Source organism: Patiria miniata, unplaced genomic scaffold, assembly GCF_015706575.1.
Source record: "Patiria miniata isolate m_02_andy unplaced genomic scaffold, ASM1570657v1 HiC_scaffold_3, whole genome shotgun sequence".
Taxonomy (NCBI): domain Eukaryota; kingdom Metazoa; phylum Echinodermata; class Asteroidea; order Valvatida; family Asterinidae; genus Patiria; species Patiria miniata.
The window spans coordinates 38604716-38718223 of NW_024037069.1; the positions used below are offsets into that span (position 1 = coordinate 38604716).

The 113508-nt window shown below is 41.4% G+C and overlaps 6 protein-coding genes across 12 annotated transcripts; 1 reads left to right on the plus strand and 5 right to left on the minus strand.

The window, feature by feature from the left end:
• The first annotated feature begins 6719 nt into the window (after positions 1–6719).
• On the plus strand, positions 6720–35307 carry LOC119738610 (serine/threonine-protein kinase/endoribonuclease IRE1-like). Its single transcript, XM_038213517.1, has 19 exons — positions 6720–6933; positions 11998–12127; positions 15483–15592; positions 16181–16253; positions 19056–19227; positions 20005–20063; positions 21449–21695; positions 22317–22398; positions 23612–23771; positions 24853–25130; positions 26184–26359; positions 27238–27367; positions 28425–28581; positions 29754–29947; positions 31316–31454; positions 31727–31854; positions 32258–32381; positions 33513–33580; positions 34495–35307. The coding sequence occupies exons 1-19, from the start codon at positions 6817–6819 to the stop codon at positions 34699–34701; spliced, it is 2751 nt and encodes a 916-aa protein (XP_038069445.1). The 5' UTR covers positions 6720–6816; the 3' UTR covers positions 34702–35307.
• A 3344-nt stretch (positions 35308–38651) lies between these two features.
• LOC119738611 (RNA-binding protein with serine-rich domain 1-like) lies at positions 38652–44347 on the minus strand. Of its 2 annotated transcripts, none has more exons than XM_038213518.1 (6): positions 44210–44347; positions 42937–43059; positions 42278–42487; positions 40987–41228; positions 39693–39831; positions 38652–38908 (listed from the first exon to the last, which is right to left on the minus strand). In XM_038213518.1, the coding sequence occupies exons 1-6, from the start codon at positions 44290–44292 to the stop codon at positions 38794–38796; spliced, it is 912 nt and encodes a 303-aa protein (XP_038069446.1). In that variant the 5' UTR covers positions 44293–44347; the 3' UTR covers positions 38652–38793. The 2 variants fall into 2 exon arrangements, with proteins under 2 accessions (XP_038069446.1, XP_038069447.1); XM_038213519.1 differs by lacking the exon at positions 44210–44347 and adding an exon at positions 44003–44024.
• Positions 44348–45682: 1335 nt separating this feature from the next.
• LOC119738612 lies at positions 45683–54519 on the minus strand. Its single transcript, XM_038213520.1, has 4 exons — positions 54363–54519; positions 51152–51467; positions 50048–50198; positions 45683–48461 (listed from the first exon to the last, which is right to left on the minus strand). Exons 2-4 carry the CDS (start codon positions 51460–51462, stop codon positions 46887–46889), a joined length of 2037 nt encoding a protein of 678 aa, XP_038069448.1. The 5' UTR covers positions 51463–51467; positions 54363–54519; the 3' UTR covers positions 45683–46886.
• A 2695-nt stretch (positions 54520–57214) lies between these two features.
• Positions 57215–65349, minus strand: LOC119737288. 5 transcript variants are annotated; one of them, XM_038211504.1, is made up of 7 exons: positions 65269–65339; positions 65130–65230; positions 62127–62483; positions 61777–61927; positions 61058–61410; positions 60449–60599; positions 57215–59125 (listed from the first exon to the last, which is right to left on the minus strand). In XM_038211504.1, exons 2-7 carry the CDS (start codon positions 65168–65170, stop codon positions 57515–57517), a joined length of 2664 nt encoding a protein of 887 aa, XP_038067432.1. In that variant the 5' UTR covers positions 65171–65230; positions 65269–65339; the 3' UTR covers positions 57215–57514. The 5 variants fall into 5 exon arrangements, with proteins under 5 accessions (XP_038067432.1, XP_038067431.1, XP_038067433.1 ...); XM_038211503.1 differs by lacking the exon at positions 65130–65230 and having other exon boundaries at positions 62127–62478; positions 65270–65342; XM_038211505.1 differs by lacking the exon at positions 65269–65339 and having other exon boundaries at positions 62127–62478; positions 65124–65258.
• A 3698-nt stretch (positions 65350–69047) lies between these two features.
• On the minus strand, positions 69048–75842 carry LOC119737289. Of its 2 annotated transcripts, none has more exons than XM_038211510.1 (4): positions 75613–75842; positions 72745–73096; positions 72172–72322; positions 69048–70991 (listed from the first exon to the last, which is right to left on the minus strand). In XM_038211510.1, the coding sequence occupies exons 2-4, from the start codon at positions 73089–73091 to the stop codon at positions 69375–69377; spliced, it is 2115 nt and encodes a 704-aa protein (XP_038067438.1). In that variant the 5' UTR covers positions 73092–73096; positions 75613–75842; the 3' UTR covers positions 69048–69374. The 2 variants fall into 2 exon arrangements, with proteins under 2 accessions (XP_038067438.1, XP_038067437.1); XM_038211509.1 differs by having other exon boundaries at positions 75624–75841.
• Positions 75843–77258: 1416 nt separating this feature from the next.
• Positions 77259–78231, minus strand: LOC119736800 (CD209 antigen-like protein A). Its single transcript, XM_038210808.1, has one exon. It carries the CDS (start codon positions 78229–78231, stop codon positions 77491–77493), a length of 741 nt encoding a protein of 246 aa, XP_038066736.1. The 3' UTR covers positions 77259–77490.
• Between the last annotated feature and the right edge of the window lie 35277 nt (positions 78232–113508).

Here is a 113508-nt window from a genome sequence, read left to right on the forward strand (position 1 = left end):
AAGGCCTGGCTAAGGCTGAAATTAATGCCACTTTATTTTGGTTTAGTGTCAATAACATTACGTATACTATAGAAGTTCGATGAACCATATTTGCCTGATCTATCTTCTGTTAATCTGCCCGCAATCATCATCGCCATCAGCCTATTTCAGAATATGGCCGACACAATAGAAGGTCCCTGTCACAAACTGAATGTGGTGGGTGAGATGTACTTTTAGGATTCATGACTCAGTGCCCACGCCTCTATGTGTTTTGTACCGTGCCATCGTATCGCCCGCATCGACTACTTTGCTGGGCAATTTACTTGAATATTTTAGTGGATTAACAAGTACGACATTATTGCCAATATATTAATAATTTATTGTGATGGCCGTAAACAACATATAGCGATTAATGGAACACAATTCTTCTCGACTCATGCAAATGCAATTGACATTGAGGAAGGAAACGAGGCAGGCAATTAGACTCTATTTTTGTGTGACCATGGCAGTAGCTCAATTTGTGTTTATCACAGATGAAAAGATGAATACATGGCGAGTCAAAAAGAAAGTGACCGTATGATAAAAACAAATTGCACGCTCCATTTTGTAAAAATATAATTGGGATAAAGAACATGTTATTGAGTAGTAACTGTGAACATTTCACGTAATTCGCATACTCTATTCCCAAGTCGTGTCTATTTTAATAAAGAGATCACAAAATTCAGCTGTCCACCACTAATACCAATTTAACGGTCTACGAATTGATGAATATCCATTAATAAATATAATAAAAAAAAACGTTTTCCCGCCTCCACGAATAAAGGAAAAATTGAAATGGAAAATAGAAAAAAATTACCAATATTTCTAGGGAAAAAGAGTTGAATTGTTCCCCATATTCAAAATATAAAATCTGACGGTAAAAATAATGTTTCAGTCTTCATTCATAAGATTTAAATCTCAGTTGTATTTGGAATCAATGAGGATGGCTATAAAGTGCTTGTTTCAACAGATCATCCCACAACAAAAACGAGAAATAAGAAGAAGAGCAATGGCTATTGGACTATGCCTCACTCACTAGAAAGTGAAGAGAGACATGTCCATTAGCATCACACTGCAGTCACATTTGCCCTAAACTGATTCTTTACTTAACCCTAAAAGGGCCGGGGCGGAATCCCCTCACTTTTTGGCTGGTCTCGACTCGAGACCAGCCAAAATATCGAGACCAAAGGGGACCGAGACCGAGACCAAGACCGAGACCACAGTTCCCGAGACCGAGACCGAGACTGAGACCGGCAAAAAGTGGTCTCGAGACCGAGACCGAGACCGGTCACGAGACCTAAAACACTGATGGACCATTCACCCTGGTTTAGAAATAGCTGTTACACAGTATAATTATGTTCTGTAAGTTTTCGCACAGTGCAACTTTTTCACTTTTTTCCAGAATGATATATAACATCATTTCTTTATAAAGTTTTGATCACATTATTTCAATCACGCAATGTTTCACGCATGTGTTTTATACAGGTAACTAAACTTGGTTTAATTGCAAGTCGCACGAATTGCAAGAAAAAACCTCCACGACAATTAACACAGTTTATGTCGCCTTAGAATATTAAGTAATTTTAACTCATCTCCTGCAACTGCATGACTGTTGTAATGCATTTATGTTATTATTTTTGTCAAGGCATTTTATTTATGTTATCATGTATTTAATTGTATTGTTTATGCTTGTTCAATATTATATTAGAAAAGTGGCTAAACTGAATATAGAAACAAGTTGTTTAAAGATGTTCTGTCCGTGGTCTTCTACAAATCAGATTTTTTTTCTCCAAACACATTTTCAACTTGAAATTTTCAACTTGCATGGACAGTAAATCTTTAAATTATACAGGGCCGGTGAGTCTAAAACAAAGTGACCTGGATTGACGATCTTTTTTCCTTAGAAGCAGTCACATCTGACGCACGAATGAAGTATTTCTTGAAAGAGCATATTTTTTCACTCATGTGCAAAAAAGAATTACTGAAATTGACCTAAACTGATCAAAAGTTATGCATGTTTCACTAAAAGAACCTATTTATATAGCTATCCACGGAATGCCATTGGAAGCTATTGAGCTGACCGAGAATTACAGATTACACACAGGCATTCAAAACAATTTTTCGTTCATTCAACGAGGTGGGAAAACGTTTGTATTTCATCATTTAATGGGTATTCATCAGTTCATAGAATCGTAAATGATCAGTGGTGGACAGCTGAATTCTGTGATCTGAACTTGGGAATAGAGTATGCAAATTACGTGAAATTTATGAAATTGAGCGAGCCACAATTTAAAAAAAACCCTGCTTTTTCTAATAAATTCGGTCACATTCTTTTTGACTCACCCTGTAGTACTGCAGGAATCAAGTTCTAAAATTGAAAAGTAAGTTGCAAAAAAAACCAAGAAAATATTAGCATAATTATACTAGAAAAAACATTAACAAACTCAGAAACTTATAGTTATAGCATTAATGTTAATTGACTTATTGTAAAAGTAAGTAAGTAATTTTCAGAAAATAATAGTAAAAGCATTAGTGTAAATTGACTCATTATAATGCAGGGCTCATTGAGACGCTTGGTGGCAGCAAACATGACAGTCCTTTTTAATTGTTTACGTCATGAAAATGTGCGCATTATTAAAAATGACGCAAACAATATAGGATTCCACAACACTAATTACGTGCCCATAGGAAACAACCAAACAACGCAAAATCGGACACAGCGCCGCCTTGTGGCGCTCGGGGGCAAAGTGGCAATATTTAATTTTTCACTGGAAATTGAAGATTACGACCTCTAGGACAAATTTCTGTGCAATTTTACCAGAGGTACCCATGCCAATTTTTTTTTATATTTCCCTCCCCCAAACCCACCCCTAACTGTTTGCCAATCCCTGTGCCCTAAATGTAGCCCCCTGCCTCTATGCAAAATAGATCCACAATTTTTTTTCCGAACAAAATCACTTTAATTTCCATAAAATATTTCTACAATCAGTCCCAACTATAGGCAGCTCACCATAGACATAAAGAACTGGTGTGCGCACATGAGGACCATTATGTTTGCTGCCACCATGCGTCCAAAAAGCCTGCCATTTGCACGTGCATGCTGGCCTTCGCTCGTCCTCTGCCCTGCAAACAGGGCGCTGGGAAGGCCAAAGGGCTGATGCCGCTTCACAGAATCTTGTCAAGGAAATAGGAATGGCATTATGGGTAACGTATCATGACCTTCGCATGCAGCTAGCACGCGCTACAGCTGTACCGGTTTGTGTGCCGCATGCGACGTCACAGGTCACGCAATATATAATTATGGGAGCTCAAAAAGATCGGCCTTTCCCAGCGTCCTGTTTGCAAGGCGGGGGTACGAGCGAAGTGCGCATGGTGACATTATTAGGCCAAACAAAATTGTGTTGCCCTCACTTGAAAATACGGTCAGGAGGGTGGAGCGGTCGCGTAATTTTTATTCCAAGGAGGGTTAGGGGCAATGTCATGAATAATTCAGTAGTTTTTATGGGAAAATTATGTTTATCCATGAGAACGGACAATGACATCAACAGCATTGTTGTTAGTTACTCAACTAGTTACAATACATTAAAGCATTTTAAAGAACGGTTGTCGTCGAGCTGCCACACAGTAGCCTAGTGGATAGCGAGATGAGCTTATGGATACAAAGATCCCTGGTTCGAGTCCACGTCGTCGCTGCTCATTTTCATCAGCTATTTTTCTTCTCCAAATTTATCACCGAGATAATTTTAAATTGAAAGGAAAATAGAACGAGAACCTAAGTCTTGCAATGATTCAAAGGAAAAACTGAATTATTCATGACATTGCCCCTAACCCTTCTAAGAAAAAGAAATTACGCGGAGCGGTCGGGGAATTTGTTTTGTAACGAAATGCAAACTCATGGCATATAACAAAGAAACATTAACGGTATTGGTTACAGTTTATGTGATTTTTTTTCAGGTGTAAAAAAAAACGACCGGAGATTTCCATTTTGGTCGGTCGAATGAGGGCAACACAACATTTTGTTTTGCCTTATGTTGTGATTTAGAAGAAGAAGGGAATAAACATAACATTGTCTTGATATCTTATTTGTCAATTAGCGGTATTTGTAATTGTTGGTTAATAAAGGAGGAGACTTGGAACATTGAGCATGTTAGTTTTTCAAATGAAAGCGAAAAAAACCCGATTTTATCGGTTGACCTAGATTTTATTAACTGATTTCATTTGAAGTCAGAATATCATTTAAATATTTGGGTTTGCCCTACACCAACGTATAGCGCTCGGCCTAGGAGACAATAAAAACAATAAAAGAGTAAAAGAGATTTAACAAAAAATATTACACATCCCTCGCAAATATTATTTGTTTGAGGATGTATCCCCATTTTTTTTTTACCGGGTTGGGCCATTGGATCGGTTATAGCTGCAGACCGGTTTAACGTGGTACGCCACCTGTTGGCAGCTGCCCTATACTGCCGCTACTACCGCTACGCCACTACTGCTGCTACTGCACAGAGGCTACTATATAATGATGCGTATAATCCCGGCGGCAAGGGGTTTTATTATGCACCGTTTTGATGAAAGGTTAAGGGACGTAGGGAAACCAAAATTAGGCCTTGTCCTATTTCTTATGATGTTGAAGCGCACAGGTAGGCTTCAGCTGTACCAACGTATGAGACCAACTGAACTCCGTCTTTCGTCTGCCCCTAGCCCTCACTCGCGGCTAGCTGTATGAGACAACAGCTTGTATACAATGTATAACATTATTTTACTCGCCAAATCCTGGCACTGGTGTTTGGCCATCCCCTCAGGCACGTTAAGACTGAACTAAGAAAACCTCTTAAGAAAATATATTTATACAGCTCAGGCTATCATGATAGCCTATTCCCGAGGCGCAAGTTTCCGAACCTGCAAGGCTGCGAATTTCCGCTGCAACAATAATAATATAGGGTTAATACAGAGTTCACAGTCAACAAGGAAGCTAACTCTGGCGCAACCTCGTCCCCAGGGTGTCGAGCAGCACGCGCCCACCACTATCTGCTATCTCACCCTGGTATTGGATCATTTGTATGTGCTAATTTTTGCACACGTATACAAATGAGGAATAGTCTGGTACCTGACTGTACATTACATTAGTGTTTGTTTTTGTTACGAAAACACGATTGTTTTCAAGTTAAAATGTTACAATCTTATCCCGCCAGTATTCAATATCACATTTCATATGAGCAGATTGGAAAGGAAAAGAGTATTTTGAGAAGGCGGGGACGTTACAACTTGATAGTGAAAACACGTAATGCACGTTGGAAATAACAACACCAACTACACGATATAAATCCAATACTATAGCTAACCAATTGCGGTATCGAATCAGGATACAGGAAGAAAGTGTCCTATCAGCTAGGGCTTACTATTGGAAACGAGGTTGGAAATAGTAGGCACTGGGGACGATCGAGGTTGGCTCTGGTACTCGATCGAGCGCCTTTGATCACATTCAAATCAAAATCACTGACTCTGAGACTGCATGGCCCGATGTTTCGTGTTCAAAAACTGTCTCAAAGGCAAAAACAGAACGATTCGACTGTCGGAACGCGAGACCCTCTAGATTTTGTTAAAACCATGTTTAATAAATAAGTACGATAGTATTTCCTGAGCCCAGTATAAAATAATGTCTCATCAAAAAGTATGATGGCATTTCAAGAGCCCCGTACATAATACTTTGAGCGCGGCCCAAAAGAATCGATTTTATTATTATTCGACTTTTTACGATTGTCGAAATCGGATGCTTCTTGCATCATTGTCACGCCCCAACTATCGCATCGGTCCCAACTATAGTTGGGCCTGTCCCAACTATAGTTGGGCCTGTCCCAACTGTAGTTCAACAGTTGGGCTGGCCCAACTATAGTTGGGCCTGTCCCAACTATAGTTGGGACGGTCCCAACTGTAAGTTCCATTGTTGGGCTGGCCCATCTATAGTATAGTTGGGCCACTCCGATCTTTTTATTTTGCGGTGTCCCAACTATAGTTTACATTGATGTACAACCATAAAACGTTCCCTACAGCTCTGATACACGTCTGACTTTACTGGGGACCACTGAAATTAGCTATTGATGGGGTCAATCTATAGTTGGGCCACCCAATCTTTTTATTTTGCGGTCCCAACTATAGTGTACATTGTTATGTTGTACGATTATAAAACATTCCCTACAACTCTAATACACATCTGACTTTACTTGGGACCAATGAAATGATATATATAGGTGTGGACCATCTGTAGTTGGGCCGCGCCACCGCAATATTTTTATTTGGCAGTCCCAACTATAGTTGTACGACTATAAAACATTCTCTACAGCTCTGCTTACATGTCCGACTTGGGACCTTTGACATTAGCTATGGGTGGGGCCCATCTATAGTTGGCCGGCCATGGCAATCTTTGAATTTTGCAAAATGTTGCTGGATAATAAAACCAAGCAGCTGGACAACTCATCCAACTAGGCAGTACCACGTGACCGGCCAGCCTTGCGGCATGCATGCACGACGAATACACGGTGCCAGCGCCGCGGAACATTTTAATCCAACAAGATCTATCAAGCATGAAGCATCCGGCGCAACTCCAGTCCTAACTATAGTTGGGCCGACCCAACTGCCGCACTATAGTTGGGACAGTCCCAACTATAGTTGGGACCGATGCGATAGTTGGGGCGTGACATCATCATATCAAAACAATGAGTTAAAATGGCTGACAACATGGAAGGAAAAGTGAATCTAAATAAGTTTAAGTGAGAGTTGTACAGAAATTCGACAGGAAAGATGTGGTTGACGATGGGGAAAATCATCAGAAGGGTTTGGGTTTGGCTTCTTGTGGTCCTGCCGTTTGTGAATGTAGCGGACTTTGTCAAACACGGCGTCAAAAGTGAATCGCGTAAGGTACGATTGTAAACAACGATCATGGAAATTGCACTGCATCTATTTCGTAATTTATACTACTTGACAATTGAAGGAATATTGACGAAAAACGAACCGTCACTCGAAAAGTGCTGCGCACATTTTTTTTTTTTTTTAAATACTTAGCCTACTTTTATGTTTTTATGAAATTAATTCTAGTTTTATTTAAGATAGTGGATATTTTGCCGGAGGTAATGACGGCAAACTAACGTTAAAAAATAAAGGTTTGCCGGCGGCAATCCATATCAACAGAGGGCGCTGTACTCTTTAAGATAGGGCTGAATTATAAGAAGTATTAAATTCCCACCAAAAGTTGTGTAGCACGTTTGGTGTAGTGGTTAAGCAATAGTCCGAGTAACTTGGACCCAACTTATCGCCTTTTTTAACATTTGGACATGGTCTGGCGATACTATCGCCAGACCATGTCCAAATGTTAAACGCAGTGGCTATTGTTACGGCAGCCGTAATGCATTTCCCATTTTCTATCGTTACGGTAGACTGCAACCTGCCAATTTTTATAAAAAAACAGGACAAGAAAATATAAAATTAGAAGGAAAAAAGTGAATTTGAACTTTATGAAATTCGGACTTTATTTCCCTTTTAAAAAAAATCCTCCAAAGCCTCAGGTTAGAAAAGGAAAAAAATGCGAGTGCAAAACTGAGATCCGAACCCGCAACCTCGCGGTGCAAAATCCTACCCTCTATCGGCTGAGCTGGCGCACTGCTCGATAAAACGTGTGGAAACAAATAATTATATACCTGCGTGCGTACCAAAAAAATATCGTAGAGGGCGCTAAACAACGAGTGCCGTAACGATAGCCACTTCGAATGTTAAAAAAGGCGATAAGTTGGGTCCAAGTTACTCGGACTAGTGCAGAACCAAGTTGAAGCAGCCAGTCAAAACTGATTGAAGTGTCTGGAACAGCAGTACATGTATGTCATACGCTAGCCCCACTAGTGTGGCCGTCGGTATGCTGCGCTGAACCTCTGGCCACACACCGTGGTACCGCGCACTACTGAGGACGAAGTTTTCATAAAATTCAGGGCAATTTCTTACATTTTCAGTTTCTTACTTTCTTATGGTTGTATTCTATGATGTCTCACCTATCACTTCTGGGATGCTTAGGTCTAATGATGTTCCATTTTCCGAGATAGTCTTCAATCTTTCTGGAGTCCATATGCACTCGTGAAACGTCTGGTGATGGCAGCCATTTTGAATGGGACAAGAGATGACCTCAAGCTGTGACGTCGCGTGTATGCAAATTGCTTGTCGAGCACGCGAGGGCGCGAGTTGCAAATGCGACGGCTGTTTCCTGTACCATGCATTTATCGTCAGGGGGCCACGTGCACCGATCTCTATTCAGGATCTACGGCACAGGAAACAGCCGTCGCATTTGCAACTCGCGCCCTCGCGCGCTCGACAAGCAATTTGCATAAACGCGACGTCACAGCTTGAGGTCATCTCTTGTCACATTCAAAATGGCTGCCACCACAAGACGTTTCACGAGTGCATGTGGGCTCCAGAAAGATTGAAGAATATCTCGGAAAATGGAACATCATTAGACCTAAGCATCCCAGAAGTGACAGGTGAGACATCATAGAATACAACCATAAGAAAGTAAGAAACTGAAAATGTAAGAAACTGCCCTGAATTTTATGAAAACTTCGTCCTCAGTAGCGCACGGTACCACGGTGTGTGGCCAGAGGTTCAGTGCAGCATACCGACGGCCACACTAGTGGGGCTAGTTATACGCATGACATCAATAACCATGACGTCGCAAGAGCCGGCCAATGAATATTTATTTTCTCATGAATATTTAGTTTATTTCAATGGATACTTCAAATACATCCAAAGATTGATCATTGCAACAGCGATTGTGCGCGGCCTAGCGGTTAAGAGTCTCGTGTATCAAGCAAGCGTCCGAGGTTCGAATCTCGATGAAGTAAGTGACCAGGTGACTGATTGATAAATAGAAATTAAGCAAAGGAGAGGGTGAGAGTAGAGGAGGGAAAGTGGAGGGAATAACCATAAAAGATGTAACTTTTGGCGCTAGAAAATTAATTGAAAAAAGTGGTGATCGGGTATGGATTTTTTTCCCAATATTTTTTTTAAAAAGAGAAAACTGCTTGCCCTATGAAGCTAGGAGACCACTTGCTTAATTGCATTTTGAAAGCTCTTTTAGGTTTAATAAGTAAATTCTACAGCTATCAAATCAACTTTGATGATTCTGCGTACCATAAACATGGCATTGATAACAACGCCATGTTTACAGGATTAGCCTGATCAGTGCTTTACATTTGTCTAAATTACATGTAATAATGATAATAATGTTGTGCCCATTCTTGAAAATCACGCATTCTCGAGAATGGGCATGCACATTCTCGAGAATGGGCGCGCATTCTTAAGAATGAGCGCCCATTCTTAAGAACGAGCACGCGTTCTTAAGAATGGGCGCTCATTCTTAAGATTGGGTGGGAATATCACGTGCACAATTTATGAATTTTGCCCAATCTTAACAAACATTGCACGACATAATTATGTTAAATGAATTGTATAGCGGTTAAAAGGGAAACAATTCATATAAAGAGGAAAGAAAATGTGCTATGCTTCTGTACTCGTATAACTACGATAATTTGAATCAAATTAAACCTGTTATTATTGCTTTTTTTCTGCCCACTATGGGAAGTTTTGTAATAACGGAGGACTGGGAACTAGTCTGGGAAGTGCTTTGTTTAGGCTAGACAAGTTACAAGTCCCTGCATGTATCATATGCGTGCCACGAAAAAAAAACGATGTCCAGAAGCTGCCAAAATTGCTCTTTTGACTAGATAGAATCCAGCTCTGCGACGTTATGGTGGGATGTGAACAATAAATTGGTGGCAATTTAAATGGGAAATAGCATTAGCACTATGGGATGTCGCAGTATTCATTCTCTTTTCATTCCCCCCCCCCCCCCCCCCCCTTTTATTATCCCAAAAATCAGAATTCTTTGCACTAGTATTATTATGTCTCTTATATTTTCCCGGTCCCCCCCCCCCCCCCATATCAATACGCCTTTACTTATCATATCCACTCTACTTTTCAGCGCCTTGCGTTGCAACAGTATAATTATTGAGAATCAGTGAACGAGGATGCAGCTAGACTTGCCAAGCGCAGCCGGTGCTCGGCATCGACAAGACCGTTATCTTGTCGCGCATTCTCAAGAATGTGCGCTCAATCTGGAAGAGTTATTTTTTGCCAAGATTGAGCAAGGATCCAGTTGCACATTCTCAAGAATGTGCATGCCCATTCTCGAGAATGCGTGATTTTCAAGAATGGGCACAACAATAATAATAATAATATATTAAGTCTTTTAAAGGGAATATACAACATTTGCAAACATCGAAAAACAAAACTACCAAGTTTTTGCGAAATACCTTAATAGGATGTTGGTAAATGACAGTCTAAAGCATCCTGTAAAATTATGGCACCTGGTATACAATGTACTGTCATTTTCAAGAAAAGTGGTATTTTTGTGGCCGATCAGCGTTGGAAACAACTGGCTTTTTTTCAAATACCGGCCCCAATTGACCATTGCACTTGTTTGCAATCGATTACAAACCTATGAACGGGTACGAGCCAGCTAGACTGGTTCCCTGACCTTACAATTCCCCAATGTATGTAAACTGCTCTGTTTCTTCTTATATGGAGTCAGGGAACCAAACTACAGGAAAATGATCGTTTTTCTTGGTTTTTATAGCATTTTCAAACCCAAAACCTTCAAAAAGTCAGTGCATCTATATTTGCTTTATATTTCCAACCCCCCAATTCCATCCATTTCTGAAAATTACAGCAAAAGCAAATGATGTATATTCCCTTTAAAAAGGCTTTCCATGTCACAAAGACATCACAAAGCACTGTACAATTAAAAATCCACAATAAAAACAGTCATAAAACCAAAACAAGTAATTAAAAATTAACAATTAAGTGATTCAAAGTAATGCTTAAAAAGATGGGTTTTTCAAGTAAGTGTTAAACATTTCAAAGATAGGAGCAGATCGGATTACTGTCGGTAGCCTATTCCAGTACGGGGAGAACTACATGGAGAATTGGACATTGGGATATTTTTAACAATAGGCAGTGATAGGACATTAGCAGTTGATATGTGGGTCAAAGCTAAGCTTCAAACTTTTTTTCCAACTACGTGTATTGAGTTTGTGCCGGAGGAAAACTGTGTAAAAACATAAAAGGCAGATACTGTACCAGCGTTGGAATGAAATAAACCCTAAGTCAAGCTTCTGTATGTACCTGTAGAATTCAGGTGAACGGATAACTCTATTTGTTCATTACAGTAACTGTAAACTACAACCATTATTGTTCTTCCATTGTTGTGGAGATGCCTTATGTAATTTAAGTAGAAAATATTGCAAAGTGAGTTGTGGCAAAGCCATAGAGCTATATTAAAGTACTAGAGCGCTAACTCTTCATTCTTGCGCGCGAAGACGCTTTGATGCTGTCTTGGAGCAGACATTTTAAATTCATGCGTGTATTTGTAAAACAAATTGAAATTAGATGGATTGAATTTTGAAAGTGTAATCTAAGTGCAAAGCACAAGTAGAACATACGCAAAAAACCTGCGTCACGACGGCTTAAACAAAAAGTCACGGTAATCATCTGCAGCGGAGACCAAACGCATTGTGATGTTTGCGTAGAGCAACATAAAGTGCTCATTTGATGATCCTGCGTTTCGGTTTTGGGCGTATCAGCTTTGATAACGCACCTGTATAGAATACAAATGCAGATATGCAAATAGCCGTACAAAAAACGTATGTAACAATTTTGAGTTTTCCAAAGTTTGCGCACAAACATGGATGCGCGCAGCAGGCATCACTTTGTACATGAGTCAGCACTCTAGTAATTTAATATAGCTCTATGAGCAAAGCAGAAAGTCTGGGGAGAACCAGACACACGTGGTACACATCTAAATATGTCATCTGGCTGGTAACCCTTTTTTTTTAACCAAGCTTTTCTTCAATGCTCACTGTCGTTTCTCCCCACTCTCCACAGCCTGCTAATCCCGGACGCCTCAGCATTCCATATGAAAGCATGGAGGGCCTCCTTCTGGTTTCAACGCTGGATGGCAGCATACATGCCGTGGGACAGAAATCTGGGGATAGCAAGTGGACATTCAAAGAAGGTGCGTTTCTATCTTGGGGCTAATTTTTTTTTCTGATGTTTTGGGAAATTAGGGCTTAGTTAATGACTTCTCGCATCTGGAGACAGGTTACAGGTATTTTGTTACTGAACGAAAATATAGACCGCCATCTTACTTGAAGTTTTAAACTGATTCTTGAGAAAATTATATTTATAATGTAGCCTAAAGTTATAAAAGTGCTTTATAAGTAGCATTCCACTAAATGTGCCATCAGAGACATGTTATCGTAGTTTCTTCGGTGGGAGACATCGGTCATAAGGGAGACATTTTCATGTCTCCCTAATGTCACAGCCCCCTTTTAGAGGCAAAATTTTGCTGTCACAATTAGGTTATATTTGTTGGTCGTGGTCTAATTAGTAAACATACCGGAATTCGTGGAAAAAGGACAAGGGAATATTGGGTTAGGGCACATTTAAGTTTGAAATATTTGGGCACAAGTCTATGGGGATGTCTCCCAAATATCCAATCTAGGGTAATTATTATTAAATATTCTGCAGTAGTGTTACATTGAATGAACAGTCAACTAATAAATTAAAACATAAATGTGTTTTAAAGATGTTTGACAGAACAAGAGAATTGGAGAAAGGTAAAAGAGGGCATAATCAATGTTCATAACCCCCCCCCCCCCAAAAGGACCACCCCCTCAAATTTTGGCTTTGCCCGCCTCTACTGAAAAATGGCAATTTACGACTTTATGCTCATTTTGCGGTGACGGGATACATACATATGGTACATCATTTGCATTCACTGTTTTGAAAAAGAAATTAAAGGCAGCTCATATTTGCTCTAAATTATTTGTACATATGAACTCCAAAAGTTCTGATCCATTGAAGACTAGAATTTTGCAAAATGAAATTCTAAAAAAAAAGTAGGTTTACACTTTACAGTTAACATCAGCATATTAAAATTTGGAAAAATCAACAATCACTAGGATTTTAAAAATATTAAGGCAAAAATAAAAAGACAACAAGAACCCAAATGATTTCCACATTGAATTCACCCCAATCAGCCTGGGACTAAATGTGACCTGTTCTGTCAAAAGCAGACACTTCTGGGCAGAGGCTGAAATTGAGATAGGGCCAAAAAAAGCTGTGAGAGTAATATTTTTTTATTTTCAAATTTTTACATACATGTATTTGTAATCCTGAACATGTCTAGAATATAATATAAAAGTTTGAAACCGTAATTTGAACTCTTAATATAGTATTTTTGATGATTTGTTAAGGTATTTATCAGTTAAAGAAATTACTGTTTTTGTGACGTTCATGGCCATTTTCTCCGTTTTCTACTTTTCGACACAGTGACCTTCAAAATAGCATAACTCTGCCCAGGAATGACCGGTTTCAAAAATTAAACCACATGTTAAAAGGAAAAAGAACATATTTTAACAATTTGCAAAAATCTCATTTTTGACCTGATGCCCAGAAAAGTCTGATGTTGACAGAACAGGTTACAAATTTGCTTTTGTACTGGAAATTGTACGAGTTCAGCTATTTCAGACGGGTTTCCCGGAGTACATCATAAATGGGAAAAGTATATTAGATTAAAAGTATGCTGAAAAGAAATTATCAATGCGAGCATTTTTAAATTAATTTGTTGTTTTTTAATTCCAAGCACCACATGTACATGTATGCAATAAGTTCCACTATTTTAACACGCCATTATTTTTTGCCATTATAGCTTGTTGTGTGAAACTTGTATTACCAAATCAGAAATTATTATTATTTTTTTTTTTTAACTGAAATGGACTTTGAACAAACTCACAATGAAGCATTTCTAATGAGCCTCTGTCATTTGTATTTCAATTGACAGATTGTTATTTCTGTAAATGCAGACATGTTTAAATAATTGAATAAAAAGTGCAAGTGGCTTTCAGTTGATGTTCAAACAGTGTTACAGAATTATGTAGTTTAATATTTAACTCACTATGGGTTTTTACACAATGGTAATAACCACACAAGCTGACACAGTTTCAGTAATTGTAAACAAAGACACGTATGAATTTGCATCCCTATGGGCCTCTTAACAATCACAAATAAATGGACGATTACCGAAACAGATGTTCGCGTTCTTCTACATACATATGGTTTTAGTCTTTGTAACACATACAAATGGAAAAAAGGGCACATATGAAAATGGTGAATTCACGAATAAAATTCATACAAATACAAAAAACTAAAACATGCCATCCCTTCATGCACCATCAATATCACTAAATTTCCTAACCTACATGCCACCTACATGTACATCATAAAACTACCCAAGTTGCACATCTACATGTATAAAGCATATGGAATTCATATACATGTTTATAAACATGTACTTAATTGCCAGGCCTGAGGGCAGCTTTTGTTTGGCGTTGAATGTACATTTTGAACAATTCAAGAGTGTGCATAGCAAAGGTTATAATAATAATAAAGCGGGTTTCAATTATAATAAAATGTGTCAGTTAAGTACTACATGTACATGTACCATGATTTCAAAAAGAAATTATTCGTCCATTTTTTTTTTTTTACTGCATTCGAAATCTGCTCAAAACATCATGATGTTGGACGTACTCAGACATATTGATTATTTTCTATAATTTTTCAGTTACAAGCAACAGCTTAACTGCTAGATATAGTTTAAAACAAACTACAGTATATTTCAATGAAATACAGATAATAAGCTGTATGTTTCGTGTGTGGCATTTGTATTTTTAAAAATTCATTTCATTGAGGTTTATAATTCCATGGAAATTGCCCATGATTGGTCTCCACCATGTCTGGTAATGCCTACACAAAGAGTTTGTTGTACAAACAAATGTACATATTGCATATCTATTGAAATAAATCAGTATAGCAAATAGCAGACTGGTTTGCTTTCACTTTCAGTTTCATTTCTCTTCCTTTTGGTTTTGGCCAAAAACCAGCGCTTTAATAGAAATTGTACATTGGCATACATGTACTTGACTCTTTTTGTTTAAACATGAAGGCAAGCCCTGGAAGCGTATGTAACTTTACAGCGCTTACAGATAAATTGGCCAAGAAATAGCCCAAACAGAAAAGAAATAGGAACCGATATGATCTTGCACTTCATGTTTTAAAAACTATAACATGCATACATTAAGTACAATTGTACATTAAATGTTTGCATGCATGGTTTGCTTGAACAAGTAATGACAAAGATATGACATTATCATCAAAATGTAAAACTGTTAAAATGGCCTGATCATGTTGGAATGAATATCCAAGGATGAGGGAAAAAAATATATGAAGTAAGTTTCCCTAGAAACAAAATTCTAATTTATTTGTTTATTTTTCGTAATTTTTTGTTTGTTTATTTCTTTATGTTGTAGAACCGATCATCAAGGTTCCAGCTGAGATAGCGGACAAGGGGCTGATGTTCCTACCAGATCCCAAGGATGGCTCCCTCTATGCCATCAGCAGCAACAGTGATGGCCTGAAGGTAAGACCATTTGCCCCACACCTTGACTTTGGCCTGAAACCTCGCTTGTGCCAATCTGAGTATCACTGGTTGTCAAATGAAACCCTCTCCAGCTCCGTATCCAGCGTCTGATATATCCTAGCGTGCATATTTTATGCGACCGCACACGACTTCACAATGTGTGACGTCATTTCGATCAGAAATGTGGACTAAGCTGTGTATTGGTCAATTTTGATGCCATATTTTTGTCAGACAACAAGGGGTTACTAGCTGAAGACCAGATATAAAAGGCGCCTGCTGAATGGTCATAATCTCGAGGTCAAGATGCAGACTAGTTTTGCATAAATAATTGCTGAATCTACTCGCACGTGATAGACGCTTGCTGTGCAAGGGGATAATCCATAGACTAGCTTTTGCCTTGGACTTGGGAGATTCCAGCTCAGATTTTTTTTTTACTACAGCAAAATTCAGATCCTATAAAATAAAGTTTGGTCAAAATTATTTCATTGAGACACAGGAATATATATCCAGTGCCGACTTACTGTCGATTTGAAAATTGAAACAAGACACTAAGAATTCACCAGTTCTCTATTTTCTCCTGTTTTCCAGAAACTTCCATTCACAATCCCAGACCTGGTTACTGCCTCGCCGTGTAGGAGCAGTGATGGAATACTCTACACAGGTAAATCAGATATGTACATGTAATGACAAATGTGACCTGTTCTGTCAAAAGCAGACGCTTCTGGGCAGAGGTTGAAATTGAGATAGGGCCAAAAAATGCTGTGGGGGTGATTTTTTTCGATATTCTAATTTTTGCATATTTGTAATCCTGAACATGTCTAAAATATACTATAAAAGTTTGAAACCATAATTTGAACTCTAAATATAGTATTTTTGATGATTTGATAAGGTATATCAGTCAAAGAAATATCTGTTTAGTGACATTTGTGGCCATTTTCTACGTTTTGTACTTTTCGACACGATGAACTTCAAATAGCATAACTTTGCCCAGGAATAACCGGTTTCAAAAATTCAACCACCTTTTAAAAGGAAAATGTACATATTTTAACAATATGCAAAAATCAAATTTTTGACCTTATGCCCAGAAAAGTCTGATTTTGACAGAACAGGTCACAAATGTTTATTTGCCCATTATGCAAAGTGGAGTGAAGCACACATTACTGGATGTGAGTCTCATGGCAACACATGTAGTATAGTATTAAAGGGAAGATACAACATTTGCAAAAATCAGAAAACGAAATAATCAAATTATAACGAAATATCTGGATGGACTGATAGCGAATGACAATCTAAAGCATCCTGTATAATCGTGGCTTCTGGTGTGCTGATATTTCCAAGAAAACTTGTATTTTTCCAACGCTTGTCGGCCGACCATCGTTGGAGAAAACTGTGGGTTTTTTTTAAAAAGTGCTCAAAATTTTTCATATTTAGTTATTCCGCATTTATTTGCAATTTATTACACACCTGTGAAGGGGTACAACAGTCCTTCATTTTTAAGGAGCGCGATCGCGCAGGCGCTCCTACTGCGCTCCTCGACTGTCTCGAAGGAGCGCTAAAAATAGCGCTCCTCAGAAATCCAAAAGAGGGCTCGTCAAACACGGGAAGTTTAAAAATAAGAAGTGATAAAAACGCAAAGGATTTTAAGTCTTAAGCTACACGTATTTTTCGTTGGTATAATGCCCAAACTCACGTTAATATGCCGCTGGACATCGCTAAAAATGAACGAACACCGAGCTCGTATGTACTGTATAAGATCGTGTGTGTACAGCGGTTGTATACTGTGCGTGCACAATCTGCATATCGCGTAGAGCTGCATGAAAACACGTGGGCCCGTACGTGCAAGTGCAGCAATGACTGGTTCCCGCTGCGCCGCGCACTAAGTCCCAATGAAGGCATGATGAAAATGCGGTAACCAGTCAATGTAATAGTCCTGCGCGGTGCAATGCACTGCCTGCCGTACAGTGTTTTGCGTGCAGGCTGGACGGAATAGACGTCGTAAAAATGCCAAGAAAACAACGATTGAGAAGGACGATCTTTGCAAGCTTATTCACAAAACTTGATCTCTCTTGTCTGTGTATGTATTTCCCGTGTTCATGAATTTATTTTGAGGAAGTTTTACTGGTATGTGAAGTGAAACGATGCAGCGTGTTTCACCGAAATCCTATACCGTGAAACGAGTCTCATTGCCGGCCCACCACACACAGTGCATCACAAACGCTTGTACTAGTGCGAAGTTCAGATGTTGTTAGCCAGTTTCTCGTCGTGACTAGCATTGTGTATATGGCATACTTGACCTGCATTTTCCGTTATTTTTAAGATTATCGACGGCAGATATTTTCGATAAAACTTAAGGCAAGTTTGTGTCATTTTGAGGCCCTTTTTGTGAAGCTTTCGTAGAGCAATTGAAATAGTTCAGGCTGAAAATTTCATATAATTTTAACGAATCTGAAAGCAATTTTTCAGTTGCTTTATGTGCCGTTTATTAACTCTCCATTTTCCAAGTATAATCAAGTGATGAACCAACTGACACCTGTATTAAAAAATGAAAGCCTGAGCAGTAGTCAAACCTTTTATTAATCTCCATTTAGTTAGTTTTTTAAAATAAATTTTACCTTGTCTTACAGTTACAAAACGAAAAAAGTAACGCAACTTGAGCATATGTTATTATGCAAAAACTAATAATAATGCAGCCCCTTGAATAAATCCTTATATTCAAAATAAAACAAAAACAATGGTAACCCGTCGTTTTACCGCTGTTTATCCGTAGATTTTAAGGAGAGCGATTTGCTCTCCTCGAATATTTGAGGAGAGCGATTTATAGCTCTCCTGGATTTTCTTTAAATGAAGGACTGGGTACAAGCCATGTAGACTGATTCTCTGACCTTATAATTCCCCAACGTCTATAAATTGCTTTGTTTCATCTTAAGTGGGGTCAGGGAACCAGACTACAAGAACATGATTGGTTTTCTTGGTTTGCAAGCATCTATGAACCCAAAACGTGAAACAAGTCAGTCATTTGTCAGTGGAACAATATTTGCTTTAACATACTATTCCTCCAAATCCATTTATTTCTGAAAATTACAGCAAAAGCAAATGTTGTACATTCCCTTTAAAAAATACCTAAATTGTACTTGTAATAGATTTGTCCCATAATTTTAGTTTTAGTTGATTTGGATCAATATTCTGGGTATCGTTTGTACACATACAGTTTCCTTGATGGATGCTCTCTGTAAATTAAAACAGGAAAAAGCTGGCATGCACCCCTTTCCAACCTTGATTTCCCACAAACTAAACAGTACAGGCATTGAAGCATCCCAGTAATAGCTACCAAAACCGTCATTACAAAATCGGATTGGTGTACTGTGTTTGCCATGTGAACCTACTTATCTCAGTTGACCATAATTCCCATATTGTGGCCAAACAATGATAAAATCATTACCATCTCTCTTTGTTGCTCTGCCAGGGCGTAAGCTGGACAGCTGGCTGGTGATTGACTCGTCCACCGGGGAGATGCAGCAGACGATGACCACAGAGACCACCCAGAATGCTTGCCCCATGTCGGACGGCAGCACCTTGTTCCTGGGACGCACCGAGTTCACCCTCACCATGTTTGATTCCAACTCCAGAGAGAGAGTGTGAGTACCAAGTGGAGTGAAGCACACATTACTGGATGTGAGTGCTGTGGTCCAATGGTTACGGCGTTCGACTCGTGTGCCGTGGTACCTGGGTTCGAATCGTGACCGTGGGAACATGGTGCTTGTGCTCTTGAGCAAGACACTTAACCATTATTGGTTCGTCCTTAGGATGGGACGCAAAGCCGTAGGTCCCGTGTGTTGTGTAATGCACGTTAAAGAACCCAGTAGCACTTATTGCTAAGAGAAGGGGTTTGCCCTGGTGTTTCTGGCAGTGGCTGCAATATGCGCCACAGCACCTTGTAAACCCCTATAAGGTGCTACATAATGGGTCTCATATTTCTCATAAACTTCATTTACCTGTCGTTAATAATAGACATAATTTCCAGCGCCTTGAGTACCTAATTGTTGGTAGATACGTGTGCTATATAAGACTCCGGTATTTTTTACAAAGAGTCCTAGCGATCCATGGATTTTTGGAGGATTTAGAAAGAAGGAAAAATGCTTATAAAAATCAGGTTTCTGTGAGGAACATTCCTGAATCCTCCAAAATCCGTCACTACAGGAAACCAATTATACACAATTTGTACCTCAACTTGTAATGGGCATCAAGCCACATTGATGCCTTCATCAATCCTGTAAAATCTTTCAAAACCTCCAGGAGGATTTTGAAGAAGCATGGTGTGTAAGGCTTGGGTAGGTGCCAGGATCAATAAAAGGAGTATTATACAATAACAAAATGTATAAAAAGCTTATTTTTTTGTCTGATTTCTCTTTCAGGTGGAATGTGACATATATTGATTATGGTAATCATGTCGCAATGGATGACTCCGATTACGGTAAGTCCGTTCATATTGCTGCTTTCCTGTTGCCTTTTGCGCAGTAGCAGTGCAGTCACAGTGTGGACCATGAACAAAAGATGTCCACACAATGCAGGAGCTTACGATGTTCTGTGGACATGCATGGGACCACATATTACTTTTCTGAGAAACGGTCTTAGAGGCATTTGTGTGTGGTGGGTGTACGTTGCAAAGTGAACTAGAACAGTGAAGGAAATCAAGGTCAAAAATATAATTTCAAAAAGTGTTTACAGTTGAAGTGGCAATTTCATATTGTTGTAAACAAGAACAAAGGGATTTCCACACAAGTTATGAATTACAAGTACAGGCGTTTGTTTATGGTGTAAATCGAGGACACCACGTGCAACATCATCGATGAATCGAGGACAGGAACCAAATCGAGGACAACCTCGATTAGAAAACGTGTACAAAAACAATGAGAGCTGTTGCAAAAAAGTTTGAGTACAAACAAAGGAAAAGGAAAGAGGAACAATAGAAAATCCTCCATTTACACCATCAACAAACGTGGGTGTACATGTTCATCTATTCAAACAGTGGACGAAAAATACCAGAGAATAAAAGAGAACAATATCGTCCACGATTCCCAGCATACGTCCGCGATTGGGGTCGTGAGCAAAACTTATGGGAGTCTTCCTAAAAAGTTAGAGTACAAACAAAAGAGGGACAATAGGACGTCCACGATCGTCGGTGAACACACGTTTGTGCGTGTTTGTGTGTGTTCACCATGTAGCTCATTCAAAAGAGGCCACTGTGGCTGTGTGAGTGTGTCTCTTCAACTTTTCCTTATTTCAGGATTAATAATTGGGCATTTATATGGAACAAAATAAATGGGCATTGATAGGGATGCCTTTAGGCCAATGCAAACACATACAGTAGACCCTCCATTGCCCTGTGGCCCTCAGAAACCCTCAAACCCTCTGCCGATGACCTCGTGGACTTTTTCATTGCGCCCAATCTCACCCCTGAGAATGGTTGTATCAAACTTTCCACTACGTGTGGACACGTGTGGTCGGTCTAGCGGTAGAGCACAGGCCTCGTGATCGTGAGATTGTGGGTTCAGGCTCAACCGTGGCCATGCGTGTTGTGCCCTTGAGTAAGGCGCTTTACCTCAATTAATCCTCTCAACCCAAGTGTTAAATAGGTACCGGCATTATTCAGTGCTGGGAAGGTAACAGACTCGGAGGTGTGGCGTTCCCCCACAGCAGCATTTCATGAACTCGAGTCTGGACCAATCGTTTCAAAAGAGAGATGGGCACTCCGTTCCTGTGAACACACAGGTTCGTCCCCTTTACCTTTACCTTCACTACAATATTCACTCTTTAGACTTACATGTTTGACACAGCGAAAAACAATTTCTCCTGCAGGCCTGAGGCACTTTTCTTCCATCACGGATGGCTCGGTGGTCACTCTGGACAGCCGGACCGGGGAGATGCTGTGGGACGGTAGCTACAGCTCACCAGTGGTGGCCATGTACACCGTCCACCCAGAAGGGATTCGCAAGGTGGCGGTCACCAGCATCTCACCGCATACTATGGGTCACCTGCTGGACGGCAGGGACTTCCCTGAGTTGAGGAACAGGTTGCTGGGGTATGAGAAGAAGACTGCGCTAATGTGAGTTGGACAGTAAAACACTTGACACCACATGCAAAACACCAGCCTTTCCATTATAAACCCTCATAAATAATACCAGAATGGGAGACTATGAAATTTTCGTAAATTAACTCACTGAAATTGTCATTTTATCATTTTACATCCACATGTTTATTGTAATTTTTACATTTTGGCAAAAAATGAATTCATTACCATTGTTGATCCGGTGTTGTAGACTGGTTCCTATCTTATTATCTTTCATACATGTACTATTGTCTTAATTCAAGCATGCAACTTTTCCTCGGATCAGCTGATTTCCTTGTTTTTCACTTCACACCCGTGCCATTCAAAACTGAAAAACACTGTACAAAGTCTTGTAAAGATTGGAGTTTCCTCGTTTTTAGTTTCTTCCAAGTTGCATGCCTATTAATTGCGGCACAGTGGCAACCAGTTTACCAGACCTGCGGACAAAATGTTTATTTTTTTGACATTGGAATACAGTTGAGAAGCATTCTTGTTGCGACAAATTGACAACATGAATGCATTTTCCAAAGAATTGAGAAATGTTCCGTATATTTTTACATACAATTTGGGAGCCAAAGGGCCATGTTCTACTGTATTTTACTTTCATTTCTCCTGCAGACCCACATTGTATGTTAGTGAATATGACAATGGAATGTTTGCAATGCATGCGGTAGTGGAGGACGGATCCGTTCCAATCGTGGTGAGAAAATTTTGCCAAATCATCCTCATTATTATTTTTTGTAGGCCTATGGAGCATATAGTAATTCTGCAAGTGGGGCACAGATAACTGCAATAAGAATGTGTTTTGTGCTTATATAGCGCTTTCCATCGTATCATCATAGAGCAAGGACCCAAGGAGTTCGTACTCCAAGACTTCAAAAGTAAAATGATGGTCGCCGCGCTCGAAAGCTACAATAGAAAGCACCTGGCGCCAGCTTGCTCAGTTGCTCACTACGCTAATCTCGACACAATAGAGATCCGCGCTCACTAATGCCAAAAAAAGGAGTTTGCATGGCTTCGTAGACAGTACCATGGTAAATACGCATGCGCAGTTGTCATACATCGCTAAAAATGAATGATTTTGAAGTGTTTGTTCGGAGTTGGCTAATACTGGCTAACAATGTGGTCAACATCACTGAAACAATCATTTCATGAAAAACCAAAATGCTCTGTACCTTTAGTGTGAAAACTTGTGAAATTTTCCAAAAAAACACATTTCATTAATGATATATTGCCAATTAAAATGTCTGAAAATACATGAAAACTTATCTGAAAGAAATCCAATTTATCTCCAAATTGGCACATTGGTAACTTGAGTTCATAACTCACATCTAACAACTGCGCAGTTGTAAAAACCTATCTTGTCGTGAAATATATTTTTCAAAAAAGAGCAGTGACGTGACATGACTTATTATGCAGCATATAGGGAGGTTGGGTTACCAACTAAAAAGGGGCGACGATCATCGTGTTCAAAGGCCGCTGGCATTCATGCTTTGAATGATCGAGGCTTGCGGTCACAGTGCTGTAGCTATAGACATTCCCGAGAGATTGGTATGTTAATGGTCAAAATGTAAATCGCCCAAGAGTTCTGACTCCTTGGGTCCTTGCTCTATGGTATCATCGATCTCAAAGCACTTTACAATTAATACCCCGTTTATCAGGCCATGGGACCAAACAGAAGCCGATATCAGCGCTCAATCGGTCCTCGATCCTCACTGGTACCCATTTATACTCCTGGGTGGAGAGAAGCAATTGTAGTTAAGTGTCTTGCCCAAGGGCACAAACACCAAGTTCCTGGCAGGGTTCGAACCCACGCACCTTCATACATGAGTCAAACACCATAACCACTGGACCATGGCGTTCTACATGTTTTGGTGTGTGTCATTCATTTCATGGCCTGTTTATCTTCACAGCCTCGTGGTTGGAGTCCGCCACTGTTGGAAGGGCCGGTGTCGGCCGACCCAGACCCCACGCCTACCTTTGATTCAGGTAACTTGGCTAGCCGTGTTGTAGCTATCATGCCAGGGCCAGTGAAGCCAACGCCTTCTACAGTCAAGCCAGTTCTGCTCATGGGTGAGTCCGTCATGGGTTGAACCTTGCAGTAACTCTGGTTTCTCAGCCCCCTCCGTACTTCTTTATTTGTCCTGCACTTTTTAACCCTGACTCCCTAGGCATTTTTGCCAGGATGCAACCTCAATCCTGCAAAATCCTCCAACTGTCTCCATGTAAAATTGCTTACAGCCTCAATCCTGCAAAATGCTCCAACTGTCTCCATGTAAAATTGCTTACAGCCTCAATCCTGCAAAATGCTCCAACTGCCTCCATGTAAAAATAGCATACGGCCTCAATCCTGCAAAATCCTCCGTTATTTCTTGAGTGCGGTCCGTGGAGGGCTGACCACTGCCTCAATCCTGCAAAAGCCTCTAGCAATCACTGTCAATATGTTGAGGCAGAGCCAGTGACATCCTGGAGCAGTACGGAGGATTTCAAGTATAATCTAGGCCTAGATTAATGCATGGCTGAGCATAAACAACACAAGGTCCGGCCCAAGACCTTGACAGTAGAATGCCGCTCACATCCCTTTGGCTCCCAAAACTTCACATATTTTTTATATCAACTATTGGCGGTTGCAAATCACAATCAACAACCCCATACCAGCTTATCTCTTGAAGATCTCATTTAGTTTGTTGTAGCTTGAAAACGATCACTTTGAGAAAAGACTTTAAAGTCTCATTGTATGACATATTTTGCGGTTATTCATGTTTTGTTGTTTTTCATGTCAAGTGCTAATTTGAAAAGGAAACATTATATGCTATTGAAAATTGAATAGCATGTCGTCCAATTTTCTAGAAACAATCTTAAAACTAATTCACTTGTAACTGCTAGTCAGCTTGCCGATCTACATGTAGGAATAGATCAGCTAGTAATGAAGAGGTCTGGTTATCTGTACTTGTAAGCAGGAGGTTCGGGTTCAAGTCCCTCCCGTTTAAGATTGTTTCGATTTTTTTACCGAGCTTGTGACATCAGGTGCTCATGCTTTCTGTGCCAGTAAGCCAGTAATCCTGGGTAAGATTATCCAGTTGTACTCACATCTACCATCAGTCAGCATTAATGCAGAGAAAACCTTTGTATGAAATCTCTGTCTTCTCTCCAGGACATCACGAGATCCCCGAGGATTCACACGCCGCTCTGATCCCCACCAACCCCTACCCCAACAAGGCCATCGTGACCAGCACCACAGATAGGGTCATACTCCCCATCAAGCGTCCCGAGTTGACCCCAGCCCCACCCCAGGGGGAGCACAACGACACGGCCGTGGTAGGGCAAGGCGGCGAGGTCTGGTTCCGCATCGTGCTGAGCGACAAGGTGTTCGTTGGAGGAGTGGTCACCCTGCTGCTGGGGTTCCTGGCTCTGTTTTATCTGATTCCAAAGGTGCGTGGATAAATAGCACATAGCTTGCCCACCCCTGCAGACACGAACACATGAAAAAGGGTGCTTTTTTGTGGGCACTGGTCAGGGCACAAGGAAAGAATTGTTCTGTCTCAAGCTTCAATTAATTACTGAAACACCACAATACCACAAAAAGCTTTATTTTTCATGTATTCTACATTGTTTAATAACTTCCAAAAAACTGATTGATTTGTTGTGTTCTGGTCTAGAGCATGGTAAACACTAGTCTGAGTATCACCCGTTTTCCACGGAGCCCAGACTCCTGTCTAACGTCTGATATATCAAAGCATGCAGATTTATGCGATCTCGCGCCTCAGCCAATCGGAGTCGACTTTACTAAATCGTGACGTCATTTCATTCCCAAATCAGGACTAAAACTGTGATTGGTCAAATCGAATGCAGTGTTTTGTAATACATCAACAGCCGGGCGCGTGCCGCATAACATAATACAGAGCGCATGACCACAGCCTTTGTTGCTGGTCTAGGTTTTTTTTATCCATGTCTATGACGCGACAACGGTGAATGACTGTAGACCCGATATAGAAAGCGCCCGCTGATTGGTCAGAATCTAGAGGTCAAGATGCGGTTGTCTTTTATAATTAATCAGCGAATCTGCTCAAATGTTATAGACCATGGCTTTCGCCACTGTCTATTACATAGACTAGGTAAACACATAAATTACAAAAATATGGGATTGTTTTTTAATTTCTTTTAAATAATTTTCAAAGTTGAACCAAGAAATTGAGTGGAGCGACCGGAGGTCGCAGGTTCATGCCCCGCTCCAGTCAATTTCTTGGTTCAACTTTGAAAATTATAGTAACGAACCTAGTCAGTTTCTCTTTGTGGTTTATTTGAAGATAATTATCGCCAAAAAGAAAGAAATAAAAGATGTAAAACGGTAAATCACTGAAGTCCTCATATTTACAGCACAATTCTTTATTTTTGCCAACAATTTTGTGTGGCAACAGGAAATGACATTATTCTCTACATAAAACAATACTAAAAATATAAATATTTCTGCCATTTTTCCCCCAGCCCATAGTGATTGTCTCCAACCAGCCACGCTCGGCGCAAACGTCCAATCAGAGCCAATCTAGCTACGGGGACAGCGCGGCCGATGACGTTCCAGAGGGGTACACCAAAGTCGGCAAGATCATGTTCAATCCCAAAGAGATCCTGGGCCAGGGATGCGAGGGAACATTCGTTTACAAGTGAGTTGTCTATTTCTTTCCCAAATTTTTTTTTTTTTTGGAGTCATGTTGGCACATGTTGACTCATGTGACTGACTCGATTACAAATCTGGGTTGGGAAAAAAGGAAATCCTAATAAGCCATTTGCGAGTGACATATGCCCTTTCGGATTTAAATTTGAAAAACGTCTGGTACACTGACTTGCTCAGAATGCTTGGCACATTTTAATCTTGAATTCTCCAGACCAAAGACACTGTTGCTAATCACATGATTCAGGGCAAGCTCTTGCATTGTTACATAAGAGACGCTCAGTACCAATACATTGCATGTTCACAATGGGTGAGAATGGCACAAAGACACCAGACCATGCCAGAGCTGGGGGTTGCTAGCATAAGGCTTGCCCAGAATCACGTGATATAGTAGCATTCTCTTTGGTCGGGAGAATGCAAAGTTAAAATGTGCAAGGCGTTGGATTAAATCAGCTTTGCAGGTTTTAGTCAAATTTAACTTGCAAATGGCATACTGATATAAGTGTGTGCACTCTTATATAAATATTTAAAATATCTTGACCAAAATGCCAGAGTTCATCAGGAAAATATCGGCCACTCCCTGACACACTGTCTGAGCAAGTGCAGTAGTTAGTATAAATACTGTCTGTTTTTTCCGTGCAGGTACTATGGTACCACTTGCAGCCTGATAAGCAAAAATTTCAGCTTACACATGATCTTGAATTGACAAAGTCAAAATTCAATATGTTTGTGAATGTGTCTGAGATATCTTAATAGTGAATATTAAACCTGGCAGACAACCAGTAAGGATTAAGCCCCCCCCCCCAATAAAGAAAGAAATCAACAGTTTGTCACCTGTTAACACCTGTTGTGTTTTGATGTAACCCTCAGGGGAAGGTTTGATAACCGAGACGTAGCCGTCAAGAGGATCCTACCGGATTGCTTCTGTTTTGCTGATCGGGAGGTAGACCTACTCAGGGAATCAGATGAACACCCTAATGTCATCCGCTACTTCTGCATGGTAAGATCCTCACCTTCCTCCCCCAATCCCCTACTGCTTACAGCTGTCTGGAAAAGGAACATGAACCCTTACTCGCTACTGTCTTTGACTAAGTACTGCACCAAGTCCACCAAAATCCATCAATCATGCTGCTTCCAATGCATGCTTTGCTTTAGGCCTTCAGGCCCAAGTCCATCATACTCCATCAATATTTAGTCAAACCAGCCCTGCAGGACCAAGTCCCCCAAATTCCACCAAAAAAGGGGGATGGATTTTGATGGAGTTTGGGAGGTTAGGGTTAAGGATAGGATAGTTACGTCTAATACCTACAGGCTATGTAGCTACTTCTCTGAAACATCATGTTAAAACAAAAATCACGAACTCTTGCAAAAGCAGCCAGAATCTGTCCAGTTTTGAGTAGCCTGTCAAAAGTAGCTATTTATTATTATTATTCAACATCTCATGGAGACATTCTTTGTTTTTGCAATTTAAAGGAACCAGTTTAAAAAAAAATTTGTTTAATGGTTGCATCAGATTTCGTGTCATAACTCATATTTTTTTAAAAGCTCCCACTTAATAATTGAAATATTTTTATACACACACATCTGTGTAAACACCGTACATCGTGGACCCCCTATTGTTCCTCTTTTGTTCATACATTGTACTTTTAACTTTTTTAGGAAGACCTCCCATTATATTTTGTGCACGATCACACATCGTGGACCTGTGGTCAGTCGTGGACCCAATTGTTCAACGTCCACAATTTTAATATGTGTACACGTACTTGATTTTATGTCCGATTCTGTTGGAAAAATATTCTCTCTGCAAACTTTTTATCTCACATTACATTATGGAGCAAAACTGTGGTGGTACATACATATAGTGGGCCCTTGATCAGACAGCAGTGCGCTGTTGGAATATGGGTATTTGCCTTATTGCCTGTCAACATGGTCAAAACGAAACTGGGTGGTTGATAGCACACTTCTACTACATGGCATTTAGCTTGAACAGTTTTTAGACATATTTGGTACAAGTGTCCACTGTAGTCAAATTCTGTCCGTTTGTTTTAAATTACCAGGAGGAAGATGCACAGTTCAGATACATAGCCTTGGAGTTGTGCACAGCCACGTTGCAGGAGTTTGTTGCGAATCGAAGCCAGTTTGCCAATCTGGAGACCACGGATGTCCTCTACCAGGCATCCTCAGGCCTGGCACATCTACACTCATTAAATATAGGTCAGTGGTAAACTTGACACCTTCCGGGTATATCTGGATTCAATTACCTTGAGATTCTAAGCTGAAATTGTTGCTCGGCATGTAGACTCATTTTGCAACCTTCATTAGAACTCATAACTGATGTGAAACCACATTTGGACTTGGGCAGTACGCATGCACACAAGTGTGTATTTACCTGCAATCGGGACCCCTATTGTCCCTCTTTTGTTTGTATTTAAACTTTTTAGGAAGACCTCCCATATGTTCGGTACACGATCGCCAGATTGGGGACCTTCGGGAATTGGGGACCCTATTGCCGTATATTATTCAACGTCCTCTATTGAATGCAGAAACAAACTTCATCAATGGTTCTCCAATAGGCTTGTCAAATGTGCATGCGCCTCGACTTTAAGAATGCATGTGCGTGCCGCATTGTTCTGCCTCTGTAATGGCTTCTTATTTTGTTGGCCTGTTCCCAGGTTACTCCCCAGCTAATACCAGAACCTATTTTTACTCCCGACTTGGAGAGAGGTGGAGGGGGAGGGGGTGAAGTGGTTGACCCCAAGGTTGACACCAAGGGCAGCAGCTGGATGTGACCCCTAGACCGTTGGGTCATGCATCACAAACCCTAAGCACAATGAGTCACACTCCCTGCTTCAAAAGTCTGTTGGGCTATGTCCAAATTAGTGGCTACTGCTTGCAATTACATGCACCTATGTCCAAATTAGTGGCTACGGCTTGCAATTACATGCACCTATGTCCAAATTAGTGGCTACGGCTTGCAATTACATGCACCTATGTCCAAATTAGTGGCTACGGCTTGCAATTACATGCACCTATGTCCAAATTAGTGGCTACGGCTTGCAATTACATGCACCTATGTCCAAATTAGTGGCTACGTCTTGCAATTACATGCACCTATGTCCAAATTAGTGGCTACGGCTTGCTATTACATGCACCTATGTCCAAATTAGTGGCTACGGCTTGCAATTACATGCACCTATGTCCAAATTAGTGGCTGCGGCTTGCAATTACATGCACCTATGTCCAAATTAGTGGCTGCGGCTTGCAATTACATGCACCCATGGAAGTGGCTACAGCCTCTTCCCATAGACACATGTGTTACTCTAGCCATAGCCAAGCAATTCAAACGCAGCCTCCATTGACACGTCTGCTATTCTTTCATCACACAGTTCACAGGGACATCAAGCCCCACAACGTGCTGATCTCCCAGCCGAACCAACACGGCCAGGTCAAGGCTATGATCTCGGACTTTGGCCTGTGCAAGAAGCTATCGGCAGGTCGGAGGTCATTCTCCAGGAGGTCAGGGGCCGCCGGCACGGAGGGCTGGATTGCACCCGAGATGCTGACTGGCGAAGAGAGAACGGTAAAGAGAATTATTTGTTAAAAGTATTTACTTTGTGCGCGGCATAATTTGGGGATATATGCCTTATCTTTGCTAAATGTATGTGCTGTCTGATCTCTAAACTTTAAACTCTATAGTGTACTCAGCAGTCACTTTGTACAAAACTTTGAGGTCAGCAGGAGTCTTTTTTTGGCACCCCCAATATGGCCTCTCTATGTTCAGCTCATGCAGCACAGCACACAATTTCCCATTGAGCAATGGTTACAAGAATTATGGGCTTAAAGAGGTTGTGGAATGCTCGAAGACATTTTCGTCTTTTTTTGGGTATATGTAGCCTAAGGTGTGATAAAATAAAAACGACTATTGTTTCTGTCATGAAAGAGTACAAAAAGTACTTTTGAGAGCTGTTTTTCAAGTCCTGTCATGCCTGTTTCGACCCGAACGTGCAATTTGTGTAAAAGTCGTCGTTGCGGGCAGCAAACAAAACACAGTAAATCGTGACGTAATAAACAGGACTCCCGATGCAGAGTAGCATAAACGAGTCCTGTTTATTACATCACAATTTACTGTGTTTTGTTTGCTGCCCGCAACGACGACTTTTACTCAAATTGCACGTTCGGGTCGAAACAGGACCTGAAAAACAGCTCTCAAAAGTACCTTTTGTACTCATTTCATGACAGACACAATAGTCGTTTTTATTTCATCACACCTTAGGCTACATATACCCAAAAAATGACGGAAATGTCTTCGAGCATTCCACAACCTCTTTAACACACACACAATTGAAATATTGTAATAGCATTGTTATCATATTTATTAATCTTGCACAAGTAGAAAAACACACTGCAAAGAAAGGTGCCCCATTTGAAGATGTTATCAGCTCTGAAACTGGAAAACATCCTATGTATACCACTTGTGTCCTTTAAAATTTATGAAAATGTACTGCAAGGGAGGGGTGAAAAATTGATATTATACTGAACATTATTATATTTTGTATATTTCAGAAAGCAGCAGACTCAGTATTAGGTCAAAAAAAAAAATAGTCGGTCTCTGGTCAGTCGATTTTAATCATGCGCGTCAACCTTTTTTTTTTTCAAATTGTCCACGGTAGCTACAACAGTGCCCTCTATTGCCGCACCTCCTCAAATTTTTGTACCAAGGAATGGGGAAATTGCACCAAAGCAAATGATGGAGGGCACAAAGGCAAATTATGGAGGACACCAATGTATATGAGAACACAAAAAAGCAAAAAATCCAAGCTTGAAAAAAAAAAACAAAAAAAAAAAACCCCGCGTCGCCGCATTAATTCCGGAACTTTGGTCTGACCAGAGACTGACTATTTTTTTTTTGGCCTTAGCTCATAATTTTGTATTTTATTGTTTTTTTCAGACCACAGCAGTTGACGTGTTCTCTCTGGGCTGCGTCTTTTACTACCTACTCTCCAGTGGCAAGCATCCCTTTGGTGATTCACTGCACAGACAAGCCAATATCCTAACAGGGTGTTATTCACTGGATAAACTCTCTCCAGGTAAAAAAAACTCCTAAAACTCTTCAAGAAAATTAAATTTAAATTTAAGTATAATCTAGTCCGAAATTTATGCACGGCTGAGCACAAACAACACAAGGTCCGGCCCAAGACCTTGACACAGTGCATCCTCCAAAATCAGCCACACACTTTTGCCATATAGCCTCAATCCTGCAAAATCCTTCATTTTGCAAAGAAGATTTTGGAGGATTTTGGAAGGTTAGGGTTAATTGTTCATCTTGACACCTCTCTGCTTTTCCTCCTTTGTTCTTCAGATGATTTAATATCCAGGGAACTGATTTCTCAGATGATCGAGAGGTTGCCAGCCGACCGGCCCACGTCAAGGAGTATACTGAAACATCCGTTCTTCTGGAATCGAGAAAAGCAACTCATGTTCTTCCAGGTAATATATTATGAGCATTTTTTGTTGCTTTCAATTTTACCATTTTAACATTTTCACAACTTGGTTAGAATTTAAAGTTATCACGGTTTACAGAAATGAGCTGTACGAAGGGCTGGTTGAAAAAGCAGTTTTTCATTCGCAAACGTTTGGCTCAGCAACATCCTTTTGCCTCTCCATAATGATATTTTACCACCAAAGTCAAAAACCAAAACAGTGAAAAAGCGAGAACACTTCTGGCTATTAAAAAAAATGCCAGGAACATGCATGGAAAGTTGAGAATTGTTTTCACATTTGCGGGGAACCAGACGTGTGACTTTCTAGTATTCAGAATTTTTTTTTTTTTTATATTTTCTTGTGGTTTCAAATTTCTTGACAAATGAATTTGTGATTTGTTTGGTTGCAGGACGTCAGTGACAGAATAGAGAAGGAAGCTTTAGACTGTGAACTCCTGGTTACCATGGAAACCAATGCCTCTGAAGTTGTGAAAAACGATTGGAGGAAAAATATTACAGAAGAACTACAGACAGGTAAACGCTTTGAAAGAAAAAAATAATTAAGACGCCTCGATTTTCTGAAATCATCACACCAAGGCCAAGTTCGGGCAAGGACCATTAGTCGACTAGTGGTTGATTTGTGACGTACCTTACGCCTGCGCACTGGTAGCAACGTGCGAACGTCTCTAGTCAAACGCTGGTCAAAATGTCATCGCAAAACTTCTGGATCCTGGCTCTCTGCTAGCGTTATGAATGCGCGCAGCTATTGGTTACCAGCGAAGCAACCAACCCCAGTAGGTTGGTTCCAAATAGTCGACTAGCGTAGTCAACCATCGTCGACTAGACAGAGTTCGGGCAAACATTAGTTAACCATTGGTCAACTATAGTCCTTGCGCGAACTTGGCCCATAGTGTAGCACTAAAAGTCATTTATGATGTTGTTTTGCATTTCTGGTTTAGAACACTATGAACTGTAAGATGTTTAAATTTGTTTCTTTGGGACTACATGTAGTCTGAAATTCACTAAAGTAATTTGTGTAATTCAGCCAAGCTATTGAGTTTGGCAATAATATGCAGATTTTACACATTTTGCCCCCAATTTGTCCCCAAAATTCTTCTTCTTTTTCTATTTATAGTGTAATTTAGTATTAGGTTTTGCCCATCACCAACATATAGACACTGTATTGAGTATACAGAAAACCTAAAACACGTAAAAAAAGATGCTACATATTTTATCAGCCCCGAAACAGGAACACATCCTATGTGTACAACTTGTGTCCTTAAAAATGTATGAAAATGTACTTTTAGAGAAGGATGAAAATGATATTATACTATTCATAAGATGGAATTTTGCGTCGGGGTGATGTAAATCAATAGTAGGTTTTGCCCTTCACCGACGTATAAACACTATATACTCAGTGTGTTACCTCCCGAGTGAAAGTTGGAAAAAATCAATCGGGTGTGACTCAAACCCATGACCTCCTGCTTTCTAGTGCAGATGTCTTACCACTCGACCACCGGGATCGGTTGGCTGGTTCAAATCTGATATAATGTACAGTTGACCAGGGTTGACTTTTTCGTATCTTGTTGGTGGATAATTGTCATTGTATGTCTTTCATTAAAAAGAATTGCACGTTATGAATGAACACTTGTTGATCCTTTGCAGATCTTCGCAAATTTCGAGCCTACAAAGGCAAGTCTGTCCGCGATCTGATACGGGCAATGAGGAATAAGGTATGTAGAATTTCTATGACTTATCATTTTTTTCAGTTATATTCCCTGTCTTATTTTGTTATTTTTCTGTCTTCACTGTTTGTAAACTATGATTAGCTGTCAGCACTTCAGTTTAGCACACTAGGCAGTAGTGTTGTAGTAGAGTCAATCACAAGTCATGCATTCCCAAGTCAAGTTACAAGCTAGTCAAATGAACTGTGGCAAAGTCATTCCTTTGTTATCATTCATCCCTGTCTTGTGATCGGACTTGAAGTGGTCTTGCGATAGTATGCAAATATTGACTGCTTCGAGTCTAATAAAACTGGCCTCCCTAGGTGATCCTTGAGGCATTCTTTTTTTCCCGAGGCAAAGCCGAGGGCAAATGGAATGCTCCATGGATCACCGAGGGAGGCTAGTTTTACTACACCACAAGATAAAGCAGTCAATATTTGTTTTATAACACCTCTCCTACAGATTCTGCTTGATTTTAAGCGATAACTGATTAAATTTAATCTGAATACAATTAAAATTTACTTCTATTTGAATATGAAATTAGTTGAAAAAATAACTTGCACTTTTCCAAACAACCCTTTCACGAAATGTTTTAACCCAGCTCTGTAGCGCTAGCACTTGGGAACAACACAGGCAAAGCGCAACGCACACACCCTATGCATTTTCACACAATGCGTTGAGTACTTTGGTTGCTACGGGTATAGTTCCTTGGTTGCTACGGATATAGCACTTTTGGCCATGCACAGCAAGATAGGAAAAATAGCGAATGCCATGTGACTCGCTCTCGGCCAATCAAGATACAGATTCTGTGGGTGAGGTGTTATAAACTCAAGTCGAACACTGTGCTAGACCGATATGATTGACTTCAGAAATCCCCCAACTGCAATGACTCATCCAACGTCCTACCACGTTTCCCCACACAGAAACACCACTACAGGGAGCTTCCAGATGAAGTCAAGGAGTCGCTGGGTCCGGTACCAGACGGTTTCGTCCATTACTTCACGTCGCGCTTCCCAAAGCTACTCCCTCACGTGTACCAGGCTGTGGGCCAGCACTGCAGGGAGGAGAGAGTGTTCCAGAAATACTACCCGCAACCTCAGGAGGTTGAAGTTTTGTCGTCGCAGAGGTGATCTGGACGATGGTACAGACTTCTAAATGCTCCGTGTTAGGGCCGTCCCGATTGTACGATTATTTGAATATTCCATCATCAAACGAATGTTCGAATAGCTTTTTGCTGGTTTGAATTTTTGGGGGAAAACAAAACTACGCACGTTCACACACGACTGGGATGATATTTTATCATTAAGTTGCAGCACTTATTGTCAGATGCCACTTTTGTTGACGTTAACTTTTTTGACAGTGGGGGTTCATTGTTTCCATAATTTTAGCAAATTTCAACTTGTGCGTTCTGCATGCAATTTTTACCGGCTAGGCACGGATTTGCTGCTGGGAGAATATATGGTCAAACAGGGTTCTGATTCTTCAAATACTAAATTAATCGAAAATGGACAGCCCTACTCCATGTGTGTGCCAATGTGTCGTCTTTCTGGTATCAGATGTGCTGAATTCGATGGAATTAAAATTTCAGTAAAATGTGCAGGGTGGAAGTTACGATGTACGTGAATAACATACACCCCGAGGACAGACAGACAGAGGGAGAACAACACGTTCTTTATTGTCCTCAAGATTTTTTGTTGAAAACAGTCCTCGATCGTGAGTTTGTGAGCTATTGGAGAGTGCAGGGGTGTGAGTGACCACTGATAAAAATAACTGAAAATAGCTGAAAACAGCTGAAAAAGGTGTAAAAAAGCTGAACTTGTGGAAATCTCCTATACTTTTGTACACAGCAAGTGAGGGAAAAAAAGCTGAAATCCAAAACAAAAAAAGCTGAAATCAGCTATAAAGCTGAGATTTCACACCCCTGAGAGTGCTATATTACAGGGTCAAAGGGAAAGACAATGCCTTGTCCTCAAGAGTTATGTGAAACACGACTGCGTGTGCTGCCCAGTGTGTCAACTCCAAGCTCCATGACTCTGGTGCTCACAGTTCAAGCTCTGTACTCTCAATAATGGCCAAAGCATGGCACTCATTGTATTATCTAAAGTATATGCATTGCACCAATTCCTATGTGAGAGTGTTGCATGTTATGTTCTATTGTGTTATTTATGAAATGGACGTGTTTCGTTTTTATTCTTATTGGTTTTTCATTTGTAATAAATGTTTGTCATTGTGATATTATTTTTATTTCTTTGTTCCAAACGGCATTTTTAATTAAATATTTAACTCACTTTAATTTTAATTTGTCGGGGGTTTCAGTATTTTTTTTGTAAAAAGCAAAGTGAATTGTACATGGTTAACTTGACAGGTAATTGCCTTTTTTTTCAACTCGTGGTAATTTGTATCACTGTTAAACAGTAATTAGTCAAAATTAAAAGAACAAATTGTAAAAAGCTACACACAGTGCAGAACATTGTACTCAGCGTAAAACCTTGCCTTTTTGTCACAGCGACTCGACTGAAAAGATTGTACATAATTTGTAGGATGTATATTTATTATTTCGCACTTCCAGGTCTATCCCATAAAAAAATTGCTTCATTTTTAATGATCTGTCTTCACCACTGGTGCTGGGATAAATGTTCTCACAGTACATCTGTGCATGGTTAAAAATGTAAATGTCTAAATTAAAAAGTTACATTCCAATATAAACTGATTTATAACTTACCAAATTCTATTTTACTGCAAAAGTTTTGTCTGTGAGAATAAGAAACAAGTACATTTTTTTTAATATCCAACAAGGATTGGATTTTTAAAATGTATTGCACAACCAGAGGTTTAAAAGAATCTCTCCAAAAACAATGTATGATATTTTTAAATGAATTGTCATCAAGAATTAAATCAATTTTCCTTAACTATGGATTTTGAGATATTTTTTAATGTTACAACCTACTTAATTGATAAATGTATTTGATTTTTTTCCCAAGATTTGTTAAGTACATCTTCCATCTCAAATCATGTCTTGAAATGGATGAAAAGGCCTTGAATAAATTTAAAAAAAGTACACAATTACAACCAGTACTGTTTTTTTTCTTCATTTTTTATTCATTTAATATGTCCATGTACGAGTTCTGTTTGTAAAAATTGATGACAAACGTTTACATCAGATGTCAGTGAGCCAATAGCTCTTGTATGCAATGACTAATACCTTTCCACATTCAAAAAAACTTTCTGCTTAAATCTACATTAAAATCAGTCACGTTGAACCAAAGTTGACAAAATATTTACAGTAACAATTACATAACAAAATTGCTCCCCCCCCCCCAAATAAAAACCAATAGGCCAGAGACCTGATGTCACGCTTTGTTTACATGTGCGCTTTACTATGTGGTAGATGGTCCCTACTTCGTCTGGCGTCCCGACTTCACTCCCATAGGAAAGCGCATATTTAAACAAAGCCATTAAGTCATTAGGTCTATTAACAACCACATTAAATTCACTCCTAAAAGTACAGTACATGTAGCTTAAAAACAGGTTCTACCTTTTTTTTAAGAAAAGGTTTTTAACGCATATAGGATCATTTACTCTTCATATGCACTGTGTTTTGGCTTCCAAGAAAAACTTAAAATCCAAAGAAGACTGTTAAAAACCTATAAACCTGTTGAACTTTCCCCTGTGGGGATTACACTTTTCGAGAAAAAAAAACTTGTCAAGTTTGATCACAAAACTCAATTTCGTCCATAGCACTCTGTATTTCAATTTGGAGTTTTGCCCTTCACTGACGTTTCTTAAATAAACCCAATATTGAATTTACATCACCACGATGCAAATTCCACCTTTTGAATAAATCTGTATTTCCTACATTTCTTGATTTCTTCTAAATGACGGCAGTCCAGACGGAATCATTTCACGAGGTGTTAAGCACCAGTATGATCTTTAATCCAAGTAAGCTATTTGATAATTTCAATACGCCTTTTAAAAAGCAGGATAGTAAAATGCAGTGTTGTATTCGAGTCCCTGCAAATCCATCACAAGTCTTTCAGTCTAAAGCCCGGTTCATACTCGGCGCGCAAGCGAAAGCGTGCGCAAATTTGTGACGTCGTGTCAAGTATTCGCGCTGCGAATTCGTAAAAGTTGAGCACATTTCAACTCGGGCGAATTTCGCAGCGAACGTTTCATGACGTCAAATTCGCTTTGCATGGAGTATGAACCGGGCTTCACGTCAAGTCACTAGCTATTCAAACGAACTGTTACAACAGCAGTCCTTTGTCATTGTTCATCCAGTTACTTGGGACTGGAATTATGAAAGGACTTGTGAAAGGACTTGTGATGGACTCAAATACAACACTGGTCAACCATGTACCTGTGGTTTGAACTGCTTATTTTAACCTTCACCCTACTATAAAATCAAAGGGATTTGCCTGTGCTGTTGGATTCTGCTGGATCAAGCAGGATCCAGTCTTACATTGGTCAGAATCTGCTTGATTCGGGAGGGAGCAGGGAACAAATGCAATCGGGGTGACTGCTAAAACTGCTAAGGAAAAAAAAAATTGCAGGAGTGATTTTTGTTATTTTAAACTTTATACATGTAATACGGATTAAAATGCTTCAAATGTTAACATGATTTGCACAAAATCTTTCTACTGAAGCCTTCTTATCCAACTAACCTAGGGGTGTGCAGTTACGGGTAGTAAAGGATTGGGTACCCGATTGAAGAAAAAAAACATGGGTACCTGTTAAAGAAACCAAACCCCAAAATTCAAATCTCAGAAATGGCTGTTGAGATTGTTCATAAAGGTCCGCACGATAATATTACCACATAGGTGAGTCAATACAGCAAGATACAAGTGTGTACAGCTTTACGGTGTAAACTGGAAATTCGCCACAAATGACATTCACAACCTTTCCTTTCCATTGCTGGAGAAGTTACTAAGTGATTTGTAAAGTTGGTTACGGGTACCCGATCCCATAATCTGGAACTGGTTCCTGACATCAGCGGTCGGGTACTCGGGTACCCGGTTCTGATGCGTACCCGGTTCTGATGCACAGCCCTAAACTAAACCTGATGCAATATACAAGGTTTTTTTTTAATACATCTATGCCAACATTTAAATTTCCTTAACAAATTCAAACAAAGGCAGAACAGCATGTTGGCATTCTGTCAGGAATAAGAGGGCTCCTGTAACCAGGAACAGCAGTTTGAAATCTTTGCGAGCAGAAAAGGAATCTCAGCGAGAGGAACTGGAGCTTGATCGGCTGCGACGGCGGCGGCGTATCGGCGAGCGGGAACGAGACCGTGATCTGGAACGGGGTCTTGGCGATCGCTTCCTTGGAGGTGGGGGTCTGAGTGAGAGGAAAAATAATTTTAAGATGAACAAAAGCAAGATGGGACCCTCTAACTTCATTCTCAAAATCTACCGTTTGTTTTACTAAGACAAAGGGTTTTACCTGTCCCATTTTGTAACGGCTATTAACCCTAACGATCCCCAACCAGCCATACTCCAACACCAGGGTTTGTTGGAATCTGCTACGATGAGTACTGCACTAGTAAACTGACTGTGCTATACGTGCAATTAGACATACCACAAATTAAGAGTCCAACAGTTTATGTGCACAGTTTGCCTCATTTACAAGGATGAGGAAGGTTCCTAGTATTAAAATCACCCTAGGGAGTTAGGGTTAGAGTACATATCAATTGTCTTAACTACCCTTCCCCTAAAACAAGGAGCTTGACTCCTTTTGGGGGTGCAATTTAACAACATGTGGGCACTGCGAAACACCCATGGATGGGGAACTGAAATATATGCAGCATGCAAAAGACAAGTGAATGATATCATGAATGACATTAGCAACATCAGTTTTTCACTGCGAGCCCTAACTCACGTGCCAAAAACTGGCCTCAAATGTTCTCAGTCCTTTATGTAGCCCGTATCACTGGCCCCTTGATTTCGAATTTGCAACTTTTTGTTCAAGTTGTGCCTTTTGCAGAACCTTTGTGGCATTTTTGCACAATAATGATCAATTAGCCAACTTTACATGTCTGACAGCTCTGCGGCAGTGCAATGTTTTGTATATCACAAAATCACCTTGGAAGATGTATCTGAGCCAAAAGAACAAAAACACACACCTTCTTCTTCTATCGTCTCTGAATCTTGGCGGGGACCTCCTCCATGGTGGCATACCCCGGTTTGGTGGTGAGCGTCTCATTGGGCGGGGCCTTGGAGCTAAGACGTAGGCGGCAGTGATCTCCTGCCCATCAATTTGACCTGGAAAAAGACAACGATCCAAATGAACAAGAGAGAAAAAAATACCACACAAGGTAAATTCTCAATTCTCTTAATCTGATAATTACTAACCCTAACCGAACTCAACCCATCAAAGCCTAACAGCAGGTTTTGTTGAAATCTGTTAGGATGGGTACAGTACCCCTACACTGGTCTTTTACATTGGGTTTGGCGTACCTCCAGAATCTAAGTTATGTGGGTGTTGGAATTTGACAGGATGGGTACGGTTCCTACTAAATCATACTAGGGAGTTAGGGTTAGTGTACAATGTAGAATTTTGCATTTCACCATTATACCGACCACCTTTGGGTTTTTGTACTTTTGCACAGTGCTTTTGACCAAGATTGACTGAGCAACCATGGTCGCCCGACAAAAAGCTGTGATCTAATTGGTCAATGTGCACCTGTTAAATTGACACGGCAGGAAGGATCCATTTGGGACATTTTGCAATTGTGATAAGCAATTGCTTTTTTTTGTTATTCTTTCTTATGCTTGAGATGATACCTTAATTTTATCTAAACTGTATCATATCTGGCATTGTTCATTTTGTTGCAAAGCCAACATGCTTAAGCTGAAATTTATCAAATTGGAAAATGCAATCACAAATCAAGCACATGTCAATCACAAGTCAATCACATGTCAATCACATGTCAATCACATGTCAATCACATGTCAATCACAAGTCAAGCACATGTCAATCACGAGTCAAGCACATGTCCATCACAAGTCAAGCACATGTCGATCACAAGTCGAGCACATGTCGATCACAAGTCGAGCGCATGTCAAACACAAGTCAATCATATGTCAATCACAAGTCAATCACATGTTGATCACAAGTCGAGCACATGTCAAACACAAGTCAATCATATGTCAATCACAAGTCAATCACATGCCAATCACAAGTTCAGCACATGTCCATCACATGTCAATCACAAGGCACATTGTAAAGTTAAGTCCAACTCAGATGACAAATTATCGAAATGCCCTGTGGCAATGGCATTGTTCATCCTATCTTTAATACTTGTGACCTGGCTTGCAATTTGACCTATGACTGACTTTGGATTGATCTATCCATAACTCTGCCACAGTTTGGAATAATTTTGTCAATGGGAAAAATATTTTTTAAATGATACGTACCTCCATCCATGTGCTTGAGAGCCTTTTCTGCATCGTCATGTTTCTCAAAGTCCACATAGGCAAAGCTGCGATTCAGGTGAGTGTGGGCGCGGTCACAGGGCAAGTCCACACTGCGGACCACCCCGTAGTTGGAGAAGATCTCCATCAGATGATCCTTGTTGACGTTACGGGTCAGCCGGCCGATGTGGAGCTTGCAGGGTTTGGGGGAAGGACTGCGCTTGCGACGCCGGGGGGACTTGGATCTGGTTGTAAATGGGGGGGAAAAAATATCAATTATAACTTTGTCAGATATTCAAAGGCCCAAATTTTTAATTGAGCTTGCAAGCCCTGTCATACAAGAGTAATGCGCCCATCGATTGTTTCCCCCACCACTTTGCTCCCCCCTCCCCCCTGCCCCCACCCAAGACGTGGGGAGTGTCACTTTTGAAGTGACAAAATACCCACCCCTCGGGCAAAATTGAAACGAAAATCTCTTACAACCAAAAACCAAAATCCCAACCCTGGGGAATGAAAAATTTGACAAAATCCCGACATCCCGACATTGTTGTGCCATGGGGTTTGATGCCCCTTGAAAGTATAAATACAAACAACATGATGTGTCATTAAGGATTTCTGAGGATTCAGGAAGATTTCTGGCAACAAAAGATAAGGAAATAGGATTAATTTCAAATCCTCCAGAATCCAACTATTAGTTTCATTTTTTTCCCCAAGGATTCTGGAATGTACACCCCAGGAACTTTAACTTAATATGAAACTTGATGTAAAATGAAGTAAAAACTGGAAGCTCCTAACGAAGATTTGTCTGGGAGTTAGGGTTCATAAATCAAGATACTGGGGCAAAAGCAATTATAAACTGTGAACCAACAGTACAAAATTCATGACAATCTATCCCTGTGATAAAGAACAAAATTACAGTCGAGTCTCGTTAGTACAAACTCTGTTAATACAAAATTCTGGTTATAACAAACATAAAGCCTTGGTCCCGACTGTGCATTTATGTGCACAATGAATGGGACTGATGTTCCTCTTCATACAAAATTCTGATATAACAAACAAGTTTGTCCGAATGAGTTTGTTATAACGAGACTCGACTGTTTATCCTTGCTTCTCCCCCTCAATAACATTGGCATCAATTTACAAATATAGGAGGCTATCTCTAACATGTACATCAGTGGATCCACAAAATAAATATCAGAGAAGTGGCTTTAGTTTATTTTACAAAGAATCAGCAGAAGTCAAGTGTTCAGTAATGGCTTCAATGTTCAACACGGCCAGGTTGGACCACACTCACTTTGTTCTGCTCTTTCTCTCTCTCCCCTTTCTGTCTTCCCGTCCTTTCCTGTCTGTGCTCCGTCGGGTGCCGCTGCGGCGGCTTCCTGAGCTGCTGCTGCTCCCGCTACTGCTGCTGCTGCTTGACCTGGAGGAACTGCTGCTGGAACGGGAACTGCCTGAACCGCTGGAGGATGACCCGCTGGAACTGGAACGGCTTCGAGAGCTGGAGCTTCAAAATAATTGGAACACGATTGCAACTCTGACTGATCAAAGAATCCTTCAAAACCACGTAGGAATAATAAATTTCACCCCTTCGAGTCATTTTTGCTGGGAACCCAGAAGGGAAGAATGTAGTGAGTTGGAAAATTTGTCTCGACCCTGAATATTTATTTGCAATGAGCAACTATCACTGAGGTTGTTTGTGACATATTCCATCAAACCCAGTTGTTTCTAGCAAGAGCTTGAAATGGAGATAATGGGGGAGGGGGAGGGAGAGGTAGGTTTGTTATATTTCCAGTCTTTTTCAACTTTGTGATGTCTAAAGTATGTCTAAAATGAAATATCTTGTTTTATAGTTTGTAGGGTGTATCAGGTAACAAAATGCATCTCTCTTACTTATCGATGAAAACTTGTTGGGGAATTAGGGTAAGGTATTAACCTTGACCACTAAATACAAACCTTCCAGAGCTGCTACCAGAGCTAGAAGAGACGGACCCCCCTCGGTTCTTCCTGCTCCGCCCCTTATCGCGTCGGTCGCTGCGACCTCGGCTGCGACTGCGGCTTTTTGTTTTACTACGTGGCCTGACCAAAACAAAATAATAAATCTCACTATGATTAAGAAGGACCAAGACCGGGGGCCTTCACTACGTGACTTGAACATTATACTTTTCTCTACTTCATATACATACACATAAAAAGTGGCATTGGCATTTTGGGAAAGAACGTTGCAACCTGACGTCACTTCAGCGGTTGTGTACAAAGTCTATGGTGTACAAAGTCTATGGTGTCTTCAATTTTCAATTTTCGTCTGGTGTGTTGTCTTGCTTTCCACGACTGCTTTTCACGACAACGCACCAGACGAAAATTGAACCTAGTAGCGGCGCTTGAAAGCGGTGTGGTACCCACATACATCACGCAATTTTTTTCTGATAATCATCACGTGATGCATTCATTTGCATAATTAAGTAAACAAGATGGACGACAGCCGTTGGTACTGGACAGTTTTTATGGACAAGCCACCGAAATCGTCAACGATTTTCACATTTTTTGGGGGGTTGTTTCAAGTCGATCATTAGCTTCGTGAATGACTGCTGAATGGTGTGAGGTATGTCCATGGAATCTGGGGTGGGATTAGGTGAAATTTGAAAATGGACCATTTTTGTAGACATGGATGGTAGAGGCCCTTTTTTTAGGGTCTCTACTCTAGTCTTGCTACCACACGCTAACGAATAGGTTATGTCTCCAGTGCTACTTGTGAATGAATATGAGCATGTCAGCTGGAGTTACTCAAGCTAGGCCTACCTATGTTTAGCTTTATAAAAAGTTTTTAAAATGTAGCACTCGGGCCAGGGAAAATATTGATGATAGGCTAGGCCTAATTGAAGTATTTACCATGTTTACTGAGAAACTATTAAACATTTTCAGATCAGTCTCATAGGGTTTGTGCACAGGTGACAAGTGATGGCCAGATATGGGAATCTTTCCGGTCATCCTATAACACACTGACAATAAAATCAAACTTTACATTTTTCACGCAATGGTTGCAACAGCTTTCAATAGCGACTCCATGCCTAAACACAGTTCTTTAACAAAGGTCATTTCAAATAATTGTGTATTATGGACGCAAATGGGAATCTTAGCTATTTTATATAAGATCATACTTTCACATTACAGGTTGTTTTCTTATTTTTTTCAAAAGGATGGTAAGGATTGCGATGGATTTTACACTTACATGACGATCAAGAGCCCGGGGAAAAGGACGCCGCCGCAACTACATGTGATAGCGCCACCAATAGTTTCATCGATCGACAACATAACAATTTCGCTCGTACCCGTACCGTACCCCCGCCCTGCAAACAGCAGCAGCAGGTTGCAGGGCGTGGAGGGGGCGGGGGGGGGGGGGGGGGGGTACGAGCGAACATAACAATAATCTTGGCGCACGTTGGGAAACCCCGGTTCGGTTGTCGATGCGGCTACATCCCTGACTGACTATTGGGGGGGGGGGGGGGATAGAAGTCTTTGTTCAAAATAATGAAATTAACCGTCATAATTATTACATTGAAAAACATGTTGACCAGAATTCCCAATGTGGGAGCCTTAAATCATGATTTTAATAAATTCCCAGACAAAATTAATGCAGGATTGTTGGTCCTCGCCGCTTTATAATTCCCAAAACATAAATCCCCACAAAACACAATGCAAATTTTCTTTATTTGTCTAATCTCTTTTGATTTTTTTTTATTAGAAGCTGCATAGGAAATTACCAGCAACATGTGCTTGGTTTAGGTCGTTGTCATCGATCAACATCCAATTACTTGCAAGCATTTTAAATACATGAAGGTTATACAATGGGCTGAGTTTTAAAATTTCATTTCTTTGGGGGATGGAAGTTGTGTGGTTTTTCCATTAATTTTAACTTTATCCTAAAAGAAAAAAGTCGTTTTAGAATCTGGATACTTTGGTCAGAATTTTCCATACAATCCCACTATTACACAGTCTAGCATGGCCACTCCTTGGGATTTATCCCAATATCTTGGGATTTTGGTGGTACTACAAATATCATAATTCTATATGATTTTAGGCTACAACGTGCTCCGGTACATGTACTTTGTACAGTGTTTTCCATTGCCATGGGAATTCTTGGGATTTTTACTGGATGAATCTTGGGAATTTCAATTTTGACGAGTGGCTGCACGCTGACACAGAGCAGTGAAAATCTTTAGCCCAAGGTATGTAAATTCACGAGAAAGGTTATTGCAATCATGGGCGTCGCGAGGGGGGGGGGGGGGGGGGGAGGGGGCACTTAAGGAGAAAGAAAAAGGAAAAAAAAAAAAAAGAGGCGCGAAATCATATTGTTGTTAATGGGTTGGGGAGGGGCAAATGTCCCTGCCCACACTCGAAAAAATAATCAATCGGAATAATGCTGGAAAATATAAGGATTTTTGGGGAAAATGTGCTTTGCTCCCCTCTAGAAAAAATCCTGGCGACGCCCATGATTGCAATAGAGCTTATTGGGTCACGAACATGCTTCTTGCAGTTTGAAATCACTCGTCAACAGAGGGTCGTCAATGATTGAATTTATCAAGATTAAGGAGAGCAGCAAAACAATGGCAAATTCTAGGTGTGCAGGGCAGATCCACATGTAGTCAATACTTACAACACCATAGAGTACAACTTCAAGAAACACTGATGTAACTACATTGTACAGTGTTTTTTTTTTCAACTGTAAATTTCAGCTTTATTATTTATTACATCCATACAATGTACTTCACAAATCCAGCTAGCTCAAGAACAACAGTACCAGTGAGGATGTTGTTGCGTGTACTTTGGAGCAACAATTTGGAAAGCGGGGATATTCTATGGCATCTGAAATGGTCCTCCTAAACACGAATTCCTCAATTTGACGGATAAAAAGTGTTCCTATCCTGTCTTTCATCACTGCATTTTTCCAAAGTTGAACAAGGAAATTGACTGGAGCGGGATGTGAACCTTTATTTTCCAGATTGCCGTTCTTGTGCTTTTACCAACTGAGCTATCCAGCCCTATGTTGGCGGTTCCCCATTTTGTCAATGTCTTTGTTCAAGGGTGCTAGTCAGAAGCCATAAACCATAATAATGCCATCACACCCATAATCACAATGCTTGCAACATTACCAATGCTGCAAACCAGTCAGACAGCGATTTTTCAGGAATGTTTTAGTTCCTAAAATAATATCCTGTTGAAGTGAAATGCAACTCCATGATCCGTAATTTTGATGCATTTTGCACCCCAAAGCTTGAATTGTGTGCTATTTTTTTAAAAAGAGCACAAAAGCGACTCAAAGGGGAATTAACTCCCTTCCCTTAAGTAGCGAAAGACAGTCTCCAAACGAATAATCGTCCAGTGACCATCTGGACTGATGCTTGTCTGGGTTTTTTTTAGACTGTCACAATCAGGAAGAATCAGAATTTCGCCACACTATCTTAGATAACAGAACAAGTAAATATGTTTCAAGTAATTCCCGGGAAAATCACAACCATAATCAAAAACTGCACAATGTCAAAACTGTGAGATTTTTTTTCCATTGATAGTAGGAAAAAACACTGCTGAAAATGTGCATGGACCTGAATTTCCACATTACATGTACATGTATTGTGGTGACAACTCTCAACCAATACTGCGTACTTTAATTGAAGCAGGTGCATGGAACAAACAAACAACGAGTGATTCTGCAACCCTTTCACACCCCAGAACCTGAGATTGCCTGACTCCTGGTAAAATAAATATTCAACCCATCTTGCATAGGTTTATGAAGCAGGTGTTGCTAACAAACGTTTCTACATATAGTAGATTCAACTGATTTGTCAACCTTCTCAAAAAGCTGTTGTCTGTGAGGTCACAGCAACTAGATCGCCTTTTCCATGTGTCTCTTACAAACTTTCGATCCTGTTATTCTCTTGAAAAGGGAAACTCTCAGTAATTACTTCAGTGGCTATTGTGTGCTGTCCAACCTCTTCTATGATGTTGACAGAAGAGCCGTTCTGAAAGCAAGTCAGCATTTTTTTTACGGCTTCCAGTTGGCTTGCAAATTGTTCTGCTGGAGCCTCCGACACAACAGTTGCCAACTGCTGGGTGATTTCAGAAACCTGGATGTATTTCTCGTGGCGGGACAGAAGACGGAGCCGTTGTCTCTGCAGGGCATCAATGCTTCGAGCAGTGTCAGTGTTCTGAGTTGAAAGCCGACTACACGACTTGTAGTACTCAAGAGACCATCTGGATCCAATGACTTCCTTGTCAAACAGGGGAAGGCCCTTGGTGCGACGGACAGCGAAGATATGACGGCAGGGTAGGCAGAGTGATTGCCATTGGTGACAGACGCAGCTGTCCACGGAGACTATCATCTTGTCTTTGCTGGACTTGATGACCATGGACTTGCTGTCAACATTGGCCTTGGCTATCACCTTCCAGCTGAGCTTCAGTTGTCGCAGGACATACTTCAGTGCGAAGGGGGTCAGGTACTGCTGAAACTTACTGACTGTGGTGTTGTCTGGATTGGTCTTAGGAGCATTCTCTGCTATTATAGCAGCCGCAGTTTTGTCTCGCTCCTCACGCAGACTCTCCACTTCCCTCTTCAAGTTAGTCATGACCTGTTTCGAGGTCGGCGAGTTCTTCAACACTGCCTTTAGCTTTTCACTGACTGCTGTAAGTTTGTCGGGATCCTCCTCCTTGAGGACCACACTTCTGGACTTGAGGCCCTCCACCCACTCTTGTCGGTTGTTGTGCCAGGTGGTGTTGTAGTACTTGATCATTGTCTGAAGTTCTGTGTTCAGGAGCTGCTTGTAGTTCTCCATGTACGCTGCTTCTGATTTGGAGGCTGCCAGCTTGCGCATTAGCTTTTCGCAGAATGCTTCCTCCTCCTTCTGCAGGCCAAGCTGCTTCTTAGATGTGTCCTGCTTGAACTTCCTCAGCACCTGGTACAGGCACATCTGCACAGAGGCACCAGGGAACTGCTCCACCAAGACCTTGGTAGAGGAGTCCTTGTCAGCCATGATGACCTGGAGGCAAGGCCAATTGGGGTTGTGCTCCTTAAATCTCATCATCATGGCTCGGATGCTTTCTGCATTGGATGCGATCACTGTGAAGTAAGCTACGATCTCGTACTCGCCGTTGCTGTCCTCAACCAGCATGATGTACAGCGGCATTCGTAAGCTGTTCTCCCTGCACGTAGCATCAACTACAAGGTAATGGGGAAAAGATGCATACACTCTCATCATTTCCCGGTCCTGGTAGTAGATTCCAACCACCCTTCCGTCCGTATTCGTCACTACTTCAATTACGCTGGTCTGTTCCTCAAGCTTTGACAAATAATCCAGGATATCCTTAATGTTGGTGTAGCAGAGCAAGTTTTGCCGAGATGAAGCGGCTAGGTTGTGTATGTCTTTCATAGTAAGTACTTTGCCAGTTGCCTCCTGTAGGTGTTTCTGGGCCGATCTCTTCCCTTTTTTCTGCAATGAAAAATAAGGAACCAGTGCAAAGTGATAAGTCTTCTACTTGCCTTTTAATGAAGTGTATTAATCCAATTTTTTTTTACAAAAAGATATCCACAGGCAGAATAAAAATCTAACCATCTCAAAAGTCAGGATCTAGCCAGTGCAAGTGTTTTTGATTTTGCTAGCTACCAATTATCTGTACCACAAGAATCTGATGTTTTCAGCATACTTGTATTTTTCTAATAATCTGAGCTTGAGTTTTACTGTCCAAGCTGAGTGCCTGATAATCACATGTAAGCAATATGCTGTCATGTTTTTGAATTTTCTTTGTTTTTAAGCTCTGGCAGGAGCTTCTACATGTACTTGTCGCTTGGTGGTCGGTCGGATGGTCTGTCTGTCTGTCTGTCTGCCCCCGAAAATTGACCAAAAGTATGGTGTTCTATATGTGCCTTCCACATCGCATTTCCCACGTCGCATTTTTAAGCTCTGGCAGGGAACATTTTGATCGATTTAATGAAGACTTTCAAGCAAGACTTCTTGCAACATGGTCAGAGCTTAGTGTGCACTCGCACTTGTTTCAATTTTTACCTATTCCCAAATAACAAGAGTCCACTTGTTTGCGTCATATTTTGTAAAACCAAAATGTTTTCCACTTTAATGGACTCCATGCACCAACACGAGATGGCGCTCTTTGGCAATATTCAGCACCTCCATTGTGAGGGGCACATCATGTGTGCATACTGGCTCACGTTTGTATGCCACAAAGTATATGCAGCTTATTTCTATTCTGAATGTGCACAACCCAGTAATGTCTTGAAATCTTTCTCCCCGACTTTCATTTTTTTAACCAGTTCACGCCGGGTTTATTTTCACTCGACCTCATGCCAGGGGCATTGAAGCCATCACCCTCGGGCAGCACACTCATATTTCCGGCCTCACTCACTTCGAGCCAGGTTGCTGACAGATATTTCCAACCTCACTCCCTGCGTGTTTATGTGTCATCCGTTGCAAATACCGCAAAACATTTGCGTGTATTCACGGCGAACTGATTAATCCCATAGGGGTTACTTGTGCATGGAGTCCATACCCTTGAAACCATTAAATAGTACCACGTAGAATATCAATCTTGGCTTCATGAGAAACGTACAACATAGTTTTGTTGGCCATTTAAGCTGGGCCTTTGTGGTTTTCCCAGAAACAATGCTTAATTTTTGGTTGGACTTAAGCCAAAAAAAAAAGTCTCCGGTTTCTGGTATGGAGCTTGCCCAAAAAGTGGTGCGGCGACGCGGCTTTTTTTTTTTTTTACCTGATCTTTTTGCTTCAAATGTCGGCTGATGACTGCAAATGGTGCCCGACTAAACTTAGTGCAAATATACTGGAGTCCAGAGAGGCCACATAAAGCTTATTCTCGACCATAACCCCATCTAAAAACACGTTAAAATTGTGCAGCAGCAGGATTCCAGTCAAACCAGTGAGTTTGGTGGTTTTGAGACATCATCTTTCATTGAAATTTTTTTTTTTTCATTTTGCCGACGTGCATGGCTACGGTGACGCGCGCGCATACCAGAAACCGGAGACTTTTTTTTGTTGGCCTTATCTACCTGGAGTATTTCACAGGCCTCCTCTCGCTCCTGGTCATTCAGTTTTCTCTTTTGGGGGAGGGACCTGAAGCTTGCCTCTTTGAGGGGGTGGTTGTGCTTTGTCACCGAAGCCCCCAGGAAGAGTTGCTTGCCGTCAGGGGTGGCTGAAAACCTGAAAATGGGAAGCAGAAGAGTCTCATGTCAAGTGGGATATAGTGAAATGTGGTTGCACTCCTGTCATCCTATTTTTTTTGGGGGGGGGGGGGGAAGGGAAGGGGGATAGAGGGGTGTTGCCGCCTGCCTGCGGTGTTTTTATCTGCAGCACACATCGTCAATGGATCATGATTATTCAGCTAGTTGGATGTTTATTCATAAGAAAAAAACAATGACGTCACACCATTGCTATCACTCAGTCATGCATGTACATTAAAGCATTTCAAAGAGCGGCTTTCGTCGAGCTGCCACAGTGGCCTAGTGGATAGTTGAATAACTTGAATTAAACATGGATTGCAAGATATGTGGTTCGAACCCATGTCCATTTTCATCAAATATTTTTGTTGGTTGGGATATGTTTAATTCAAGTGAAAACACTACGCGAACCTTAAAGTGTCTTCCATCAACACAGCGTGATAAATACTCATGTTACTTGTAAGGGTGCATGATGTGCAAAAAAAAAACCGCTTGCCGCCCCTCAGCTTTGTCTCCAACTTTGGCATTAGGCTCAAATTTCCTTATTTTAGGAACCTCAGGCTGGAGAATGGAGACACATGTTCACTATCCGCTCCACTTTTGGCTTCTGAACATAACCTCATAATAGAGCCAGCAACAATGCCCAACGTCTACATATCTTACTTGTGACGCACGCATTCTGGTGCAGTCGGCAGCTTGTGATGAGTACCAGCTGCACATTTAAGCATTTCATTAACCAAAGTTTCCATCATAAAAAGAGCAGAATTACTTTTTCAGACTGGAAGATTTTGCGCAAAGAGCGAGTGATTTATGCATCCTCAACCCTCCATTATCTGCGCAGGTAACGCTTGCATACGCACGCGCGTTGTCACACACAAATTTAAGGTAAATGCGTAGAAAAAGGACTGCGTAGCTTTAGGGGGTCTGACGATGTACCTGAACTTGGCTTGGCATCCCATCCGTTGGGTCTTCTGTCTTGGTCGCAGTCCCTTGGACTGACTCTTGTAATGACCCCGATGGATGCAGCCGAAGGTCACCGTGGCATATTTGAGCTCATCGCTCAGGTATCGCTTGGGCAGTCGCTTGCGTGATCCCTCCACCGTTCGGGAGTCCAGCTTGAGGAACTTGACAAAGTTGGCCTCCTCATGCATCCGGATGAATCGTTCCACCTCCTCGTAGGAGTTGAACTTGATCCCCAATTCAGGTGATGGGATGTGGACAACCTCTTCTTCTGAACCACTAGCCATTTCACCTGATTACCGTTAGAAAATATTATACTTTTGTTAGAAAATACTTTGAACATGGCGCACCCAACTTGTGCAAGTTTATTGTACTATTAAAGGGCCTACCACTATAGTCCCATAAATGTGACTGAAATACTGGACTACCTCCGTATATCAGTCACAGAGCCACGTACGGCCTGTGAGAGGAGCGTCCCATTGCCAGGGGAGCCGAAAATTAATTAAAGATCAAAATTATTTTGTCCGCAGAAAATCAACCCAGCTATAGTATGACTGCTAAGTAGCACAAAATCGTTAAATTCGGTACCTTCAGAGGTCTAGTTATCCAAAAAATCATGGTAATTCGTCAAAGAATGCAGACGGTTTTGAGCAAGCATGGCGTCGCTGATATGTCTCTTGATAGTATTAAGGTGGCCGGGAAACATATCAGCGACGTCATGTTTGCTCAAAACCGTCTGCATTCTTTGACGAATTACCATGATTTTTTGGATAACTAGACCTCTGCAGGTACCGAATTTAACGATTTTGTGCTATTTAGCAGTCATACTATAGCTGGGTTGATTTTCTGCTGACAAAATAATTTCGATCTTTTAATTAATTTTCGGCTCCCCTATTAATGGGACGCTCCGCTCACAGGCCGTACGTGGCTCTGTGACTGATATACGGAGGTAGTCCAGTATTTCAGTCACATTTATAGGACTACTAGGCCTACCGCTAGAACAATGGGGCTCTAGTCGACAAACCAATTTTAAGACCGGCCGCATGGTGGGAAATACATATCTGCGAGCGGCCAAATTGAACATGTTTTACGACATCTTTAAAATCATTTTTAATTTACTAACGGATAGAAAGAATGTGGCAACCTGACGCTGCTTATTTCTTCATTTACATTTAGATAGTGGATATTTTGCCGGAGGTAATGACGGCAAACTAACGTTTACTAAAGGTTTGCCGGCGGCAATCCATATCAACAGAGGGCGCTGTACTCTTTAAGATAGGGCTGAATTATAAGATGTATTAAATTCCCAACAAAAGTTGTGTAGCATGTTTGGTGTAGTGGTTAAGCAAAGGCTCTAGTAAGCGGGATGACCCGGGTTCGATTCCGACCGCAGCACATTTTTAAGGTTTTTTTTCTCATCCCCAAATAAATAAGAATATTCTTCTTTTATTATTTTAACATGTCTCAAACATTTTTTTGCAGAGTATTACATTTTCTTTTTCAGATTTGTGGCTCTGGAGGATTTTTTTTAAAAGGGAAATAAAGTCCGAAATTATAAAATGGTCTGAATCCCATCTTGTGAATACGAGGTTACAACAATAATTTTGGCATGAAGCCAGACTAAAATTTGTCACCGGAAAATGTTTAAGTACAAAAAACCAGTAACTGCGCTAGCTGGAGTTACCCAGCCCTGAGTTTTATCATTGGGTTGTCCTACATGTAGATGACAACCCAATGATAAAACTCAGGGCTGGGTAACTCCAGCTATAACTGCGCATGTTCAGTGCATATCCGGCAAACTAACGTTTACTAAAGGTTTGCCGTCTCCGGCAAAATATACACTGCCTTACATTTATCATCTCATAAGTCATATTCTCAATGAACAGGATAAATTGAAGGTCAGTCACTGCAAAAATGACGGTACATTAATCTACTCCTAGAACTATGATGAGGCTCGTGTATTCTTGGACCGAGAAACTTTTCCAATTTTGTTAGGAACTTTGTCTTGACTCTCCTTTGTCTTTGTATCCTCGAGTACTCGACCCTCCATTATCTGTGTCACGCCCCAACTATCGCATCGGTCCCAACTATAGTTGGGCCTGTCCCAACTATAGTTGGGCCTGTCCCAACTGTAGTTCCACAGTTGGGCTGGCCCAACTATAGTTGGGCCTGTCCCAACTATAGTTGGGACGGTCCCAACTGTAAGTTCCATTGTTGGGCTGGCCCATCTATAGTTGGGCCACTCCGATCTTTTTATTTTGCGGTGTCCCAACTATAGTTTACATTGATGTACAACTGTAAAACGTTCCCTTCAGCTCTGATACACGTCTGACTTTACTGGGGACCACTGAAATTAGTTATTGATGGGGCGAATCTATAGTTGGGCCACTCCAATCTTTTTATTTTGCGGTCCCAACTATAGTGTACATTGTTGTACGATTATAAAACATTCCCTACAACTCTAATACACATCTGACTTTACTTGGGACCAATGAAATTATCTATGGGTGGGGACCATCTGTAGTTGGGCCATCGCAATATTTTTATTTGGCGGTCCCAACTATAGTTTACATTGATGTACGACGACTATAAAACATTCCCTACAGCTCTGTTACATACTGTCCGACTTTACTTGGGACCTTTGACATTAGCTATGGGTGGGGCCCATCTATACTAGTTGGCCGGCCATGGCAATCTTTGAATTTTGCAAAATGTTGCTGGACAATCAACCCAGCAGCTGGACAACTCATCCAACTAGGCAGTACCACGTGACCGGCCAGCCTTGCGGCATGCATGCACGACGAATACACGGTACGGTGCCAGCGCCGCGGAACATTTAATCCAACAAGATCTATCAAGCATGAAGCATCCGGCACACTCCAGTCCTAACTATAGTTGGGCCGACCCAACTGCCGCACTATAGTTGGGACAGTCCCAACTATAGTTGGGACCGATGCGATAGTTGGGGCGTGACATCTGCACAGGTATTACACTTGCATACGCGCGCGCGTTGTCTCACACACAAATTGAATGTACAGTCTTACAGATGTACATTGTAAATGCGTAGAAAAAGGACCGCATAGCTTGACGACACAACCGCTTAACTTACAATTACATGACGTATGACTTAACTTAAGTAGCGTCAGATTGCAACATTCTTTCCAAATTGAATCTTCCGTGAACTTACACAAATTAACGACACGTTTTTCTGGAATCGAGCGTGAGTGAGAGCATCTTTGTCACTGTTTAGCAACAAAAATTGTAGCGAAAACTCTCCGGTGTTTCAAGCCTGGGCCGGGAGGAAGTTACCTTACCATACATATGCCATGACTCGAGTTGCACGGCGCCACCACGAGGCGGCGTTCACATTATTTTTTTTTGCATGGCACAGTACACGACGTACGTACGTACGTACATCGAGGACACACTCTCGTGCGTACATCATCAGTGAATCGAGGACAGGAACCAAATCGAGGACGACCTCGATAAGAAAACGTGTACAAAACCAATGAGAGCTGTTGCGAAAAAGTTACAGTACAAACAAAGCAAAAGGGAGGAGGAACAAAAGAAAATCCTCGATTTACACCATAAACAAACGTACACGTATACGTACATGTCGGTACGTGGGCCGGTGTGGAGAGGGCGCGTGTTCATTATAGTGGCATTCAATCAAAACTCGGTCGCGCATGTGCTCAAATAATTATGCAAAATAAATATTCAGATGTTTTCTTAACATTAATATAATATAAATATGCAAACATTCGATTGTGAGACACAGAGACTACAGAGTCGGCCCAACGGTCCCGTTCTGCAGAGAATGCTAGAATTGCTATGGGTGCTTTTTGGGTGTGGCACCTTGAAAATAGATTTTCAAATTGAATTGATAATTTGTTAGCATTACATTACTTTTGTGCTTTTTCAATGAGGCATGCACAAAAAATTTGGCCCATGACAAGTAATCAATTAATTAATGTTAACTTTCGAATTAAGAGCAACTCGGGCGCCTCCAGGAATTTTTACAGGGGATCGGGAGTACCGGGGGTCGTCCGTGCTGAAATGTAGACCACTGCTGCCACTGCCAGAAACACCGGGGCAAACCCTTTATACCTGTAGGCTCTTATTCAGCGATAAGGCCAAAAAAATAAGTCTCCGGTTTCTGGTATGGAGCTTGCCCAAAAAGTGGTGCGGCGACGCGGCTTTAATACAACGTGGCATAATAATTATTATGTGAATGACCAGGCCCTTTCTTACAAAATATCGCCATCCATCCCATACTAAACATTAATCTGGACGTATAATGTTGAAAGGTACTGTAATTAGTGGTCTCAGATATAAAGCACTGAACTAATCCAAAGTGTTGTCAAAAACTCGAAATATGGTAAATCGGGAATATGCTGGAAAAGTACTGGGATTTCGTGGGGAAATTTAGCTGTGCTTTGCCTCCCTCTACAAAAAAATCCGGCTTAATTGCGGTGCCGGTAGTTTCAGGGTGAGCGTACTTTAAAAAGTCTGGTAATGACACCAGCGTTTCCATACCACGACAGTAGAACCCTTTTGTAATTGTAGACAACAAAAAAGATCAGTTTCATCGAAAGGTCAATAGGCATTGAACACCAACGGTTAATTATGGCACTTTTCGTTCGGTTTTGACGAACAGGTACGACAACAAACGAGCGTTTCTCTCTACCTAACTACTCTGGGGAACGATTTTTGGACAATTTGTATTCTATTAGGTAATTTCCATTTTTGTTTTTATGGGTCCGCTGTGTTTAAGATATGCACCGCAGTTTGGTTTTTAAAAAAAAATGGTCACAGGCGCCAAATAGCCAGTGAGCTAAACACAAGCATGGCGTGGTAATTGCAGCAAGCTGTCTTTACCCTGGCTGGCTGAAAGTGAAATGGCAGCAACCTTGTTACAAGTAGCCTGGGGCCAGTGTCATGGGACTGCAAGACACAAAAATGTGCTTAGTATGAAAATTGTGCCTTGGCAAAAACAGGATTACCAACCAAATTGCCATGTGATGTATATTGCTTGTGATTGGGTAGTATCGAAAACAAAGACCCCTAAAAACAAAGACCGAAGACTGGAGACCCACTCGAAAACAAAGGGTCTTCGTTTTCGGGTGGGTCTTTGGTCTTTCTTTTAGGGGTCTTTGTTTTTGATATTACCCTTGTAATTGGTATTCAGCTGTTGTTTGTTTAGCATGAAAATAACATGGAGTTTTGGCTGGTAACCTGCTTTTATAAGCCAGACTTTTTTGTGCTATACAAATGTTTTTGCTTTAATAGAAGCTCAATAAAATTGGCTCCTGGTTGTGCCCAGTTCACGAGGAAAACCTTCATCCGCGGGGAGTCACGGTGAAAGAGGTTTATACTGTTCCATGGATTGGTTGCATGGATGCGGCTCAAGTGGGCGTCTGGATGTGCAGTCAACAACCTGCACAATTCGCCAACTGGAATGAGGGTTATCCAAGCACAACCAACTGACGTAAATGCGAATATCTCTCGACAAGGGATGGGGTTGGATCGATTACGTACGCCTCTATTATGATACCAACCTACATGTACTACACTTTCACCGGTCCCGGCGTGTCTGCCTGCGTCACAACATCAAGAATTAATCTAACGGTCGATGCCGTGCTTGCCTGCAACGTGCCGGGCCAAAATGTCAACTCAATGACGTCATTTGTCTTCAGGCTGATGGCACCGACTTTGAGGCAACCGAACACTGCTATTATTTTAATCGTAACAATAGATTTCAGCCGAAGACAGACTTGCCATCAATGCTCGGAGTATTATTATAAAACAGTGAAATCTCGATAAAGCCAAACCTCAACTTGGGAACAGGTTCAAAATTTGACTTAAACAGAGTTTTGAGTTTAGCAGGGTTGTACATCATTGTTATTCTACTGAGGGGAATGGATTCTTTGTTTGACTTAACAGTTGTTTTGAGGTATCAGAGTTTTAGTTATAGAGATTTTACTGTACTTTCTCAATTCGGCCTTCAATGAAAATGAACACGCATTTATAGCCATACTGTTCGACTTGGAAGAACTGCTGCAGAAGAACTTTGCTTTTTTATTTTAATCATGAATTACTTCCATCGATGTAGCTGTTCATTAAGCTGCAAGCACTATACAATCCGGACATCGGTAAAGTATTTCTCTAGGTTCTACAAGATATATACGAAAATGAACTGTTAGTGAACGAAAATAATAATTTTGGAACAGTCACCTAAAACAAGCAAAATATCTTCCTAGTGAAAACTCTCAACCCATATAATTGCATAGGTTACTTGTACCGTGTAATTAACAAACACTTGTAGGTTCAACTGGTTCTTCAAGCTGTTGTCTGTTCGTCTTGTGTATGTGTCTCTTGTAAGCTCTCCATCCTGACGTCCTCTTGATAAGGGAAACTCTCAGTAATTACTTCGGTGTCTATTGCGTGCTGTCCGACCTCTTCCATGATGTTGACAGAAGAGCCGTTCTGAAAGCAAGTCAGCACTTTTTGGACTGCTTCCAGTTGGCTTGCAAATTGTTCTGCTGGAGCCTCACTCATAACAGTTGCCAGCTGCTTGGTGATTTTAGACACCCGGATGTATTTCTCGTGGCGGGACAGAAGACGGAGCCGTTGTCTCTGCAGGGCATCAATACTTTGAGCAGTGTCTGTGTTCTGGGCTGAAAGCCGGCTACACGACCTGTAGTACTCAAGAGACCATCTGGATCCAATGACTGCTTTTGCAAAGAAAGGAAGCCCTTTGGTGCGACGGACAGCGAAGATATGAGAGCAGGGTAGGCACAGGGATTGCCAGAGACGGCACGGGCAGCTGTCCACACAAACTATCATGTTGTCTTTGCTGGATGTGATCGTCATGGACTTATTGTCAATATCAGCCTTGACTTTCACCTTCCAGCTGAGCTTCAGTTGTCGCAAAACATATTTCAGAGCACAGGGGGTCAGGTACTGCTGAAACTTACTGACCGTGGTGTTGTCTGGATTGGTTATAGGGGCATTCTCTGCTAGCAGAGCAGCCGCAGTTTTGTCTCGCTCCTCACGCAGACTCTCAACTTCCCTCTTCAAGTTAGTCATGACCTTTTTCGAGGTCGGGGAGTTCTTGAACACTGCCACCAGCTTTTCACTGACTGCTTTTAGTTTCTCAGGATCCTCCTTCTTGAGGGTCACACTTCTGGACTTGAGGCCCTCCACCCACTCTTGTCGGTTGTTGTGCCAGGTGGTGTTGTAGTACTTGATCACTGTCTGAAGTTCTGTGTTCAGGAGCTGCTTGTAGATCTCCATGTACACTGCTTCTGATTTGGAGGCTGCCAGCTTGCGCATTAGCTTTTCGCAGAATGCTTCCTCCTCCTTCTGCAGGCCAAGCTGCTTCTTAGATGTGTCCTGCTTGAACTTCCTCAGTACCTGGGACAGGCACATCTGTAGAGATGCACAAGGGAACTCATCCACCAAGATCTTGGTAGAGTTGTCCTTGTCAGCCATGATGACCTGGAGGCAAGGCCAAATGGGGTTGTTCTCCTTGAATCTCCTCATCATTGCTCGGAAGCTTTCCTCATTGGAGGCGATCAGAAAGAAGAGAGCTACAATCTCGTATTCGCAGTTGCTGTCCTCAACCAGTATGACATACAGCGGCATTTGTAAGCTATTGTTCTTACATGTGGCATCAACTACAAGGTAATGGGGAAAAGATGCGTACACTCTAATCATCTCCCGGTCCTGGTAGTAGATTCCAACAACCCTCTCGTCGGCATTTGTCACTACTTCAATTACGCTGGTCTGTTCCTCAACCTGTGACAGATAATCCAGGATAGCCTTAATGTTGGTGTAGCAGAGTGAGTTTTGCCGAGATGCAGCTGCCAGGTTGTGTACGTCTCTTGTAGTCACCGCCTTTCCGGTTGCCTCCTGTAAGTGTTTCAGGGTCGCTCTTCTCCCTTTTTTCTGCAATGACAAATGATACCAGTCTAAATGACAACGAAATCTTCTTTTCGCCTGATGATTGTTTTTAGCAACGTGTACTCTAACTTTTCTCCAAAAAAATATACAGGCAGAGTAAAAAATATATCCACATGACATGATACAGCCAGTTCAAGTGTTTTCGTTCACATTACCACCAAGTATTTGTCCGACAAGAATCAGATTTTTCAGCACATTTCTGTAATCTTGGTGCGTTCCTATTTTTAATATCCAACTTGAGGTAAAAAAAAGAAAAGTGTCCAAGTGCATAAGGCCAAAAAAAAAAATAAGTCGGTCTCTGGTCAGCGCGCGCGTCGATTTTAATCATGCGCGTCGATCTTTTTTTTTCAAAAATGTTCCGCGGTAGCTCCAACAGCGCCCTCTATTTTCGCACCTCCTCCGTTTTTTTTTTACCAAAGAGCACCAAGGAATGGGAAATTGCACCAAGGCAAATGATCGAAAGCACCAAGGCAAATTATGGAGGACACCAATGTACAAGAGGACACCAAAAAAGCAAAATAGTACCCACCTTGTCTGTACAATCCGAGCTTGAAGAAAAAAAAAAAAAGCAAAAAAAAAAAAAAAAAGCCGCGTGGCCGCGTCAATTCCGGAACTTTGGTCTGACCAGAGACCGATTTTTTTTTTTTTTGGCCTAATAGACCCTTAACAAGACATGAAAGAAATCTGTTGTTGGGGTCTTTTTTTCCAAAACAATATCTATAGACCTTATTCACGGGAAGCCATTTTCGATCGTATTGATTGTGTTCACTGAATCTATATTATAAATTGCAAACTATTGAATGGGATGGCGCCAGACTATTTTATTTTTGATCGTGTTGATTGTGTTCCCTAATCTACTTTATAAATTGCAAACTATTGAACACGATGGCGCCAGACTATTTTATTTTTGATCGTGTTGATTGTGTTCCCTAATCTACTTTATAAATTGTAAACTATTGAATGGGATAGCGCCAGACTATTTTATTTTTGATCGTGTTGATCGTGTTCCCTGAATCTACATAATAAATTGTAAACTATTGAACAGGATGGCGCCAGACTATTTTATTTTTGATCGTGTTGATTGTGTTCCCTGAATCTACTTTATAAATTGTAAACTATTGAATGGGATGGCGCCAGACTATTTTATGATTGGAGAGCATTCCAAGCCTCACTTTCGAATTTTTTCGACACCTCCAACATGCGAGGGACAAATGCATGTAGCAGGTGCAGACTGTTTCGTGCATGATAAAGACAGTACATTTGTTGGCAATTAAGCAGAGCCTGTGTGATTTTCCAAAACTAAGCTACCTGCAGTATTTTAAAGGCCTCCTCTCTTTCCTGATCGTTTAGTTTTCTCTTCTGGGGGAGAGACCGGAAGCTTGCCTCATCATGGGGGTGGTTGTGCTGTGTCACAAAATCTGCAAGGTACAGTTGCTTGCCGCTAGGGGTGGCTGCAAACCTGAAAATGGGAAGCCGAAGAGTCTCACGTCAAGTGAAATCTAGTGAAATGTGTTTGCACATTTGTCCACCTTAGTTAAAAGAGGGGGGGGGGAGTTTTTTTTTTTGGGGGGGGGGGGTTGGATGGGAGCTACGTTTCCACAGCTTAGACTCCAGTTTTGCCTCAGGTTCCAATTTCCAGAATTTAGAAACCTCAAGTTGGAGAATGGAGACACATGTTCACTACCAGGTCCTTTTTTTTGGTGTTACTTAACATCAACTCATAATATGGCAATCAACACCACTCATGTGTGCATACATTCTGGTTCAGGTTGCAGCTTCTGATGAGTACCGGCTAGATATTGTAGGTGTTTAAATTGGTTAATATTAACCAAATTGAGCGTGAATTCACATCTTAAAAGAGCGGAATTGCTGCTGTTCTGACCGGAAGATTTTGTGCAAAGAACAAGTGATTTATACCTGAACTTGGCTTGGCATCCGATCCGTCGGGACTTCTGTCTGTGTCGCACCCTGGACTGACTCGCGTACTGGCCGTGATGGATGCAGCTGAAGGTCACCGTGGCATATCGTAGCTCGTCGCTCAGGTATCGCTTAGGCATCCGCTTGCGGTTGGACTCCACCGTGCGGCAGTCCAGCTTTCTGAACTTGACATAGTTGGCCTCCTCGTGCTCTTGGATGAACCGTTCCACCTCATCGTACGAGCTGAACTTCATCCCCACTTGGGGTTTTGAGGAGTTTGGGATGTGGTCACTTAAAGTCTCTTCCATGGCGTGTAGATTTTCTTCTGTCTGGGCTGATCCTCTTTTTCTTTTCTGCAATGACAAATGAAACCAGTCTAGATACTCTTCTTTGAGAGCCTTTTAAGTAACTTACAATATGGTTTCCCACTTGCTGACACAGTTTTTCACATATTCATTGAACTCCGCAAGATCTCTTGCGCTGCATGGGCTTGTTAGCAGAGGGCAGATGAGAGCATGGTTCATGGTATACCTTTGCTCAATCGCATGCAGCTGAACCACTTTTGCAGCCCAATTTGATTATGGCGGTCTTTGATCAGCCAGTCTCAACGACAACAAAGAAAGTCTTCTAGTTGTCCGATAAGCATTTTGAGCAACGTGTATAATGAGCCTGTGTGATTTTCCAAAAATAAACATCCTCTGTTGGACCTATAGATCTACCTGAAGTAGTTTGAAGGACTCCTCGCGTTCCTGGTCATTGACTTTTCGCTTTTGGGGGAGACCCCTGTAGCTTGCCTCATCATGGGGGTGGTTGTGCTGTGTGATGAAGTCTGCAAGGTACAGTTGCATGCCACTAGGGGTGGCTGAAAACCTGAAAATGGGAAGCCAAAGAGTCTGAAGTTAAATGGAATCTACTCGGCGTACTGGCTACATATTGTTAAAAAATGTAGGCGTTTAATTTGATTATTGTTAACCAAATTGAGTGTGAATTCCCATCGTAAAAGAGCTGAATTGCTTTTGTTCCAACTGGAAAATTATGTGCAAAGTGCGAATGATTTATGATAACATACCTGAACTTGGCTTGGCAACCCATCCGTTGGGTCTCCAGTTTTGGCTGCAACTTCGTGGACTTACTCTTGAACTGACCCTGATGGATGCAGCTTAAAGTCACTGTGGCATATTGTAGCTTGTCGCTCAGATATCGCTTGGGCGCCCGCTTACGCGAGCACTCCACCGTTCGGCAGTCCAGCTTTTTGAACTTGACATAGTTGGCCTCCTCGTGTTCCCGGATGAACCGTTCCACCTCCAGGTATGAGTTGAATTTCATCCCCACTTGGGGTTTTGAGGAAGTTGGGATGCGGACATGCGAAGTCTCTTCCATGGGGCACGGATTTGCTGCTTTTGAACGGCTAGCCATTTCACCTGAATTGATCAGAAAAAAGGAACAATTTAATCCTTCATTTTGAACCCCAACCTTCAAGGATCCTTCAAACGCCAAAAGGATGGTTCAAGTTTTATTTTGCAGGATTGAGAAAGGTAGTGCCAAGACACTTTCACTTTTAGATGAATTTTCTTTGAAAAGTGAGTATTAACATTCCTCAGTTTTACTTTTAGGTGTGTACATTTATGGGTAGAACGAAGGTACTGGCTTGGAGAAAAAAAATGGGTACCCGGCCAGGACTGTTTGTCTATTTGATATTCCACACAGTGCATGTATCAAGCGTACTTTTGACCAAAGCTGAATGACAGGCAACAGCCGCACCAATGCACATTGTCAAAACTTGATGCAAGCTAGTGAAGGAGTGATTATCACAACCCATGACGTCATGCAGCACGACGCTTTCGTGAACAGTGGCAGCCGAAAGTCTTGAAACACTTGAAACGTGCACGCAGAATGATCGTTCAATGATTTTCGGTTCGCTCGGAGCGCGCCGCGTTGGGTACGGTAGGAGCAGAATGATAGTATGCGCATGCGTACAAGTGCAAGTACGTACCCCCCGCGGCGCGCTCCGAGCCAACCGAAAATCATCGATCGATCATTCTGCATGCACGTTTCAAGTGTCAGGTTGATTCAGTGCGGAAAGGACATATTTTTCATCATTTTGGCCTAAAAACCGACAGAATCCACCGATATTTGTTGGGTGCACATAACGTGAGTATGTCAAGAGTTATAGTACAGAGTTTAGGGGCAAACTATGCAGCGGTTCTGCGGGAAATGGCTTGATTGTGATGGACGTTTTTGTACTTAGTTGGTGTTTTGTAGAAGCAAACAATTAATAATTTTGTGGGGTAAGCTGTCTATGAGGCTCCGCTCTGCGGAGCATCATAGTTCTAGGAGTACTCAGATCATATGTGGGATGTGTGACCGTTAATACGGAGGTAGTCCAGTATTAGTCACATTTATGGGACTACATGTGCGCATGGTAATTGCTTTGTTTACACAAATTTTGTTTGTGCACAAACCAATTACCACTTGAAGTCTTGAGCCAGCGAACATTACATGTCATGATTAATAATACAAAGTGGCTATCTTTACGGCAGCCGTTGTTTAGCGCCCTCTACGATACTTTTTTGATACGCACGCAGGTATATAATTATTTGTTTCCCCACATTTTAGCGAGCAGTGCAACAACTCAGTCGATGGAGGGTAGGATTTTGCACCACGAGGTTGCAGGTTCGCATCTCAGTTTTGCACTCGAATTTTTTTCCTTTTCTAACCTGATTTTTTTTTAAAAGGGAAATAAAGTCCGAATTTCATAACGTTCAAATTCACTTTTTTCCTTCTAATTTTATATTTTCTCCTTATGTTTTTATAAAAGTTGCAGTCTACCGTAACGATAGAAAATCGGAAATGCGTTACGGCTGCCGTAACGATAGCCACTAATAATATCAAAATAATAAGTTGATCGGCTGTCACTGTCAGTCATTTCGGCACAATTGCAGAATACCCCGCCACTCGATCTATCCACCTCGTAGCCGGCTACGAGGTCACGGTTGGTTGACCTCAATAAACATTCTCAGCGCTATGTACTATGCGTCATGCTCCATTGCACTCCCACTTCGTGACAGCGTAGCCGCCAACAGCTTACACTTACAGGGTGGTTGGTTTGGACTTAGAATTTTTTTCAGCAACTCCCATTCCTTTTGTCATGTTTGTGTAGCTTCGTTCTCAAATAATGGACCCCCACTCAGTATCCGCGTAGCTGGCATGGACTAGACCCGTGAACGTGGCTATATACATAGCCACGCTTCAGTCTATAGTAAAAAGACTCTATTGCGATCCGCGGTTACAAAGATGGAGTGACCGTTCTAGCCGAATTTCGGCTACATTTGACAGAATATTTGCATACAAAAATGAGTTGTACAGAAAATCAGCAGAATTTTTTTTTCGGCAGAATTATGAAGATGAAGGAAAAATGAAAAAGATTAGAGAAATATGGCACATTTGGTTTGAAAAACCTTCATTTATTGAAAGATCCCTGAAACAAACCCTTGCACAATGGACCAGCAATTATACTGGGTAATTTGACAGACTTTCGAAGTGGATTTAGCAGAAATATATATGGTATTACGGTCAGCCTGCCATGTAAGACGGTTAGTCTGGTACCCACTCGTGATACTCCAACCGTTTTACGCATGCGGAACTCGGGGTACCAGAGTGTCATGCCTGTCTTAGATTTCTGATCATTTTGAAACATTCGTTGTGACAAAGTTGTGCCGTATTTTACATCAAATTTCTTGGCAATGACAGATCCAACACTCGCGTATATTCACAGGAAGCCCAACAAGTAAGTGATTCACCCATGGGCGAAATTATACATAGTCATATGTAGCGGATCAAAAGATAGAATGCTTTCGCTTGTATTTACCCGAGGGAAGCGCGTGGCGTTGTATACAACGCCACGTTCACGGGTCTAGCATGGACTTGAATTGTTTCTTTTCTAGTGATTCCAACCTCGTACTCGTAGCCAGAGAATTTAGGGGTGTATTTTAATTCCGAGTGAGTGGCGGGGTATTCTGCAATTACTCCGTAATTTCCAACATATCTTACAACATAGGCCTACCTTACTTACTAATCACACATTTGCCAGGAATCAAGCGTGAATGGAAGCATCTTTTTCAACACAATTATGAAAGAGGAACTTGACAAACAGACAGTTTTCACACTGTCCCAGAGCACAGAAAATGACGACCAGTGCCCCCCACTGGCCACCTTTGGGAACTTGCAGTTGCACAGCGCCACCACGAGGCGAGGCGGCTTTCACATGCATGGTGGGCGGGGCCAGCTAGCCGGGGACGTGCAGGAGGCTGAAAAAAATATTGAAAAGAGCGTCCGGACGGAGGGTGCGACAAACATGCCTCGTATGAAATGTTCCCCGCACCTGGATTAGGCAATTAACAAAAAGAGTCTTGGTAGTCCAATTCAACCGCCAAACTAGCTTGGGCCTAAAGCAAATAATAGTACAAGGTCTTTTGTAAAAATTGCAAAGAAGTCACGGTACACGTACGGCAACCAAGGTTTAATTTGGAAACCGGTGTGACCGAGGTCTAGTGTTTGTGTGTCTGACGACCGAGCGGACCGTGCCGGATCATTATTCTGCCCTGCCCCAGTCCCTCCCCATCTAGGAACCACCCCCCCCCCCCTCAGTTTACGCCAAAATGGGTCGCGAGATGAAGGGGGGGGGGGGGGGGGGCAAGGGAGGCACTCCCCACACCCCCCGGACAAGCCCCCCCCCCTTCTCCTCCCCCCCCCCCAAAAAAAATGTGAAAATGGGGAGAGAAAACAGGGGAGGAAAAGAAGAAAAAGAGGCTCGAAGTCAAATTGCTGTTAATTTAATGGGTAGCCGGGGAGGGGGGGGGGGAAATGTCCCTGCCCACCCTAAAAAACAAATGAAAAATCGAGAATATGGTGGGAAAAATGGATTTTTGGGGGGGGGGGGGGGGGGGGTGCTTTGCCCCCTCTGGAAAAAAATCCTGGCGACCCCCTGCATGTCAGACTGTTGTGCGAGATTTACAGATTGGGTTTTTCCTCTTCACAATCGTCCAACATAAAAAGGAGCATCAAAACCACAATCTTTCAACGCAAGTAATGTATTTTTAGTTTCTGTCAAACAATTAAACCGATTATTGTTCTATACTGACTTAAAGGGAGTTGTCTCAGTGGGTTAAACAAAATTAACAGTTGTTTCCCTGACCCCATTGTCTTTGGGACCCATATTTTTTTTTGGGGTGGGGGGGGGAGGGATTTACAAGGGCGGATCCAGCCCCCCCCCCCCCCCCCCAAAAAAAATGAACCCAATTTTTCGGGGCCCTTATAATGCGGACCCGAACCCCACGCCGTAATTTTTTGACCCACTTTTTTTTGGGGGGGGGGCAAGTTTTTTGGGGGGTCCCCAAAAAAATTGTGTTCTGGATCCGCCCTTGGTTATTACCGGTCCCGATGGGCGTGTCCCCCAGCAATGCCTCCTTCATCACGACATCAAGAATCTGACGGTAAATGGCGTGCTTGCCTGTGGCTGGGCGTGCCGGGCCGATCCCCGATGCCGCTCCTTCAATCTCTGGCAGAGCAGCAACAAAGAAAAGATATGTGTCAACTCAATGACGTCACTCGTCTTGTGGCTGATGGCACCGACTTCAAGGCATCCGATAACTGCTACTATTTCGACTTGTAATTAATGATGGAAACTTCCAGTTGTAAACTGCGAGTTGGAAAGAAGATAACAATAGCCGCCAATGCTAGTTTTCACACGTGCACGTCGTCACAATTTGTTTGTTAATATAAAGCCGTCAGTCTGTTCAGGCACTGCACAATTTGACGTTTTGTAAATAATGACTGCAAATAAAGTTCAATCATATAAGTTTAACATTGCACTTTCATACATGTATACCACACCGTCAGTGACTTCTCACGTGCTTCAATCTGGTTCTGGTTCTGGTTGTTACTGTGCAAACACCTCTTAAGTGGTTATCTCGCACAGGTCGGAGTGGTTGGCGCAGTGAACTAAATTTTAAAGTGGGCCTTATTAACTAAGCTGAGGAGATCTAGGTGCTCAATTCCCTCTTTGAAAGCTTTGACATTCACTGACATTGAACATCATAAGAACTGTTCTGCTTATCTCCGGGAGCTACCATGAACTGTACGTGACATTCAAGGATATTGTGGCATCACCGCAGCAGTAGATCTACCACTTGGCCTACTAAATAGAAACATTCTCATCTTCGAGCTTTGTTGTTACTTTTTTTTGTATGCTAAACTTCAGCTTATAGAGAAGAGTAATTAACTGCTCATTCCGTAGAATACACGTCAAGTACAATCATCAGCACATGAATGGTTACTACATTTTTGTGGCGTCAAAGTAGAAATCTTACCATTTGACGCGGGAACTCGTGTATTGAAATCATCAGAAGTTTCGATGCGTCATTAAAGAAATTAATTTTGTTCAAAAGGGCACTTGTGTGAAAAAAACACTCTCCACAAAATATTGGATGGGGGGGGGGGGGCGCTAATGAAAAAAAGCATTGTATGGAAAAGGGCAATCTTTACAAGAAAGTTAGTGTTCTTTCAGCAAAAACGAAAACAAATCACATAGGGATGTGCGTGAATTGTTTTCTTTTGCTGTAAGAACGCACACTTTTTTTTTGTGATCCGTGGACAGAACTTTAAAACGGTGGTTGTGTTTAAAATTTCGTAACTTGAAAAGTACATACGTGATTTGAATGATTCTTGTACTAAAAGAAAGCTTATGAATTGGACTTTTATATCCAAGATTTTGAAAGTGCTACATGCAGAACTTCACTGAAACAATAGTCCCGACATTTGGGTTTCGCTTTTTTTGACTCACCCTGTACAAAACTTATTCAAGACATTTTAAATGAGAAATCAAACAAAAAATTTGCCATTCAGATATAAAATAATTAAATTGGTTAGATGAAAGATATTAGATAAAATAATGTTGAACAGCATGCGTACAGCAACTTTAATATGCCAACACAGCTTTTGGGTTTCATTTTTAGTTATCCTGCAAGCGCATGTGGAACACGGAATATAGTGCGTCTGGGTCTTAAATATCATGAGGCCGAAGGCCGAGTGGTATGTGGGACACAGACGAACTACATTTCACAAGCGCAAGCATGATAACGAATTTATCTTCAAGCAAACTTGACACACTAAAACTTATGAAAAAAAGAATACAATGTATCCCATTTTTCCCAATACCAAACGTGCATTTTGTCCACTATCAAAAAGAACAATTCTAGACAAGAATCTGTATTTGCTTCGTTTTATCATGCAATAATGCACTTTACCATGTGCTTAAATACACTTACGGTGTAGTAGCACCTTCAATGACCCCCCCCCCCAATAATTCCCACACAAAAACCGATCTATTTTGTGAAAACGCTTTGTTTAACATTTCGTTTTTATTTCTTGAAAGGCTCATCTTTACTCTATAGTCGTTTAAAGGAAATTTGTCAGTACAACATGACAGCTTTTTGGCCAAATTTATGATCATGACTAAAGTGAAGATGGAATCTCTTACAGTATTTATATGTTTCTTCATAGTCGGGTGCCTGGCTCAACAAATGGGCCGTAATATTGTTTGAATAAACCAGGGACTCAACAGGGCTCATGCCAACGTGGTCACAGTGTGTGTGGTCGACAGTTGAGGATCACCACGTTGTGTGTGTATTAGGCCCAAAAAAAGTCTCCATTTTCTGGTATGCGCGCGCATCGCCGTAGCCATGCGCGTCGGCAAAATGAAAAAAAAGAGAAACATTTCAGTAAAAGATGATGTCTCAAAACCGCCAAACTCACTGGTTTGACTGGAATCCTGCTGCTGTACAATTTTAACATGTGTTTAGATGGGATTATGATCGAGAATAAGCTTTATGTGGCCTCTCTGGACTCCCATATATTTGCACTAAGTTTAGTCGGGCACCATTTACAGTCATCAGCCGACATTTAAAGCAAAAAAAAACAGGTAAAAAAAAAAAAGCCGCGTTGCCGCACCACTTTTTGGGCAAGCTCCATACCAGAAACCGGAGACTTTTTTTGGCCTTATATACATACATACGTGCATGTACATTGTGTACAATGGTGTGTATACACGGCAGTTTGTACAGAACATAATGGCCTTGCTCTCCCGCGATGTGTGCGCACATCTGTCTGTGAAGGGAATGAGATGTATGTCCCAACGTTGGTTGCATGTTTTTGCCCGCCCGGTTAATAAATTAAGTACAAGTACATGTAGGTGCAACCATGGTAAGAAACAGTTGTAGGTTCAACTGATTCTTCATCCTTCTCAAAAGCTGTTAGCTGTTCATGATGTCACAGGGACAAGATCGCCTTTTGCATGTGTCTCCTGCAAACTTTCCATCCTGTTGTCCTCTTTATAAGGGAAACTCTCAGTAATTACTTCGGTGGCTATTGTGTGCTGTCCAACCTCTTCCATGATGTTCACAGAAGAGCCGTTCTGAAAGCATGTCAGCAGTTTTTCGATGACTTCCAATTGGCTTGCAAATTGTTCCCCTGGAGCCTCCGACACAACAGTTGCCAACTGCTTGGTGATTTCAGATGCCTGGATGCATTTCTCGTGGTCAGACAGAAGACCAAGTGGTTTCTGAGGGTCATCGATGCTTTGAGCAGTGTCAGCATTCTGGGTTGGTGGCCGGCTACATGACCTGTAGTACTCAAGAGACCATCTGGATCCAATGACTTCCTTTGCAAAGAGGGGAAGGCCCTTGGTGCGACGCACAGCAAAGATGTGACAGCAGGGTAGGCAAAGAGAGTGCCAAAGGTGGCAGGGACAACTATCTGCACTGACTATCATCTTGTCTTTGCTGGACTTGACGATCATGGACTTGCTGTCCATGTTAGCCTGGGCTTCAACCTCCCAGCTGAGCTGCAATTGTTGCAAGACATACTTCAGTGCGCAGGGGGTCAGGTACTGCTGAAATTTACTGACTGTGGAGTCATCTGGATTGGTCTTAGGAGCATTCTCTGCTATTATAGCAGCCGCAGTTTTGTCTCGCTCATCACGCATACTCTTTACTACCTTCTTCAAGTTGGCCATGACCTGTTTCGAGGTCGGCGAGTTCTTCAACACTGCCTCCAGCTTTTTACTGACTGCTGTCAGTTTCTCAGGATCCTCCTCAATGAGGGCCCCCTTTCTGGACTTGAGGCCCTCCACCCACTCTTGTCGGTTGTTGTGCCAGGTGGTGTTGTAGTACTTGATCATTGTCTGAAGTTCTGTGTTCAGGAGCTGCTTGTAGTTCTCCATGTACGCAGCTTCTGATTTGGAGGCTGCCAGCTTATGCATAAGCTTTTCGCAGAATGCTTCCTCCTCCTTCTGCAGGCCAAGCGGCTTCTTAGATGTGTCCTGCTTGAACTTCTTCAGTACCTGGTACGCGCACATCTGCAGAGTTGCACTTGGGAACTGCTTCACCAAGACCTTGGCAGGGAAGCCCTCGTCAGCCATGATGACCTGAAGGTCAGGCCAATTGGGGTTGTTCTTTTTGAATCTCCTCATCATTGCTCGGAAGCTTTCCGCATTGGAGGCGATCAGAAAGAAGAAAGCTACGATCTCGTATTCGCAGTTGCTGTCCTCAACCAGCATGATGTACAGCGGCATTCCTACGCTGTTGTACTTACATGTGGCATCAACTACAAGGTAATGGGGAAAAGATGCGTACACTCTAATCATCTCCCGGTCCTGGTAGTAGATTCCGACAACCTTCCCATTGGCATTCGCCACTACTTCAGTGACACTGGTTTGGTCCTCAACTTGTGACAGATAATCCAGGATAGATTGAATGTTGGTAGAGTAGAGTGACCTTAGCCGAGGTGAAGCAGCTACAATGTGTATGTCTGTTGTAGTCGGTGCCTTTTCGGTTGCCTCCTGCATTGAGTGTTTCTGGGCTGATCTCTTCCTTTTTTTCTGCGGTGACAAATAATCCCAGTAAAATGATAACAAAGGAAGTCTTTTACTTGCCTGATGAGTGCCTTTAGCAATGTACATTCCAACTTTTTTCCCCTAAAAGATATCAACAGTAGGTCCACAGGCTGAATAAAAATATATCCACATAGCATGATCTGGCCAGTGCAAGTGTTTTTGTTTATGTTACTAACAATTATCTGTCCTACGAGAATCTGATTTGTTTTCAGCACATTTCTCTAATCTTGGTATATTCCTATTATTTATGTCACACTTTAGGGGAAAAACAGTGTCACACAGCATAACAGACCCCGATAAACACAGGTAAGACATTTGTTGTTTAATTTCCATTTGCTTGTCAAACTACATGTACATGTACATTGTACATGTATTCCCTACTCCCTAGCTAGCTTTTGTGATACATTTTGCAAAACTGAAATGTTTTCCAATATTGAGTCTATGCACAAACACCAGATTGTGTTTTTCCCCTCTTTTTTTACCACTTTCAATACCTCCATTGAGAGGGACACAGCGTGTACATACTGTATATATATAGAATGAACTACGCAGGCTAATCATAGGCGAAGCCGGGGGGGGGGGGGTATTTATCCCCCCAATATTTTGTAAAGACTGCCTTTTTCCATTCAAATGCCCTTTTTTCAACGGGCTTAACCCCCTCCCCCCCCCCCAATAATTTGTAAAGAGAGCTCTTTTTTTCTGAATAAGTGCCCTTTTCCAAAAGAAGTGGTGCCCTTTTTTGAGGCATCTGCCGTTTTGGGTGCCTTTTTCAGAATTTTGCACGTGTATCGCCTGAAAAGCACCATATATTGGCCCTTTGTGTGCATAATTGTCGGTTTTGAACAGCGCCCCCATCGACAGATGGTCCAAGCCCCCCCCCCCCCCCCCCCCCCCCCCCCGTCTACTTTTCACAACAGATGTGCAAGTGCCCTTTTCAAAAATGTTACCCCCCCAATAAAAATGACCGTGCTACGCCCCTGCTAATTCTATCTGGAATGTGCAAAACCCAGCTTTCCCTAGCTCTCTCCTTGTAACTGTTCATGGGTTACACTGATGTACTTGTGCACAGAATCCATAATCTCAAAATTGTTAATCTTGTTTGCATGACAAAGGTAGAACATGGTTTTGTTGGCAATTAAAGCGGAGCCTGTGTGATTTTATCTACCTGCTGTAGTTTGGAAGCCTCCTCTCTCTTCTGGTAATTTATTTTTCTCTTTTGGGGAAGAAACTGGGAGCTTGCCTCATCATGGGGGTGGTTGTGCTGTGTCACAAAATCTGCAAGGAACAGTTGCTTGCCGCTAGGGGTGGCTACAAACCTGAAAATGGGAAGCCAAAGAGTCTGAAGTTACATGTAAGTGTTTGCACCGTTGTCCACCTTTCAGTGTGGAAGGGGGCCATGGAGGGGGTATGGGGGGATCGGAGGGGACTTGCTGTGCCACAGCTTCGTCTCCAACTTTGCCTCAGGTTCCAATTTCCAGAGTTTTAGAATTCTAAAGTTGGACAATGGAGACACATGTTCACTTTCAGGTTTTTTTTTTTGCTTCTGAATATCAAATGATAATCTGCCAGTCAATAATGCTTATGTGTGTGGCAGCTTCTGATGAGTACTAATTACATATTTGAGGCAGTTTAGTATACTTTTTGTTAACCATACACAACGTGAATTCTCATCCTAAATTAGCAGAATTGCTGTCGTTCTGACTGGAAGATTTTGTGCCAGGAGCAAAGCGATTTATACCTGAACTTGGCCGGGCATCCAATCCGCTGGGTCTTCTGCCTTGGTCGCATCCCCTTGGACTTACTCTTGTACTGACCGTGATGGATGCAGGTGAAGGTCACCGTGGCATATTGTAGCTCATCGCTCAGGTATCGCTTGGGCATCCGCTTGCGCGAGCACTCTACCGTTCGGCAGTCCAGCTTTTTGAACTTGACATAGTTGGCCTCCGCATGCTCCCGGATGAATCCTTTCACCTCCTGATACGAGTTGAACTTCATCCCCACTTGCGGTTTTGAGAAAGCTGGGGTGTGGAAACCCAAAGTCTCTTCCACGGAGCAAGGGTTTGCCTCTTCTGAACCGCTAGCCATTTCACCTGAATTCGTTCGAAAAAAATGTAACAATTAAATCCTCCATTTTTACCCCAACTTTCCAAGATCTAGTCCAACGCAAGATTCTCCATGGGGATTCAGGTGTTAATGTTGCAGAACTGAGAAAGTTAGAGCCAAAGTGCTTTTACCTTTACATGGATTTCCCTGAAAAAGGTGCCTCTGTTTCTTTACACAGTTTTCAATTTGAAGGTTCCAAGAAGCTTTCTAGCAAAACATGCCCAGAATTTTTGTAAACACTTTTTGCAGGCTAGGCTTTTCCAGGACAGGGTCGAACAAAATCAATTCCGAAGTTGAAATCAGAATTGTGATTCCACTTTTTAGGTGTTGATTCTTGGTAATGACTTGATTGTCTTAAGAATAGATTCCAGAGAGTCAAGTGGCTTAAATACTGGACTGTCTTTGCATCGTGAGCCACAGGGCAGGGATACATGTAGCTGCGTGAGAGGAAAAGTTATTTTTAAAGTAATCAAAATCAGGACTGTTTTTTTTTTCACTTGATATTCACTATGGATTATACATACAAAGTTAATAACCAAGAAATTTTGTACAATTTGAGCGTTCATATATATGTATAGTTTGAAAGTTTGCCAAATGTCGTATTTTTTTCAAGATCGGGGGCCATCACCTTTATCCCGGATGCACTAATTTTCCCTGGTTATTAACCATGTAAACTCTTTGATAGCAAATATCAGTAAAAACAGTCCTAATTTGGACCTCCTTAAAAACAACTTTTCCTCACACGTTGCTATCACCACCTCGTGCCTCACAACATTGAGAAAGTCCAGTATTTGAGCCACATTTATGGGGCAAGCCACGTTTGGGAACACTTAACAGATTTTGTGTCTATTTCCGGTCACCACCATTTTGGATTAAATTTCTCAACAGTAGGCATATCATTGCCTATAGGCCTATTAAATTGATCACAAGCACTGAAGCAAGCTTGTTAACAAAGAAATTTGGTAACACTTAGGCCCAGTAACTGGTGCGCAAGCTGTAACTCTTTCTTCAAATTACCACGCACGCGCCAGACGCTTTTGTGAACAATGGCAGCCGAAAGTTTTCCGAATTCAACTCGAAATTTCAAGATAAACTAGACCTCTGAAAAGAATTTCATGTTTTGTTGCTATAGTATTAAGCAGTTAACTTGTAGACGGCGTTGTGTGAGTATAGAGTGACAAAATAATTGCGATTTCAAACTGATTTTCAACGGACTGTCCAAGCACAGACCACATGTGGGATGTGTGACGTCTATATGGAGGTAGTCCAGTATTTCCGGTCCTACTAAAACTGCGTCAACAAGTGTCAACAAGCGTCAACGGTCGTCAACATGCATCAACAAATTTTGTATAAGTTTTGGAACATCACAAGACGTTTTTTTATAGTAGAAATAGTGACAAAGGACACATTGATTCAGCATATAAAACAAAGTTAAAATTATTTTAAAAAAATCTTTTGAATGCGAAATGTACGACGAGTTTGTCGAGTTTGGGGTGGCCGCCATTTTGTTCATGTGAGCTAGCCGTACTATGCATGCGTGAAGTGTACAGAGCCATACTACGCATGCGCACAGTGTGCAGCGCCGTCCAAACAAGATGGTGGCCAACACTAATCGACAAACTCGTTGTACATTTCGCATTCATAAAACAAGTTTTAAAATAATTTTAAGTTTAATTGATATGCAGAAGATGTTCTTTATTGCTTTTTCTACATATATAGGCCGCGCCTGCCCTAAAGCTACTTTTAATGTTCAAAAGCATATACAAAATTTGTTGATGCTTGTTGACGACGGTTGACGCTTGCTGACGGTTGTTGACGCTTGTTGACGCAGTTTAGTCATAATGTTAGTAGGCCTACTACTAGTACTAGGACCCAGTATTACTTAGTCACATTATGGGACTGGTTTGTAAACAAAGCAAAGTACTAAGTGCTAAAGTAGAAGTGGCGTCTGGATATTACTTCTACATTCTTTCCTTTAGTCTTACCTAGCCCCATAAATGTGGCCAATTTACTGGACTACCTCCGTAAACATAGGCCACACATCCACATGTACAAAAACATGTTGAACATTGTCAAATTTTGACTTTCACATTTAGGCTTAGTTTGTAGGGTTTCTTTGCTTAAGAAGCATACTCACCCTCTTTATAGGCCAATCAGAAAGTGCTGCCTTTTTCAGATGTCTATATTTCGTGAAATTTCCAGATGCGTTTGCACACGTTTGCGTACCAAAATTTCAACATAAAATTTCATGAAAATTAGACATCCGGAAAAGGCAGCACTTTCTGATTAGCCTATATAAAGAGGGTGAGTAGGCCCCCTATGCTTCTCAGGCAAAAAAAACCCTACAAACTAAGCCTAAATGTGAAAATCAAAATTTGACAAAGTTCGACATGTTTTTGTACATGGCCGGGGTCATGATGATTGATGGTGCAAGTGTGGCCTATGTAGTATGTTTACGGAGGTAGTCCAGTAAATTGGCCACATTTATGGGGCTAAGTCTTACCATGTACTTACACACATTAAACACACCGTTGTCTTGAATCGAGCGTGAACATGGTGAATGAAACTGAAAGCATCTTCACCAACGGCAACATTTAGTGAGCAGGTGATGAAATTCATTCACAATCACAAACTTACTTCACTGACAGTGGGAACTTGCACAGCGCCACCACGCGGCGGCTTTCACGCGTCGCGCACTATATAAAGTCGGTTCGCTCAGCAGTACCCCTACCCCACCCTGCAACAACAGGAAGGGCGGGGGGGGGGGGGGGATACGAGCGTTTCTTCACAATCGAAAGACTTTTTCTAGGACTGGTGATACGTGTCAATGTTTAGTGACAAAATCCGTTACTCACAAACATTTTCCTGTCAAAGAAGTCAAGATTATGTGGACAGAGAACGTTTACCGATGTACAGGATAAGTCAAAAAGAAAGTGACTGGGATTAATAAACAAATGTCTCTGAAAAAGCAAAAACAAATAAAAGATACACCAATGAAGCATGTTCTTCCGATCATCTGGAAAAAAATGCTGAAATTGATCATCGCTATAAGAGGTTATGCAGGTTTTACTAAAAGAATCCATTTAACAGCTGTCCATGGAATGCTAAATGATTTGAAGATATTCAGTTGCTGAGTGGGACGGAACAATTAGATTACACACAGGCTACGTATTCGAATTCAAAAAATGGGATTTCTTCGAGTCCTAGACTGAAACATAATTTTTATTGTCAGATTCTGTTTCGTATGTGCATGGGCGTGGCCAGGATTGTTCTAGAGAGGGGCAAAGCAACCCCCCCCCCGAAATCCCTGTACTTGTCCAGCATATTCTCGATTTATCATTTTTCGAGGGACATTCCCCCCCCCCCCACCCCATTAAATTAACAGCAATATGACTTCGCGCCTCTTTTTCTTTCTTTTTTCCTTTTTTCCTCTTTTTTTTTTGGGGGGGGGGGGTGCCGCTTTCAGTTGGGGGGGGGGGGCAAGCGCCCCTTGCCACCCTCGCGACGGCCATGCGTACTTCGGAGGAATACAGTAATTTTTTCTCAATAAATGAGAATGGTGATTTTTTTGTGTTTTCTTTGCAAGCTAGTTCTTGTGCACTGTATTCAATTGATATTATCCATGCGTACCTGTATTAAACGAAGAGTGGTGGACAACTTAATTTTGTGGTATGTGTATTTCTATTAAAATAGAAGTAACTTGTGAATGTAGTACTCAAATTAAGTGACCTTTTTTTATAGAGAAATTAGAGTTACTTTAGTCAATAACATGTCTACTTTATTCTTATGATACTTTCATTAAATGGAGCAAGCCACATATTATGTTTATAGTGTTTTTTTGTTCTAAGTCGGTCACTAACTGACACCATGTACTGCACAACATGTAAACAATGATAAACGATAAACAGTGATTCACTATGATAACATTCTAACTTTTAACGCATTCCACAGTTTTACACCACAAAAAATACATCATTTTGTTATCCACGCTCACTATAATATTTTGTTTGTGCACTACAAAAGTTAGACCTAAATCGCGAAAAAAATATCATAGATTTAAACATTTTCCCTATTTTCCCCCTTAATTGTTTTGAAAAATACAGTTCATTGTTCGTATATCTAATGAAGAAGACAGAGAAATCTTTAACCGAGGTCCAGGTGAAGCACACGTACAGGTACATTGACGATCATAATCTGTGATTCTCAAATAATCCTTTGACGCGGTTAAACAATAATAGGCAGCAATGCTTCTGAGTCGAAAAGTATGTGTAATTGAGAGAGAATTCTGATATTTTTTTGTCCGAGCATAGACGACAATTGCAGACTGAGAATAATTATTGTCCGAGCATTGACAGCAGGTGATCTTTCGGTTGAAATCTTTTTACAGTTCAAAATAGTAACAGTTGTTGGTTGCCTTTATATAGTCGGTGATATCAGCCCCAAGACGAGTGGCTTCATTGAGTTGACACATCTTTTCTCTTTCAGTGTTGCTCTGCCAGAGATTGAAGGAGCGGCATCGGGGATCGGCCCGGCACGCCCAGCCACAGGCAAGCACGCCATTTACCATCAGATTCTTGATGTCGTGATGGAGGAGGCATCGCTGAGGGACACGCCCATCGGGACCGGTGAAGGTGTGGTAGGCTGGCATCGCAGAGACCGTCATCTCACACGCTGCAGGTTTGCGGTTGCTGCTACCGCAAGGAACATAGTCGGACCATAAGCCCCCACCACCGTAAGCAGTCATCCGGGCGCAGTTACGCTGGTTGTCGGTGCGCGGATTGCCAGGATACCAATTTCGGAAAGACAGAGGTTGACCCCCGCACAGCCAGATATCCTCTTGGGCCGCATCCGTGCAGCCGATCCACATACCGTCAGTCTGTGGCCCCACTGACTTCCAGATGAAGTCGTTTTCTTCCCGCGAGTTGGGCACAACCAGACCACTTCCCGGTCGGTTACAAGCCTCCGAGGCCTCAAACCAATTCATCTTGTCCGGCAGTAAGATGTAACAAGATTGCTGCCATCTCAGCCAGCCGGGCGGGCAGGAGGCGTAGGCCTGGCAGCTTGGTAAACTGATAAAGATCGAGACAAGTGTCAGAGGAAAGCTTGCTGTCCAACACGCCATATCGTACTGTTTTATTTTGTACATTGTAGGTATAGGCATATGCATGATGAATGATCTTTTCCTCATCGCAATTTGAAATAAATTGTCTACGTCTCAATTGCCTTTACCATCAATCCGTTGTAATAGCTTACAACCATGGCAACATCGTCGTTGTTGTGAGGTGATACCATTAGTTAATTGCAAAATTCCTCCGTGAGCCAAGCGTTCCAAACATAGTGCGTATACCTGCATGAGACAATGAACTATAGGCCTACAGTATATCTTGACCGTGACAAGCTCAAGTTCCACGAGTTCGACATGAAAGAGATATACGTCTTATTCTTACAGTCCTGTTTTTTTCATAGACAGCAGCAAAATCTTGGTTTCTGAATTTAAGAGCTAAAAATATCTAAGTTTATGAAGAAAAAAACATGTTCGTATACTTTGGTAGTTTGAACTGCATGAAACAGATCCAACTTGATCCTTGAAAATTGGAGTAAAGTTCAACAATAATTGTGAATCGTCCAACATAAAAGGGGTAGCAATTATTGAAAACCATTTTTTATCGTGCTTAATGAAGTATTCTTTGTTTCTGTCCAAGATGTAACACCAACTGATGATCGTTCCATACTGATTTAGAGGGCGGCCAGTGCGCATTGCAAGGTGGCACGAGCGTAGAGTGCGTACTAAATGTAAATTCTATTGACAAAAGCAGCGAGCTGCCAACAATTCTTTGCCACGACTGTTCCTCCCATAGAGCTTTATTAAATTTAATATAGCTCTGGTTCCTCCATACAAATTTGTGAAAGAGATTATCCCTTCCCATCGTCCTGTTTAGGGCGGTGGGTGACAGCGTAATGAAGGCGTATTATGCTATCACGTCGTTCATTCTCGACAGGAGGCCATATTATGTTCGAACTATCACGCTCAAACCTATAGCCATCTGCCACTTGTTACAGGTGTAAGATATTGACAATATTCAGAAAATCGCCGAAAGATTCCAAGGTTCTAATGACTATACAAACTTCAACTTCCTGGTATCTTATTGGTTAGTAATTCAGGGCACATCTTTTTCCTAAACTCGTGTACAACAAAGCAGTCTTCAATTTAGATAATTCTATCAAAGAGATACGCAAAGCTGTAAATGATATCAAAGCATCAGCTCAAGATCATTTTCCATTAGTTATATTAAGAAAAAGAACATGGTTTTTAAGTATGCAGTTTGAAACCACGAAGTTTACATATTCACATATTCACTAAGAAAGTGACCGGGACGGGGATCAAACAAAAACGATACACCAATGCAACACTTATTAAACCATTATGTTCTTCCACTCATTTGAAAAAAAGTGCGAAGACTAAGCTCTGGCGAAAAATGCGACACCGATGGCGCATAGGAAACACCATACTTTTCGTCAATTTGCATGTCCTCCTTCTGGATACCATCCAACCACTACAGAAAATACCACGTGACTATAGCAATACTGCACATACCTTACCTCTGTTTACAAAACTGTTATAAACAACTTTACGAATTGTTACGAACAATTTATAGACTGCATTTACGGACGACGGCACGGCATTTGCTCAATTTTTGTGATATTTTTTGGGTCAATGTTTCATTTTTCGGCGGAGGACCGACCGACCGATACCAAAGTGACTTCCAAAGCTCCTGCCAGAGCTTAATAAAGAAGAATATACTGCAATAATTGCTTAGGCAGGTTTTACTAAAATAAACCATTTAAAGCTGTCCATGGAATGCTAAATGCTATTAAAGATATTCAAGATATTGAAGATAAGGAACAAACTCTTTGACGGATAACCAGAGATACGTAGTTCACTAAACAATGAAACATTCTAACTTTTAACTCATTCCATAGTTTTACATACATTTTTTTGTGCACTTAAATTTAGATTAAATCGCCAAAAATAAAATTTCACATTTATTTATGCTATTATTTTTTATTGAACGGTAAATTTTGTTGGAGGTTTTGACAATAGTGTTTGGTTATAGCAATGTAAGATAACTTGTTACGATATGAACATTTTACTTACAAGAACGTAATTTTGGTGGCACATCACCAAACGTTTTGGTAACTGCAACAGAGTTGTACAATAATCGGTGTTCTGTTGGAAACTAGTGCATTCTAGTACATGGCTCGGCCCTCTGATCTCTATTATAGAAATCAGTGGCTCGGCCCCGTGCAAGTAGTATTGCGCTCTCTGTAGCGCTTCAGAGGAAATTTACTCAGCATGCAACCTTTAGAATACAATTAATGTTATTAGAGTGAGTACTTTAATAAAAACATATTTCGGGTAGAAGCTTGTGCGTGTAAAATAATTAATACTTCAATAATAAAATACTTTTATACAGATGAATAGCGCCAAATCCATTAATTTAAACGCTCTCATGCGCTTTAGATAAGAATAAGGTTTGAAAGATAAGAATCATAGCTAATACTAAATACGAATAGCGACATTTAAAATTAATTCTATTCAGCTAAAAATTAAATCCATACGGATCATGAGAGTCTAAAATGCAAAGATGCAATAACAATGCTAACGTTACATACAATTATGTGCAATATCACTTGAAATTACGTCGATCATTTTTACAACAAAACAACTATAATTATTGTCCCAAATCAGCCTTCTGAATTGCTTTATTTGTAAAGATTCTGATTGTTACAGATTTCACTTGAGTTTCGCAATTCTAGATAGAAATTTAGTAACATTTAGACAGTTCAAGTCGGTCTTTTTAATCACACACGTGTGGTTTTGGTACCACTTTCTTCATGGCTCTGGTCAGCCACTGACGCTTTGAGTGACGTCTGACCTCCACACGAGCCGGACGTGTCTGATTGGTCGGCAAGGTAGCGCACGCGCCGTGACTTGAGCCACGCCCTCCACATGGCCAGCACGCGCCGGTTGCAGACGAAGGCCAGGCAGACGAACGCCCCCTGGAGGGAGTTCAGGGCGATGTAGGGATACCAGAAAAACTCGACGCCTGAGAAGGAGGCTACGAAGCCGAAGACCCAGCTGAATCCCATGATGGCCGTTAACTGTACAAAGTGGATGAGAGGAAAAGAAAAGAAGGAATTCTTCGGGTTTTTTTTTGTTAAAGTAAAACTTAATGAAGTAAACCTCGTCGTTGTGGCTGCGATCCGCTACTGTGTGGCTTCCTTGGTTGAAAACGAGGTAGAAATGAAGTACATTTTGTGAACAACATTGGAAAATACCGAGAAACTGGCTTGATAGTCTTTCGCCAGCCGACTGTAGCCTATATACACTTTATTATGACACAAGTTTTTTTTTTAAATGAAGAAAGACCAAATTACATTTTTGTCTGCTTTGAGCAATTTTTATATTATTTTCGCAGTTTTTGGTACATCGTCTTTAGGCCAGCCCGTTTTAAAATGTTCAAGTGAAATAAAGATATTTTGTTCATTCCAAATCTCGAAAACTGATAGAAATCTAGCCTCGAAAAATAGCAAAACAGTGTTTATATTAATTAACAAGAACAGAGGGTGCTGTTGTTATAGTCGTTTTATTCGTAGCTGATGTGCACATTACGGAAACGGTGTGGTTGATGATATTGTGATAAAAATCAATTGTAACGCATTTCCTATGTTTCTTGCTTTACCTTCAGGCACAGTACGAGATCATTGGTGGGCCTGTTTGCCGCCGAACCGAGCTGCCCCTGGGTGATATTCATCCGCTTGGATGCCATTCGCGTTCTCTTGACCCCAGCCACGGTGAGAGAAAATAGGACCGCATTGGAGCAGAGAATCACAACAATCGGAACGCCAAAGGACAGCAGATTGGCTGTCCCGTTGCCGACCCAGCACGCATGCGCAGATCCGTAGTGCACGTCAGCCTCCACGCAGTCGCAGAAACTCAATATGGCGACGGTGGCGACGATGAGGGTTGGCGCGCCCCAGCCGTAGAGGGCGTAGCGAAGGAATGACCTTTCGTTGGGGTTACTTAGACTGGTACCGATGCCGAAAGTGCGGTAGATGTCCACGGCCAGGATGTTCATCCAGAAGAACGCTGCGAGCCAGAAGAAATGGGAACCGATCGCGAATGTGACGCAGAGAGTAGGGTCGTCAGTACGATCAAGACCTATAGAAAATGTCCAAACAGTTTAATTCACGATTTGTTAATTTTTCATTATTGATCTTTTTCAAGTTTTAAAGGGGCTGAATATATCCCTTTCCGAGCAGCGTGGCTGGTTTCCTGGACGGACAGGGAGAACATTTCTCCAAGGTATCGGACTCCCAAATATTACTTTTCAATGAGCATGAAAGTTTATTTTATGCATTTAAGATGGAATAACGCTATTGTACTCCAAAAGTGTTATCTGGCCCTCTTGTACCTAACTTAGACAAGTTAGACAAAAGGCTAAGCTTTTTCCTTCTTTGAAGAGATTTTGCGAAAAACTGCTGATATGATTATAAAATTCATGGTGACTTTATTTCTTCACAACTAAAAAAAATACTCTCGACTTGTGATGCATCTCCACTTGGTTTTTCAAAGCTCCAGGCTTACGTGTACATTCACTTACCTATAAGCATTGTTAACTGGGCAAGAAAGAGCGCCGCCACCAGACTCATGAGTGCCCGGCCGGCTGCATTGCGACGCAGAGACGGGAACACGACATACGTAGCAATTGTCACAACCAGACCAATCAGAGACAAGCTACTGCCGGTGACGGTGAGGATGAAGTGGGAGGGGCCCCAATTCATGAAGGTAGGGGTGATAGAGGGCACCCCCTGTTGAAGAAAGGTACACACCTCGACGTCCCGATTGGACTTTATCTCAAATTCGCCACTACGGAGTACGCGGTCGTGAGCCGTGAGTCTAATCGAGTCGTTGAGGGCGCCAGTGATTACGTAATCCTCTTTTGAAAATGTCAACAGAGGGCAGTCGACAAACGCTTCCGTGCAGGATTCATTCTGCGCGACCACAAAGTGTCCAGAGTCATTGTCCCGAACGTAAGCAACTTTCGAAGTAAAGACATGGTTAACATTGGACTCCTCCTCGGTATCATTTGACAGAGTTTCGCAAGGAGTTGAGACTGCCAGATAGTCTGGTCGAATTGTGTGGTTCCCAATTCGACTGGCAAAGCACTGACTGGAAAGCCTTTCGTTCTGGGCAATGAACTGGTCATCTGAGGGCGCCAGACTGTCGAACGACACGTTGACGTTGCACTTGAACACACTGCCTGACAGGCATACGGGTGTAGCATCCAAGGTGGCGACGCCCCTTTTGCATGACCATTGGACACTAAAGTCTTTACATAATTCATTTTCTCGGTCGACCTGAATGTTTTGTGTCATTTCATCTTTGAATTCGCAAATGGAGACAATTGATTGGTATTCTTTAGTAGCTTGGTGAGCAACTTCTCTCCAAATTTCATTCAGTCGATTGGTGCTTTGAGCGTCAGTATCGTTGTCCAAACTTACCGTGACGGTGAGGGCGACCTCGACGTCGAACTTCAGGCTAGTTGACACATTTTCAGTCTCACGAATTCTCGCACATCTCATGCCGCTGTCTACTAATGCGAAGCCGTCTGGGCAGCTCAGGTCTCGGCATGATGACGAGAAGGGATCGTAGATTTGACGGTGCGTGCAGGTAGCGGCGATGCTCACGGACCCACCTGGAGTCAGAATGCCACTGATATCAGTGTGGTCTGAGAAAACAAGCAGTGAAGCCATTGAGCCACCCCTTCCAACACCACTAAATAAATACGGCGGCTCGCACCATGTCCAGAGAATGTCGGAGGGAATAAAAGGTGTGTCATCGCAATGAACACATGCGAAGTTTCGGAAGGTCGTCCCGTTCCAAGTGATTGGCGCGTAGTGCCTGTGGCAGAGCTCTAGCGTGCGGGGATCGCTGATTGGACACGAAATCGCGTCCAAAATACTGCATGTTCGAAGTGACGAAGCAGCTAAATACTCTGTTTCGTCGTATTTGGGAGGTCTGAACAACTTCTTGTAGTAATCGCTTGGACCCCGACCCCTGGCAATCTGGAGGACCTGGCTGGCGGTGAGTTGTCTGAAATACTGTTGCTTGCCTTGAAAAGAGATGGTCCAGAAGGTGACATTTGTGTGTGGTAGACCGTGGCACATGGCGCAGTAGACGTTCCGGTAATGGCGTCCGTCGGATCCTTCCACCGGTACGGCAGCAAGTCCGTCCATCCCGACCGTTTCTTGGCACAGTTCGGTGACCGTGGCAGCTCCAGTCCAGTCCGGCGGACAGGCAGCCACAAGACGGTACCCATACCGGGGTGTAGATCCCTCAGGGTCAAACTCATCCGTCTGGATGCACCTCAGGTCCTTTTCTGTATTTTCGCTACCTGAACTTCTATCCCCGTAGGTAGCACCGTCTTCGACCGTTGTCACGCCGTCTTTGTTCGTACCCACCGCGCAGTACTCATCGACGTCCGGGCAACAATCGCCGTACGTTACACAGAGCGGATCGCAATGACAGTAGAACCGCTGCCAGGGCGGTTTCCTGCAACTTCTACTGCAGGAGTGCCACATGTTGCGCCGCGTCGGACAGGCGTACGGTATCTCCCTTCCGGCCGGTGTGGTCGGCCCATCGCTTGTGTTGGGCAGCGTATCAGCTTCGGGGTCGGCAGGAGACGGAATTCCTGAGTCAAAGATATCAGAATAGGACAAAAAACATGAATTGGCGCGTGGCACGGAATCGCATTTTGAACCAAAGCGAGGTTACACTTTGAAAGTGACAATCGTCATCATTCTGAAACAAAATGTTGACATTCATTACAGTACGTACTATCGTGTAGAAATCACAAAGAAATAAATTCATTATACTTGAAAGAAACTATGTACACGGCGATTTAAATAATAAAGAAGCAAATTAAATGACAACATTATTGAAGTTGAAGGAACCTTTTGTACTCTAACCTATGGACAGACAAGCATACCACCGGAATACCAGAAAAGCACATGACCGTTTTCGAAGGTACCATTTTTCAATTTTTTTTAGCCCCTCTGCCACACCAGTAAAACAAAACATCATTTTCCAGCCGTGTGGTTGCGAAGGCCTAAGCGTCGCCGTTGTTAAACAACGTAAATCCGATTACGTTGGACGCTTTATAACTGAGCAGTGAACGTTGTGTTTCTCAGAAAAGATTTTGGGATTTTGGGACGTTTAAGAACGATTTCATTCCGACTTTAAGGTCAGCTTTAGCTTGACCAGTAACCAGAATTGACGTTTTGGCATCGATGACAACGGTTTTTTTTGACTGACATGCTCAGTATGAGTGATGCTCAGTATGATTGAAATGTTTAATTTTAACGGAAGAAGACATTCTTGACTTCATATCAGTGAAAAAAAAACGCCGTCATCGATGCCGAAACGTCAATTCTGGTTACTGGTAAATAGTGACTTTAAAGTCGGGAAGAAATCGTTCGTAAACGTCCCAAAATCTATGTATTTATCTCAATATCTAGGAATATCCTCAAATTGTTATTTCAAGAGTAGTTGAACACTTTACATCATCTATAAGTATATTCCGAATTTCAGCTTAATAGTTTGTTGCAAACGCTTGTGTTACACCTTGAACTATCTCCAAGAAATTTCGAGGAGGATTTTTTGCCTACCAAATTAACTCACGTGCATGGTTTTCAGGCTGGCTGATTATTGTTGGGTAACAATGACGAAGCGCATATTATCATCATTAGCGTCATTCGGCGTTACTTCGCGTAGGTCTCAGTATCGACCAATTGAAGTCGGCAAAAGGGTGATATTTATTAATTAATAACTCGTGAAGGAGGCTATTCTGCAAAAGTGTACTGCACACCATAATGGATAGGAACCTTATTAATGTTCGTGAGGCTTGACAAGATTGACAGATATTGCAAACGCTAGTGTTACAACTTTTAAAAATGCACCTAGCCAGGCTTATTTTTCCAATTTCAACGAAAAGTACTAAACACATCAAACCGATTTTAGCATATAGTTGGATCATTACAGGGGAAAAAAACCGTGAAAGTTGCATGAAGATACGGTCTTCCAAATGGGAGAAATTACTTTTCAAAGATTTCGCCCTCCAACGTCTTTGCATGGTATTTCATTCAAAATAAAGTATTACGTAGCCTTTAAAAATCGGCCTTCGCAACCACACGGCTGTGTATGGTTGAAAATAAAACCAGAAGACTTGCGGCCGCGACTTGTTTATCTCGCGACCGCGAGTTACTGGTATCAAATCGCGGCCGCGAGCAACTATGTCGCGGCCGCAAGTTGATAACTCGGAAATAGATAAACATCCCCTTGAAAAATGAACTTGCCCCCTCGAAAGGGAGAGAGACAGAAAGAGGTACACTTGGCACTGTACTTCTGTATACTATACAACAATTAATTTGTACGAAAGCCCTGTCGTGCCATCAAGTATATATTTTGAAAAAAGTGAAGTATATTTTTTCCAAGTTCGTTTTTACGAGATATATTTTTTCCAAGTTCGTGTTTCTCGTAAAAACGAACTTTGGGAAAAATATATCTCGTAAAACGAACTTGGAATAAATATACTTCACTTTTTTCAAAATATATACTTGATGGCACTACAGGGCTTTCGTAAATTTGCACCAATATCGTGGATGTGTATTCTTACCTGCGGTACCTTGTGCGTCTGCGCAACAAAGACTCGCGACGAACAAAAGAAACAACTCCTGAAGACCAGCCGCCATTTCTTTGGAACCGTTTTTCACTCACTGGAATGCCACAACTTGAAAGAAACTCCGTCGGGTTTTTAAGTATATGCAACTTGGCACGCAGAGTTTCATCAAGGAATACTACTTGTATCTGTAATGGCTGTCGGTCGGTCTGGTGTGTTTTGCCCACGGAACACGACCGAAAAAGTATTTTTTTTTCAAGAAAGTTGCCTATATATATGCTTCCCCCTGCGGGTCTCCATAGTGTGGGCATGCAAGGCGGAACGTGATTGGTCGTAACTGACGATTTCCTTCTTTGAAGATACACGCGTGTCACTATAGCTCGCGCAAAACGGCCGATCGACCAATCAGAGGCTCCGCGTGAAAATAACCAGCCCTATCGTCTGCTCAATCACCACGAACTCCACGATCGGAAATCATTCCAAGTGCAACGAAGAGTGGCAATCAAATTGGCAATTTATCGTGCAGATTGTGATCAGATAGCTTTTTAAAAGCAGATTCCTGAGTTTCTCAAACCTCGGATTTGCTCCAGACATTTGAGTGACTCCATCTCTATATGGCCCGAGACCATGGCAAACGGACCTGCTATGGATTTAAAACGTCAATTTTGGTTGCTTCTTCGCCAAGTCTTTTCATCCCGCAAAGTATTTAAAAGACCGTCATTTTTTGGACACTTTAATAATAGGGAGTATAATACACGAAATTGACACTTAAGAGATTTTCTGCATAATGCGCAATCTTTTACCGCAAAGCGGAAATAGGAAATACCCAAGAGACATGGGTTTTGTAAGCAATCACGTCGGATAAAACGTTCTTCTCCATCAGAAGGGTGGGTGTCAATGTTCTTTTTTTTATCATGGACCGTGGCCGTACGCAGGATTTTGGGGAGGTGCATTTGCTCATGACAACGAACAATCAAACCAAAATCCAAAGTGAATCCATCTGACTTCAGGGGTTCAAACATGACATGTGTGCATGCATACAAGTACATATACACACCGCAGAGCGTTGAAGGTCGAATGAATACACTTTTTTTTCAATACCCAAATACATGTATAGGAACAAAATCCCCCCAATCCAAAAAATCACAAAATCAGAATAAAAATCGCCCAAAATTAAAAATACAATGCTCCAAAACGACCATGGTCCAAATGTGATCAGAAAATCCAATTTGATTCGCTGGGATACAGATTGGACACTATAACAATCGCTTCATGAAAGAAACTTTATGCCCATTATCTTTCGGGTTGATTAACCTCCGATCGACTGACACTCCGTTTAATTAGTAGTAGACGGAGGCAGAGGATCTGTATATGTCCAGAGCGTGTGTCCAAATGTAAACGTGTCAGCGCTGAGCCAACCGCGTCCCCAGGGTTTCGAGCAGTACGCGCCCACCACTAGCTGCTCTCTCACCCTAGTATTGGATCATTTGCATGTGCAAGATTTTTGAACACGTATGCAAATGAGGAATAGTCTGGTGCCTGCCTGTGCGTTACACTTGATTTACGTTTGTTTTTGTATGCGGTGTCTGGGGTAAAAACAGAATCAATTCGTCGCAGCGCGAGCATGGCGTGAGTTACGAAAACACGATTTTATTTTAATTAAACTGTTACGATCTTATCGAGACAACATGCATTATCACATTTCAAATTAATATGAACAAATTGGAAAGAAAATGAATATTTTCGAGAGAAGGCATGGACGATCGCGAAAACACGTACTGCACGTTGTGAATAACAACACCAAGTACACGATATAAATCCATTTCTGGCCAATTGCGGTATCGAATCAGGATACAGGAAGAAAGTTTCCTATCCAGGGGTTACTATTGGAAACGATGTTGGAAAGAAAGTGAGCCCCGGGGACGAGGTTGGCGCTTGAGCGCACCCGCACATGCTATTCCTTCATATTTACTGCGTTTCTTGTTGCGTAATCGTTTCGACTGTGTTAAGACACTGCTGCATTGTCAGGGCAAATTATACGCATGGGCCAATCCTCAAAAACGCATTCTCCATTTCTGCCATGCATTAAGCCAAAGCAGATGGAACTACCAATACTCCTATTCAGGCCATCAGTATGGAGCGTCAAAAGTGGACAACAGTATTTTCCCAATTTCTGCTATAGAGATTTTTAGTTGTCCACTTTTGAGGCGCTGAGATAGTCGTCAAAGTTCAATCCAAATTTCTGCCAGCAAAATTTTTTCTTGTTTTTAAAAACCGGTGCTGCAATTTCTAAATACCTAAAACTCTACTAGCAGGAAATGGGAAAATACGGTTGCCCACTTTTGACGCTCCATACATCGGTTTGTATGGAGAACCGTAAGAATCTACTAGGCTGAGTGGTTAGGTTCGCTGTCCACCGATCCCGGGGACCTGGATTCGAATCCCCGTGGTGTCATTAAGTTGTTTCCTCGTACGCAGTTTAGTCATCTATTTTAAGAGATTTATTTTACCGTCTCAAAAAAAAATCAACATGAACTTGTATCGCTTAGCTAATGAGGTATAGTTGAGACTGTCCGAGAAGTACAGGTTAGCATCTTCCTAAGGGTACTGGGCTCGTTTTGCTTGATCTGGGCAGCCAAGGCTTGGGTTGCCGTCTCGTTTCCTGCCTTACATGGTGCTTGGCCCTCGGGTCATTATGGATGGACAGGGAAGGAGGTGTCGTGGGCCGGGAAACCCGCGACTTCATAATGTTGTGATTATAGTTCCGACCAAATATACCTGGACACCGCAAAATAATGCCGTTTCCCTCATGTGTTTAAAATTGAAATGAAGTTATCAAAGCTCCCAAGTGTTTGCGCTGTTTGTGTCCACTTAGAATGATATAGGGTGAGTAAAAAAAAAAGCGGAACCCAAACCCCCAAAAATAAATATCATATGCAAAAAAAATATGTAGCACCAAAATTAATAATGAATGGAAAGCTAATTTCATAAACTAATTTTAGATGAAAACAATTACTGAAATTGCTCAATCCGTTCAAAGAATATTATCATTTAAACGCAATGACCCTTAAACCTGTTTCATCCGCACACAAAAAGCAATTTATTGTGTGTTCTGACTGTTTGAAACAACAAAGAAAATGACACAGAATACTTGTTTCAACAAGACTGTCATTAACAATCGTGCTTATGCAAACAATATGATATAAAATCTTTTTTTTTTTAAAGACGGCCTTCAAAAGGAATTTGTTTAATATTATAATTATTGTCAAACTGAGGTTTTATCGCTGGTGATGTTTGAAGACAATTGTGACGGCGATTCTTGAAATCGCATTTTTGGACAAAAGAGGTTTTAGGGTTATTGCGTTTAAATGGTAATATACTTCGAACGGACGGAACAATTTCAGTATTTTTTCATCTAAAAGTAGGTCATGAAATTGGCTTGCCAGTCATTATTATGTTTGGTGCTGCATATTGTTTTTAATATGAAATATATTTTTTGGGGGGGGGGGGGGGGGTGGGTTCCGCTTTTATTGGCTCACCTGTATAATTTGCCTAATATAGCTGAGAATTTGAAGCTAAAATAAATTTGACATATAAACCATCTATGAGATGCAGAAATGCAGCCTATGCATTGAAACACGTGCAGTATCACCGTTATGATAGTAAACGGTTAATAATCGCATTATTCAGTTCAAGCCAAGCCGTGCCTGGCCTGATGCATCAAAATGATAAAATTGGTGTACATAAAGATAATTAAATTGAAAAGTATTGATTGTTCAGCGTCACGCTTGCCACAGTGTTTGTTCGAACTTTAAAGGCTATTTTTCCTCTGACTGAAAACTTCACAATTTACAAGTCAAAATAGTAACAGTTATCGGTTGCTTTGAAGTCGATGCTATCAACCACAAGACGAGTGACGTCATTGAGTTGACACATGTTTTCCTTCTTGCTGCTCTGCCAGAGATGGAAGGAGCGGCATCGGGGATCAGCCCGGCACGCCCAGCCACAGGCAAGCAAGCCCTCTGCCGTCAGATTCTTGATGTCGTGGTGGAGGAGGCATAGCTGGGGGACACGCCCATCGGGACCGGTGAAGGTGGGCTGATACCGTAGAGGCTGACATCTCACAGGTAGCAAATCGCTGTCTATTGCAAAGTGTATTATCGACCCAATGCCATCCTTTGTAGACGGATATATGGGCGGTTCGTCGTGATAACGCCCTCTTGCGACGGCGAGTTATCGCGGCGGTGGTTTATCGCGCATTTTCTACAACATAGGCGTAGCCAGCGGGGGGGGGGGGGGGGGGGGGGGGGGTAAGGGGGTATTTTCCATTCAAATGCCCTTTTTCATCAGCGCTTGACCCCCCCCCCCCCCCCAAAAAAAAATCTTGCCCTTTTTGTGCCAGCGGCCGTTACTGGGGTGCTGTGGTCCAATGGTTACGGTGTTCGACTCGTGTGCCGTGATACATGGGTTCGAATCCTGACCGTGGGAACATGGTGCTCTTGAGCAAGGCACTTTACCATTATTGCTCCGTCCTTCGGATGGGACGTAAAGCCGTCGGTCCCGTGTGTTGGGTATTGCACGTTAAAGAACCCAGTAACACTTATCGCTAAGAGAAGGGGTTTGCCCCGGTGTTTCTGGCAGTGACTGCAATATGAACCTCAGCACCTTGTAAACCCTTATCAAGGTGCTACATAATGGGTCTCATATTCTCATAAACTGCATTTACCTGTCCTTAAAAATAGACATAATTACCAGCGCCTTGAGTACCTAATTGTTGGTAGATACGTGCGCTATATTTATAAGACTCCGGTATTATTATTAATTATTATTGTTACGAGTACGAGTGCCTTTTTGTTGAATTTCGCGCATGTACACCCTGAAAAGTGCCACATATTGTCCGTTAGTGTGCATAATCGTCGGTTTTGAACTGACGCCACCATCGACAGATGGTACCAGCCGATTGGCCAATGGTACCGTTCATTCAGAAGTTGTGCAACCAATCATAGACTTTTACTCACCTGCGTGGTGGATTCAACGAAGTAAACCTATAGCTTTGATGAAATCCATGCAGCGAATTGGATGATTATGCAATTGTTTTGGAGCAATCTTATCAGGGCAGATTGGAGACACTGGGTCTTATGTCCCTTTCGGACAGAAGAGCGTTTTTGAACATTAATCATGACATTGACAACCAATGTTGTACAACAGACCATATTATACAACACCTGAATAAATCCCCATCATGTGATTGGTGGATCGTTGATCACATGCCATTGAATTATTCGTACCAACGCACGGTGCGCGCGTGGCGCGCAGCGCACAGTGCAATGGAAGTTCTATTACACGGTGAATAGAACTTCCATTGCACGGTGTCGCTGCTGCTGATGCTGGTGCTGATGCTGGTGCTGCCGAGATAAATTGAATATGATTGTTCTCAACCTGTTGAACAGTTTGCATTAATAAAACATAATGAACTTGTCGAACTTTTGTAACAGTTTTTAACCTTAATAAGTTGGCTTTTAAAAGTCAACCAATCAGATGACAAGGATTTATTCAGGTGTTATATAAAACAAATAATAATTGTTTCACGTTCGTCGTTCGTGCAATGGAAAGAATAATTTCATTCGGTGACAGATGAAATATTCAATTTCACGAGGCGAACATTTCATCTGTCTCCTCATGAAATTATTCTTACCATTGCACTCACAAACATTCATTATTTGTATATTGTTGTGCGAATCGATCCCCGAAGTGCAGTGCTAATACGCTCCCTTCAAGGATGTTGAGAGCCAGGGCGGGGGCCGATTTTACGAAAGTCGTTTTATCTTGCAACTCTTTTAAGGACTTAAAGATATAGTCCATCATTTGTAATTTGTGCATTTTGTTCGTTTGAAGCAATAAAAGTGTTAAAAATCTAATGAAGGATGCTAAACAACTAACCCGATGAAGTTTCAGCTAACTTCAGCTGTATATTCCGAGAAAAACAGCATTCTAGGATCTCAATTTCAAATCAAAAGTCGCTGAAGTATGTTTTCAACAATAATCACGCCAGTTACACTTCGGATGGCTGCGAATGATGGACTCTGGCTTTAAGGCGAGTTAGTTATACCCTTCCTATTAAGCGAGTCTTAGCGTTTCGTAAAATCGGCCCCAGAAAAAAGTAATGCACTCACCAAGGGCGGATCTAGAATTGTTTTTTTGGGGGGGAGGGCAAAAAAATGTTGGTACCCCAAACAATTTCTGACCACTTTAACCAAATCCTTTTGAGGAAAAGATGGAGGTGTACGCAGTGCCTGCCTTTATTGCGACGTCACTTAAAAACCATGCAGGTACTTACTAGTTTTAATCGCGCGGTGCGGTTTCAATTTACCGTTGAACGCCCTGCTACTTTTAGCCCGGACCTGCAGTGCGGTTGCCCGGCGTTCTAGCCCCGTCACCATAGCGGGCCGGGCCGTTACCGCGACGGCCCGCCTGGATTTCGATCACTATTCCCCTGTATTGTTCAGCTAAGCTAGGAGTATAACCACGGTCCTGTCGTTTAAACATTTACTCAATGTTGCACTGTGCCCCGGTTGACCATGCACACCATGGCTCGAACTGTAGTGTGTTCCGGTACACTCGCTGGCTGTTGCTTCCCCGTCACTGTAGCGGTCCGCTCCCGCTTTAGTCCGGCCGCCTCTGCGAAGCGATAGCTCGTACTGTGCCCACTCGGTTCAGCTAGAATCTTTGGCTTACTTGGTTCCCCCAGTTAGTGTTGTGTGACTCCGACACCAGTGTTGAAACCAAGGAAAAGCCTGACGTTGGAGGAATCCCAACAAAGTTAAATAAACCAGCAAAGTCACTGTGTGAAAGCTCTGTTTCCCGCCAAATTCGTTATCATAGATAATAATGTTGATTCTAATATAAAGTTAATGAACTAATGGGGAATGCAACAATAATTTCAGGAATGAATTGCAGGGCAGCTCCGTCGCACAGCCTTTAACGTGTCACCACATGAAACTTAGAACTGATAGACACATGGATTACAAGATACGAGAACTGTTTGATTGCCTCATTGATGTTCTCCGAAGTCACCGTGTTAAAATTAGAAACAGTTTTAACTATGGAAGGTTGTGAATCTTTTCTTTCAAAACTGAGGGAGGAATTATTGCAGTCATATTTATTTTATCGTCAAGTAAAATTGTGTCTTATTTCATTTTGTTCCCGGGTATTTTCTTGTTGTTTGTTTAGTGTGTGTATTTAATGTGAGTGTAGACCTTATGTATGTCAACTAGGTTGTTTGTTTTTATGGTTTGCATTTTTCTCTCTGGGGAATGGGATTGCTTTTGTTTCTCGGTTTTGTTTTGTTTTGTTTGTAATAGTCTTTTTAGCCCGTTTGTCATTCATTCTCGTTATTGAATCTGGTTGTTTGTTTTGTTTGTTTGTTTGTTTGTTGGGTTGTAAGAGTATTTATTTATTAGTTCGTTTTTTATATTTTTGTATCTGTCTGGTTTGTCTAATGTTTCACTCTATGAATTTTTTGCTGAGTCTTGTCTCATCTCCCCGTCTTGTCTCGTCTCGTCATGTCTCGTCATGTCTCGTCTCGTGTGGTTTCGTATGATTTGTACAATTTACTTTTCAATAGTACTTTAATTTTTATGAATGGAATTTTAAATCTGTTTTATTGGCAGGGGTTGGGATAATCGTCTGATGATTATGTTTTTTTTTTACTTTTATATATCCGTGGCAGCCTGTCCAACTTTTAGCTTTTATTTTATGTTTTAAGATTTGAAATAAAATAATCAAGTCAAATAAATCAAATAAAGTTTCCTCAAGTCTTTTATTACGCTGGAGATTTCCCGATCGCAGTACAATTAATGACAGGCAGCCCAAATAGGCGCGACCCAAACCGGCCAAATTACGATTTGTATACTAGTTTATCTGTAATAATAAAGAATTTTGGCCCCTGCACTTGAGGGTCTGTATTTTGTAGAAGTGAAGGGTCCATGTCCCTGAACTTGGATTTTTGAACAAAACATTTGAATGGAATCTATAGAATCTGTTTGTTTGGGGTTTTTTTCAACATGGCGATGGGGTGATTATCGTTGGAGGGAGGGATAAATCACCCAGAAGGCATAGGTCAACCCCCCCCCCCCAAAAAAAAAAAAAGATTTCCAAAAAGGTAAAAAGGATTAATTAAGCTTTCATTTGATGTATGTTTTGATCACATGTGAGGGTTCAGAGTATGTTCCCCGATTTGTTTAAATTGGGGTATTTATCTTTGGTGCCCATGGGAACAAACGGAGTGTTGTAAATTCAGGGATCGCATCAACAATTGCTTTTGAATCATACAGTCATGTTTGTGTACCATACTTTCCCACACATAAACTTTTCATCTGGAAGGCTCATGTCACAGGAATGTCCCATTAAATTGTTTAGAAATTATGTTGAAAATAACATCTTCATGGATTCCCAGCACAACTCCTCACAATAAGCCCAGTGTTAACAATATTCCTCGTTGTGGGTCTGAAAATGAAAATTGTCGGTTTGTGTATATATGAATATGATCAAGTTAAATTATTTTATGCAGTATTTTGCCCATTTCCCCCAATATTGCATATTGTAATATTGTACATTTTTATCAATTTGCTAGAATATGTGATACCTCGACAACAAGTATCATTTAACGAAATTCAATCACAATCAAAATTATTTAAAAATTTAGTTGTTTTGTTACTTGTTGGTGTCCCTGCCACACTGTACGATGGTGTAGCCGTGCGTTATGCACGTGGATTGTTTACTTTCGTTTTGACGGAGACTTTACTGAATAGAGTCTAGTGACTGTACATAGAGATTTCTTTGAATAAAGGTCAGATTGTTCATTCATGTGCACTTGTTATGCAAAGCAGGGGCAGTGGTTCAAGGATATCTACATGTATGTCGACTTGCAGAAAGTGTGCAAGAACGCGACTTTAATGCTTTTATGTGTTCACAATACAACGACGCTGTTTAGTTATTTCACTGTGTTTACACAGTGAGAAATTTTGGAATCATAATGGCGTCAGCGATACTTGCTGGGGAGCTCTTGCGTACGACTTTGGTACTGTTGTCTCCAGGACAATTATGTGTACGGTAACCCGACGTACCCAGATTTTAAAGACGAAATTGCCGACCTCAAACTTGTTAGTGCCATATTTGGCAACTATACGTGCGTTATTAGTTTAATTAAACAAATAAACAGGTTAATTAAACAGTGTACATGAAAGTAAACATAGCAGCATAGAAGACCGACAGACGAACATAAAATGTTACAAAATAAACATATTTGTCTGGATAATTTTTTAGGGCGTTACCGGCAAGTTAACACAAACTTGGTGTCAAATAGATCATGGGAGTTACTTTTCTTTGACTTTTCATACAAGTTTACATAAACTTTAACTGTATGACCTGTATATATAAATTAATAAACGATGGGAATAGATTTCTTATCCCTCGAGAGAATGGATCTAACAAGGAGTACAGCAAGGCAAGTTTGTTTGAAATTAATCTCTTTTGTGAGTTTGGGATGATGGTTCTGAGAAGAGCCGGTTTGGACTCAACGTTTCGGACAGCTTACTGTGTCCATCGTCAGGAGACTGGTGGACTCCAACTGGAGGTGGATTATAGCCTTTGACAAAATTGTGGGTGCATAATTATTTGTTTGTTTCTTCCAAATGAGATAAAGTGTCGTTAAATTCCCTCTTTTTTTGCCTGCGTTATTTTAATGTTTTCTTACAACTACCTACATTGGGTCGCCGAAAATCAGCTTTTGCATAAAAAAAAGTAGAATTCTCGCTTCAGTTTGAAAATTTAAAGACATTTAGGTGAATCGGGAAATCACTGCTAAAGCAGTACAGAATGTTTTTAATTTTGACTTGAAAATGCGAAAATATAGCTCATCTCCCCCATTTTAGGGCCATTTTCGGTGGTTAAATACACTCCAAAAAATCATTAGTCAGATTTGACGAGAAACCATTTAATTTGACTAACTATTCAGGGTCAGCTGAGTGTAACTGAAAATCAGTCAATCTGACTAGATTTTTCCAGTCAGTATTTTTGACTTTGGGAAAAATAGTTATGCAAATAAATGAAATTGGATTCGAACCCAACAACTTTTTTCTAGTCATAGTATGAAACTTTGCGTGTTTAACTAAATTCCCTAGTCCAATTTTCAATAACAAGGAAAACCAGTCAATGTTTTGACTTAGTTGTTTTTAGAGTGTATGGACGTGTTCCTGTTATTTCCGCTTTAACACCGTCACATTTTGTCAGAAATCTTGTATTTTATACATACCGATTAGTCGAATGGTGTCTTGCAATGATGCTGAGAGATTGATTTTTAATGTGGTGTCTCGGGTACAAACTGAATCAATTCATCGTGACGTCTGATGGGGAATCAGATCGCCATAGATGTTTGATAATCTAATACCCGATTAACGTGCATGTATGTCAAGCAAAATGGAAAATGTTTCTGAGGATATGGCCCCTTTTTTGAACACACTTTTTTGGGACCAATTTTTTTTTTGGCCCCCCCCCCCCCCCAAAAAATTGTGTTCTGGATCCGCCCTTGGATATGGCATGCTCAAGGAACATGTGATACACATTGAAATTAAAGCCACCGAATGCTACGAATCCATTATTATTTCTGTTGATCGAACAGTGTACATTTGACTCTTTCAAGTCAAATTTGTTGTTGTTTTTTCCACTTTTGTTTCCCTTTTCAGAACAAATCTAGCAGACTCAAGCCCCAGCGTTATACGTTGCGCATATCCCGTCATGACACTAAAACGATAAGGAAATGCTTAATGCATCACTGAACGGGAAAACTTGCAGTTTCACTTCGTAATTCAATTGCCATTCAGTATGAATTGAATACTGGAAAACGCGTATTCAATTGACCTCGTTCAAAATGCAATTCTATTCAAGGTTTACATTGTATGCATGCATGTTAGACACCTTCAATCATTTTGCCACCCCCTGGTTTCAACTTTGTAAACTGAGTGTACTTGACATTTTATTGTAACTGCTTTTCAATATTTTCACAAGGGCTTAGTTTGGAAATCGTGTATTTGCCATTCAGTCTCAGCTCACCATACCGGTTTCTGGTATGGAGCTTGCCCAAAAAGTGGTGCGGCGACGCGGCTTTTTTTTTTTTTTTCCTGATTTTTTTGCTTCAAATGTCGGCTGATGACTGCAAATGGTGCCCGACTAAACTTAGTGCAAATATACGGGAGTCCAGAGAGGCCACATAAAGCTTATTCTCGACCATGACCCAATCTAAAAACACGTTAAAATAATTGTGCAGCAGCAGGATTCCAGTCAAACCAGTGAGTTTGGCGGTTTTGAGACATCATCTTTCATTGAAAAAAAAACTTTATCATTTTGCCGACGCGCATGGCTAATTTATATATTGTGTGGGTCAAAACTTCATATTTCCCTGGTCCCTAATTCAAAAAACAGCCAAATAGAGTGGTGAGAGCCCCTTTAACCAGAATTGAAGTATTAACAGCAAATGATGAAGTGAAGTTTTACGCGTATTTCATTTATATAATGCGCCTATCAATTGTTTCCCCCCCCCCCCCCCCCTCGGGCTGCCCCACCCAAGACGTGGGGATTGGCACTTTTGAAGTGAATAAATCCCCACCCTCAGGCAAAATTAAAGTGACAGTCCCCGACCATGCCCCGACATAAATACGTGGGGCGCACTAGTGGTTGCCTTTCCATGTAGTACGCCAATGTTAACAATGTAATTTGAGTGACCAAAATCCCCACCCAGGGGCATGAAAAACGTGACCAAATCCCGACATCGGACCTGGGGCAGCGCGGGGGGGGGGACATTTGATAGGCACATAACGTGCACTACGATACAATTTTTTTTGTTGGTACATGAAGTTGCTTGACCTTTACTTCCGGGTTTACCGGAAGTCAAAGTTTAATGAATTTAAAATACAGACAAAAGCTTCAAAATCAAAACGAGCCTATTTTCTTCCACACGATTCACGGAATGATGATAAAACCGGGTAGAACTTGAACCCTGGTCCAAACACCTTATTTGTATCTAAAGAGTCTAGAAACACATTTTGATATAATATTTTCAAAATTGTTCCATCATGTTAAATGTTTGAAGGATGTCTGACAAAATGCCCTTCCGAACATTTTCGTTTAATGCATGATGTGAATTATTTTTGCTTTATCGCGGATTGGGGTAGCAGCCGTTTTCCAGTCGTTTAAACCCTAATTGCATTTAGCACGCTTATGGTAAACCACTATTTGTACGTGTAGCCTATAGTCTCTGTGGAATGACCGCTCAATAACAACGGGTGGTACTGAGACTACGCACGGCACACTCTTCACCTCGCTTGCGCGAGGCAGGTCGAGTATGATACGTTGTCCATAACACACGCAAAGTGCTAGTCTGTGTGTACATGACGTGTGGCAGGCTCAGGATGCCCAGCTATCGCATGCTGGTTGCTAATTCGCTATGTATATTATCATTGTTTTCAACCGATTATGCTAGTGCGGACGAACGCCCAGAGGCTTGTGTTTTTGTAACTTTAAGAAAACGTGTTAATGTCAGAAAGTCTAATTTATTCGAGTCCAGTCGAGTCATAAACCCTTTTTTTTTTCAAGTCGAGTCAAGTTTCAAGTCATATTTCCCCAAGTCAAGTCATGTCGCAAGTCAAAAATATAGCGACTCGAGTCCGAGTCAGCGACTCGAGTCCGAGTCAGCGACTCGAGTCCGAGTCAGCGACTCGAGTCCGAGTCAGCGACTCGAGTCCGAGTCAGCGACTCGAGTCAACAACACTGTCAGTTAGACATTGCCTCAGGCAATGTTTTGCATTTGCGGGCACGAAGCCGTTTGACCTTTACTTCCGGGGTTGCCGGAAATGCAATGAAAATTGATTACAACATGAAAACGGGGAGCTTTTACTACAGATATCATAGGCGTAGCCAGGGGGGGGGGGAGGGGGGGGTTAAGGGGGTATTTACCCCCCAATATTTTGTAAAGACTGCCTTTTTTCATTCAAATGCCCTTTTTCAACGGGCTACCCCCCCCCCCCAATAATTTGTATAGAGTGCTTTTTTTTACGAAGTGCCCTTTTTTTCTGAACAAGTGCCCTTTTCCAAAAAGAAGTGGTGCCCTTTTTTGTGGCAGCTGCCGTTTTGGGTGACTTTTTCAGAATTGCGCACATGTACCGCCCTGTAAAGCACGATATATAAAACCTGTCTACATTTCACAACGGATGTGCAAGTGCCCTTTTCAAAAAAATCCCCCCCCCCCAATAAAAACTACCGTGCTACGCCCCTGGATATAATGACATATGGAAGTGTTCAGTGAGGAATGCCTTACACACAAATGGCATGATGACGTCATCACCCGAAAGGACGTCCTCTAGCGGCACATCAAATAAAATTGATCTTGCTTGAATCTAGAATTCACTTGTTAAACTATTTATTTTTTCAATTTGCTCCTACTTATTCTCTGGACAACCGCAAGTGATTTTGCAACGTTTCAGAATCATGACGTCATCATACCGGAAGCTACTGTAGGGAAAATTTGAAAAGGATCAGTTTTCTATTTGCTTTAAAATTTAAATCCGCCATTTGATCCGTGTCCAATGACTTTGTTCGTACCACAAAATAATGATAAAAATCAGTACAATGTTGACCTTGGGCCTCAAAATGTTCGCACATTTTAACTGCTGACGTCATCAAACTAGACAAAAATGTGGACAGTGTACGTAAAATGTACTGAAATTTATCGTACCCTAATAAAAGGATTTTTTTTTAATTTAATACGAATGGTTTTACGGGAAAGGTTAAATTTTATGATACTTTCTTCTGTTCCGACATAACAAAAACATTCACAACTAGGCAGTGTCCAATGAAATAGTTTTCGGCCCGATCACCCAGCGTTTGTAACTCAACAAAGGCTAATCTCCATTTAATTTTTATTTTATTTTTAATGGAAGTTTTTCTAAGAGAAAAATCTGATATTTAATATTTTAAGGACAGCTCCTTACTATCAGTGACATTTCAAACGACTCCCCCCTTTACAGTGTTGGGCTATTGTCAGTCAAGACAAAATCGACGGTGTCCAATAAAGAAGCAGGACATAACGCAGGTGAAGTATATAAGCCGAAGGTTTATAACAAGCCTATGCAAAGTCATGATTATTATACCCTAAACAAAACTTTACTTTGATAACATGGGCTAGAATACCAACGTTATATGCAACAATGTTCGAGGATGTCAAACCCACTGCGCAGCACGTCATCGTTATGACGTCACTTAGGTTTTCCAGGCTGCGATGCAGACATTCCAGACCGTTCTGCAACCTTTGCAACTGCTTCCGTAAGTCGCCGATATGTGCCACTGCTTACAATAAGCCAATTGAGTTTGTGCAAGGTTGTATTCGACCGATTGTCTGCGACTACCTTCCGACATGTCACGCCCGTTGTCTGTAATCATTTACGATCTATATACCAACGTTTTATGCAACGATATTCGAGGATGTCAAACCCACTGCGCAGCACGTCATCGTTATGACGTCACTTAAGTTTTCCAGGTTGCGATGCGGCTATTCAAGACTTCAGCATTCTTTGCTACTGCTTCCGTAAGTCGCCGACAATGCCACTGCTTACAATAAACCAATTGAGCTTGTTCAAGGTTTGACTCTACTGCTTGTCTGCGACTACATTCCGACATGTCACGCCCGTTGTCTGTAATCATTTACGATCTATCGTAACCGTGCACCAATCAAATACCGGCATCTGGCGGCACTGGGCGCGGCAGAGCACTCGCTTCATTTCCACCGACGCTGGCAGAGCGGAGAAGTGGTGCCTTGGATCTTGGACTGGTCAGAATACCGTAAAGGTGAGCTATCGTCCAGATTTATATCACTGATTTTAACAAGTTTGTCACACTGAAAAACGAAGGTGGAACCTGCGACTTACGGAATACAAATACCGTTCCGGTGCTCCACCAACTGAGCTATCTTTCTTTAGTGTCCAAGTTCAACGGCGCAAGTCTGAAGCCATACCCCACAAGCCATGTAGCCCTATAGTCACGATGCTGGAAACACTAGCAAACCTGCAAACCTGGGAAATGGCAGACAGTGATCACTAAAAGATGGGAAAGGCCTATGGCTTTTTGTTTCAACAAACAAATTCAAATCAGCATGGGCCACAGAGGGAAACTGATTAGGCACCTAACAAACTTGTTACGTTACCGAGATTGAAACGGTGTGTAACATACAATGGAAGGGGTTTGACTCGTCATCCCAACAGCATATTATCAGGATGACGATTTATTTGGTAAGGATGATGAGTTCAATCCTACCATTTCAAACACTCTACAACTTTATCAGCCTGCATGATAGCCCTACAAACAGGGTTGGTTCTCATTTATCGGTAGTATTACTGCCCCCATTTCAGCCCTGCTTCTATCACCACTGTTTACGATATTGGCCTATACTTAATGGTAAATTCGAAATGACGTTGTTTAAACGTCATTATTACATGTATAATTTTTTACTCTGTTATTCATCTAGGTCATCTGTTATTATTTAGGTCTTGTGCCCTACTCTCTAAATTCCAAAGAGTGAAATTAGGGACTAGACATTTTAGAGTGAAAATAACTCTCATTTTCGATTGGAATAGTCTGAAAAAGAACCACTTCAGTCGAAGCTCGAGCAGGCGCTGTTCTACGGGGGGGGGGGGGGCCTAGGGGGGCTTTAGCCCCCCAAAAATGTTGTCTAGCCCCCCCCCCCCCAAAAAAAATGCATTAGCAAAAAGAAGGATTGTGATGTACATGCGAACGGTCTCCCCCTAAAGAAGAAATAGCAGTGACAAGGGTGCATTAGTTAATATAGTGTGAATGATTTTAGGATTTTATTGGCGCTCCCCATTGAAAATTTGGCATGAGAGCCCTCCCCCCACCCCCACCCCCACCCCAACCCCACCCCCACCTATTGATTTTCGGAGGCCTAAGTGTCTGGAAAAAAATAACCGGTCTACATTTCAGCACGCCTCCCTGAAAATAATTCTGGATCCACCCTGCTAGCCCCCCCCCCAAAAAAAAATATTGGTTCTAGAACCGCGCCTGAACTCGAGTGGAAACTCAATCTTTACGATTGAAGAAATTTCACTCTAAAACGTCTAGTCCCTAGTTTCCGACTGTGAGAGTGTATCTTCACTCGAATGGAGTGAATTTTCACTCTTTGGAATTTAGAGAGTATAGAACAAAATGGCGGGTCCTGGGGCAGGGGAGGGGACCCGAGCCCCCAATCCCCCTGCTGGAGGGGGGGGGGGGGAGTTGGTGGAACAAGGCAGACACAGGCTTGTGTTACGAAAGCATCATGAGTATGAATGGGAAAGGGTCGGTGGAAATTCATACACTGCAGGAACATGTAAGCCCCTTTAACAATCCAATAACGTTCCAAAATAGCACAAAGTATTACAGTTATAAAAGATTCTGATCAGGCTAATGTTCTTTTTTTTCATTTCTTGCGGGTAATTTCAAGTTACTATCGTACATGGGAAAATGTAAATTGCTGGACACAAATATTGAATACAGTACTGTGTACTGTGTATCATGCATGTTAAGTCTTTCCTTTATAAATATAAAATATGGAGAGATGATTATATATTTTCAAATACACATTGTTTATTCCTTGATTACCTTTTTTTGTGGTATAAACAATCAAGTAAATATGTCAAAACTCATTATAAAATGTGCACATTTTTTGAAACTATTCAAATTTGTGCATGCATCATAAAATGCTCTTTACTTAAACAGTATGTGGTAAACATATTTTTTGCACAATACACCTGTTCGTTGTCAAATGGATTATGAATAAACTAACTGGGCCTTACAGCCGAAGGCAAGGATATGATTGTTAGATGGAATGAGCTAAACTGGACAAACATGTTCAACGTAACGCCAGTTCTGTTTCTATATTTAGTCTCATTGGTTTTACGCGTGTGCTATATTTAGATTTATGTAACTTCCACGATATGTGTTTTGACAGATCGGCAGCGCCCCCATTCATTGTGCGATGAATGGGTGCCATTTTTGTGGTCTCTTGTGGACGCGCAAAAAATTAACATAAAGTCATACAGCTTAAAGTATCTGTCGTGCAGCACGTGACCTAGCTCAAAGCGCGCGAAGTTATAGAAATGCGCACCGAGTCTGTACACACTGCGCACACAATGTTGGCGTGCCGCTTTCCGTTTCGGTTACGATAATTTATTTTCTGCAAACTTATAAACCTGTTAACCTTTACATTGTGCAGGCCAATTACTCAAGAGCAAATGGTTTTCAGTAAAAGCGTTTGCTTAATTTTTATTCATACAGATGCGAGTAAATGCTTTAAAATTTGTAGTAAAAGCAAATGCCAATTATTCATACGAACTATGGAATTATCTGTAGATTATGAACTTTTTGAAAGTAATTTTTCGCAATTAACATTAATAAATGTTGTGTTTTTGCGCAGAATTATTTGCTTTTAAATTTTCAAGGCAGCCCCAACCCAGCCTTGAAATATGACAAGTAAATATTTGAAATCTGAAGCATTTACTCCTTTTTTATTTATATGAAACGAAGTAAACGCTCATAGTGTAAAACAAAAGCTAATAGGTAAAAAGTAATTATTTTCAGATTTCAACAAATGGTTTTCAGTAAAAGCGTTTGCTTATTTTTTATTCATACAGATGTGAGTAAATGCTTAAAAATTGACAGTAAAAGCAAATGCCATGTTTTATTCATACGAACACGGTATAATTTATACTTTGTGTGAATTTGTTTAATATAATTTTTTTCGCGATAACATTAATTAATGCAGTAGTATTTTTGCACAGAATTATTTGCTTTATAATTTCAAGGTTGCCCAAACCCAGCCTTGAAATGACAAGTGCATATTTGAAATCTGAAGCATTTACTCCTTTCTATTCATTTTTCGTTTTGACGAAGTGACGAACTTATATCTGTAGTAATTAATGTCTCCTAATTAGCCTAAACATGATTTTATGAAAACAGAGATTTTGTTTTGGCTATTTAACTACTGGGCTATCGCATCAGTTATATATATATTTCAATTTTGGCGGAGAAAAGTATACGAAAATGCGATTTGAAAAATCGGCCAACTTCAAACGTGATATTTCTCGAGACTTGGTTTGCAGCTATATCTGTGTGCACATATTCGTCACTTTGTCAAAACGGCGACTCTATCAAAACTGACTTTTTTACTCACTCTGTACTGTACATGATAACTGTACGTACGCACTTACCTTGCAGCATGTATCACAAAAACGTGAGAGACTTTTACACAAACAAACTTCATTTTCTGTCATAATATGCGAGAATAACATCTAAAGATACTCACTGGGCATTCTTGGGGAATTAGTGCCCTATCCCACAGTAAACATGGCAGTCATGGCGAAGCCATTCTGACGCACAAAATAACTCACAACTATTGACAGGAATATATTGGTGTGCTCAGTCGAAGGACGTCTTCCAAAAAAGACCGAGAAAGTATACAACTTCCAGGTGCTGCCGAGTCACTCGTCGGAATATATATACGCGAGGACAAATACCTCTATTTAACGTTCATCCAGACAATAACAATTCAAGTAATAAGCTTGCAATTACATAAGATTTAATATTAATACAATATCAAGATGGACAAGTATAAAATTATATAATAATCCCGAATTAATTGCAATGGATTGACCTAAGAACTAACTTCTCGTGTTGACGAAGACAACTGTTAACCGTCCTCGTGCGGGAAGCACAAAGGTCATCAAAAATGCACTGTTTTACATAGGAATATGTAAATCACCCCGATTTATTGAAAAATGGGTACGTCACTTATGATAATTATGCATACAGTTAGGAAAGAACAAATGAGGTCGCCCTTGCCCAGGCACGGTTCCTTACACCCAATAAAAAAAGTGATGTTTCCCAAAGTGGAAAAGTGTCCAGCTTGAAAACAACCCCCCCCCCCCCCCCAACATGGCTAAATAGCGCCCTCACTTCAGGAATTGGAAGCCCAAGTCCGGGCCAGAGCTGAATTGCCATATCTCGTCAATTTCCCAATCATGTATGGCCCTCAGAACTACCTAATACTAAGAAGAGTTTTAGTATATAACTCATTTATTCTATATACTGGTGTGCACCCATTAGTTTCAGAGCAAGTCCCAAATTAGAGTAAACAAGTGAAATCTGTATGCTTATAGTAGTCCCGTCCCCAAATTCCTCATCAATCCAACTAATATCTGTCATCATTGTTTGGTATTTTGAAATAACGCCACCCATCCAAATCTAGACAAAGGATCTTTCCCCTGAACACGATCTTTTGTACACGGTACAGGTACTTTTTAATCTAGTCGATCTGGTACCAGTAGCGGGTCTACAGGGGGATGGGGGTTGCCACCCTCCCCCCGCCCCCGCCCCTCATTCAGCCGCTGACTATGTTATGACATCGTTGATTTTAAAAGTTTACGGGGCATTCCCTCGGATCCCCTTGTATTAATAAAATTGTATCTAATTATCTGGTTTTGACCATGCAGGGTTCATTGCCGTGTGACAACAGTATAGCTACAATTACACCATGAAGCTGCTACAACTCACTCTTTTGCTTGGCTTGATTGGTAGGCTTTCAGCATCTGCTCCTTTTTCTCCCCTGTCTTTTTGAAACCGAAACGGGCGTATAAACAATCAAACTGACGTAGTCCTATAGTCCTTTTGATATCTTGGAAAATAGTCAATATCCCCTTCCACAGGAAAACAGATCCCAATCACGGTGGCTTGCCCCCCCCCCCCCCCAGCACTGCCCCCCCTCCCCCCCCCCCCCTTTTATAGCTTGCACTTATCAACTCAAATCAGGTGAATACAGCCTGTTTCTCCAAAAGTCTGCTGTTTCATTAGAGACACACTCTTGGAAAAAATGGTCCGGTTAACATTGTTAACTTATTTCTTATGATGGGACTGCGGTTTGGCCGAAGTCAATTGAGCGTGATCAGCTGACTGATAAGGTTTACGTACAAAACCCCGAGCCAACGAGGTTTTTGTATAGAAAGCTGCCGGACCACATTTTGCGAGAGTGTGTCCGTAATGTCCCTAGCTACCCTCACTGAAAAACTTGTTTTCATAAGGGGGGGGGGTAATGAGACAAGAGCACTGTAATAAGGCCACTTTAGGGCTATACAGACCAAGCAGGAATAAGAACACAATGAAGCAGCTTAATTTCAATTTATCAATGTTGTTTTAAAGTCTTTAGCAAACATGTAAAGTACCGTTCCTGTCTGTTTTGGGGTACGGCATATACCCCAAAATGGTGTCGTAACGCTTCCGTAGTACGTCACCCCTTACCACATTATTGATTTGTGTTTTATGAGCTTGAGTCAATGAGTCCGTAAAACAATCATAATATAGTTGTCGATTTTTTATTACTGTTATTTTTGCATTTGACGTTATGCAGGAAGTATCGTGGGTCTCCAGTGTTACCTCTGTGCTGACGGATTAGTTGGCACTTCCGTTGGCTGCCGGGATCCATTCAATACATCCACCTCTGATCCAACCGTGACAAAACAGACTTGCCCAGGTGGAGCTTACTCTTGCAGTGTAAGTTTTCAAATACCGTATTTCAGTAGCGTATTGGGGTGGGTGGGTGGAGCAGTAGCGTAATAGGGTTAAACTTCCGAGGCCTGAGGGGGCACTTAAGCCATATAAACAGTACAATCAACTTGTTCAATTCAAGATTTTTAAGGGGGCGGGGGAAGGTAGGGCTTCCCGATGGGTACGAACATCCCCTGGCCGCGGTTTATGCATGGCCCTTGTGGGCTTCTTCCGCACGTATGAAATAATAGTGAGACATACATGTTTTGTTGTTTTGTTTTGCTTATAAATAGAAAACATACTTCAGTTCAACTGATCTGACCTTCACGGTGAGAGGTTGTGTCCCAACTTCTGCTTGCCCGAGCTCGGATGGGTGCGCCTCGTCTGAATATCAAGGCAACGCTGCCACTGGCTGCTGCTGCCCTGGTGAATTCTGCAACGGAGCTGGGTCGGTGTCGGTCAATCTCCTCACTACTGCCGCTGTAGGACTGACTGCCCTTATATTTACTCTGTAAAGTGAGTGAATGCATCAGGATGGCTTTGTGGTTGTTATTAGGGCGCATCCCATAGCATCCGTATATCTAGTCCTGATCTAGTCTTTGATTTTCTTAGCTTTTGTTGCATGCACAGTGCATTCTTCATGTAGAAAGCGCTGGGTGTTTTTTTTTTTCAAAATGATTGAGCTTGAGTTGATGTGGTAGAATGGAGCAGTGCGGTATTAACAGTGCTGAAAGAATTAAGAACTAAGATCGCTTAAATCATTTTGAACGATACATATTTTCTTTCAAACGGTTAGATTTTTTTTTTAATCCATCAGTTGAATAGTTCTGTATTCCAAAATGCTCATGTGCACATAAACATTTGGCCTCATTATCAAGTCAAATAAAAAAAAAAATTGGCCTCAATGGACCCAACTTAAAGATTCGACCTAACAATTTGGTCTAGGGAGTAGTTGTGTAGGCCTACACAAGTCTTATTATGCGAAATAGTGACTCGATGTTTCTACAATCCACAATGTTTACATGCAATAAAAAAGCACATAGAAATGTTCGCAAATTGTTCGCACATGGATGAAACATTAAACAAAATACCGCAGTTCAAAAATTTCAGTGAAGTTGATTGGGAATAAGGAGTTTTATTCAGTTCCTTGAGACGATATGCATGCTTAAGGCGAACACTTTTTTACTATCACGAATAGACCTTTTGCATCTGATGCCACATTTGAGGGCTGAACTTTATTTCTCATTGTTTGTTAATGATGTCACTCAAGGGCGGATCCAGAACACAATTTTTTTTGGGGGGGCCAAAAAAAATATTTGGTCCCCCCAAAAAGTGGGTCAACAAAATTACGGCGTGGAGTTCGGGGCCCGCTTTAAGGGCCCCGAACAATTTTTGGATTCTAGGTGCTCTGTGGTGCGATCTGAGGCAATTTCTGACCACTTTAACCAATGGATCCGCCTCTGATGTCACTGCATTCAAATAATAGTCTGTCCTCACTGAGGGCGCACTGTGCTGGCCAGATATTTATGTGCGCACGCGCAGTTGGAATACCAAAATGGCTTTCATTCAGTTTCAATCTTTTGATAAAAACAACACAAATCATCGCCAGATTATATACTCAGAGATTGCGGGGGTTTTGTATTAAATGTTTTTACGTGATGTATTAGTTCATTAAGTCAAGATGGAGGTAATTCTATGAAGTCTTGAATGCTTGTAAAATAGCGCATACATAGCGATTTGATATTCACAATGTATTTTCAGCAATACTACAACATCCGAGAGCTTTCATGAGTTCTTTTAAAACAGTGGATAATTTTGGAAGAAAAATAGTACAATAACCTGATAATAACGATTGATCAAATGAAAAGACCACAACACGGTACACTTTGTCCTGTTCGAGATGTAGGTCTGAAATAGTTATTAATTGACATTCACTTAATAGGAAAGCTAAACTCTCATGGTTGCTGCAGGCAGATGGGGGGGGGGCAGACTAAAACATCGAGTGCGTCTCTAAATTGGCCTCAAGATAATATTTTTGATCCCTGACGAACATCCACTCCTACAACTTGAAAAAAAAAACCAGTTTAGAATATGTCCATTGGGTTTTGGAATAAAAGCCTCTAAACGATTTGGCATCTAGAGATGTAGCTGAGACTGAAAACAAAGAAGAAAGAAACGTTATATCCGCACGGTTCTGCGCAAACGCAGGGCTGATTCAACCTTATTGTCACGTGACTACTTGGCAGGATCGTCCGGCGTGCGTGTTTATGGTGTAAATCGAGGATACACACGTGCAACATCATCGATGAATTGAGGACACTGTCCTCAGGACAGGAACCAAATCGAGGACGACCTCGATTAGAAAACGTGTGCAAAAACCAATGGGTATAAACAAAGGAAAAGGGAAGAGGAACAGCAGAAAATCCTCGATTTACACCATAAACAAACCTGAGCTTGTCTTACATACGCAGTGTGGACTTCCGAACAAAAGACGTCCACATAATGTAGGTAGCAGCGACGAAGTGTGGACTTGCCCACGTCCACACAGTGTTTCCCCATTTCTGGAAAACAGGTTTAGAGGCATTTTTGGGTTAGGTTTATCCGTAGCAGAATGAAGAGAAACACTAAAGGGAATCATTGAAAAAAAATTGGGTTGTAAGAGTTTTCACAGTTTGAGAAAAATGAGTTTTTCCACTGGTGTTCCTTAACTACACGAAAAGAAAGGAAAGTCCACACTAGGTATGTGAAACAAGTCTCTGTGTGTGTGTGTGTCATAGTTTCGGCATTGCAAACTTGGGTGAGTAAAACTTTTGTTTGTGGGTCAACATAAATTAGAACGTCGGTGGTATTCATATTACATTCCTATAATAAACACTACCATCTTTTCTGAGGATATCTCACTTAGGGAATATTTCTTCCATGTAAACCACTCACAGTTTCAATGCCTGGATGGGTCAGTAGAAAGTTCCAATGAGTAAATGCTCTCAAGCTGTGTGAGATTCTATACATAATGAATAAAATGATGATCTTTTGAAATAAATAAAAAAATTCTCCGTGCTACTTCCTTTATTGACATGTGATTTGCCCTGCTGATTGACACTGGTGCATAAATAAAAGATTATTTGATGTCTCTCACAATTGTGAATTCCAAATGGTGCGCTGGGAAATGTGATTGTCAAGACAAAAAAATGTGAATGGAATGATGAAATCGCCGAATGGAATAATGAAATTGATTATGGAATGAAATCGTACTATAGAAGGCGGCTTTGGCGTTCCATACCAACTTGGTCAGTCCATTTGGGCCGGCCCAACTATAGTTGTCCTTGAATTTGAAATATCATAGTCCAATACACATGGCTCAGCTACTGGACTTAATTCCTCTGTATTTGTCAGCTTCAAATACCCACTTGCTGGTGTAAAATTTTGAGAAAAGTTGTCTCTTTTGAATTTGAAACCTTGACTGTTTTATTTTTTTTCTATGTGATATTTACTTTGGAAGTTTCTTACCTTGTTAAAAATCAGAGAAAATAAACAGACTGCTCTGCAACTTTATTTCTGTTTGGAAGCGTACACGGTTGGCGTGATTGGTAAATCAGTGCACAGGATCATTTGATCACGTTGTGCTATCAGTTGATGGTGCCGCCATCGGTCAATCACGCCAATGTTGGGCGCGCGATCGGCCTGCGCGATTGGTCGATCAGGCTGCAATATCGGTCGATTGATCATCTCTGTGCAATCAAGTGATAGCACATCCACTGATTGCGCCCAACATACATACCCCGATTGGTTAAATATGAACAAAAGTTGGGCGTAGATGTCTAGTCTCTGCCTTATCCGAAAATTTGGGACTCTCAATACTGTGCATGGGCACGTACAGATCTGGCAGATCCCTAGTCTGAAAATTTGGGACTCTCAATACTGTGTACGAGAGTCCCAAAACAGCGCAATCTGAGTCCCACGCGCAAGTTTAAACCTGCGCGCGCAAGTTTAAACTTGCGAGAGTGACTCTCGAAGCACGCAAACCACACCGCGCCATTTTAATTTGCGCGCGCACGTTACAACTTGCGCAAAGGCGATTGCAATTTAAGACCCTTGCGCAAGTTTAAACTTGCGTGCGCAAGGTAAAGTGTACGTACAATGTTAGCAAATGGCAATCGCGGGCATACGAAATTGTGACGGCGTTGTTATCTAGTTTGCATGGCATTTGTTTTTTTTCCACCACGAACTTTCCATGACTGAGGGAGTTTATTATGGACTAGGGTTTAACTAGTAAGTATATTGCACTCTCCTGAGTATTTGAGTGTGTGTGTGTGGGGGGGGGGGGGGTTTGGGGATCTGAGTTCCATGGTTTCACTATCCTATTGTTTTTGTATGTAATGTTGATTAATATTTTTTTTTCAACATTTTCTTTTAAAAAATACAAAACCTTTATCCAGATAATCCCTCACAAAATGTAGGGATGTTGCTTTGTATAAGGATGCGTGTTATTTCTGTGCGGCAACCAAGATGGACCTTATATGTTTTAATTTGCAACTGGGTGTAATTAACATTAACTTTTTTTTTTAATAAAGAAAGACATTGAGTGCTCTACAAGTAAATGTTTGAACTTAGCTCTACAGAATGTCCATGTTTAAATAAAACCCTGCCACATGATTTGCGATAATGTACACCCAAAATTTCTGTTTTCCTTTTCTTATTTCAATTTTAGTTATCACTGAAATAAAGTTCACTCTTTTTGCCCGGCTTTGTGGATTTCTTGAAGATTTTGTAATTAATAATAATCATAATAATAATCGGCATTTTAAGAACGCTCTTATTAGTAAACAAAATCATAGCGCTTACAGTATTATTATTACCCCTGATCATTGGGCCAATTAAACATTCCAAATAAGAGCTCAAGTCAATTCCAAAAACAATACAAAACTAACCCAGAAAGTAAAAAGGGAATAAAACATGAAACCTCACTGAATTCATGCAATGCTCTTATTATTTTAATGCCAATACCTAAAACCTGAAAGACAAGTAATATGATCTGAATTTTGTAACGCCAACACTTAAGGTATCTGAATTTGTTATGCAAATTACAACATTAACCGAATGAAAGAGTACATGTACACACTTAATAAACATGTGAATACGCATGAACAGTTTTTGCAGCACTAAGTGACGTCATGGTAACATCACGTGAGCTTATTTGGATTTTTTTTAATGTGTCAAATCCAATAGACTTTGTACACTTTTTGTTAACGAGACTTTAGTCACTTTTAAAGGTCACATATTAAATGGAATGTGCAGCAAAAAAATACTGAAATTGCTCAATCCGTTCAAAAAACATTACCATTTACACGCAATGGCCCAAAAACCTGTTTCGTCCACACAAAAAAAAAGCAACTTATTGTGTGTTCTGACTGTTTGGAACAACAAAGAAAATGACACAGAATACTTGTTTCAACAAGACTGTCAACAACTGTATAGTACACAATAGCTTTATTAGCAATCGTGCTTATGCAAACAATATGATTTATAATTTTGTTCTTTAAAGACGGGCCTTCAAAAGGAATTTGTTCAATATTATAACTCTTAAAACTGAATTTGTTTTTGGGCTGGTGATGTTTGAAGACAATTGTGACGGCGATTCTTGAAATCGCTTTTTTTTGACAAAAGATGTTTTAGGGTTATTGCGTTAAAATGGTAATATACTTCGAACGGACGGAACAATTTCAGTATTTTTTTCATCTAAAAGTAGTTCGGATGCCAGTTTATGTATTGTGCAGGCTGACCTCGCACAGCCAGACACCCTCTTGAGCCGCATCCGTACAGCCAATCCAGAGTCCACCGGTACCTGTTGCCAATGACTCCCAGATGAAGAGGTTTTCCTCCTTTGAATTGGGCACAATCATGCTGCCTCCTGGTCGGTTTAATACAAGCCTCCGAGGCCTCAAACCAATTCATCCTGTTAGGGAGTCGGATGTAACAAGACTGACGCCATTTCAGCCAGTCAGGCGGGCTTGAAGAAAACT

Bases quoted from the DNA above. Each gene is read 5' to 3' on its own strand.
- LOC119738611 (XM_038213518.1), bottom strand. From the start codon at position 44,292: ATGTTGTCGATCGATGAAACTATTGGTGGCGCTATCACATGTAGTTGC. The intron at 43,060-44,209 runs GTAAGTGTAAAA...TGTTTTGGTCAG, and splicing joins CCCGGGCTCTTGATCGTCAT to GCCACGTAGTAAAACAAAAA. The intron at 39,832-40,986 runs GTACGTATCATT...GTCTTTTTCCAG, and splicing joins TCTCAAGCACATGGATGGAG to GTCAAATTGATGGGCAGGAG.
- LOC119737289 (XM_038211510.1), bottom strand. From the start codon at position 73,091: ATGGCTAGCGGTTCAGAAGAGGCAAACCCTTGCTCCGTGGAAGAGACT. The intron at 72,323-72,744 runs GTATAAATCGCT...TCCCATTTTCAG, and splicing joins GGATGCCCGGCCAAGTTCAG to GTTTGTAGCCACCCCTAGCG. The intron at 70,992-72,171 runs GTAGATAAAATC...TTGTCACCGCAG, and splicing joins AGGCTTCCAAACTACAGCAG to AAAAAAAGGAAGAGATCAGC.
- LOC119736800 (XM_038210808.1), bottom strand. From the start codon at position 78,231: ATGGCGTGTTGGACAGCAAGCTTTCCTCTGACACTTGTCTCGATCTTT.
- LOC119738610 (XM_038213517.1), top strand. From the start codon at position 6,817: ATGTGGTTGACGATGGGGAAAATCATCAGAAGGGTTTGGGTTTGGCTT. The intron at 15,593-16,180 runs GTAAGACCATTT...CCTGTTTTCCAG, and splicing joins GCAACAGTGATGGCCTGAAG to AAACTTCCATTCACAATCCC. The intron at 27,368-28,424 runs GTAAGATCCTCA...TTAAATTACCAG, and splicing joins TCATCCGCTACTTCTGCATG to GAGGAAGATGCACAGTTCAG.
- LOC119738612 (XM_038213520.1), bottom strand. From the start codon at position 51,462: ATGGCTAGTGGTTCAGAAGAAGAGGTTGTCCACATCCCATCACCTGAA. The intron at 50,199-51,151 runs GTACATCGTCAG...TCCCATTTTCAG, and splicing joins GGATGCCAAGCCAAGTTCAG to GTTTTCAGCCACCCCTGACG. The intron at 48,462-50,047 runs GTAGATAAGGCC...TTTTCATTGCAG, and splicing joins AGGCCTGTGAAATACTCCAG to AAAAAAGGGAAGAGATCGGC.
- LOC119737288 (XM_038211503.1), bottom strand. From the start codon at position 65,327: ATGCATGTGAAAGCCGCCTCGCCTCGTGGTGGCGCTGTGCAACTGCAA. The intron at 60,600-61,057 runs GTATAAATCACT...TCCCATTTTCAG, and splicing joins GGATGCCAAGCCAAGTTCAG to GTTTGCAGCCACCCCTAGCG. The intron at 59,126-60,448 runs GTAGCTTAGTTT...TTGTCATTGCAG, and splicing joins AGGCCTTTAAAATACTGCAG to AAAAAAGGGAGAAGAGCGAC.